The following is a 121896-nucleotide window of genomic DNA, read 5'->3' as shown; positions in this document are numbered from 1 at the left end:
TGTTCATCTAATAAACTATTATATATTATATAATTTAGAATTTCATAGCTGCCGAGCCAAAGTAAAAGCCAATTTTAACGAGTTAGTCAACACAGAAACAAATAGAACTATATTGCCATCTAGTGTACAAAAATGATAACTACACGTACGGCCACTTCATTAGGTACGTAACATCCGTGCCTTCAAAGCAAACCGAAGTTGAAAATGGTTGAGACGAAATGAATGTTTGCGATTCGGCTTAGTTGAACAAACAATATTTCGATCATACGATAAATGTTAATTTTTTTAATAGACAAGGCGTATTTTACGTGCCTTTAATAGTGTTTCGATGGCAAGCTCCTCAAAAATACGTCAATACATGTACTTAATTGGTATTGTTTTCGATGCTGAATAATTAATTACATTTTCTTCAAATTTAATGATTTTATGATAACATTTGACGAACGAAAGTCAGATTTTTATGATGTTGGTCATTTTATGGGTTTTTCTCTCACAGCATCATTGATGGATGGAATTTGTTTCAGTTGCGGTTGTTTTTAAAATGCTATTTAGACATAGCTGAGTTGAGGATGCAAAAACAAGAGGCGTTTCCAAAATATCTTCATTTCCATTTATTTCAAACATAGTGACGAAATAACAATGTATTAGGATATTATGATATGATATAGAACATGACAATAATGTGACAACGAAAAGTCCTACGGATGTTGTTCACCCAGAGGTTCAAAGCCCCGGTCCGCCGGCAAAGATGAGCTCCAGGGCAGCCTGGATATCTCCTTCGGTGGCCTGCAGAGCTCTGAGCATCAGTTCCTCATCCTGGATGCCCATATCTCTGAGCTGTTGCATCTGCGATTGCCAGCGGCCCTGCAGGTATTGCGCGCCAATTGTTTTATTCACTCATGTTTCAGTATGCTCTTTAACACAGATATATTTTACCTGCAGGGCAGACATGTTGCTGGCTTGGAGGGCTTGTTGCAGCGCCTGGCTGAACAGGTCGTTGCTGACGGGGGTCCCTGTCGGCATGGGGGGGCCACTGCTCGACGACTCGGCCTATAGCAAAGTCAGAATAATATCATACCATATTATAGCAATCTCGTTAAAAAAAAGGAAAGCATTCACAGAATGAGAAAAATATTGCCATGTAATAGCATACCATGGATGCTGTTGTCTCAGCATTCAATATTATGTACCGGTATTATGTTTTCTGTACAAAAGCACTGGTGTGAATGCTGATGGCTCAGCATTCACATTCATTTTCTGATCCACAGTATCATTAGTGTTTATGAGGGTCATTCAGCATTTAATCAGTTTTTGATGCATAATATCACTAGTATAAATGTTGGTCTCTCATCATTTACAAAATTTGTTTCGATAGTCATAAGTATTCATGTCAATATTAAGCTCTCAGCATTTACAAACTAATGCTTGATGCGCAATAATTCATGTTAATGCTCATCTCAACAGTGCAAAATGCTTTTTGATTTACAAAAACAGTTATGTAAATACTCGTCTCAGCATTCACCTTATGTTTTGATGTTTCGTAGCGTCAATGTGAATATGTCTCTCAGCATTTAAAAAAAATATTTATTTTTGGGTGCACGATTCACATTCGTGTAACTATTTCTCACCATAAACTGTATAAGACAAAAATTTGCTCTTCTCATATGCACAAACATAGATGTGAATGTTTGGCGTTCATATGACATTATAATTTATTTTTTAAAATAGCACATAACGTGATTGCTTAATTCTCAGCATCCACACAATGAAGCTTGTCCCATGTGTAATTGTGAGATGTTCCAGCATGGCTTGACCTGACTGGCTGTGGTCGGAGTCACTGCGCTGCTTTCCGGCGTGCTAGCAAGGGCTAGCGCTGTAGCTAGCTCACTCTGCGTGATAGGTCGAGGGCCCGTGGCACCGCTGTGGTTCAGAGAGAGCGGCCGTATGCCCACCGATGGCCCCGCTCTGCTCGAGGGGCCCGCCGGGCTGCCCTGCTACATGCACAGAAAAACAACTCATTCATCAGAATTAACGCTTCAAAAGAAGTCCAATGCTGAGATGCGAGCGAAAACTCACAGGCTGGAAGTCTTCATCATCATCAGACATGCCCTCAAACATGAAGCCTCCTTTAAAAAAAAAGTGTTCAGTTTAATCTAAAAAGAACATGAGAAGAAAAATTATATACCGACCTGGCATATCGCTGTAAGAGCTGGCTGAGGCGTTGCGGGTAGAAGAGGCAGCAGTGGACTGCGTGGGTGTGCTTCCTGCCACGGAGTGCAGCACCAGGATGATTGCGTTGACCAGGGCTGGGTGAGAGCTGATGAGCCTGTGAGGAACCAATGGAATCTTCAAGGTTTGCATAAATATATCTATTAAGACAAAAACAAGTACTCACGTGTCTAACATGTTGGGGTCTGTAAACTGCACGAACAGGTCTTTGTCTTGCAGCACGCCTGGAGCGGATTCCAAATGTCAGCATTTGCATTTTTGCACCAATGAAGAAGAAGCGTCACGTCTTACCGAGAGCCACCGGGTCAGATCTGAGTCCTGGTGTGGCCACGATGATCTGATCCAATGACTCTTTGTTGGTTAGCATTTTGTACACCTGGGTGGAGAAAGAAGATGCAGGATTGACTGTGCATTTTACTTATTCTTTGGCTATTTTGTGACAGAAATCAGTGCACCTGTCGACTACATTTCGAGAGCTCTGTTTGGCAAGCATAGAAGGATCAACTCTGTCCTTTGACACTTGAGCGCTCTAGTAAATGGCAACATTTAAAAGTGGGATTGTACAGTTGTACCTAATAGTCAATACACAGGTGTACAAAGTATATTTAAAGTCATTCTCACTGAATCTCTGTAGGTGGAGTGTAGCGAATGAAGGGCCGCGTGAAGCATTCGAAACTCCCTTGCCGCAGTGGCTCTGTTCACAGGTTCTGGAAAAAAAAAAACCCAGATATTTAATGCTTTGGCTTCAAAATGAAAAACATCTTAACATACTGTATGTTACAGTATCAGGCGACACACCTGCAATGCTTTCAGGCTCTGGCCAAGTCTTTTTCAGTATATGCAGCGTGGATCCCGGTTGAATTCCGCAGGCATCCAGTGTGAAGTCGTCCTTCAGCTTACGCCCACAATGGACTAGCTCTGGAACAACGTACACATTTAATGTTATTTGGAGAACAAATAGACATGGAGCATGTCCGAAAAACACATCTTCCCAATGGCTTCCTTCGCTCCCAGGTAATGTTGATAACTTGAACACACCTAATTTTTTATTACCTTTCTTGTAACTAATACTGTTCTGTGTTACAGGACGTGTGTTTACTACAGCAGACATTGCATCTGTAAAGCTGACGATTAATGTGGAGTCTTAACCCTAATAGGAAATGAATGTCCACTTTCACTATACAGGGGAATATAGTAGTTTCTATACTAAAACAGGTACATAATGTCCTTACATAAAATGTAATTGCAACGAAATACTGTACATCCCAAACAATAAACCTTGTCCTGACGCATTCAGAAAAAATCGCAAAAATGGCACCCCTCCTTGCAGGCTACCTTCTGCTTTAATCAAATACCTATGAGGTCCGGGTCGGGTATGGAGTCTGGGAGCTGAGCGGCCACAAGCTGCTTTAATGTGGCAACTCGGTATCCTCCGGGTGCGACGTCCCCTGGCATCATCTCAGGGAAGTGGAAGGTGGATTTGGGCCGATCCAACAGCTTCAGGGACAAGTACCAGTCTGTGGAAGCCATCTGGGGCGAAAACAATACATCGAGTGAAACTCTAATATTTTAATGCAAGAAAGGCGATGCAACCTTAACAAATAAGCAATCGCGGCTAGCCGATATTACGCAGATGCAGTTTCTAGTTCGCAAATATACATTTGAATCTATTTCACGGTGTTTTGACATGTTTAAATGGGTAAAGGCAAGAGTACAAATATAATAATACCCCATGGAAAACTTGAGTATCAGCGCCCTAGTTCAAGAAATGCGCACACTCACACTTTCAATGTTGACGCGAGACTCACTTCCTAGATTTGAGTCACGTGGTATGTGGTGCGTTTACAGTCAGCGTACACGTTAGGGGACTTTCCAGGTCCTTCTACGGTGTATTTTCTTATCCAAAAGAAATATCCCACTAAGACGTTTATGTAAATGTACAATTAACCCATGTTTTATTTTATTTATTTTTAATGGTATTATCATATGCACTTAATCACTTTTTCCACTGGGTTGTTCAGCCGACGCTGCGTCATGTCTTGGGGAAAAATGTGATTCCATTCCATTTCTCTGCAGACATCGAGCGGTGAACCCGAAGTGGGACGCGACTCGCCCCTCCTCGAGATGACATCACCACCGGGCAAAGCAACAAGGAGTGGTTTAGTGAAAGGAAACAGTTCCAAATCAATGGAACACACCCGCGCACTTTGATAAACCCCGACAGACCCATTTTAAGACAGCAAAACACCGCTATCTTGTCACATAACGGGGCGAGAGGAATTTAAAAAACACTCCACCGCTCCTGAAGGCAACATCGACTGTACGGGAAAGACAAGGACGTCACTTGAGCACTTTTTATCCTCTTTGTCCTACCATGGTAAGAAACTGCTCATCTACTACTGGCACACATGTTACGATTGGAGCTTGTTATTTAACAGAACAGGCACCAAAGTCATGAACTCAGACCTGAGGAATTTTATACTTTCTTGCAGGATTAATGTCGTTTTTTTAATGTATTTTTGTCTGTCGTACCGAATCTATGGTCAAGCTAATAATGAAGCGTTTGAATGCCTTAAACGTGTGGTGCCCCCGGTTGGCAAAGTGGAGTCATTACGTTCTATGGTCCGAAAAAAGTTTTTCTCAAAAAAACTTGACTTAAAATGATTAGAGTAGATGTGTTTATTTTCTAAAAGGGATTTTCCTGGCTTTACGCTCTTTATCACATGCTTGTTCAGCAGGCAGGTACAACTTCCTGTGGGATGTAGAGGATGTTGTAGTCCCCATCCGGATAACTTGAGTGGGAAGTAATTCCCGGTGAAGTCATCCTGTCGTGACTGCGTCCATCCATCCATTTTCTGTAATGCTATCATGAGCCATTTGATCATGGGTGAGCGCGAGCCTATCCCATTTAATTTAAAATGGTTGGCAGACGATACCCTGGACTGGTCGCTAGTCAATTGCTGGGCACATTGAGACAAACAATTCACACTTGCATTCACACATCTTTAGTCTTCAGTTAACCTCACACTTAATGTTTTTGGAATGTGGGAGGAAGCTGGAGTGAACACGGATAACTCCACACAGGACAGCCGAATAGTGGATTGCAGATTGTCATCTTGATTGTGAGTCATAAGTGTTGACTGGTGATAGTTTAATTCATCTGATAGTAATCAGTCCGACTGCAATGTAGTTGTACCATTTTTTTTTAAACAAACCCATGTTGTTCTTTCAACCACTTTTTGGGTAAATCTCAGTTGGTTGTTACGGGGGCTGAGCTGGTTGAAGATTTCCTTTTTAATTTTCGACATCCAGAGAATAGCTGGCTTTGTTTTAAAATTCTAAGAAAAAGTACAGGGTGCTTCCAGGGTCATCAACATGCCTATTTAAACGCTATGAAAACACAAACAAGTATGGTATACTGTACTGTATCTCTACAGTTTTTGACCAAAGGTTTTCCAAAATGTCAACATAACAGAGCACAGATGGCACATTTTAGCGTTTTCGTTGAAGCTATTATTTTCCAAAACGTCCTTCTGTGCTGTTGTCATAACGGGTGCCACCGATTTGATCTTTTCCTGTTACAATAATCATGTGTAAGTCAACCACCCCCCCCCCCCCCCCCCTCCACCCCTCTCCCGCTGTGTGCTCCTGATCTTTTCCCACTTGAGAAAGTTATAAAAAAGTTTTAACGAAGGAGTGTTCAAAGGATTTGCATTGCTGGAATGGGGGGGAGCACTGAACTCAGTTCCGGGTGTCTGGATACCACCAGGCAGAGTCGGCCTGTGGTTTGGTTGGTCCAATTTGACGTTGTGCTCTCCAGGGTACAAGTCAAGGGAAATTTGGGGGATGTTTTTATTTCCTAGCTCTGTGGAGATGGCTTGGACAGTCCAAAGAAAGTGGCGAGTTGCTCTGTTATGGAAACGTTGGTCATGATGAGGCTGCAAGACTGACCCACATCCTCTTTGCTCAAGTCAAATTATGAGACTGATGGAAAAATGTAAAACATCTTCGACACTGTAGTTTTACTTCGTTTTAAACTTATGGGCTCAAATTGCGAACGTCCATCCACGTCACTTGACCAAACTGAGAAAACAAGTCAGCCGCGTTTGGTCGCTATCTGAGCCCTTGGGCACTGTGATGTCATTTTCACTTGAGAGCAAGTTGCAAAATTGCCACCTGCTGAGATGGATAAAAATGGGTGCATTTTGCTGCTTGATTCATGTTCCACAAATGCAATATTAACCAGAATGCCGTTTTTACACGAGTGGTATTATCGGGAGAATTTTTGACATTACTAAAACTATCAACGAAAGAAGATTAAAAAAAGAATACAAGCAAGTAAGATCTTTCTAATTGCTCTGTTTTGATCCCTGCAGCGTCACGCCTGAAGAGTTTTTCCCACCGTACGAATCCACCCCGGGATCACCATGATGTCCTTGCTGCTGCCCCTGCTCCTGTCTGCCATGTTGGCCTTCCAAGCTGTTGGTGGGTGTCAGCTGTGGTAACAATATACCCCTTGAGGATCATTTATCTTCTCTCTTCTAAGGCCTTCGCAGGGCAAAAATGAAGCACGGCACTCAAAAGTTCCTGTAGTTTTACACGAGGGGTCGTTTCTTCAGGGGTAGATTTAATGTGGGCCCTTTGGTATGGATCCAGAAAACTGTTGAGACATCGGATATGTTCTCACATTATTTCAGTTGCGAGACTTTTAATGGTTCCCTGGCATATTTATGCCAGGCGCAGAGTTCAGGAACTATGAAGATATACAATGTTGGTGTTTCATCAGGTGTCTGTGCTCAGCTGATTGCCGTGGGGAGTTTTGCGACGCCCTCGATGAAAACTGCTTTTAGAGCAGATTTTCCAGTCGTTGTGAAGGGGCGGCTGGGTGATGTCGCAATGAAGGATTCATAACTTGAAAGTTTCACTTCTGTACAAGCAAAGAAGTTGGGTCATCATAAAACAAGTCACAAATAGCCACAGGCCGACTTGATAACGTCTCCAGGCGCTGTAAATAAAAGAATGGAGTCGAGCATGTCAAAAATTGGGATCTACACCGTGAAAGTTGTATAACCTTCTTTTCTCCGCTGTTGGTGTCGGATGGACTATGTTGTGTAAATTAAACTCTCATACCGGCCGATACAGCATGTCAAAATGTGAGCCCAACATCCTTGGGAAAGCCTGTAAAGTTCAGGAAATTCTTTGGAAAAACAAACAAGATAATTTCAACCTATTTTCTGTAAACAGCCAATTCCTCTGAGGACCGCACTAAACTGATGAAAAAAAAAATGTGACAAGAGTGGGTCTTCATTTTGAATGCAAGATAGGGAGACTGTTTACATGACAACATTCAGTCATGTTTCAGTTCCGCCTCAGTGGACCTCAGTGCAATCACTCGTTCATAAGGCATCCCTTCACTCCTGACACAAATTGCACCACGGGCTGGCTCGTTACTGGCGGCGTGGCATCCACATGGAGGAGGAGTAGATGTGGGCGGCTCATACAATGATTCAGTTTCTCTCCGCAAAGTGGAGCACTAAGTGAATTAGTTGGCTGCTGCACATGTAACTCGATACAAAAACACTGCAGTGGGTGTGCAGATTGTGAAGTCCCCGCGCTTAATCAAAAGGTAACATTAGTAGCTCAACATGGCATCCTGTTTCCAAACAACAAGAACAAAATGGCTGACAAATTAGACCTATGGGTGATTATGCAAAATCTGATCATAGCTCATTTTCATCTCAAGTGGTTATTATTATTATTGCATTTTGCAGTGGTGTAAAAATACATTGTGTCTTATATACCTTTGGGGGGGGGGGGGGTCATACGTTATCTCACTTCTTACTACATTTGATTTCTTCTTTTATAAACTACATTCAAACCTAATTGTGCTTCTTCAGCCGTGCTATTGTGACATACACTATGTTGTTGTCTTTCAAATGCTGTTGAGCCGTACGATTGGACAGACCGGCGCCTTAATAATAATAATAATAATAAGAGTAATAATAATATATTTTATTTGTAAGCGCCTTTCACAGCACTCAAGGACACTTTACAAGCAAGAGCAAAGAATAAAACCACAGATAAAATTATAAATAAAAGAAGAGATAGATTTAAGTAGAATAAGCAAGTCTGAATAGGTGGGTTTTGAATGTGGGAAGAGAGTCAATGTTACGAATATTGGGTGGAAGTGAGTTCCAGAGTTTGGGGGCAGAGTGGCTGAAGGCTCTGCACCCCATTGTGCTGAGACGGGCAGAGGGTATAGAGAGGTGGAGGGAGGATGAGGACCTGAGTGGAATGGAGCCTTCAGCTTTGTTTTGTTGTTGAAGAGGGAAAGTGGCATAAAAAGTTTGGGAAAAGGCCCAATATAATATACAGGTAATGGTTTTCAATTTGGTGTCTAATTGTCTCACTCTTGAGGATCCATTCTTGTATTTTCAATCCCGCTTATTCTATTAACACATTCACTCCCAAAGACGTTTTTAAACGTCTTTTCAGACTTGGTCTTGAATTGGCTGATACTGAATGAGTTAAGGGTCGCGGTATATCTTGAGCCTATCCCAGCTGACACCAGACAACAGGTGGAATAGACGCTGCACTGGTTCCCGCACCAAATTCAGAGGAATGTACACCGAAGAGCAGCATCAGTGACTATCTTTGAGTAGTGTCAGCCAGTGAAAGAGTTATTGGCTGGCCATTTTACTCATAGCTTGTCATTTTTAACCCACTGTCACATTTGCACAGCCAGAGCGAAACAGTCTTAACACCTTAGCCTACCATTTGTATTTAATACAATTTAATACAACCTAGAAGTCACTAGGCTAGAAGTCAAGATGGCGCCCGAGTAGGCAGCCGTCAGCAAGTGCTCTCATGAGCCTTGCTTTTTTTTGTTGTTTTTGTGTTTGTTTTGTCACTTTGTGTTGTTTACGTCATGTGGACCTGATGTGGACTTTTTTCAGCATTTTTTTGGCCACGACATTCATCAAGGAGGAGACTCTGTGCTCGGTGGTTGCGCCTTCTCGGCAGCATGGGTATACCAGCACTGTTTTTGACTGGGAGGAATGTCGGCGCCATTTGACTGTCGTTGCTGGACAGTCCGGGGCGCTTGTGTCTTGCGCCTGTTATGGGCAGCATTTTTCACAGCCCCGCTTTGTTCAGCGGAGAGATCGGTGCTGTTGAACGGTCTGCGGCTGGATGGATGTAAGTCTTGAGGAGCCGACGATGAGAAGAAAGGAGCGTTAGCGCGGAGCGCCGATGCGGATTTGGAACTGGGAGTCGCGGCTTGGAGTTTGAAGCGGATTACGTGGGACAGGAGAGGTGAACTCATCTCTTTTCGTCAATGGACGCTACAGCTTCGTGTTTGCTTTCAAAACTTAGCTTGTAGCAGACGTGTGCACATTTTTCAGCATGACGTCTCTGATCCACTGGTGAAAGGACACTTTGATCCTCTCCTCTTTCATCTAGAACTGCTTCAGACAACAAAGTGTATGCAGAAAAGTGGTGAAGATTGCACGACTGTCTGTGCCCTATGTGTTGTGTTGTGTAATTTTTGTTATTTTGACTTCAAAATGGCGCCGCGAGAGTGGCTGCCTTTCCAGCAGCTCCTATATTTTGTTGTTCTACTTCTTCCTTTCATAACTTTGCTGCTGTGAATTGGGAATTTCTCCATTGCGAGACTAATAAAGGTTTTCTTATGTTATCTTAGAATATTTACCAGATTTCACCCTAGGAGGGGAGCCTAGGGCTAATTCAAATTCATTTGTGTGATTTAATAATATCCCCAGTGGTGTGAAAATATTCTGTTCCCGACTGTCCTTTCAAGTGTGATAGCTCTGAATGTTGCCCCTCCCCCTATGTCGTCCTTTTCTCCAACACTGTGATTGATTTTGCAGAGAGGGTTCTCTTTAGTCTGCACATAAATTGATTACCGTGTATCTGTGATGCTCCTGTTAATTCAATTGCGTCCGCTGCAGGGTCCCGCGGAGGGGTCATCTCGACTAAGACGATACGCATACGCAATCACGTACATCATCAGTCTTGTTGTCCCGAGCGCTACCTCCATCCTCCTTCCTTTCTCCCGTGCGCGTTCATTGAGACCGAGTGCATTACCCAACAAGCACCTCATGATTATTTTAACAAGTCGTCAAAATGCAGGCCTGTGGGACTGTTTAAAATTTGATTTAGGTAATATGGAGCGATTGCACTTCTGCAGGGGTTGTGCGGGACCCCGAGTCATGTGTGGTTGACTGCGCGTCTTGTGGGCTTGCGTGAATGCTTTGGATGGATGCTGAGCCGTGCTTGGAAACCGTTGTAGGCTCGCTCAGCTTCTTTGCTGAGAAGGCAGCTTGCACGGGGATAATGAGTAAAGGGCAAGTCTAGTAAGGCTTTGACCAAACACACCCTTTGCTTGTTAGTGGTTGTGGTTTGGCGACGTGGCAGCGAGGATGGAAGAGCATTACAAAGACAAAACAGTAAACCTTTGATATTCCCTGGAGACAGGGACCAAGCTCAGCGACAAATAAAGAAAAACAGCGAACTGTTATCACGCCCAAATGTTTATAATTGTCCAGATTAAACAGTTAAAAACAAAAACATACCATGAACTATGATCCCTTAACACTTCATGTTATCAGCATTTCAAACTCATCTTACTTTTTCCCCTTAAAAATAAAGGCTTGTAAGAGGCAGTAAGCAGAGGAAAATTGTCTTTTAATAAAGACGTATCACTTCAACTTAGTTCTTTGACACAGACTACTTTCTTATTAAAAAGGACTTTGGCGCCATCTTCTTGCATCCTGGGCCATTTCAGAAGAGCAGAAATCAACAAAAGTATATATATATATATATATACATTAATAAAAGGGAATGGGTTAATTTGTGAATAGATATGGTGAGAGAAAAATATTCTTCCTTTCAGTATGGTGCAGTGCCCTAACAAGCTTTTAAATTGTAAGAGAAAGATGGACAACATCCTGTGAAGGGAAATCAAGGAAGCCTTTATCGCCCTGCTGTTTCTCTTCTTCAACCTTGAAGTTTTCTGTCCTCAAGTGAGATCTGACCCCGTGACCTTGTGTCTACCTTGTTAGCTAACCGCATTCCTTGTCTTTCTTTTTTTTCCCCCCATTTGTGAAACCACAGCTAATCAAAAGGCTCTCGGTGTCTACGGATTTGTAAGTCAGAGGCTCACTCTTATCTGACTGCCCGGGCCCATTAGAGGGTTATTGACAGGATATGAGATGTCTCGCGTCAAGAATGAAGGCAAGAGAGGAAAGAAAGAAAGGCAGAGAAAGAAGGGGGGATGGAGAGAGAAAGCAAGATTGAAGGGGAAAAAACAGCACAAAAGAACATCGCGTCTTGATTTATGACTCTGCGGGAAATAAGCAAGTCTGAGTCCTTATCCAGCCGATCACCTGGATGTCTCCCTGGCGAGTCCACCCCTTTGTGATTTCCTGTGGAATGAAACATAAGAAAGGAGGAGATTCTATTCAGAGCTTGATGTTGAAAGTGACCCCTTTTTTTGCGCAAAGGCTGTGTGTGAGGATGTGGAGTTCAAACAGTCGACAGGCCGGTCCAAAACGCCCAGAATGAAAATGTGCGTGCAACATCACAAGTTGACAGAAGGGGGCAGTGTTGTACAAGCATAACACTCTTCTCAATCTGAGACCGAGATTTTTTCATGGTGAGTTGCGTCACATTTACATAAAACAAACCAAACATGTATTTTATTAAAATATGCGTGCGACCATTTTAAAGATGAATACATACAGTATAATCACATGAAAAAGTGCATTGAAGAGCGTGATGTTATCAAACTAAGGAGTAAACGGTACACATTTGTGGAGGTTCATGGCTACGATGCTTGTCTACTAGTCTCTTCCTGACCCACCTGGGACGGGTTTGTGATGCACCATTAAACAATAGTTTGTTTAAAACCTTAAATTGTTTCCCATTTAGCCTGCTCTGTAAATGGATCCACCTTTTCATCTGCCCTGTACTGTAAACTCGTAGTAAAACCGTGCAATTCCCACAGAAGTCGGAATTACCCTTTCAATGTGTGTGTGCACACTGTGATTAGCGGATGGCTCCAATCATTGTATAAATATCTCTGTCCAGTTATTGAAAGGTAATTATTACTTTGACAAAAGGACGGCTGAGACGCTAATTGTGTGGCAGAAAATATAAAAGGTCAGGTGTCTTGCAGCGGTGGCCCAAAGAAAATGAATTGATGATTGGAAATAATCTCTGGAACAAAATGAAAATATAGGCCTAAATATTGTGCTATGATGAAGTTTAGTAACTTACATTAAATTATTTTGCAGCGATTGTGAAAATGCTACATAAATAAAGATGTATTTTCGCAGTGGTCAACTTTGTAAGGTTACACCGTACCATTAAATTGTGTTTACTTCCGGCGGTATGTGACTTAACATGCCCGGTGCCCGGTGCTGAGAACATTTGTTATTTGTCAACGTGACCGATGTCAGTCATGCTGACAGGAAGCTCTTTGCTCCACTGCAGCTCCCTTTCAGCTTCTCCATTGTAGTGTCAAGAGTTACTTGTGTCCAACTCCTCACACTGTGTTGCTACGGACCTGTCAGGAGTCAAGAAGGTGTGGAATATCAATGTGGTCTCTGGCCTTTGGGGCCATGGAGGAAACCGCGTTTTAGGTGTGTGTGCACGCTCGAGTCTGGGCGCGAGACTAATCGTTGTTTGATTGTATTGATACAGATACTATTCATACATGACAATTATCCATTTTCAAAACTTAATATATTTAAATTACGGTAATTAGACGAACAAAGATACATTATTTTGAGGAAATACTTTTTTTTTTTTGATCACCGAAGAGTGATCTGATAATTTGTGTAATAACATCCCACAGAACACAAATGTGTATCAGTGAATTAAACTCCTAAGAGACTTTGTGGAAGAGCTGACCTTTTTTTATGCCTTTGCCTTTTTTTTTTTTTTTGGTTTTAATTTTTATCCATCTATCCGATCTGCTTTATCCTCACAGGGGTCGCGGGGTACCGTATTTTCCACACTAAAAGGCACACTGAATTATGAGGCGCACCTTCAATGAATGACCTATTTTGTAATTTTTTTGCATATATTGGACGCACCACATTATACGACGCAATCTACGATGCATTCACTAGATGGAGCTACGCTCAAGGAAATGCCAACAGAATGCTACACTACACTACACCCTGATTTACCGTATTTTCACGACCATTCGACGCACCGTATGGTTGGGCGCAGTCTCATTAATGGGTGCTATTTCTGTATTTTACACATAGACAAAACGCACTGTATCATTGGGCGCAATTTTAAAGTGGTAAAACATACGGCATGCATGCGCGCACGCTAAAAACACGTTAGCTTGTAGCATACGGTAGCATGCCAAGACATACAGATACAAGCTAAAAACACGTTTTTAAAAAGGCAACGAAGCAAAACGGAGTTCCGTTGTATTTTATTTAGCCATCGTACAATGTACTCACGTTTTTCGATTAATCATCACCCAGAAATCCATCAAAGTCCTCATCCTCTGTATCAGAATTGAACAATTGTGCAAGTACCGGTAATCCATCAAAAACGCCGTGTTCCCTCTCGTTGTCAGTCACTCCCATTGCCATGTGGCTCCACAGAAATGATGCCGGCTTTGCCAAAAACTCGAAGAACAGTGCAAGCAGACACGTTCGTCCAAGCAGCCACAATCCATTCGCAAATTGTGGCGTAACTCGCCCGGCGCTGCCTCTCACTCTTTGTAAAGTTGTGTTTGCCATCGTTCATTCATTGTTCCCATGCCGTTCGCAACTTTACTTTGAACGCCCGGTTGATGCTGATGTCCAGCGGTTGGAGTTCTTTAGTCAAGCCTCCGGGAATAACGGCAAGCTCAGAGTTCATTTGCTTGACTTGGTTTTTCACCGCTCCTGTGAGATGGGCACGCATGCCAAAAGCATAACCGATGGCTTGAAGTTTGAACTGAGCTTCGTAGGCGTGTCTCTTTGTAGAATTTATTTTCGGGGGTTCTTAGAAACCAAAACCGAAGTTGTTTTGCAACAATGCACATAGCCACACTCTATACAGGTGTTGGTACCTGCTTGTAGCGTCCCTTTAGCGTCCACTTACACGCCCACCCTTCACTCATTGGCGGACTGCTTCCCCGCATGCCTGTCACTCACGTCTGCCTTTTCTCTCTCTTTCTCTCCATATATGTATATATACACGCCCACCCTTCACTGATTGGCCGACTTCTTTGCCGCATGCCTGTCCACAGTCACTTCCGCCTTTTCTCTATATAAACAGCGTGTCGGCTGTCAGTCAGGTTTTGGAACTCAGCGCATAGACAAGACGCTCCGCATCATAAGGCGTCCTGTCCATTTTGGAGAAAATTTTAGACTTTTAATGGCGCCTTATAGTCGTGAAAATACGGTATATAGTGATGATCAGATGTCAGTAAAACTTATTTAATAAAGCAGCAACACGGTTCACTTAACCAACAGCAAGTTATAACATTGACTCGTTAACGTTGAACTCTCTTGCCGCTGCTCTATTTCCGTGTTCAACTGTGAAACCGATCGCCTTAAGTTTGAACTTTGCATTGTAAGATGCTTCTAGCAAGGAGCCATTTTGGGGTTGACATATTACCGTAATGACCATACACAAGGCGTATCGGATTGTAAGGCACCTTGTGAGATTTTAAGAAAACTGAAGGCTTTTAGGTGCAGCTTTTAGTGTGGAAAATACGGGAATCTCTATTTATTTATTATTATTATCCAGCAAAACGGATCATTCTAATGGCCTACAGACCATACTATGCTCGGACATGCTCGGCCACTGCAGTCAGATTGTTTGGCAAGTGTAAGCACTCTGTATTGTGCTCCAGGCCGTATGGATGGTATAGGTGGCGTTGGGACACAATCACAGTGGGCCAGCTTTTACCTAGATAAAGACTGCCACCACGACTGTGCTTTGGCACAATAAATCTGACCCCCTTCCATGTCCAGTGCTGCCCATGTGCCATGTGGCACAGATTCGGTCATCAGCATATACGCATGTGCCATCAATGCTGTCATACAACACTATATGACTGGACTTTTTTTTTTTCCAACACTCTGTGCCTTATTTGAAGTTGGCTTATTTATAGTATGCTGGTTAAGGACGCTCATGCACGAGTGTGGGCATGGATCATAGACATGATCATTTCCCCGTGCTTGTAATGAGGTGCGATTATCGCTTCCATTGTCAGGCTGCACAGATAAGCAAGGTATATTAAGGTGCATCAGGTTGTTGAAGCACAAACATTGAGTAAATACACCATATGGACAAAAAGTACTAGGACACCTGGTCATTACGCCTACAGGACGTGAAAACATACGGAGTTGTACACTCTTCTGGGATAACATTCTGCATGATTTTGGAATGAGTTGTTCATTCAGAGAAGTGTGATGAACCTGAATCTCAGTTTTTCCCCATCTTAAGGGTATTTGATGGGTACGTTGAAACGAGTATATGTAAAATGACGAAGAATTCAATGGAACAAAAGGGGTACAACACAAAGTTAAAGGCATGATGTTTATGAAGGATCAAGTTTTAACCAAACCTAACAAGCATGCTGAATGACTACTGTGATGTAACTTTGCCGGTGCATTATGCCAGTTGTCTCAGACACCGTTTATAGCGCCAATCTTTTGGACAGCCACACTCAAAATGTCTTCTTCGCCATTTTCTTATACGAGATAACTCGTCAAAAACGTCTCCGGCGACAGTGTATATAAAACGTTCCAGTTGGTGCAACCCATGCTGATTAGCACAATGCGGTTAAATGCTCTGCTCGCACCCACACTTGCCTCGAGCCTCCATTCCCATCATCAGAGGCCTACATAGCGATAGCGGCTTGTCAACACCTGACAAAAGCACTTTTATTGTAGGAAGGTGTTAGAAAGTTCCACAGTGATGGTTATTCTTGAAATTAGAGTGGAGAGCGGTGTGAAGATCATTTAAACACTTTTTTTTCTTCTTCTTTCCTAGTCGGCGCTCGCCGCTAAGCAGGGCCGGCTGCCAGCGACTTAAATGAGTTTATTTCATGTCGGCTGTGAAAGTGCCCGTCTCTGTCACGTAGGCGCTCAAACAGAGCTGAGGCCCATAAACACAAAGTGCAGCGTGTAAATCCTGGCAGCCTGACGTCTCCCAGCCTGCCCTCGATGGCTGCTCAGCATGTCTTTATAGAGAGGGCAGGAGAGGAGAGTCCTTCCTTTCCCTCTGGGAAGACCCCACTGGTAAGACTACAAGATCCACCAGCCAGCCACCTCTCTCCTAAATCAAATACCACGACTTACTTTCGGAGAAGACACTGGGGCTACTGCCTCATTGACCACCCAGCAGCTACTCCCCTAGGACCACCACATTCTTTCGAAGAAGACACCCATCACTATACAGGGGGTCCTCGGCAGAGTTCCGTTCCCCAAGCAGCTGACATAACCTGAATTTGTGTGTCATGATCCGGGACAGTAGCACCGTAGAAAAGTCATATTCACAGATGGGCTGAAACGAGTCTTCGATTAATTTGGGTTATTTCAGTTCAAAAAAGTTGCTTGAGGCATTTCTACTGCCTCGCCTATTTACGTGTTCACTGTCAGGAAGAAGTCAAGCTACCTGCAGCAGCAATTGTTCACCCCATGCATGACAGTAACATGCGGCCAAGCGTGGTGAGAAGGCCAACTTCCATATCAAGCATCGATTCGTCCATCCATTTTCTAATCTGTTTATCCTCACGAGGATTGCGGGTGTGCTGGAGCCTATCACAGCCGTCATCGGGCTGTACGCAGGGGAAACCCTGAACTGGTTTCCAGCCAATTGCAAGGCACACATAGACAAACAACTATTCGTATTCACAGTCACACTCAGGGACAATTTAGAGCACGGGTGTCAAAGTCAAGACCCGGGGGCCAGATCCGGCCCTCCACGTCATTTTATGTGGCCCCCGGGAGCAAATCATGTGTGTCAATTTTCATGATTCTTGCTGAAATCCGTATCGAAATGTCAAATTGCCATGGGTAATAAATAACATTGCAATTTTGCTCTGAGGGAAGCTGTAACTTTGAAGTGGCCCGCAACAAAAAATGGTTTTGACACCCCTGATTTAGAGTTTTCCATTAACCTGCCATGCATGTTTTTTGAATGTGGGAGGAAACCGCAGTACCCGGGAGAAAACCAAGGCAGGCATGGGGATAACGCACAGAAAGGCCGGAGCCAGAATTGAACCCTGTACCTCTGCAGTGTAAGGCAGACATGCTAACTAAACAATCACCGTGCCACCTCAATATAAACCTTTGCTGACCAAAGAACATATGGTACGTTTTAAATTTGAAGTTATTCCCGGCAGTGTGTCGCATCGTCATTGCTGACTTGATTCATCATTCAGACCGTCTGAGCCATCACAAATTGTTGCTACTGACGTCCAATACAACGTCATCCTGAAATAATTTTCAGTCGCTAATTAAAAAAAAAAAAAGACCTCATTATGCTGACACATAGTGTAATCTTTAATCTCGCCCGATTAAAATTAAACAGTTCCATACTGGGGCCAGGGAAGTATACTGTGGTCACACTAGCCAAGGGGTGGGCAAACATTTTGGCTCGGGGGCCGCATTGACTTTTAAAATTTGACAGAAGGGCCAGGTCAGCACAAGCTATGGTACATAAAAAAAAAACTGCGTTTGTTGACAGTCCATATCAAACATCAACAGAACAAAAGCATGAAAGTACGGTATTAATATACTTTTTTTAAATGACAAAAGTGTTGTTGATGACCTATTTTAGCCTGTGCATCGCTGCAGATGGGTTGTGATCAGACCAGTAGAAGTAGAGCGATACAGAGGTACTAGGTGGTCGAAAAGATTGCCCCGCCCCCCCGTGTTCTGCAACTTCAAGTCAATGCGCCACCTGGGGGTGAAATGCCTGTCATTGCAAGTCCAATTGAAATGAATGCAATCATTCACATCGAACCTTAATTGTGGACCAACCTTCGACGGGCCGGATTAAAAAGACCAACGGGCCGGATTCGGCCCGCGGGCCGTAGTTTGCTCACTGCACTAGCCAAACAATTACTGAGGGTGCCGAGTGTTCCCGCGCATGGTACTGGATGTGTAGTGTTTGTTGGCTTTGAGAGAGGAGGGGCAGAGCACAAACAAGTACATCCCGGCATTGCTCAAGCAAGTAGACATATGTCCACATACTCCCATGCTCTTTGTTAGCTTCCAATTTGTGGTCTATGGCGGGCACCATCTTGATTTTTCTGGTCCCACATCACTGCCACACCAAAAGGTTTGCTCAAACTAGCCAGGAATTAAAACTAGCATCTTGAGATCAATAATCATTTAATGCTTAGCAGTTTGCCACTATGCTACTGCATCTTGTATCTTGTCTCGGGCAAATATGCTTTCTGTAACCAGAGCAGCCCTGAGTCACAGGCACGCAGATCTCAAAGAGACAAAATGCAAGCAGCGATATGCCTCACACGGTATTTCACCTCTGACGAATAGGACATCAGATGCACGCTTTTCCATGACGTCAGCCTTGCTCTCGTCTCCTCTTGTCCCCTCTCCCAGTTCCCTCCCCCTGATGCATATTCCAAAATTGTTCCCTATGTTCTCTTTCCAATTGCAGGTCTGTGTGACTACACAAGGGCCCTGTGTAGGCCCTACAGAGCGTAACAAAAAAGACAGTGAGATGAGCAGGAGAGGTGTTATATTTGATATTGTGATATTTTCTTCTGTTCTTTGAGTCAGCCAGTGTAGAGAAATTAGAGATTGCTCTTCTTTCCAGATATTATTTTTATTTTTATGATTTAATTTCGTCCCCCCCCATCTTTCTGAATTTCACCTGGTGGTGTGAGTCAGCCATGGCCACTCTCAGAGTGATTTAATTGCACTCTACCTCCCCTCTTATCTCAACATGCATATCATGGAGTATCACTGACGGAATATTGAAACATTATTCATGAGTGCAAACAATGAGATTCAGAATTGAACACCTAATCCGTTGGATATAGTTAGTTAGTTAGTTCCGCCCGCTCCTATTTGGAACATTGGGCGACGAGCCTCCTCCATTTGTTCCGGTCACTGGCGACCTTTCTTGCTCCATGCCAGCTGACACCCATCTCACTGAGGTCTTCTTTGGCAGTCTGTCTCCACGTCTTCTTTGGCCTACCTCTCTTCCTCTTTCCACCCTCTGGCATCCAGTCCATGGCCACACTTGCCGGTCTCTCTCTTGGCAGCCGGAGTACGTGGCCGATCATTTTCCTTCTCCTTTCAGAGACAATGTCTGACAGTTCAGCCACTCCTGCCCTCTTCATCACCTCCTCGTTGGTGATGTGGTCTCTCCATGAGATCCTCAGGATGGATCTCAGGCAACGCCGATGAAAGACATCTAACTTGTTGGTAATGTTGGCTGTCTTCATCCATGTCTCACAGGCGTAAATCGCTGTTGGGATAACCACTGACATATAGAGGCGTAGCTTGGTGGTCGTAGTGATGGCTTTCGATGACCAGATGTTGCGGAGGCGTTGGAACACTCCCGCAGCTTTACCAAGTCTACTGTTGACGTCTTTCTCCACACCACCTGTATTTGAGATGTTACTCCCAAGATATGTGAAGCTGTCAATGTACTCTATGTCATGTTGGTGTAGAGTGAGTGGTTGAAGGTGTTGGTGCTGTCCGACGGCCATGGCCTTGGTCTTTTCCTGGCTAATTCGTAAACCGACCTTAACTCCGTGCTCATGCAGATTGTTGGTCAACTCCTGGAGTGCGGGCTGGGTGTGACTTAACAGAGCCAAATCATCTGCAAATTCCAGGTCAGCTAGTCTGCTCCCTCCCCACTTGATACCAACTTCCTCCCCTGTGATGGACTTCCTCATCACAAAGTCAATTATGATGATGAAGAGTAGGGGTGACAGAATGCAACCCTGTCTTACACCAGTGACAATGTCAAAATCATCAGTTGTGCCACTGTTGGTTTTGACACAACAGGTTGAGTTGTGGTACAATGACCTGAAGATGTTGATGTACTTGAGGGGTACACCATACAGCTGGACGATCTGCCACAGTGACTCCCGGTGGATGCTGTCGAAGGCTTTCTTGAAATCGATATAGTTGATCATGAGTGGTGTCTGAAGTTCTTGGCACTGCTCTATGATGTTTCGAAGGGTAAAGATCTGTTCGGCGCAAGACCTTCCCTTCCTGAAACCGGCTTGCTCTTCCCTCAAGATGTTATCCACTTCATCTTTAAGGCGATGTAGCAGGACACTGCAGAATACCTTGCTGGGGATTGACAGCAGTGTAATGCCCCGCCAGTTATTGCAGTCTGCAAGGTTTCCCTTCTTAGGAAGCGTGACAATGACCCCACGTCTCCAGTCGGCAGGAACCTCTTCAGTATGCCAAATCAGGTTGAACAGGTGGGTAAGGCTCTCCACAACAGCGTCTTGGCCGTGTTTCAACATCTCGGCAGCTACCTCATCGAGTCCCGGTGCCTTGTTGTTCTTAAGGCCCTTGATTGCTCTGGCAACCTCAGTCTCGGATATCTCTTTCGATGTAATATTTAGAGCTGGAGCTGGTGTCTCTTGATCGAAATTGAAGAGCACGGGAGGCATTGGTTGGTTGAGAACCTCCCTGAAGTGTTCCAGCCATCTTGCTTCTTGCTCCTCGTCGCTTAGAAGTGTCCTGCCATCCTTGCTCCTGATTGGCACGCTAGAGCTGCTCCTGGAGTTGGTTAGCTCCCGCACGATCTTGTATAGGGTCGTCGTGTTGTTGTTCTCGGCTGCTTCCTGTGCCTCTCTTGCTTTCTCTTCTAGCCACTGTCTTTTATCCTTCCTGCAACTCTTCTTCACTGCCCTGTCCAAGCGCCTGTACTCCTCGTCTTCCATCCTCCAGCTCCGGAGCCTCCTCTTTTGTTCTCTTTTTATCTTGGCCACTTTCCTTTCATCAATCAACTTCCAGGTGTTGTCTGTTATCCATCTCTCTTTGTTGGTACCCCTCTTTCTGCCGATAACTGCTTCTGCAGTTTCAGCAATGGCACAAGAGAACATACTCCACTGCTCCTCAATGTTTGCAAGGTGTTGTGATACCTTGAGCTTCCGACTCAACTCCTCACAGAAGCTTTCTGAGATGTTGTTATCCTTTAGCTTGTCCACTGCGTAAGGTCTCTTGGGCTGCACCTTTTTCACCTTCTTCAGCTTCAGCTTGATTTTACTCACCACAAGGAAGTGGTCTGAACCCACATCTGCACCTCTGTGGGAGCGAACGTCGAGCAATGACGAGCGCCACCTTGTGTTGATGCAGATGTAGTCCAGTTCGTTCTGGGTCCCGCCACCAGGTGAAACCCAGGTTACTTTGTGGATCCGCTTGTGCTCAAAAAAGGTGTTGCCAATGCTCAGGCCGTTGGTACTGGTTAGCATCAACAGTCTCTCCCCGTTGTCGTTCGTGGAGCCTGCAGACCCATGTGGTCCAACTGTGGCATTCAGGCCCCTTCTGTCATCATCCAGTTTTGCGTTGAAGTCTCCAATCAGCATTTTGATGTCATGTCTGGGGATCTCCTCAAGCACGGTCTGGAGCTGGTTGTAGAAGGTGTCTTTATCGTCCGCTGAGGCAGCTTCGGTTGGGGCATAGACTTGTACGATGGTTACTTTGGCATATCTGGTGTAGAGCCTTGCTGTAATAACCCGTTCATTCACCGGCTTCCATCCAATCAATGCTTTTGCTGCACTATTGGAGAGGATGATGCCGACTCCATGAGAATGGTGGTCTTGCTTCCCAGAGTACAGAAAAGTTGCTCCATCAACCACGAGACGCCCTTGCCCCGTCCACCTCATTTCACTAACGCCTAAGATGTCCAGGCGATAGTCCCTCATATTCTTCAGCACCTGGTCCATGCGACCAGACTGGAACATTGTGCGCACATTCCAGGTGCCTACTCTGGTGTTGGTTTTGGTTCCAAAGATCGGGGTCATCAGGGGTCGGGCTTCCTGCTGGATTTCACCCGGCCCCGTCATAGATACATCCAAGGATGTGCCGTCTCTTCTTCGCCGTGGTTTACCGGAATGGCTTCCTCTCGTCGTTTCTGTAACAGGTTTTGTTTTACAGGGTGAGGTTGTTAACCTCACGCCCAACCCCCAACCTGGAGGACCAGTTGGATGCAGTTTAACGTCGTACCCAGGACAAAGTATATATGGTATATATACTTTCAGTATATATCCGTTGGATATATACTGAACAAAATACGGTAGATCAACATAACACTTATTTTTGCTCCCATCACTCCTCGATCAAATATTGATCTGATACCAGATTTTCTTGCCTACGATCGATTCTCAAATGTCATACCTTTGATATATTTGAAATTCATACCTTTGATATGATCGTGTAGTCATTTCAGGTACTGTATTTGTTGTATCATATCAGAAAAGAAAGTGGTGTTAAAGATTAGCGGACACATATAAGGAGTGGAATGCTACGATCTCCGCGCAACAAAAGAAAGTTAGATATGCCTCTTACATGTTGATAGTTAGTGCCAAAATCATTGGTGAAATTCCTCAGATAAGTGTATGTGGGAAACCCTGTGGCAGTAATGTCTTCGTGGATCTGATTAATGACATCATTGATGACTTAAGACATTAGAGCCAATCGAATTCTGCACGAAATGCAAAATGTCATCCCATCCAATATAGCTGATCGGATCGACGGAAATAGAAAGTCAAATATATCCTTCCGAAATCGTGGAAAAAACACGTGACTGTAATTTACTGCCGTTCAATCCTGACTTTTTTCTTCTTACAATTCGGTCTGTTGTCTGGCTGCGTGCAACACACCACCACTCACAGCAGGAATAGCACACAGAACAAGGCACACAACAGAGCACATGGCGACTGATGCAATTATCGCGTGACACAATGAATCAATGATGAAATTCATTGCCACCACTTTTAATTATTGATTGTATTGATATGTGGCAGCCAGTCTCTCTCTCTCTCTCTATCTCTCTCTCTCTCTCTCTCTCTCTCTCTCTCTCTCCCTCATATGCAAAGATGGGCAGGCAGAAGGTCTGTGTGCTGACGGAAGGTTTTTCAATCCGTCACTGATGGACACCCAATTTTCTGATGAATGATGACTCTTTGGGGGAAAAAAAAAAGACTGACTAAGCACTGATGGAGTTGGATTATCTTCCGTTTCCAGTAGATATACATGTATACGGCGTCGGTTCACTGAATAGCCCACCCCTTCATTCTCAACCAAAGCATATTAGGAAGTGTGAGGCTTCATCATCGACAAGCTACTTCCCAAGGTGTATTTATTTGGCTTGTTGGCTGACAAATCTCACTCGCTTCTATCCCTGGAAATGTTTTTTAGCGTGTGGGAAGGACTGCGTGATTGGGTGATTTTGGACAATTTGGGAAATAAATAAGTGTGGGGTTAACATTTTTTTTTTTTAATATATACTTATTGGTGCTTAAAAAAACCAGCCCGACACACGGCAGCTTTTTTTAGTTGTTGATCTCCCCATGGACATCGGAGAATGATTCTGTGGGAATGGCAACCTTGAGAGGTCAATCGTGGCTGCTCTTGGTCCAAATTTCATCGGGCAACATTTGAATTCCAAATCCGGTCACGACTGTGGAAACAAAACATGTTTTATACCATTAACTTCTTCAGTTATCAAGGTGACACTGCATTCACTCCATCCCCCATAAAACATGATTGCACGTTCTAAAACTATAAACAGGAAAGGATTATTGAGGCATCAGAGCCTTTTTCTCCCCGTTATCTTGCAGCAATTTTACTGTTGGCCGATAGGTGGTACTGTTCCTGTATCAGTGGCAAGGGAAGGTACCTCGTTGGGATTTGCTAAACGTACATTACATTAAATTTTAAAAAAAACGAGACTGCCTCGACTCAGCGTTCATATATGAAGGCCCTCAGATGAAAGTCTTGTTTCTTGTTAATTGGGCAGTTGATTCAAGCACCCCTGCATCGATCGAATCGTCTCCATACTGAACGAAGTGAGTCAACGCTGACGATACTGTGCGGTGGAGTTCAAAAGAGGGTGAAGAGGCAAAAACATGACCCTGATTATAAGCATTACTTGGACAAAACATTGTGTCGCTCCGGGGTTAAGAGTATTTTTTTTCCCGTCCTGTGCTGTGATGCTGATGAGTGTATTGGCGTTGTTTTCGAGCAGACAGAGATCAATGAGGAGCGCTGACTCGCAAGGATGCCACGGAACGGCTGCCTGAGATGGCCACTAATCCGGAATAATTACGCCTTCGCCCTCGTCTAGACAAACAATGCAGCACGCGCAATGCCGCTCAATCAGCGACTTTTTCAATAAAAGCGGCGCTGGCATTGTCTCCCCCCAAAAATGTACACTCAAGAGTTTTTGCTCCCCCGTTGCCATAATCCCCTTTTACCAACTTTATGCTGCCAGACTGTGCAAGCAATCTATCTCATTCTGAAGAGAATCTAGTATACGTTTCAAACCGCTTGGCTTTAAAAGGTATCAGTCTCCGACATTTTAACACACTAAATTTATGCATAACTGTGGAATAAATACTCTTACACACTAGCGGCATGCTTCCTCTGTTTCCGCGCTAAATTTTTGATTGGTATTTCTTCTCTTTCTTACGTTTTCTTTGAAAGCATTCAATTCCAAAGTTTGCACAATGTCACTCACATGCTGCTCCCCCTCTTTTGTAGCAATGATGGAGGTACACGTCCCCGACCAGCCCGTGGTGGCATTACACAATACGGACGTCATTCTAAACTGCTCCTTCAGTTCCACCGGCCCCTTCAACGCGTCTGACGTGACAGTTTTCTGGCAGCTGACCGACACCAAGCGCAGCGTGTATGGATACAGCGAAGGACACGATCAGCTGGCAGACCAGGCTGAAAGGTTCGCCAACCGCACTGCCCTGTTCCCTCATGAGCTGGTCCTTGGAAACGCCTCGATGCTGCTGAGGAGGGTGGTGGTGGCCGACGAAGGCAGCTACATGTGCTTTGTCAGAGTGCGGGAATACGGCAGCGCTGCATTGTTTCTGCAGGTGGCGGGTGAGTTTAGCTTTGTACCACAGACTTTAAAACACATATCCCCATGACAATATGCAACCCCATTTAATATGAACAAAGGCAACTATGGGAATTATTTACAATTTAAGAATGAGCTAAGCTATCCTGAATGTCGACCCTGAAACTGACTAATATCAATCACCCACTTAACCAAAATAGCATGCAGTAATCCATGCACATATTTTTCTGCTTTTCCATTCCATGGTAGCTACTTGACTCAACTCTACTCACTCTTTTACAGTGATCAAACCAGGTAGTAGCATGTCCCTCGAAAATGTTCCAAGCCTCCCGAAAGGATCTCATTAGATTGACATGAAGCCTTTCTGATTCCTTATTGATAAATCAGATTCATTAGTACCATATCACTGCGCGAAAGTGTAAATATAATGCACTCGTATTGCACTGACACTATCTTGTGCCCAAAGTGTTTTGCAGCGGCTAACATTCACCCATTCACACACACATTCATACATCAATGGGCGGCTCCTTCCATGCAAGGAACTGCCCAGCCCGCAAGGAGAAAATTAGAGTTCAGTCACCCTGAAATGTCGAAATTACACAATAAACTCCTGCTTTCGTTGCTCAATACATGTTGCTGTGCCCTCGCTCTGGACACTGCAGTATTATATTTCATAGTTTGCACTTAGCTGCAGTCAATTTTCTTTCTATCGTCAGTCTCCTCTCTGATAAAATGGAAAATCAAATGACACAAACCTAAACTGAGTGGTCTGGATGGTATTTCGCAAACCATCCAGTCCTATATCGATGTAGTCCTCAATACCAGTCATTATTAGCAAAAATAACAGTCTGGAGGAGACGTGTTGTACTTCTTTGTAGTTTTGCATGTCCAAGGTAAAGATAACATCAGTCAGTGGTCTATTTTTGGACTATCTCCTACTGAAGGAATTATTCAGAGTAATATCCTCACAAAGTGTAGTTTTGGAGGCTAACCCCATTGTTTTTTTTTCTCATTTCAGCATGATGGCACATTAGCTAACTAAGCTAACTAATGCTGTATGTGTAATCATAAAATCCAATTAAAAATATATATATACAGTATATATAAACACACTCATACTATATGTATGTATGACACGTATGTGCATCCCGAGCATGCAGGAAGTAAACGTGATAAATGGTCTCCCCAGGGCAGGGCTGCTGCTCGACTGCGTGTCTGGTCAATAAGCGCTGATGGTGGCCTTTGCTGTGGTCAATAGCTGCTGACTTTGACTATCAGCCGTTGTTTTGGTTTAAACAGCCTTTACTAACATCTTTACATGACGGTAAAGGGCCACCGTTCACAGCAGAGACTATTAATTTATTTACAGTACAATGGCACATTTTTATATCTATTGAGAGATGGCTGTTCTATTCTCAGAGGATGGATGTGCATTAAGTAGTATTAATGAATAATGTTTTTTTTTCCTCTCTCCCCATCGTGGCTGGCGAGAGGCAAAACAATGTCTCCCAACGGTGACAAATTGGTTCCATTTTATGCATGAGATTTATAGATGTTTCTATTTTTAAACAGCATCCACGGTTAACATTTGATATTTTCTTCCTGCTGCCAATGCAAAGAAGCCACAACACTGCATATAGTTCACTTCAGTTATGATCTGATTTCGCAAAACTTAACATTGTTTTTAAATTGCCTGTTTTATAACATCTTGACTGGAAACTAAGCTAAATAGCAAGTACTTCAAGATTTTATCAACACAAAATAGATTTTTGAAACCAAATGAAAAAGATGATGAACAGAGAAATGGATTCAAACATTTTTTGGCTCAACAGTACAATACATGTGGAACCATCTAAAACGGTGACCTTCCAAAAAAAAAAAAAAAAAATCACACCTTAGGAATAATATGCTTCAAAGTGGAAACAGTCATTTCTAAGTTATGATCCTACGTATGGCGCCAACATCTTTGGGTGGATTCTAATGCTTAACAGTCCACATTGATTTCTTTCTTGCTACATCCAAAAATGTCGCCACACTTACTGCATATCTTGAGGACACATAGCGGTATGGCACACTCAGGTGACACTCAAAATACAGCAAGGTTTGGCCAATACTTGAATAATTGTGGTCAACGTGTCCGAAAGTAGGCTTAAATCTAACTTCCTTAAACCTGTAGGTAGTTGTATCCTTCTTCCTTCTTCCGCACTTGATGGTACGGAAGAGTGCTAGTTTGCAGAAAGTGCAGTAAATCTCGTCTCCATACCCACGGTCCATGTCTCACCAGCAGGTCAGATTGACTGAAATCATCAAAAGCTCAGCTCCACCCCTGTTTGCTGTGCCATGATTGGCTTTGGGAATAGTGCAGCCACTTTTCTCTTCCACCTTTGTACTCTTGCTGCAGCTCAAGGGATTGGCATTTGGGATTTTCGCAGAGGTTGACATTAGACCTCCACCATGCTTACACTCTTTTTACACAACCTGGGTTGTCCCCAAATCTCAGAGTTTTCTGCCTATCTGCAACTCCCGGCCTAAACCATAACTTTTTTTTTTGTATTTTTTAAAGAGTGGCTCTGCATTTTGGCACTCTGGGGAATGTTAAGATGCAGTGTGCCTGTGTGGGATTGTAGGATTTAACATTTTATGCTAAGTGGCACTAAATGTAATTTATGCCTTAATGGGAATGATATACAGTAAACCATTTCCCAAGATAGTTAAACTAAACTCTGGAAGTTTTGATGCTTGTCTAAATCATCCATAACTTTTACCCATCAGACATATCCGTTTTTGTCACTTGCCTCAACTATCAAGAATTATGGCATACTAGCCACATCCGATTTATTGTCTTGCTGAAGTTAGCCCTGCTCAGTCATGCAAGTGAATGACTGTATGATTTGCTCCATATACTGAACTACTGGGCCAGTGGTATGTCAAAATCAGAAAATGATGACCATGGGCGGAGCCCTAGAGTTAGGACCAGAGTGGCTTCTGCTCGAGGAAGCAAGGAAGAGATTCACTAGGGGGGAAAAAAGTGCCCATATAGACTATGAAAGCATTTTCATTTTTAGAGACGGCACTTCATACATTACACTGTGCTTACGGGGAACATTGGACTCGGCCATTGCTTTGCCCAGTTGAGCTGATGATGTCCGAGAAACCTGATGTGGGGGATGTTATCATGAAAATTAGACCAACAAAGGGCGAATGGGTTTGCAGAACAGCTCGCTCGCAGACCCATTTTTAGAAATGGGCAGATAACAAAAGATTTTCTTGGTTGTTTAATTTCACACTCGATTGGTGAGCAGGCACTCAAGCGACCCACCTATTTGTATACAAGCACTTAAAAAGTCAATTTTCCATCACCTGATCCATTTAAATCCTTATATTTATCCAGCCCCTTACTCCAAGCCTGTTGTGACCTTGGAGTCGGAATCTAACCTACGGCCTGGTGAAGAGGTGGCCCTCACTTGCGTAGCTTACGGAGGCTACCCGGAAGCCGACGTCATGTGGCAGGATGGGGGTGGCCGCAACCTGACGGACAATGTCACCACTTCGGTGGTGGCCAACGAGGAGGGTCTGTTCTCTCTGACCAGCGTGCTGACAGTCGTACTGGAGCCCAACAGCACCTACAGCTGCACACTCATCAACCCGCTGTTGGGGGAGGAGGGGAATGCCTTTGTCACCGTCACAGGTGGGTACACCTCTGTTTGCCATTCTCTTGCGGGACGACTGTGGCTGTTTTTCCACAGAGCCTCACTATTGCTGTAACTTAAGACCACTTTTCCTTTCTTCAAGAACCCAGTAAAGCCGGGTAGCACTTTTTCAGTTGTCATGGTAGAAAATGGGAGTCCACTCAACAAAAATGATCTGTCATTGGTTTAATAAAAATTGTATTTATCAGGAGTACAAGTGGTATTGGTCACTCGGTATCTGTGAATACTTACTGGTACGTACGGGTATTGGTCTAAAAAAAAAAGTTTTATTGAACATTCATAGTAGGGAATGTTGGCCAGCTCCTTTTTCAGCCAAAGCTCCTGTCGGAACCGCGTTTGGAGAGGTGCAGCTCAATGTGGTTATTCACAAGCATTGTAAACAAACGGCGAGGTGGAAAAAAAAGTTAAATTGTGCCACTATTCTTTGCCAAAATATAGTATATTGGCGCTAAAACTACTCAAGTGTAAACTACCACTGCCACTTATATTTCGCTGGATCGTACCTGCACAAGTGAATCGTGATTTGGCCTTGTATGGCCACTAAGTCTCATTCAAGATGCTTTTATTTTTAATGAGTCGCTTAATCAAATCTGCTATGTTGTGATGGATATCCCGTTGTTCAAGATTTCCCTGTTTCCTGATGAGGCAAGAAAATATATCCAGTGCAAAATAAATGCATTTCAATTTAGATGAAGTAATCTTGACTTTTCAAAAATGGAATCTTATCCTGCGTAGGAGGCTGTCGCCCCATCACCAGGGTTGCCATGGCAATTGAAGCAAGTGGTACAAGTTTGTGTCAAGTTTGACGATTATGTTCTCCAAGGGCAAGCAGGAGATGATTTGGAGCAAAGGTACTTTTTGCTCATGAGGAAAGCAACTGATTTGATTCATATCTTCTAATCCTCTTGAACTTCTGATTTGACAGATTCAATAGAATATGTACAGTAGGTTTCTATTAGGCTGGACCAAAATACATTCCCCGCTTTAAATCCCCCTCACCCTGCAATTGCCCTTCTTTGTTAAGTGCAGGAGGAGGACTGCGTAAGGTAGGCCAAGGGCCAAGGTAGACCAGGTCTCTAATGGAGGCACATCTGTGTGAAATAGCTTATAAATTATAGCAGAGGTGGACCGGACCTTCTCTTTGGGCTTGAGCTGGTGCTAAAACTTGGGGGCAGGTGTAGTGGAGGTCCAGGCAGAGGGTCACCGTGTATTGCTCCACTGGGCTGGGAAATGAATGCGCTGTCTGGAAACTGGATAGACAAGTGGCAAGAGTGGGCTAAAAGGGGGTTGGCCTTCAATGCACTTCGGGCGGCCTCTTTCAAACCGTACAGGTGGAGTCATGTTGTGTCATACGTGTGAGAACTGTGATACCAGCAGGCCCCGTTGCCATTTTACTCAACTAATGGACGAGTCCACACTGATTTGGTGCTTTGTTGAAATGAATATGAACATTTGATCACAGTTTACAATTGACGTCAGGGGTCATAACGATTATTTAATCATGAAATATTCATCAATCGGTCAATTATTTTGACGATTACCGTATTTTCTGTACTATGAGGCGCTTCAGAATAGATGGCGCACCTTCAGTGAGTGGCCTATTTTAAAACAGTTTTCATATATAAGTTGCACTGCATCATAAGGTACATATAGAATAGAAGCTACAAGACTGTCTGCGGTTGCACTATGCATCCACTAGATGGGGTTACACTAAAGGAATACAATACAATACAATACAGCTTTAGGTGTATAGAGCCTTCACAACCGTTGCAGCTGTAACAAAGCCATGAGAAATTGTCACAAACACGGACATGAAACATATAAATACAAATGGCATTAGAAAACAATAAATGAAAGACAAAAGTTATGAAGACAATTGATTAAAAAAAAAAGGCACGCAAACCTCGTGGGTTCACATCCACAAGGGGCTAAATATCCTTAGAAGTCGATAGGGCGCACTGTTGGCTTTTGAGAAAATTGAATGCTTTTAGGTGCACCTTATATTGCGTAATATACGGTAATCGAAGAATTCTGTTAAAAGGAAAAAAAAAAGTTTTAATTTCCATCCCTGTATTCAAAGACATTATTGACCAGTGCAGGAAATGCATCAATATAAATTCATTATGACTCAGTTACATGTTTAGTCTGAAACATCAATGTCTCATTTCAAAACAAACATGATCAGTCTGCTTTAAGTAATGGAGCACAACAGGAATCTGAGAATCTTTTGCTGTTACTTCTTCATGTGATTGAAGTATCCAACTTACGAACAAAATGGGTTCAGAGAGGCTGAATTGTTGGTAAGTCGTCATAAATTTCAATCCATAATTGACATTTGCAGTCATTTAAATACCATTACATCTTCAAATAAGAAAGTACTATTACCCTAAGGCTTACCAGAAGCAATTACAGGACATACAAACAACACATAAACATGATTATACACGAGATGATAACAAGAAAATAAACAGAATCGAAAAATCCTGTCGTCCCTTTCTGTAATTTGCATTTAGAGTGAAGTCGATGTGCGTTCACATAAACGAACTGTTTAAGCGATGCCATAATCCATCCATACATTTTCAATACCACCATTTACTGTTGGGTTGTGTCAAAATTACTGCTGTGAAATAGCTCATTAAAACATTGTAGTAAATCTTGACATTCCTTTGGGAGGTGGAGAGGCGCCGTGCTATGAATACAGCAGCATCTTTATGTAACATGATTGACAGGTTGATAGGCCAAAATATTAACACTATTTTCAAGTTTCTGCAGACCATCAGAGGCCCTCAATTTAAATCCAGATAGGTCACTCGAAGAGGTGCTTGGTGGGTTTTGATTCGAAGCGGCATGTTCTCTTATCTCCTCAGATCATTCTCCGTAACTAGAGAATCAGTTTTAATGAGTTTTGAAGAAGCTGGCCAAGAGCCAAGATGAAAAAAATAAATCAAATAAAGACTTTTCAAGCGTAGTCACATTACAACATGTAAGATTTCTTGTTGGACAGTGAAAATGGCAAACCCAGAAATACACCACAGAAGACCTTTAATTCAAAAGTGGTAATTTTAAGCAAATGGGTGCATTTAAGGACAAAAAAAAAAAAGCAAGAAGAGTAATTTCTTGGTGTACATGCAGGCGCAGCTTGATGAGGCTTGCTCGTAAACATGTAGTGAGATATCCAATATTTTTGCACGGGTGCTGGTTTGAAAGGAAAATGTATGTGTTTACAACAGCTGCTGTGTGCTTTACAGCCACTGTAATTAATGTTGACCCCGCCGAACTCTTCTGCCGGTGTAGCCGAGTGGAGTACACCAAGCTCGAGTTGACACAGTGCTTGTTGTGTACACAACACAAAGCGCCCGCTCCCTGCGTACTCCACAATGGCTGCGATTTTTGGCCGGCACCATCAGGGGTCGCCATAGAGTCACATGCATGATTTGTTTGGCACAGTTTTTACACCTGATATTCTTCCTGGGACAAGGCAACAATTTTTTTTATCCAGATTAAGAACGGAAATGACAGTGTATTGGGTCGCTGGCTGGGAATCTAACCCCGTGCCATCTGCATGGCTCCTTAAATTTGTAGTTGAACGCGTCCATCCATTCATCAATTATCTAATCCTTTTATCCTCACGAGGGTCGCGGGCTTGCTGCAGCCTATCCCAGCTGTCTTCGGGCAATAGGCGGGGGACACCCTGAACCGGTTGCCAGCCAATCACAGTGTGGTTGAAACATGACAACTAAAACACAAACCAAGGAAGAAATTCACGTGGCTTTTGGTGATCAACTTGACAATCGAGTTTAATTTATGGCATGTTGGAACTTTGAACTATTTCATTTGTCTCATCAACATGTTGAGTCCACAAAAGTTGAAACACACACTCCCATCACCCACAGCACTTAAAGTGGAGTAATATTGATCTGTGTGAGCTTTTGGTCTGTAATATGTTAATACTTCAATCGTTTGCTTTGACTTCCTGTCGCAGGCGATTAACTCATTCAGTTCAAAAATCTTTAGCAGCTTTAGCTGTATCAAGCATCTCAGAGATGTTATCTTTCTAAACCCTCATTCTACCTCTGGGGTAATTTGGTTGTGCTGGGATATTATGGATTTTGCAGCGGGGATCCATCTGTAAAGAATGGCGGGTATTAATGACTCGGAGAATGTTGGAAAGAAGCATGTTCACGTCCTCAAATGAGCTGCTGTCTCTCCTACTGGGGTTTTAGCTTCTCACTCTCACCATCCTCAAGTTAATTCTGACCACTTTAGTCTTTCTTAGGGGGGGAAAAAAGTTGGTGGTTATAGCTCAAGAGTCCCGTTTCTTATCATTTACTACTGACTCTCCCATGTGAAGGCAACGATTTGGCCGTGTATCCAATCATCCGGGTTGGTGTGATTGCCACAGCAAGTTTTGCTGATGGCTTAATTTCAAGACAACTCCCGCCCCGACTCACCCAGCATTCCCAATGAAGCCGGGCGTAATGTCCTTAGCATTACTACGCTGGCGCAGTGTTTACTGGCCAAGTGTGGCAAGAGTGTGACATATAAACTTTGGCTGTTTGCAGATCGAGTGCTGTTCAAAGGAACTCGGCCAACTTGTAGCTTTCTAACTGTCATCCTGTAATCAATCTCAAATTTTGTTTTCCCCCTTGGTGCATTTCATTTTGCGTTAGGTGAAGACAGTAATTGAATACCCAGTCTCATTTGTACTCTTAAGTTCAGGTTGATGTCAAAGAATGAGACCATTGTCTTACTGTGTGTGTCTTTCAGTGACTGTGTTATATGGTAAGCAAGATCATTTAGTATGTATGACCTTTTAAAATGTACTATTCGTAAACTAAGTATCAGTAGTACAAAATAGAGCAAAACATGTTTCTGTCGACGGCAGGGCGGGTGCATCTCTCCCATACCAATTCGATATATGTCTCGATCAATACATATGGGGTGCAATACAATTCAAAGATGATGCATTTTAAAGTGGAACGATTTGATTCGGTTCAATTCAAAGCACTCACATCTTTTAAATAAAAACCTATTTCCGATCCAAATAGACTTTCATTACACCTCTAGTTGACACACTTCTAATTTTATGGAAAATACGGCTGCTAACTGTAACCGCAGATACCGATCCCGTACACAGAGTTAGTACTGATCGAGGCCCAATCAAAGCGTTTGTGGAGTGGATCTGAATCGGCAAGTCAACTTGCATTGTTTACGCGAGAGGAATTTTTTTGTTTGTAAACACGATCCCGACCTGATTGAGCATCTAGTTACCAGACCGAGACTTTTTTGAGAGTCGCTCCTCGACAGCATAAGCCAGCCTCGAGCCTTTCCACCTCGACTTATACAGTACGCATATGGAATACGCATGAACTATTTCACAGAAAAACATCACCCTTAACACCTACATGCGCTGATGTGTCTATACTGTCCAGATTGCCTTGCTGCATTGTTATAGTTGATGTTGTGCAGCAGGAAAATGGAGGGCACGGTTTAGAATTTAACCTGAAGCCCATTGAGAGCATGACAGCTGAGTTGAATGTGCGTTTAACTCATGTGCGAGTCCATCACCGGCATGACAGTTTCTCGAAATTACGCCCCCCCCCCCCCACTCCTTTTTTTTGCTTTTCAAGATTGACCGTACCATTCTACCTGCCTGCCCGCCTCTCTTTGAAAACTAACTAACCGGAGCAGCAAGTGAAAAGAACAGACGGTGGGCGGGACTTTTTGTTGCAGTGACCTGCACAGCACTAACGGCAACAAAGCCAGCCAATGTTAGCTTCTCGAACACAGAGATCTGAGCCATAACAGTTTCATGTAGCCATTGTTTTGTTCCTTTTATTCAGAGCCCAGAATTGCAAGATATTGCAGCAATTTTTGCACATCCATCCTTTGTCGTTGCCATTGTGGAGTTTGCATGTTCTTCCTGTTTTTGCGGGGTTTTTGTGGGTATTTTGACGTTCTCCCACGTTCCAAAAATGTGCAAATTTCATTGAAGATTTGAAATTCATTCTAGACTCGAATGTGAATGTGATTTTTTTTTGTGACTGTATGTACACTGCAACCGGTCTGGGGTATAGTTTGCCTCTCTCCATAAGTATGCTTGAATAGTCTGCAGCTCCCGCATGGATGGAAGTGTGAAAGCGTAAAAGTGAGTGTTAATGGTCATTCGTCTATATGTGCCAAAGTCAGCCAGGATAGGCTTCAACACACCCGTGACCCTAGTGAGGGCAAGCATTACCGAAAATGGATGGATGGACTTGGTCCCCCTCGGTTCCGTGTCGACGGCGTGTCCAGAAAGCAGGAAAAAGGCTGAAAAGCATTTTATAAAGTTATGGTGAAATGGTCTATCGCTATCAGACAGCTTCTTCCACTTCATTGGAATGCAGTTTAGAAGAAATGAAAGATGTGTGATTAATTTGCGATTAATCACATGGTTATACACTACAGTAAAAGTTTATGCTACATACTAAAAGTTTAGTGTATGTCATCGAGCTGCGGTTCAAATCTTCCATGCTTACTTGAGTCACCCCCCCTCCCACCCTCAACACCCTCTTCTTGCCTTACACTCGATTATAAAAATATTACATTAATACTATATTTCCGAGTTGTGGTAAAAGCATGTATTCAGTGGACTGCCACTGTTCGCGGGGGTGTCGGGTCCAAGTCCGACCAGGAATAGCGAATTTCCATGAATTGATGCTGGCCTAAAACTGATGATACTTGCCTTTAACATCACACAAAATATGTTCTCAAAACATTTTAATGGCATTTTAAATGCTTATTAGCATCTTCAAACTTTGTTTGATGCTGCTGCTTCTGTTATGAAATTCCTTGAGCTGCAACCCTTTTTGCATGTCGATAGTGGCATTTCTCACCAGCCTCCCGTTATTTTCTGTCTGTAATCTTTTCAATCACATTAATCAAAAATAATGCCGTACTTGTTTCTTCCAGCTTTAAACAAAAGAACTTTCTGGTGCTTTGTTTTCCACCGTTGTTTTCGACTAATCTAAATGTAACAGCCTGCAGTGGAGCCGAAAAAAAAAAATAGCAATATTAACAAATGTGTCGTCAGTAGCGCTGCAGCAAACTTTCTCAATATAACATTAAATTAATCAGTGTAAGGTGCACAAACATGCTCTCCCGCTCTTCCGCCGAAAGTGTGTTTTATCTTATCAGAGAGCCAGCCGGGGAAAATGACAACACAGACGTATGAAGTAATGTAGGCAATCTAGAGTAAACACAGGTAGGCGGCAGAGGCGCCATCAGGATTATTAACTCAGGCGGCTGTCACTGTTTTTGACTGTTGACTTTCAATGTCCTCCTGGAAGCTTTCAGTATAGGAAATTGCATCTTTGTATTTGCGGCCCAGGAAATGTTATTTGTCATGCCTCCAGTCTTACACGTCGGCTCCCAAGGATTGTTGGGCCAGATTTAGCCGTGGCCACTTTCTGAGCTGCGCCCTGCTGTTCTTCAGTGCTACAATCATTGAGATAAAATGAGCTCCATTCTTTGGCGCAGGGATTTAGGGTCCCTTTATTATTTGGCGCTTGGTGTAGTCTCCACTTTTTACTCTTCAAGGCTTCCTGAGCAGATATGATTGATGATCATGAGGTTCCCCTTTTGTTTTTTTTTTCTTTTTAATAAATGATAGTGTCTGCTTCCGTATTCCGATAGTATTATTATTATTATTTTATTTTTACAATCGAATCTTGTACTGTTACCATGTACAGGACAGTACTGAGCCGATTAGCTTTGGCTCATCTCTGCTTACTTCATCGGTCAGAAGTCGCACTAGCTAAAAACTATAAAGGAGAATAAAGCTCTCCGATTTCCATCTCTATTGGATTTTTGGTGAGAGGAGACTATTGGGATTGTCTCATTGCTTGCAAGGGTACTCCATATTCCTCCCACATCCTTCCACATTCCCAAAACATGCATGGTAAGTTCACTGAAGACTAAATTGTCCACAGCAATGAATGTGAAATAAATGCTTGTCTGCGTGAGCCTTGTGACTGGCTACCAACCTGTGTAGGCTGAACCCCGCTTCACTTAACTTAATTTATCCGTGAGGAACATTGTCAGACAAAGCGCAGACACGGCCCCAACGCAAACAGCACAACCAAGAGCAATACCCCGCCTCTCACCCAAAGATAGCTGGAATAGTTTCCAGCTCACCTGGGACCCTCATGAGGATAAGCAGTATAGACAATGGATAGATCGATGGAGACTGGAGAACATGGAGAGTATGAAAATAGAGCTCCTCTGCGAAATGGAAACGGTGAATTTAATTTTATGAATGAGTTTTTTTAGTTTTTTTTTTTTTTTAATTGCGGTTACTGATCGGCAATTTGGAAAAGCGGGCAAAATGTTTGCTATGTGAACCATTATGTTACAAGTAAGGCCCGGCATAGAATCAATGCGTGTGTGTATTTTCTTTATCTACTAGGATATCCTTAGGCTAATTTCTGCAAACACTGTCGCAGCCGGTGTGATGACCCCCCTGTGCCACCTTCTTCACAAAGAGCACTTCTTTATGTCCGTCCACAGTCTGGCGCAAGCCCGTACTCCCCATCCTCCCTTACTCGCCTTTCCTGGACGTTGTTTTTATGGCAGCTGTAAATGCACAAAGCCCACTTTTGTTATTGATTGTGCGCATTTTATATTTGTACGCGCAGGACGGACTATCACGGGGTGCAGCTGGGACCCCACGGTGGACATTTTATGCAGCTCCCTTGCTAAATCCTCTAAGTGGGATTGCTTTCAGTTGGTCTGGCGTCCGTCTGTGCACGATACGAAATCATTTTAGTCTCGGGCCTTTCAGCCAAAAGCGAATGCCCGGGCGCACCTTCAGAGGTTGCTGATTTAATTATACAGTCCGTTTATTTGACGTTTAAACTTTCTACCTGATAACACGGAGAATTATTGTGCCGCAAAGGAGGTTTGCAGTTTGCCTCCCCAAACGGGTCTGTTTTTGCAGTCTGAATTAGCGTCTGGCTACGTTTAAAGAGTATTGCTTGGCACCGTGAAGTGGTTCCAATTAATGGCAAAAAAAAAAAAGAAAAGAAAAAAAAGTGAGTTTGTTTTCGGGATAGGCGCCTCTTTTCTCCCGCTAACTCAGGAGACTAGTGATTGATGACCAAGTGTAGAATTGAAGTCAAGAGTGGGCCAGGAGTCCCACAGGATTGGAGTTGGACTCCATACCCACTGCCTGACAATACATACACTAGCATCCACTGCCCCCCCCTCCCCCCCTGCAGAAGATTGGCTTCTTTAAAAGCTAGTGTCAAAAAGCACATTACTGGGTATGACAAAGTCAAAATACACCCGCACGCCTAATGATACTCGTTTAAATGGACGGTGGCTCGCCGTGACTCACATCTATCTCAGACTGCATTAATATTCCCCCGCTGGTTTGGACTCAGCCCCTCTCAGCCAACTTCTCTCCCCCCCCATAATAACAGATACGAAGAAACACGCTAGCTCTGCTTCCCTTGTTAATATTGTCAACTGTGTTTAATTTCATCACTTGCCATCATCGAGTGCGTCGGCCAAGTAAAGTGCGGCCACGTCGACAGCCGAGACAGCCCGGTGACCTGCGCTGAAAGAGTCCATCATATCTATGTGTCTGTCCCAGGCTTTTAGCTTCTCTCATTCACTCCCACTCATGACGAGTGATGTGTTAGTAATTTGTTGTAGATCATTTTCCTCATGGAGCTGTGAGAGGGCAGTCCAAACAGGGTGGCTCAGGGAACGTCAATTCAACAATTTACAGCAGTTTATGGTGGATCACTTCCCGGGGTTTCCTGGGTTTACGATAGCATCAAAATATGGTTTCTGGATAAAAAATGGCACGCATTGAACTACTGTAGTTTGAATTTCAGTGTAAGGCCTGCCACACACCAAGCGACGCGACCGAAGCCAACGGAATTGTTTGAAGGTTGAAGATTTAACAACTAGATTTCATGACTGTCGGCCTCTGGTTTTGCTGACATTCACAATTTTAATTGGCGATGAATGGATTTGTAAGAACAAGTCAATAATGCACAATTTTTTTAACTGTGCACCTGTGCTATTCGCTGTTCATATTATTTCCGATGTTTATGATTAAGTTGTACAGGTTGTAGGTCACAATATTGATGCAAAATGTATCTCATTTGTTGATATCACAAAAAACTGGCATTTGAACAGGGTATGTAGACTTCACAGTATATTGGAATAGGAGTGTGCTGTCAGGGGCTATTTATACATTGTCCCCGCTGACTGACTCATGAGGCCCTGTGACATTAATGCCCTTGGATTTCAATTTGTCACTACTTCTCATTGCCACATTACACAATGTCATGTCATTTTGCGGAGGGGGGGGGGGGTGATGAAACTAGTAATAGGTTGAGAAAATGCGGTACTATGTGTGATGACTACGTGTGCCAGAGGAATGCCTGTTTGGTCAGAACAACTTTGTGATTCTGACTTGACACTGTCTTTCCTCCCCAGATATTTCCGATCTCACAAAAGCACCGGTGAATGTCGTCATCATTGGTAAAAGTCTGCTTCAAATCAAGGGCCATTTGGAAATCGCACATTGAGGAGATACCATTAACTATTAATTAGAGGAGGAGTTATTCAGTGAAGGAGATTTCAACCATCCATCCATTTTGTAGAAATTTTTTCCATCATTCGGTTTATGGATGAACTGGAGCCATTTCCATCTGACTTTGAGCGAGAGGCCAAGTACTGTACACCCTGGATTGGTCACCATTCAATCGCATGGCATTATAGACAACTTACTCACGCTAATACACAATTTATAGTCTTTACTTACACTAACGTGTGGTTTTTAATATGAGAGAAAACCAAAGTACATGGTGAGAAGATGGCAACTCTCCATGGGAATGCTTGATTCAAACCTAGAACTTCTTAAATGTGAGGCAGACGGGCTGAACACCATCGCAGTTGGAACAACCTTTCCATTTTAAATCTAACTAAGGCACAACAGTGAAACCCAACCAGAAAATAAATGAGCCAACAAGAATGGACAGAAACCAAGCAAGTAAATAGATTTTGAAACGGCGAGGAAATGAGACACAGGTGGTGTAGACCGTGAGCGTTGCCGGGTAACTGAATGGCAGACACGAGATGAAATGGGTGGGGACTCCAAGACCAACCATTAGTTCAGTGGGAGGCTTGGATGACCAGAGAATTGTGTCGAATCAACGTGGCCAGCAGGTTTGCTTCAAAGGAGTACACGCTCCTGAGTATTTTTGTTTGCCCCGTTTATTCAGCGCATTTGTCCGTGAACGCTTCCTCCTAACCGCGACTCCATCACTGCGCGACCATCCGCTTGACCGCTTTCGAGAGCAACTGTTGATTAAATTTGGATCGCTGCGTGATGACGAGGACGGCTCAAGCTCATCGGCAAATGTACTGACGGCGACAATGAAAGAGAGACTGAGAACGCGTTGCAGTGAAGGAGTTCATTTTAACTGTTGTGGTTTTTAATCAGCTGACCGCTGTCGTACCGACATTACCTTTAATTTGTATTCACTTGTCGGGTAGCCTACCTTCAGTGAGGAAAATGTTTCTGTCAAAAAAGGAAGAAACACTCTGAATCGTAAAATAGGAGGATTACTCTGGTAATCCTTTATATTGTCAGAAAACTTTCTATTGATCCTACAACAAAGCACGTTCCTTCCAGTGGCCGCTTGTCATTTTGCTCACGTTTTTAAGTAAAGAACAAAAAGCTTCAAAAATAATCACGCCACTCTTTTAATGTGCCAAAATGTTTTAAAGGAAGAGAAACACACATTTTATTTCCTTCATCCTCAATTTCATTGTGGTGCATGAAATATAACTAAACCTTTTCATTGTTTTTCCCACCTTTAATAAAAACAAACGTACCCACGTTGCAATTTAGCTACAGTATGACCCACTCAGTGAGACATTCAGCGACATCTAAAGTTCAGCCCGTCTGAGATCTCCGACTGTAAAACGGCTGAAGGGAGGAAAATAATATTTAAGTAATAAGTCATGAGAAGTTGTACTTCACTGATATTTCAGAGGAGCTCGCGGGCACGACTCATCTGAAGGGACTGCTGGCGAGCGCCGTCTTTTGTAAAATGACAGCAACGATAAAAAAAGCAGAAATCCAAATGTCCCATAAGTGTTATATTAATCCTATTTCATCCATGAATCATGCTATTCGAATCAATCTCAGTGGTGATTTTGGCTGTGTGAGTTATTTTACATGAACTTTTGCTGTTAACTAATTCCCTATGGTTCCATGGTAATGATTTAAACTTCACGGATGGCTATTTTACCACAAGGGATTATATAATTATTACAAATTAGATCTTATAATGGAGCATTTGAGACACAATCCCCTAGCCCCCACATTCATGTATAATCCTGTATTAATTCAAATTATGCAGTTACACCATGGGCGCCATCTTTTTCCCCCACCGTATGAAAAATTTGAGGGATGGCGTGTCCACCTTTTTAGGATTTTCAGGGGTTTTTTGTGGACCGAGAGTTGCCTCTTAAATGGATAATAAAGACACAATTCGATGCGCCTTTATAAATGGTTCAATATCCTGATTTCTCGGACATAGTATTTCAAATGTTCGATAAAACGCCTTGTTACATCTGCAGCGGTTGTGAAGGTTTGATATAAATAAAGCTGTAATGTATTGTATTGTATTCCCTTTAGCATAGCTCCATCCAGTGGATGCGTAATGCAACTGCAGCCACTATTGTAGCTTCTGTTCTATGCGCCCTATAATGTGGTGCAAACAAAACAGTTTTAAATTGGGCCATTCACTGAAGGTGCGGCTTATAGGACAAAAAAATACGGTACATTGTTTTACAGCCACAGTTCCCCTTGATAGAAGGAAACATTGGGCTCAACAATGATGGCCAAAATGTGAATCACAAATATTTTCATAAATACTGTAATCAAGAAAAGTAATCACAGGTTTTCTTCATGTTAGGGAAAATGTGTATTTTCATTGAACTATCGACAAACAGTTTTCAATGCAACATAAAAAAAATACTCACATTCTGGAATGCCAGAAAATACACACACACACACACACTAGATTGACGTAAATATTAATTATCTGCCCGGACAGTTTTCAAAGCAGATTGATATACATTACTCATAACAAATGTCACAAGACAGGATAATCGCGCAGAATAATCTTTTTAGAGAGATCCAATAATCGTGTCTTTGCTGATTTTGGTCACTCAAATTTGGCCCGATTCTCCTTATCTGGATAAATATAAATAAAACTTGTTTAGATTATGTTCATGTGTGCAACCCACTTCACTGACTTTTGGTTGAACCTTTCTTCCAAAGACTGCAGCAGACTATTTGCTAGATTCGTTGTACGTACAGTCGATATGAGGAAAGCCTAATGCAAAAACTACCCAGAGGTATGGCTTTAAAAATGTCATCACATATTCGACAGGTTCTCCTGCAATATGAGACGCATACTAACAGCCCACGGTCTTTTGAAGAATTCCACCGAGCCCTTTCATGTTTGGTTGATGACTTGCCTTGCATTGTTTGAAGAACTGCTTTGTTCCACTCTTAACATTTCGACGTCATTGTGTGTGGATTCCATGATTGCGATTCTAATTCAAATCAGGTTTCGTGGACAAAGCGACCCAGGGAAGTTTTCCATTTGAAAAGGGTCACATATCCAGTCGTTATACTCTTATTGTTTCATGGCTAAAACAAAATGACATGACAGATTATTCCCGAAACTGGTAATGTCACCAGATCGGTTCTCGACAAAAATAAACACGTCAAGGGGGGCCGGTTCAACGGGTGTCATGTTAACGTTAATTTCCTGTGTGATATTCCTCATTCGCTTTGCTGCACAGTGATGCAACACGGGAGCTGTTTTCGCAATAGATGTGGGGCCTGCAGGGTGTCTGCAAGAAGTCTGGCGCTGTCGTTTGTTTTCCGCTGCAGAGACTGCTTGTGGTGAGCGCGATGCACTTCCAAGTGTGGTCGTGCATTAACGTAAAAGTAAGTCGCAGTTTGTGAGTCGTCGCTTTGGGTTCACTGCATTTCTCAATCGTGTTCAAGGTGAGATCTGCATACCTCATTCTCATTGTGAATTTGAAACAGATGGGCTCAGGCTCATACGCACAATCCAAGAAAGAAAAATAAAACATACAATGACAAAGAACTGACAGTCAATTTGAGAATGTAGTGTGGGTCTCAGGGGGGAGGCGAGGAACCGTTTGATCGGACAGAGTGTACGGTTGGTGAGACCAAATGATGATGACAATTCCTTCAAGAAGACACTTGTTATGCAGAGGATGCAAGTAGGATCCTATAAAAAAATGGCTCTGATGTTAGAGGATATCGAAAAATGAAATCCTTTTTCTTTTGAGAGTCCTCCAGTCCTTGGTGCATCAGTAAACACAATCTGTGTTCTGCTTACAGTTAAGTGTCAGGGAGGTTCATTAAAATAGACTAGGACCAGCACAATGGTTGGAAGCAAAACACTTTTTTTTTTCTTCATGGTGAATCATGTCTAGAATTCTGGATCAATGCATCCCTGTCTGACTACTCTCAGCTGCTCAGTCTTTTCCACCACACTGATGGTCTGTTTGGCTACTGATAGCTGTCAGGAGTAATCTCCTACACATCCTTTGGCCTCTCGTGGGGGGGAGGGGGGTGCTTGTTTTAAAGCTAATTAAAAATGTACTCCACTCAACATTGTCGACTGATTAAGGTGCTCCTGCTCGCTGGCTCTGCCTCCTTTGCCAGGAAGAAGAAAAAATGAAGAAGCCAGGACAAAACGTAAAACAAAGATTGAAGAAAATCAATTGTCCATTCGCCTCCCGACATCTTAATGCCACAATCAGTAAGGAAGGATGTGTGTAAGTGATGGAGTGTCTGTCAATTGCCGGACATCACAGGAGCTCTTAATTGAGTGAGTGGAAAGTGGCTGGCTGGGATATATTGCTCATGTTAGTCGAGAGCATCATCCATGGAATGCGTTTCTGGATCACACAGACAGACTACTTGTCACCGCTTGTAAATTAATCCAATTCTTCAGTTTTTTTCTGCGTGTTTTGCTATTTCGTTTTGCGACGGTGGTAAGGAAAAAAAAATCAAAGAAGATGGTACATTCTACCGTGAAATATGCAGACAGGCATTTGAAGCAGAAAAAAAATGATGTCTGCCCTTAAGTAGCAGAAAAACGCACATCGGCAATTGAGGCAAATTTGAGCTTTTTCTCCCTCTTATGATCAAAGTCAGCAGAGACCTGATTATTAAACGATTATCCCAGGCGATTATCCTGTGGTGTGCTCCTTGATCACCTCGAGAAAAAAAAACAACGTGACTGACAATCGTCAATGTTAAAACTGTTTAATAGTCAGGATAGAAAATACTTTTTTGTGTGGTCAACCACAAACTCCGTGGTTGTGACATGAAATGGAATGACTCATTCGATTTTTGATATTAACAGTTACTATAAGGAATGTACTGAACTTGAATACAGTGTCAGTCAGTACTCACCCATAAAGTCACACAATCTTTGACAGTATTGTATGGACGGTATTGTATGGACCTTTTCTCCGATTTGTTGACGAGTTTTAGCCATAAATATCCACAAGTGAGCGAATACGGACCAAAGTTCCTTGGTGTGAGCCAAGTGGGCTCTTTAAAATTACCGAGATGTTTCAAGATGCATCACTGAAATGGCGCCACCTGCATGTGTCTGTGCAGCATTTATCTAACGCTGTAATGTTTATTTTTCTCTCTTATCCCTCTTTTCTTGTTTGCAGTTGTTACCCTCTCAAACTTAAATATCCGTCGTAACACAAACGACCAAGGTGGCAGTGTAGGATACTCCACTGTAGCACTGAAAAAATGTTTGGGCATAAAATGAATACTGCACCTCCAGCCTGCCTTATCTGGCAGCCAAACAGGACAGGTTAAAAAAAAAAAAAGCACGTCACATGTTTAATCAAATCTGTACAAGTTGAAACAATCACATCCATATTCAAATCGTAGACAGCAAAAATGAAGAAATACATATATCTTGTGAGTAGTTGTGGACCTTATTCTTATCCCACCCATTTTTTGTTGTGGCGCAAGCCTTACTTTCGCTTCTGTGTTTCTTGCACTGTTTCCACTTGTTTGTTTTTCCCCACAGTAAGATTGCCAATTGTTTTTGGGGGTTTTCGTATTTGTATGTTTAATACATGCGGCTAATAATTATTTATTTGGTGTGTGCTTCCATACCGGCATACTCATTAGACTTTCACTGTGTATTTCTGGTGTATCTAAACACAGAGAGACAACAATTCTGTGACTAAAGTGTAAAGAGAGGACATTTAAGCTACAGATTCATTGAAATTAATTATTTGAAGTTATTCCTCATTCAGCCTGAGGCAATTTGAGAGTGAATTTTTCTCATCTTCACAGGTGAATGTAATCCCATGCCCAGTAGACTGGTTAATTGACTGAAAATACCGCTTGGAGCTGGGCTGTCCTGTTAGCAAAGCAAAGACTCGACCGTAAGTGGAGCGCAATGACAATGTGTAATAGCTGAGAAGGAAACTGCATAAACAATAGCCCGGAGGTAGAGGTAGGACAGCATAACGCATAAACTTTACACTGTGAAAACGTCCCCTTGTGTGGACGTGGCTACAGCGTTTTTTTGCTAAAAAAAAAAAAGGGATTGTAAATGTCATGTCAAAAGTGCAGCTCCAGTATGAGCTCACCGCATGTTAACCAGTGAGCATACGCTTTCCCCTTTGCGCTAAAACAAATGCAACGTTTGCACGCAAGAAAAATACCAGGGAAGAAAATGGAGTTGGACAGCTGAACAGCGACAGGACCAAAAACCATGAGCAAATATGTCACGCGCTATGAAGAAGAAGTGAGTGTTTTGCAACTCTGACACAAGTGGTGCTTGCACTCAAATATGAATTAAAAGCACGAGGCAGATTGTTTTTTCCGTCCTAATAATATAACAAGACAGCAAGTGGAGGAAAAAAACACGTGCATTTATTTAGCGAGTTGAACTTCTAAAGTTGAGCACAGTACATATCTGTACACTCTTTCACACCAAGAGCCTGCAAAATTGCCGCATCAGCGCAAAATACCAAGTTTTCCGGCCTTTGACACAAAACTAAGCTCAGCTGGATATCCAATGTTGCAGCTGTGCAATTTCTCACTGTGATCCACCAATCAGAAAATAGATGACATCGGGGACAGCATCTGGAGTGTCGTACAAAATCAATACTTATCAAACATACAATTGTTAATGGCAAAAGAGTGCAGGTGTCATGCGTGTCTGGTGATCAACTTTATACCACTGCCTGCATCAGGGCGCACCTTGCCGTCTTCCCACCTCTATTGCAATTCTTGTGGTATTGCCGGGTCAACTTTAAGCCCATATCTTGCTGAACGGAGAAGGTTTCTAAGTGTGTGCGCACGTACACAGTAAATTTCACAGCGTACAGTCAAACCTTGGTTTTCGAACGTCTCTGGTCTCGGCCAAATCGGTTTTCGACCAAAACATTCGATTTTTTTAATGCCTCGGATTACGACCAAAAATCGGTTCTCGACCAAACTGAGCGCACTTGAATGCGCCACTTGACTCCTCCTCCGCGTCACTTCCTTACACGAGGAAGTGACGCTTCCTCGGGCAGACAAGGAAGTGACGCATCCTTGTGTTGCGTTCCATTGTGAGCAGATGCGTTCAATAAAGATTTTCTTTTAAAAAGAGCTTGGCTTCGGTTTTCGGTTTTTTGAACAGCCTTCTGGAACGGATTATGGTCGAAAACCGAGGTATAACTGTACAGTATACTCTAAAAATAAGTAAATTTTACACTGAAAAAAATTGGACTGATATTGGGAAAAAAAATAGTAACGTTTTTTGCACTCCAAAAATTTTGGGTAAATTTTACAAGGACATTTTCTGAGTAAATTCTACTTGCATAAGTATTACTTTATTTTTTCAAAGGTCACTAAAGGTTTGAGGAAAAAACACACAGTCTTCTTTCACAGTGCTGTCATCTTAAAAACATGGTGTTGTAAAACACGTTTTAATTGGCTAGCTACACACTAATTGCAGAGAAACTTGTAAAACCTCATTATATTAAAATGTGGCAGAAGTGGACTCTCAACGGACCATCGGACAGCAACAAAATTGAAAAGTACACCATCATCACTCTACCAACTCTTTCTCGGTGTGTGATAATGAGACCCTGAGCCTGTAGGCTTTGACCACTGCTTGACTGAAATTATTCACCTGTGGATCATTAACGTCTGACTCGGGGGGAGATGACCTTACCGCACGACCTCATAATTAATAAACCCTTTTGGAATGAAACCATACTTCTGCAAATTGTGGCCAAGGGCGTTCATTTACTCAACTGCTGAAGAGGTATCATTACAATTGCATGTTAAAAATGTGTCATTTGACATGAAATGAAAAGGGACTGTTATGCAATATTACCTGACTTATTGAAACTAATAAGCTACGAAGCTCCCGAAGCATAAAGATGGACGCACCAAACATAGTTGCGCAACCTCAACACAGAGTCACGTCAATGTTATTTACTGTATAGTGCTACACACCACAGAAATGTGAAGGCGCGTGACATGTAGGTGAGGTCTAGAAACACAACGGCAGTACGAAACAAACTCAATGTATGGGACAACAAACTTCATGAAGTGAATGAAGAGGAGTGACAAGCACCGTGTAAAAAATAAAATAAAAATAAAAAATGCCACTGAGGATGTGGCTACGGTTCCCTTTGGTAGTTTGGGTATGTGAAGACAATATAGTGTGGGTCTTGAAAGCACTTTCAAAATGCTGTTAAACGGATGGCACGTGGTGTTCTGAATGAGTTACTGGCCATGTATCTATGGATTGAGACAAGTCCTTACCTGTGTGAGGGAGACGTTTGGCTGAAGTGGATGATGGAGCCAGTGAAAAATTGGGTCTGGCACTTTTCTTTCAGGAAATAGAGTCCCTTATGCGCCAAAACTCCCTTTGCGTGGGCCATTCTTAATTATTCGTCATTATTCTTGTCAGTACACTTCATCACTGGCTTGTTTTTCCAATGACACATTCATTCTTCATTCGGTGCCTTTTCCACACTCCTTTCCTCAGCTTACGATCGCCGGTCTCGCCGCCAGCAGATGGCTTTTAAAGACCCCCCTGCTGAGCAAAACATAGAGCGCCTTTAGAAACTTTATTCTTGCTAATGCACACCCATTACTCCGCTTTTAATGCGGCTGTCTGATCGTCACACGCTCGTTTTATTTTTGCCACAAGACCAGGGTCGTTGAGGGAAGGACAATAACGTCGGCCAAAAAGGTTCCTTGCGATATGGGCGCCCCGCTTCTCATCTTACCAATAAGATGGCAATCTAGCATCTTGCCATCAGAGGGAGTGTGTTGAAATGCTTGAAAAAGAGGAGGATGGAAACCAGTTGCCATCAATTTCAGTTTGCCAAGTTTTTTTTTCCCCTCTCCAAGTCACCTTGTTGTCTCTCATTCTCCAAAGAGTGTCGGGGCTCCTTGAATAATTGGAAACAACATCCACGGTGCACTTACAAGCTTTCTACACTTGGGCATAATGGGAAGGGCTTTTCTGGATTTGATGAACAGTTTTAAGGTGAATACCAAACTACAACGGACAATCAGTCATCATCACTTGTTCTTATATTCATGCCTGTGTTTTTCATTCAGGCTACCATCCACCACAAAAGGCGCCGGCTTTTATTTATTATTTTATTGTTCTGTCGCTCTTTCTCACACAAGAGTTTGATGAAGACGTTTAAATCACTGTGTTGGCAAGCCCCTACTTTTTGAGGTGGTGCACATCAATCACAATGCCAGCGTTAGGTCATTGTGATTTAAGCGCAAGCGCTTGTTGTGTCTCACTGAGTTTTATACCTCATTCACTTTACCGTTCCATCTTGTTCTCACTGTGTATGAATGGATGCCTTCATCTCAGCCATAAAAAAAAATAAAAATAAACTGGTATTTACTGCACAGATAGTATTTGAAATAACATTTCAACTCTGTTGTCATACAGGTTTACAACATTTAACATCTCATCACTAACCTTGACACGATTTTCTTTACCTTACGGTTCCCTGGATAAGACACTGCGCTGCCTTTTAATGACAAGTGACAAGCAGCTAGTAGTCAGCTAGCTAGCCCGTGGTTATCGCAACAAGTCAATGGAACAGACCTCTCTACAACTTCACTCAGTGCCCCTTCTTATCAATCAGCAATGGATGGACTCGAATGACTAACACCGATCACACAATATGCAAAGACCTGGTTAATACATTACATCACTGTGCCATCACGCTAACAGGAAGTAGAATTCTACCAAATTTCGAACTAGCCGCAGCGCAACATCAATTCTCAACCAACCTCTGCTCAGCCATCATAGCAATCGTCTCTGTCTGGCATGCCAATGAAACAATCTCAAATGCTTGAACCGCACCTGAGGCTTTTCTGCTAAAAATGCAAGTCTACTTTCTTCATCAAAACTTCCAGTGAATATTATTGTCCTGTCTTGAAAACAGTCCCCCACCCCCCAAAAAAATCTAAATACCCACTCATAGTTGAACACTTGATGCATCTGAAATTAGGTCTGTTCAGGTGGGCAAGCATTGTAACAATTGATGGCAACGGTTTGTTTGCAAATGTTGGCCCAACTTCAAATGCCACAAGTGTTGACAATGTTTGACTTGGGGATTTTCACTGTGCTTCAACCTATGGCTCCTCCACTCTTTTAGCAGGGCTGTGAACATAACTGCCGGTCAAGAACCTTGCCCACAACAGTCCCCTTTGTTTCGAGTTAAATAAAGCCAAGGTGTTCACTATGGCATCCAAGGCAAACCCCCTAATTGACTTTTTCTTATCCCTCAGATGGACTTCAATAAGGCTCAGGCTCTTCTTTCAGCCGGAAGGCATCACTCTGTCAAGGGACATTATTCCCCTTTGGTCACAGCTTAAGAGACAAGGTTTCTTCCAGGCAGGTAACGCTGAACTGACACTTGGTAGGAAAACTGCTTTGATCCCCATCGCGATCACTGCACATCCGAGATGACAGCCAAGGGCGTCTTTGGACCACTTTATTCCACTAAAGGTGGAAGAGAAAACACGCAGGCTGCTAAAAAATAAATAAATAAATACCAAGAAATGGTGGCGCTCGCATTTACTCAAGCCGAAACAATACCTGAACTGGCCCTTTGTGAGTCCCCGCTCATGTTTTTGCGAGAATAAAGAGGGCTTATGTCTCGCAGGCAATATTAGCGGCTCCATAAGGAAGTAGCATTTTATCATACTCTTGCCTGGCCCTGTTAAACATCTATTTTTAACATAGCTGTCTGCTGTGGCCTTTTAAAAATACAAAACACCCAAAGGCAATGCAACACCTGTAATCCAGCTGACAAAATAAGATAAACCGCAGTTGTGTTCACCGTAACACACAACAGCATTACAGGTCGATTCTTGCATCCAACTATTTATTTATTTGTTTTATTTTAATGACCACACATAGTTTGTTGTATGTGGTGGCATTTTATTAATTAAAAAAAAAAAAAAAGTTCATCACGCATCAAATGACTATGTTCAGATAGTTGACCACTCCTGGGACATCAGTACTATTGTCTATGTCAGGAGTACTCAATTACAATTTTAAGTGGTCCAGTCCAGAATCAGACGACTTCAGGAAGTGCAGAATTATTGCAGCTGTACATTTTGGTCAGCAGTTGACACCTATTAATCCCCCCCCCCCCACACACACACACAAGTTGTTTGGTCAAGCTTTGACCTTGTGTGACTGAGTTATTTGTCATCAAATTTCACTGCTATGACAAAAGATAAAAGCTCAAATTTATCGAGTGTACCTCATTCACATTTGCTCGCTATCGTACATTTCAGTGACAAGTTTGTGTTTACTGTGAACTCAGTGGTTGCGGGTGTGAATCTCCACTCTGGCCTTGCAATGTGAAGGTTGTATGTTCTCCCGGTACTTGAGTGCATTTTGTCTGTCTATTATGGCCACTTTACAAAACCCTTTTTGCTTGAATTAATGAAAAAATATCAGATGTTCATAGTTTTGAATGCAAGTATGAATAATTGTCTCTGTGTGCCTTGCGAGTGCCAGCTGGGATAGGCTGCAACCCACCTCTGACTGATCTGGCACTGAAATGGCCACTTGAAACCACTTCCTGTCTGACTTCCTGTCTCTATCCAGGCATGGGTCGTTAAGACTTTTTTGTGGCTTTTGCTCTTGTAGAAATTACTTTGTGTCATTTGGATAATGTGATTGTACTCACAGTTGAATGAAACACATGAACAACACAACACAATGAAAAATGTCTAAAGTTCCGATTGCACACTCCCAATCAGGCAGTCATTAGTAATATTCAACAATGCTGCTGTGATTGTCTCTGCTCCCAATTAGCTACTCTTATAACGGGTGTCACCTTACACAATCGCTTTCTCAATGAACGTAAGTTAAAAATAGATTACCTGCGTCACGAGTCAAAAAGAATAGTTTTAATTACAGCGACGTAGCCTCTTGGTAAATCACCCTTTACTCTCCGTAGACGGAATTATTCCCAAGAGGATTATGTACAAAAACCTCAGTACAAAGGTAAGCATTAGAGTTTTAAAATGGTGGAATAACAGAACGGAACCTTCTTAGAATTAGATCCATTGCCTATTAGATAGACTTTTACTCATGATCTTCATCCCTAATGGGATGTCGGTGTGCTAATTGTGTTTGGAACCGTGTTACACAATAGTCCGATAGAGGAGGATTCCGTTGAAAGACCGTTCGATATTCAGCTGTTGTGCGCCCAGCGTCGAGGTAGTTGAACCAGATTTGTCTGAACCTCTTATTAGAATCCAATGGTTTTTAATAATAAATGAAATGCATTTCTCGGGCTATCATTACCATGATCCACATGGTGGCTTTATCTCTTCTTCGGGCTCGACTTGATGTAAACTGGCGCTGCAGGGATCAAGTAGCAGCAATTCAGAACATCAGTTTTGTTTGTTTGTTCTTGCAGAAGAAAAATACGCCTATTAAGAAGTAAAGAACTTTGAGAGCGATGCATATGCTGAGACTTCATCTCACTTAGCATCCTGAAGGTTAATTCCAGTGTGTTTTGCCTTACATTCACTGATGATCTGTCTAATGGTTTGCTTTCCTCACATCTGTGCAGGCAGTGTGGGTTGTCCATTGGTGCAAATATGAGTGTGACTACTCCTTTCCTACCCTTTTGCTACACAGCAACATTTTTTTCCCGCATATCCAAATTTATGCAGGACTTTATGAAGCTGTCATGAAATTACACAGACAGATGGTAAAGATGGAATTGATGTACTTTCCCCGCCTCAGACATTCAAACTATTTACGCATCTACAACTATAAAGGGAAGCTTGTTTGGTGCAAGTCCATATAAAAGCTGCAGTGGCAGGTAATGTCCGAGGCACTCCATCCATTCCCTAGCACAGACGGGAATAGAGGCTAGGTAAACAAAGCCATTAGAGACAAATCTATTTCTGAAGAAAACAGAATCACATCATCAAACTCGAGAAGAAGAAAAATATGATCCTGCAGCCCTTTGGGCCCTGGCGTGGCAATGATAGCTGACTGTGGCATTTGTCTTTATCAGTCCGCCTTGAGGGAGGGAGAATGTGGCCGGCAAAGTGTGAAAATAAAAGGGAATGAGAAAGACGACAGAATCCGAAGAGCACAGGATCTTCTTGGCTCTTGAGCTAAAGAAAAAAGATGTGTGTGTGTGTGTGCGCGTGCGTGCGCGTGTGTGTGTGCCAGCCATACAATTCCAGCTTGAATATATATACAGCACCTCAGAATATATACCTCTTGCATTCATACATGTTTCTTTGGAGATATAATGAGGCTCTCAGACGGTCATTCTTGAAATAGCAAAGAATGAGGGGATTGGTGGACATGAAACCTCGACATCAGTCCTTGCTGACTGACACACGGTTTCATCAAGACGACACCGGTGACCTGAGCATCTTTCGTTCACTTTGCAGCAACAACACGGTGGTCAAATATAAATTGTACTTTATTGAGGGGATGACCCCTTCTGAGGGGTTATGTGGTCAAGAGCTGGAACGATAATGGCAATACCGCGATATTAAAATGGCCACAATATCGTAGTCGTCACGATATTAACAGCAGTAAAGAGTGAGAGAATGTGAAACATTGCTTACAAAACCAAGAGTGGACAAAAGTACTTTGACGCCATCAAAGTCTGGTCATGTGATATGGTAACAAATGACTGCGGTTACGGCTGCTTTGTGGTTTGGTTGTTACAGCGACCAAGTGGTTGTGTTGTTCGTGTCGGAGTTCAAATCCCTGTTCTGGCTTTGCATTGTGCTGAGTTGGGTTTTCTATGTACTCCAGCTTCCTATCAAATTCCAAAAACGTAAATGTTCGTTTCACTGACTGGCTGGCGTCGATTCACAAGTGTATCCCGACCTCTCAATCAATGTTGGCTGGGAATGGGCTTCAGCTCACCCTCAACCCTTAAGAAGTGATTCAAATTAGTCACGTAATTCACCAGTTTTGAGTTTCACTTTAAAGTGTACAATTTTTACAACACTCAAATATTGCGTTGTTTATATTACTACCGGTGTATACTCTACGGTACGGTCGATCCTTCCTGGTCAACTGTGTTGCCCTTTCATTACCTCTTGCGAGAGACAAACAGGAACAATTGTTTCCTGTCGTCAGATAGAGCGCCTCTGACGGAGGCTCATCTCCGGGAAGGATCCCCTCTGTTTGCCCTCCATCTTGGCTTCACTGTATAAAGCCTTGACTGGCTGCCTTGAGATTCCATGCCAAGTCTTTGCAGATGCTTCATCAGTTCCTCTTTCCAAAGCCAGAGATTGTTTTTTTTTAAATGTTTTGTTTTTTTCTCCCCCTCTCTGTTATTATCTGGCCAGAGTGGGTATTCTCTGAAGGAGACCTGTTTGTGCTACCGCCAGGCTCATAGCCATTCACTGGCTCGTCTGTTTTCTTTTCTTCTCCCTCTGTTCAGTTTGAATACTCAGGGGAAATTTGTCTGTCTCTGATATAGTTTTTTTTCTGCTGACCATCCCCCCCTCTTTTTTTTTTTTTTGCTTCTACTCATCAGTTTGCCCTTTGCTGAGACACTGTAACTCATTTTTATGTGATTTTACAAGAGAGATGTGTCGAAAAAGCATTAATTAAAAACACAATTTATGTGTTAATATGCATAATCGTGTTTGTGTCCTGATCCCTGTCGGAGATAATGCACCAAAAAATGCCCTTCACCAGAACCTCAACGGCAGAAGGCAATAGTCAGCTCCAGCTTGCCTAATGCTGTGCCAATGTTGTTTGAGCGAGAAAAAAAAAAACAGCAATCGGCCATCTGGACTCGATGGAATGACTCAAAAGGAATTTTGAAGAGGTTCTTACCACCCATCCGTTCTCACAAAGACCAAAAGCTTGACTCTGTTGTCTTTGGAAATTCTGTTTTGGATGTTAAAACCGGTAAATGATCATTACCACTAATCAGTAATGTCATTTGATCCCATGAAGAGAAGCATACTCTAAACCAGGGGTGTCAAACTCATTTTTGTCATGGGCCACATTGTAGTCACAGTTAACCTCGGAGGGCCATTACAACTGTGAAACTGTATAAGTGTTTAATCACCTCCATGTATTTTTACATATACAGTACACAATGAATAGATAAATAATTTTGAAATCAAAAGTCAAGGGGAGTAGTTTGTTCCACTCTTGTTCAAGTTTCTGTAATAATGTAAAACAAGAAAATGCTTGCAGTAGCTCAACACGATGATTTATTACATATGACAATTTGAAATTTGGTCCAGATTTTAGCATGTGTCATGGAAGTTGACCTGGTTGATTTGCTTTCGCGGGCCACATAAAATGATGTGGCGGGCCAGATCTGGCCCCCGGGCCTTGAGTTTGACACCTGTGCTCTAAACCCCTCACATGCTGTTTTGGTCAAATTTTGACATTTGACCAAACGTCTTTACATGATCAACATTTTTTGTTAAAAAAAACATTTTAATTGAAATAGACGAATCAGTCAAATCAGTCAGCGTGACTCATGACGCTTTCTCCTCTCTACTGTACCCTCCCCTTGAATTCCCACCCCTCCGTTCCCCCGCTTCAGGCCAGAACATCTCCTTCCCCCCTGTGGCGTTGTGGGTGACCATCGGCCTCGCTGTGTGCCTGCTGGTCCTGCTCGTGGCGCTGGCCGCCGTCTGCCGCAGGAAGATCAAGGAGAGCTGCGAGGAGGCCAGGAGAGAAGGTAAGAAGGCCGTTCGATACCGCTGGACATTCTCCCATTCTCATGAATGATGGCTCACCACCAACCTGAAGTGTCATCCTCATAGATTGACTAAAATGGGTATATTTTCTTTTTGGAGGCGGGGGGCTTTTTCGAATATGAATTACTGTTAACTGACCAGAGGTGAGTAAATACTATTACTGAATAATATGACTCAAATAAAAAGTCCAAGTCAAAAAAAAACTACACACATCGGTTACTCAAGTGTGATTCTTGTAGAATAAAATAACCGCCATTTTCAAAATGGCAGATGGCGGCGCATGCCAACAGCGCTTCTTTTTCCTCGTCCATCCATTCATTTTCTTCACCACTTCTCCTCACTCAGGTTGCAGGTGAGCAAGAACCTTTCTGACATGCGAGCTAAATTAACCCGTTACCTAGTTTATAATCATCAAACTTAGCATTTAAAACATATTTCTCTACGTGGGTCGTGACTTTCCACACGTGTGCTGTATATTGAGCCTAGATGAATATTCAATGGGCTGGAAGAATCACCCTGAGTGTTCTGAATACCTGTTTCCATTGTTGGACTGAGCAGAATAATGCTGCCCTGATATATTTCATTTTTCCGTAGGTGATTTCATGTTCTTTTTTTTTCCCTGCCTTTGTTCTTTAGACGGAAAACTATTTGAGTGAATTCAGTTTTATACCCCCTGTTGCCTCAGTTTGTGTTGGACCAACAATGAATTCCACGCATAAGCAATCGATTATACGATTAAAATGCCATTCTTCTTACATGCATTAATAAGGAACAGTGGAAAAAAGGCTGTGAGGAATGGAGAAAAAAAAGTAGAATGCCACTGCAGAATTTGAGCTTTTCCTTGCTGACTGCAATCGCCCAACCTGCTTGGTCCGGTTGTGATACGCACTGTGAAGGCCCACATGCATTATGACAGGGAAGACAGCGAAGATAAATGACTTATTTCCACACTTTTTTGTTTTTTTTCCTTTTACTGACCCCTTGCACGCGCACTACCAACACGTGGTGAGCAATGAGTCGACTGCAATCCGGCTTGGCCCCGGGAACGCCATTTAAAGATAAGACAAGCACAATTAGGCCGACGCGTTGTACGAGGTACACGCGATCGCTTTTATAATCCTCCCTCCTCGCATCCGTTCTCACACTGTGTCATTCTATCAGAGGCTGTATCGTATGTGAATAAGGCGGCGCGGCCCTGCACTTCAAACATCAAAGTGCAGCTGGAAGGGAACAGTGTATACGCCTTTACATTTCAATAAGGTGGCTAACCAGATAATCAATCCTGCTTTCAGTGCGTCCAGCTCCTTCCCGCCCAACAAAATGGGGGCCACGTAACCCCAACAACCCTTTGCTAGCGGGAGGCAGTGCATGATATATTTCTCTCTTTCCATTTCATTTGATTCTATATGTTCTATGGAGCTATTTACTCTCTCCCTACTAAGTCAAGTTGATATTTATTTTTAAACCTGTGGGCCCTGTTGCAGACACCGGCTGACCTTTATTTAAATGTCTCCTCCACTCTGTGTGGATCTCATGACAGCAGAGCTGGTGGCTTTGCACCATTTGTGTCCACACAACCAATTATTTTTTTTGGGGGGGGGGGGGGGGGGTGATCCTAAGACAATCCATGATGGTAATCACTGGAAACAAATACTAGCCCTGAGTATGAAACGGGGAGAAAAATCAACTCCAAAATTATTTTCACTCATGGAGGCAGCAGTTCATCATTCAGCCCTTGAAATACACTTTACACACACTATTCATGATGAAATTCGCCCATTTTCGGGGTCAGCCATGTAACAGTAGGCTGGATATCGTCAGCAAATGTGCGCTGTGGCCGCCTGCTTGCTTCCGCTGGAAGCAGAGCTCAACATGTCACTCGAACGTGACTCTGGATCCTTGCCCAACGGCACTGTAGGGGATGGGGCTTATTTAAATAACACGAAGAATCTCTCGCGAGTAGACACAATTTTAGAAATAAATAACAGTAATTATGTGGTTGTTTTACAATTCATTGGTGGGTGATCACTAAATATTTGTGAAAAGGACATTACAAATGTCTGTTTCCACAAACATAAGCAAAACTCCAAAGTTCCTTGACATAGCATCCTGGAATGTGCGCGCAGGTGTCTCACTCATCACAGGGTTGTCGTTCAACAACTCTACTGACATTTTTATTTATTTTTTAATAGCCAGCAGCCAAATGTGTTTACTCTACTGGTGAGAAGGATGGACACTCTATTTTGGGGGTGGCTATCGTGCGCGTGTGTAGGCCCAATTCATGGGCCTACACACGCTCATGGGCCCACATAAGAAGCTCATGGCACAATTGCGCTGAGCTTGATGGTCATCCAGGTGCTCACATCACAACTTGTCCTTTGAGCTCGCTGCTGATGAAGTGATGTGCATTGCGTCCGCCACCTTCCACTCATAGCAGCTCCTCTTGTCTTTTCTTACAGCTGAGGAGGCCAAGGAACTAGAAGAAGACGAAGAGTCAAAGACAGGTCAGCCATCGCACACCCGCTCCCACACCGACACTTATTGTCATGACAGAAATACCGTCTGTATGTTTATGAGGGGGGGGGGGGGGGTTGGGCAGGAATTAATGTTTTCTTCATGTTATTGGCTTTGGTAAGCTTGACCTAGGTCACATAACTGTGTACAAAAAGCTTGTGTACACACACACACACACACACACATCAAGCTATAGTCGCTATTAGCAAAAATGGTTCCTCGCCCACCAAAAAAGCTCCAATATTCAATAATTGCAAACTTTGCAACTATCAATTTGCCCGTGACGAAAACCACATTAACATCAATGTGCAATCTTGCAAATTGATGCAATGGTCAACGTTGCTTGTCGAACACAACCAGGAAGATGAATTAGCTAATCTCGAAATTGGACACTGACGCAAAAAGACGGAGCGGGTGGCCAGGTGTGAGGGCGACCCAACAAAAGCACTTAGTGAATGTTAACTTTGTTCACGCAAGCGCCAGTGAATGCTGATGAAGCATGAATGCACGTAAAAAATGAGACCTGCTCCAGGCACCAAGTCCAGCAGCCTGTTGGCATCATTCTTCGTCAAGTGTGTGTGCGTGTGTGTGTGTCTGCGTGTGCGTGCGTCCGTACGTGTTGAATGGAGACAGATGCACTCATTTAGAGACGCCAACAAGCTGTTTTACATTACACGTTCCCCAAAAGCTACACCGTAAATGTCATTACGTTCAAGTTGCACCAAATGAACGGCGGTTAGAGCGGCTGTGTATCTCAAGCCTGTTGGTTGAGCCGCACTTGTAGATATTTGGGGCAATAAACAGTAAAACAGGCCTTCCATCGAATACTCCACAGTAACAGGAAGGGAACATCCCAGGAGGTGCTTTAAAGTTTTGCCGCTTGATCAATTTCATACTTTATTCGGAATGGCCAATGAAAGAAAACAACGATGAGAGCCGTTATGTAATGTCAGCAGGGAAATTAAGAGACATTTTTTAAGAGTTGATTGCAAGGTCGACACTTTTAGCTCAGTCTTTGCAGTTGGCAAGAAAATCATGAGTCAATTCCATAGTGTTGCTTCGTTTTGTGTCCACAAAAAACACCATCCATCCACTTTCTCTACCACTTATCTTGTTCAGGGTTGCAGATAGCGGGAGATAGTCACCAGCCAATTACAGGGCATGTTCAACAGTTCATCCATCCATGATGTATACATTGTATACATTAAAAAAAAATTAATAATAACATGAAGCAATATCAGGCGGCCCGGTAGTCCAGTGGTTAGCACGTCGGCTTCACAGTGCAGAGGTACCGGGTTCGATTCCAGCTCCGGCCTCCCTGTGTGGAGTTTGCATGTTCTCCCCGGGCCTGCGTGGGTTTTCTCCGGGTGCTCCGGTTTCCTCCCACATTCCAAAAACATGCATGTCAGGCTGATTGGACGCTCTAAATTGTCCCTAGGTGTGAGTGTGGGCGTGGATGGTTGTTCGTCTCTGTGTGCCCTGCGATTGGCTGGCAACTGATTCAGGGTGTCCCCCGCCTACTGCCCGGAGATGGCTGGGATAGGCTCCAGCACCCCCCGCGACCCTAGTGAGGATCAAGCGGTTCGGAAAATGGATGGATGGATGAAGCAATATCAGACGAGAGGGATTGAATTTGCACTCACCACCCTTTTTGAAATAAATTCGGTTTCTAGTTGGGTCATTGTTTTACAAAGTAAGGGCAGTTGTTTGCGAATGTCTTAGGTTGATTAAACACAAAACATCATGAGAGAAGACAGAAAAAAAATTACTGCTGAGAGGCTGAAATGAGACGATTTGGAGTTAAGCAATAGCGTTAAACGATCACTCGGTTTTCAAAATTGTTACTTATTTTGTGAATGGATTATTTGTCATTTCATTCACAGAATTATCAACGTATGTGAACCACTGCACTACCAATGCCAAGTCCACAAACAACTAAAAATAAGCAAAGTAAACTTGAGACGCTTCAGTAAATGTCCATCATCATCCTTAGCAGTTCTCCCTCAAGTGTTAATCTCATTAGAGTCGTTCATTTGACTCCTCCTTTCATCTGATTACATTTTTTTCGCCTTTTCCCGCCATCTCTAAAGTTAATACCATGTGATTTTAATAAGCCACAAGGTGATGGCAGTGGGGTGCCATGACTTTTTCTATTTTTTATTGCCTCCCTCATGAATGTTTCAGAGTTCTATGCAGCCAGGAGTGGGGTCGGCTCTCCCACAACTAGCCGGGGTGAATATTTCTGCGTGAGCGAAAAGGGTGAAGGGGGTTGATCATGTGCGGGCAAAAACGAGCAAGCAGATCACAGCGACAACTTGCAGCCGTACTTGCCCTCGATCCCTCTCGCCATCGTGTGGATCGTGGTTCGATCCAGGTAGTTGTCGCGGGGGGCGGCATCAGTGCTGAAGGTGAGCTTTGATGGCTCTTGCCTTCTGAGACGGGCTCGTGTAAGCACTCCGGGACTGTCGGCTTTTGTGTTGCCATCTGGCTCCAGTTGTGCTGACAAAGGCCCAGGTCCCTGCCCGAGACAAAGACACCCAAAACAAGCTCGGCTTTAATGACGACGATGGGGAGTTCACGTGTGTTATCTTAATGAGCTGTCCAAAAGGAGAGCACGCCTTCCCTTTCAAAGGCAGCCTGACTGGAACAATAAGTGGTGATAACGAGGAACCAGGACTCATTCATTCACGCTGGGGTGAGGTCTTCTTTTGTTGGCTTTATAGCTACGGCAAATAATGTTGAACTGCACTCAAATTGTGGATTCATGGTGCACACGTATGCACCGCTACCAATGTGCGGTATCTACAGTGCTCAACATGGCTCACTCTCCATGTAGGACGCGTTGGGACATCACTGTTTACAACCTCCAAAAAATAACTTTGATTTGGATTTGAATAAAAGACTTTTTGAATGGAAGCTAAAATGTTTGCGTGTCAATAAATAGATTTAGAACCAATAAATGAATGTTACAATTAAAGAAACGCTGAATAGAAATAAAAAAAATTTACAATGACCCAAATGGGGGTGGAACGGTTCAGAAAGTCCACGTTTCTGCTCATACCACGGTTTTGTCATCAAGGTTTTTCGTTTGGTATATGTTGACTGTTAGGAGAATCAATTGTGTCTTGTGTGGTTGGGTTAAGCATGGAAAAGGTCTTCCTAAACTCCCCCGCCACCCGCAAAAAATCCACTGCAATGCAGGCTGCGAGCGAGCGCATCTGCGCCGCGCGCTCCCTCATTCCAACAGCAAGACATCAGGTTAGATGGCTGCGAACGTGGCATCCAGACTCTGATATTTACTTATTTATTTTAACAGTAAGTGGGAAGCCTGACCCGCATCACAGACAGGCTTTCGCCTTGGCATGCAGTGGCAGATTAATCATTATGCGCTGCTGCACTGGACTCCCCTGACACATCGTCAAGAAAACAGGCGTCGTCAGTGAGGCTTGACGGACCTTTTGGTAAATTGCCAGGATGACTCAGATTTGTCAGAATCTGAGGTAGGAAATGCCACGTTGAATTGGGGAGACAAAGCCATGATGTCACGGCTCCGCCTCTTGCAAGCTAGTATGGCGCCGCACAGTAACTGTCACGGCATTTCGACAAACCTTTGGATGCACTTTTTCTCGATAAACCAGTTATATGACCGTAGACCGTTGTGTTTTTTTGAGGTTTCCGATTCCGATTTTTTTTTCTGCCGACATTTTTGTACCCCAGAGAAGGTCGGATAGAAAACTTCTTATGCGCTTGTACAAACGACATCACACGCAAACCCAACATGCGCTGGCCCCGCCCCTCTACATTTAGAGCGGCACAAATAAAGACAGTCAAGTACATGTGTTCCTCCTCTGATATGTGCAGGACATACAGCCTTCCTGCCTCCTCTGCGCCGCATGTTCAGTAATCTGAGCATGATGCTGTTGTTGTAGTTGTTGATGAGCGACCTCCAACTGGGTCCCAAAGCGGCTCCTTAAGCTGCAGCGACCCGGGTACCTGCAGACCCAGTTGTCGGCCGTTGACTGGGAACTGTTCATAGCCCGAAGGCACGCCCAACACCGCTTGGAGGTCGTTCCCGAGTTCAGCTGAGCATGATACTGTGTTAACCGGGCTCCACAGTTACGCAAGTGCGGCTACTGTCATTTCTTTGCTTTTATTTTAGCGCAAGCAGTGTAAAAAGCTAGTTACAGATTAAGGCCGTACGTCATGAGTAAGCGAGGACAGTACAGACACTGTTGCTCAAATATTGCTAAACTGAAACAGCAGTAACATAGTCTCTTCGATAAAACATTTGAAGACTGACCATATTCTTAACATGAGCAAATTCTCAGCACAGTATCGAAGAGGATCTTTGGTTCTGTCAAGACGGCAACTTAGTCGGCTGACGTGAAGTGCTGCCGTGTGTCGGGGTTCATCTTACGGGGAGGCATGTGATGATTCTCCATCTGATGTGTTTGATACTCCACTGACTTGTCCTGACATATCTGCATCTGCAGTTGAGCAAATAAATGCCACCCGGTTTCCATTTGCGGAAAAAACAGTTGATTGTTTTGGACTCAGACAGCAGCAAAAGTTCACTTTCCACTGGACAGTGTGAAATGAGTGTGAATGATTGTCCATCGATAAATGTGTACTGTGATTGACAGGCGACCAGTCCAGAGTATATCTGCATTCAGCCTGAAGTTAGTTGGGATAGGCTCCAGCTTGCCTGCGACCCTGAACAGGATCAGCAGAATGGATGGATTGTAATGGACTGTGGAAGGTTGGCGTGCCCACTGAGACAAAGTACACTCAACAACGGCGTGAGTTGAGATTCAAACTCCAAACGCTCGTGCTGTGCTAAATAGCCAAGCACCGTGAGGCCCCACTTTGAGGCAATTAACAGCACTACACTAAAATCCCTTCAAATCTCCCAAGTAAGCCAAGTATTGACTTGATTTAGCGCAGCTAGATAACACGAGGCTCATTTATGTCCGCCGCCAGATCTGCACAGAGCAGGTCATCCAAAAACTTTTCCAATGGTTGTTGTCAGTACTTGTATGACGTTGGGGAAAATGCTGATTTAGAACTGGCAGATTTGAAGTATCCAAGCGTGTAAATATGAGGGCATTTTTTTGCTCACATTTTAAATAGCACGCATCTATTTTTGTCCACGCATAAATGAGCCTTAAGGCTCGTTGTGTATGTGTGTTGCAGACAGACAGAAACAAGGGCGGCCGTATCAGTCAAAGTCACCTCTGTTCTTTTTATATCCCCTCCCTCCGTCCCGTCTATCGAGTTATTCGCCAGCACGTATGGCAATAAAGATAGAACACCTTAATGTGCGAGGAACGGAGTGTTCACCTTATGCTTCTCTGGGGAAGCGCGGTGTTATGCTCGCAGCGAATTACTGCCACGGTTTCAATATTCTATCGGGAGCGTTAGCTGGATGTTCCTTGGCATCTTTAATTGCCTTGGGGACTTGGATACACAATGCATGCATCATTTTCAATATAGATAGGCAATTGTTTTTTTCGGGGGGTATAATTGTCCGGAGCCGTATTCTATAATTATATTGAACTGAGTCGAAGTTGGTAAGGAAGCACCACTCAACAAATCAATATCAGCAACTCCATTTCATCTGTATTCTCCTGATACAACATGAGGAACACCTGTGCAATATAATGAATTCCTATTACAAAGAGATGTCTTGGGGAAAAAAAAAATCTACCTTTTGAAAAGATAATAATGTTCGGCGTGAAAGGCAACATTCGGTATAATGCATTGCAGTTGGAAAGCATGGTAATATACATGCAATGCGTATAATTGGTTGACTTCCATTCATCCACTCTGATAAAAATATTCTCCTTACGTGGGTTGCGGGAGCGCTGGAACCTATTCCAAGTTGATGGCACACAAAAGTTGAAGTCAAAACAAAACTTTATCGGTGTAATACTAATCTGTTTGAAACTTGTTTGAAATACTCCCTTTAGTTTGTTGTTGAATGAAAATGGGAACAAAGGTGGATTAACATGAGAAATGGATATAATTGAGATCAAAGCGGCTACCCTCAAGCCCTTTAAATTCGGCGCAAGGTATGCCGTCGACATGGTAACAGACTCGCTGGAGTCTGTGCAGGAACTCGGCGGGCACAAAGTACATTTATAAGGAATTGCAAGAAGATCTCCTGTGGATGACGCAAGTTTGACGGCTGCCAAGAGGGCACTTAGAGAATACCTTCAAGCCCCAATCGTCGGTCTGTCGGAGACACCGGTGGCTGATCAAAGAGCAGCAAAAACAAGCTTTTGTTGAAATTTCTCGGGGAGTTGGGGGTTATGAGGCCTGGGGCGATATTGATGAAACCAACCCATGTTGTTCGACTGATTAAGAAAGGACAGAAAAGGGTAAAAACATGTTTTTCTTCTGGTAGAATTGGCGCTTCTGTTGTTGCAGAACAGAATTCTGGAGATAAGTCACAATGCGCTAAAAATGCTGGCAATACGGGGGAACTCTTCTTTGAGGATGGTTGGCTGTGAATGAATGAATAGTATCAATTCAAGTCAAACAATGTCGTAAAGGAGCACCAATAGATTTAACATGCTCCATTTTCATAACAAGTGACAAGCAGTTTTCATTATCTCGGGCTGTCAAAAGTTACAGCTTTAACTTCGGAGTGTAATTTAAATGATTTAAAGCTTGAAAATAAAAACCTCCCGTGAACATGTTTTCTTTACTCTGCTCACCTGTGCAGCCAAACTGGCATGAAGATGGACAAACATGGACAAGAGATAGTTTTACGTTCAGTTTAATTTGCTTGACGCTTGCTGGAGAGATCCGAAATAATTTGCGCATTTTATCAGGCCAAATTCAAATACCATATTTGTTACTTGTCTTTGAAGTATCATCTCAGTGCAAAATATCCAATTTTCTTTTTTACCCTGACTTACGCAAAGCCTGAATTCATTTATATTCGGTTCCGCAATAATATCTAGGTTGAATCATAAAGTAGCCTTTCTTATGATGACATAATTGACTTGCAAATACACACTGCTACATTGCTGCTTACGCTATCATGATTTCATAACCTCGTTTGACAGACCTTTGGGTCCCTGGCATACATCGCGAGTCATAATTGAGAGGAAGAGGGCCTGTGGAAAGCGGCTCAACTTGACATGTCCTTCTTTTCACTGGCAGCCACGAGGCTCTCCCAGCGGCCGCGCATTACTAACTAAAGATATGCAAATAGGACGGCGGTGGTGCCTTCGTTATTAGATGTGGGATGCCGGATAACTTCAAGAGTCCTAATTAAGAGCCTTTCCCCGCGCCGCGTTGTTTAGCGGGTACACACATGTTACAGAACCGCCGCGCTCGCGGCTTTCACGGCAAAAGCTTGCACGCGAGTGTATTTCTCCCAGGGATGCACCCAAGAGACTGGCAACACTGCTCGGATAATAACAGGAATTATCAACCTCTTAATATTGCATTGATTTCGAATTAGATGGAATCCTGCTGTTACTTGTGGTACAACTGCATGGTGTTAAAAAAAACAACAACAACAACAACAAAGTATGCACTTTTTGAGTCGTCATAATTCAATTATTTTGCCGTTTATTCTATAATACGGTGATTCTCAAGGTGTGGCACACGTACCACAAGCAGGCTGTCCTGTGTGGCAAGTGGAATTACAGTTCATTTTTATTTAACTTTTAAGTTTGATACTGTTTGTCTCTATATATGGATTCTATATTTACTGCATATTATTAATGATGGAATTTAAATAATATTTTCCTTGGTCCAACTTTTACGGCTATTACCTGTACAGGCAATGTGAAATGTAAATTCAAACAAGTTTGAAGAGGAGTGTCCCGGTGTCTTGTAAAATTCAAGTCAAACCGCTGCCAGTACGATGACTACGACAAACCAACCGGATGCTACTCTAATTTGCAGACAGGCAACAGTCCATGCTTCAGATCTCGCTTCCCAATTGCCGCTTGTTCCATTTGATGTCACAACCACAGAGTCCACGGCTCAACCGAACTTGGCATCCAAAAGGAATAGTGATCATAATTATTAAAACGGTTTTACGATTGTCTGCCGCGACTGTTTTCCCTCGTCTGTCGTAGATCACTCACCACTCTCCAGAGCTCTGGTTAATCACTCCGAATTATCGTTCACAACAGACATCACAGAACCCAGTTTTTCCTGATTTATATCGCAAGGAAGTGAAGATACTTACTTAGATTTGATACGCGTGTATCAAAATCTGTTCACCCCATTTTACAAATCAAGATGCAGAGCTTATCTACAAGCGCCGCTACTCACTTTTGTATCGCCACAGTCATGCCACATGTTGCAAGAGCTTCACTAGCGGTAGGAGTTGACATACACCGTGTGCACGCTCCTGTCGCATAATCTCCACTCCTCTGACAGCACAGTCGAGGCATGCTGGGAAAGCTCTATCCATCTCACTCATCCGATCTGCTCTCCCCAGTTTGCTTCCACACCAGTGTGACTAATGAAATGAAAGTGCCGCGCCCTCTACGTCTTGATGGCGCAACAAGAGGGGAGAACTTCCCGCGAATCTGTCTTAATGTGTATCTCATGCTAATCTCATTTTTTCCTCCTCAGCAATGACACTACTGAAGAGCTAAGGCCCAAAGACAACGAGGGTGAGTGTGATGTGAATGTAGATCGCCTGTCTTTATTTGTTTTTGTCTCCCTTTGAGCACACTCGCCCTGCAGGGCAGCGTCTCCGGAGGCGACAGGTAAGTGTGCCGTAATGAGCCTCAGCGGCATTAATTCGGTACGACAGAAATATGAGATGTGTTGGCATTTTGATTTCACAAATTACAGCGTTGACGTGACAATTCTGTTTTATTGGACTTGATAAACAATGTTTTTGCCCCCCTCCCCTCCCCTGTGGCATTGAAACAATGATTGATTGTAAACACTCTAAAGGAGGGGTCTCCAACATGGTGCCCGCGGGCACCAGGAAGCCCTTGAGGACCACACCGGCAGCCCGCCAGTGCTAGGATTGTGATTTGCTAGTAGAAATTATGATTTAAAAATGCAAACATGGGCAGTATTATAGATTCTATAGCTACCTATTTAGTAATCTAGATAGCTAGCTACAGTAGCTATCTATCTATCTTATGTTCTAATATTATTAAATGTTGTACAAATGTTATTTCAGACGTGTATCAATTTGGTAGCCCTTCACACAATCAGGACATATGAAGTAGCTCTCACTCTCAAAATGGTTAGTGACCCCTGCTCTAAAGCATGTGTTAGACACTCTTCGTTTTTGTCTGAAAATTATATATATTTAGGGTTTTTTTTGTTTTTTGCATTCATTTGTCGGCGTGTTTGATGCAGTGTTTTGGAGCGCTGGCATTCCAAAAACATGCATGTTATGTTCACCTGTTCATTAGTTATTGAGTTATTCTTAGTTTATTTAACATCCCCCATCTATTACTAGACTAACTTTCACAACAATACCATGTATCCACTAATAATGGCCACCCTTATAAACGAAGTCAAACCCGGATTCGTCAAAAGCAATTATTTCATGTAATTACCTCAGTTCATAGACACTTGGCGCTTTTCTATTGTACCACTTCTACACCATTTCGGCCCTGCTTGCCCTCAAGTGGTCACTTTTCCATTCGATTTTTCTGGGGCCGCACGGTTACAATGTAATCGCTTTTCAGAACTTGACGTCTGGCTGTCTGGGGCCGTGCCATCACTGTCTTCTGATTGGCCGACAGATTTCGGCATTTCTAAGTGAGGTGGCAAGGACCGTCTGCTGCACATATCCATTTCCTGGTTTTAAAGCCAGTGAGATGGGCAGAGCCAATCGCTGATGCCACCATGTCATAAAAATACAGACGATACAATGCCGTGAAGAAGTATTTGCCCCCCCCCCCCCTCCTGATTTCTTCTGGGTTTTTTTATGTGTTTGTTTTTGGGGGGTTTTTGCACTTCTATCACACACAAAGTTTCAAATCTTCAAACCAATTTTAATATCACTTAGAGACAACCCAAGGAAATACAAAATGCAGGGCCCATTCACTTGAATAATGAGAGGTTTCCAGTCTCAGCCCGGAGGCTTGCTGCACCCCCGGCCCAGCGGTCGTGGACCCCGACTCGGGGTGGCGGATTTGGGTGGCCTCCAGAGACTGAGGGCGACGAGCCATTGACTCGAAGAGGCGGGCAAATTAATGAGACTCAGTTCAGTGACAATGATCGCTGGCGGCGAGCTTTGTGTGCCGCTCACTAAATCATTATCGCCCCTATGTCTTCCATGGCACATATGAAACCAAAAATATGGTTCAATATCGTTGTAAAACACAAAATATTGGCTGTGAACTGTAGTTGTCACGGCCGGCGGCCAACCAGTGGGGTGGCTGTCTCACTGCCTCAAACCCGGAAATTGATTTTTCATCTTATATGTGAAAGCTTCTGTGCAAAAGCACTGCCCGACATTCGCCACTCGTGAAATGTTACTGTGCAGTGGAGACTCGCACATTTCAGTTCATCCGACCCCCACCCAGCCTGTTGCATTGGAAAAGCAACGGAGGCTGGGCGGTGTGGTGCAGTGCCATGTGGTGTGGGGCGGGAATTTGTCATGGAAAATCAGCGCATGGTTCACATGAAGCTAGTCAAAGGATAACTGCTTCGACCCTTAAATTGCCATTGCTAACCAAAACAACAGCATCTACCAAAGACCCGAATGCAGAGGTCTGATTCCATTGTTCATGGTCGTTTCAGGCCTATACAGAGCTTGCTGAGCTGACTTTGAAGGAGGTGTGTTGGAGTAGGAAGGGATCTAAAACAGGCAGGATATGGCTCTCGGGGATCAGGACTTCCCTACCCGACCTAATGTGTCAGATGAATTCAAATGAGGTGTCTTGTTAAATTTTGATCACCAGTTCTCTGCATTGTAAGATACCTCCACACACAGCTACTTGTCCCGCTACATCTGGCTTGAAACACACCGATGCTTATCTTGCCGGAGCTGTATTGCTCATCATATCTGACCAAAACCATCATTTTTATTTTGCACATTGGGTTTCCTCCTGGCAGCCCGGTGGTCCAGTGGTTATCGCGTCAACCTCACAGTGCAGAGATACCGGGTGCAATTCCAGCTCCGGCCTCCCTGTGTGGAGTTTGCATGTTCTCCCCGGGCCTGCGTGGGTTTTCTCCGGGTATTCCGGTTTCCTCACACATTCCAAAAACATGCATGGCAGGATGAACACTCAAAATTGTCCCTAGGTGTGAGTGTGAGCGCGGATGGTTGTTCGTCTCTGTGTGCCCTGCGATTGGCTGGCAACCGGTTCAGGGTGTCCCCCGCCTACTGCCCGAAGACGGCTGGGATAGGCTCCAGCAGCCCCCCACGACCCTTGTGAGGATAAGCGGATCGGAAAACTAATGAATGAATGAATGAATGTTTCCTCTTCAATAAAAGTACCACACAAGAGAAGTACTTTAAAACAGATGGAGGGAGGGCAAACTGGATTCAACAAGACACCATTAGAGGGTGCCATCATCTGGAATTGTCATCAAAAACAATTCAGTGAATGTGGCATGAATGCAAGGGCGGGTCACATCGCAAGGTGGAAGTAGCCTGTTTTGGCTCGACGCAGACTGACTCATGGGCGGCCTCTGGCAAGGGTACACTTGGAGGAGGACTCTTTGGCGTCGCTCCACTTCGCCCATTCTGCCGCGGCCCAAACGCCGTCAAACGTCAGCGCTGTAGATCTGAGGCGGCATCGATGTTCCACTTGGAGAAGATGCGCGTTGTCACATTCCTGATAGCGTAACCTCTCTCCATGATTGCCTCTGCATGAGACTGACTAAGAGGGGCTTGGCCAGGGCATGACAGACTCTTATTGTTTTGCGGCAAGTCTTTCTCCCAGATATTCGGCCGTTACTCTTCAATTTCTTGTTTTCATTCGTACAACCAATAAACCACTTTAACGATTAAATCGAATGTCATTGTGGGTAAAGTATCATGACAATACGATAATTGTCCGTTTCTCACACTTGTGAGAAATTCCCACCTCTACTAATCAGCATTAATAGTAAAACGTTAAAACAATAAAACAGGGAATTAGCTGTATCGTAATAGTGTCAATATCATCAGTGCATCCCACTAACATTGTGTGGTTGCTGTGATGGGTCAAATGCAGAGGTCAGATTTCGGGTGTACCTCTCAAAGAAAGATGATTATTATTTTCAATATTATTTTAATGCTTGCCTACAGTGATTTTGTGGTTATCATGTGTACGCTATGTGCTTTGCTTTAAAGGTTAGTTATGAGAACAAAGTCATAATTTGAAGGGAAAAAAAACACGATTGCAATGTTATGAAAATAAAAGCATTGTTTCATGACAAAAAAGTTTAAATATGATTGTCACAAAAATGAATATCATTTGTAATAATATAATACAATTATTGAAGGTAATTTAAACTTTTTTTTTTCAGAAGGGTGTATCAAACTGGTAGCACCTCACATTAATCAGTACCAAAGAAGTATCTTTTAGTTTGAAAAAGGTTGGTGACCCCTGCTATATGTACAGTCGGTTTTGCTCCTTTTTCAAATGACGCACCACAATCATTTATTGTGAATTATTTTGCAGATTCCCAAGCTATGGCTCGCTCTTGGTGTCTATTCTTGGGCGGCCATACAGGCTTGCGTGTATCGTCAAGGCGGTAGGCAATAATAGAGCAGATGACATTAACATAAAGTACGGACCCGCACTGTATTAGTGCTCCGATGCGCCTCTAATTCTTACTTTAATAACCGTCGGTTTGGTGTCAGTTGCGTGAATCCTTTTCATTACAGGCTTGGCCAGTTACAGCTTGTTTTTATTGCACCCTGATTGGTCATCGCTATAAAGCCAACGCGTGCAAGCCCGGCGCGAGCAGAAGATGATGGAAAATAGCGAAAGTAATTTCCTGTAACTAGCCAAAATAAAGTCTGGCCCGTAGGAGTCAAGGAAAGGTCGTTAGTCATTACCGTAGTATCCACTGACCTTCACCGCTGCTCCCATTGCTCGCTAATATCCTGCTCGCCGTTTCAACCTCTCTTGCTGCTGAATCATCCTTGATCAATTATTCTAATATTTGTGTGGTGCTTTTTGCTATTGATTTGCGCGTTTACTACGACCGCGGCATATCTTATTTAATCAAGCCCGCCTCTGCATTTAATTAACTTGTTCGGGAGTCCAGGGGCACTTTGTTTTCATAAACCTCTGCCTTATCGATACATGTTCATCCGTGACTTATGTTTATTTGCGCAAGGCTTTTATGGCGTCATTACCAGCAACCGAGATCAGACGACATGGTAAATAACTTTCTGCCTCACACCCGGTACGCTCGCTAGGTCACCTTTTGACCTAAAAAGCGGAACTTCCAAAGTTGAACGCAATCTGGCAAGTTCTTTCGACCTCAAAACAGAAAAAAAATCCTGTAGGAAATAATATAAAGTGAATACATTTACCGTATTTTCATAAACCATAACCACCGTGTTGAAAGGCGGAGTGCTATTCCTATATTTAACACACACACATTTTCTTTTTAAACGCTGGCATGGTAAAACGTACGCTAGCTTAAAAAATACGGTTGCATGCACGCACGTTAGCCTGTGTTTTGAAAAAGGCAGCGGGAGCAAAATTGAGTTCGGTTGTACTTTATTGAAGTATTTAACAAGTTTTGCTATTTTTTTTTTTTAGTTCCAATCTGTTGGAACATCCTATGCTTGTGTGCTTTTTCTTCATGGACTGTGGCTTCCTCAGGTTCAACCCAAAATTGTCCCTCAGTGCGAATGTGAGTGTGAATGGTTGTTGGTAACCTGCCCTGTGATTGACAAGGCTCTCAGTCAGCTTGGAGAGGCTCCAGCTCGACTGCGACCCTCATAACAAGCGCAATAGAAACTGCTGAGATTGATTGACTGCGGTCTGTGACATCAAGACATCCGTTTCATTGCTAGTCATTTTACTGATGATCATGCAACCCAAGTGCTGTTTGGCACACAATTGATCAGGAAAAAAAACAAAAAACAATAACAGGGGTGCTGTAGCTCCAGGTCAGGTATCTGGGGACTTCGGACGATAAGAAGAGATTACATTTTTGCACACAGAAGTGCAATTAGTGCCACATAATGGCCATTTCCTCCCTGCTTCAGCACATCTGAGAAATATAGATTTAATCCACCCCCTATGTATTTGCATATACTTTGCCAAGATTAGGAGTCCTTGCCGTGAGTGTTTGCTGCACAGTCGGCGTTATCTGAAGAGCTCTCCCCGAAAGGGGAAAGAGATTAAAACTCTTTGCTGATGCTGTCGACAGGAAGGGGAAGTGAGGACAAGGCGGGAAGGAAAAGGGGGAATTCCTTGAGTCCTTCGCTGTCTTGTTTGTCAGGTGTGGCTCAGCGCAAACTAACAGAAAGGATGCTTAACATTGGAATCTCTCCAAGGGAGGCGTAAGATGTCTTTCTCAGTTGGGTATGACTGGCTGTAGTCTTTAAATTATGCATGCGGCCGTCTCAGCCAGTTTTATCCCCCCGCTTTAGCCTCGTCCGAACGTATTTGGACTGAGATGGCAGGAAAAAAAGAGTTTCGTCATCTTGTCGCTGGGTGCAAATTTTCTATAGACATTAACAGGAATAAATGCACATCACTACATCACAGGTTTTTTTTAAATGGATTATACAGTACAGTACTTGTCAATCAAGCAAAGCCCTATGCTGCAGAAATTGATGGTTTACTGTGATTTTTTTTTTTTTTTATTACAGCATGCTCACTTGACTTGCCCTTGCCTTGTAGGAAAGGGGAGCCACAGTCACCGAGGCACTTGTCAGCTGTCTATTGAGCCCCGGGAGAACAGTAAAAACGCATAGATAGAATCAGCACACTCAGGCAAGAGCTGCCGTCGGTCATAACTCATGGTCAGACACGAACATGCAGACTCACTGATGTCACATGCACACACACACTCGCACACGGCTCTTAATTTTTCTTCATCCAGAATTCAGTGAGGCGAAGTAGCAAGTCGCATTATCTTGACTGCAGACACTTTTTCTGTTTAAGTATATGTATACATAAACTTCTTTCTTGCCATATGTCACTATGCTAGGCGCAGGCCCGCCTATCTTTGCGCTAGGTCCAATGTCTGCTGTGGTCCCTAGTGACTTTTATCCTAATCCTTTCATGCACCCTGTAACCTGCTAACATGACAAGCCTGTCCACTGTAGTAACCACTGTCCCTGAAAGGGTTAAATACATGTGATTTCACAAAGGATGCACAAAGGCAATGCATTCATCGGAAGAATAATAAATGGTGAATGGTAATTTTTTTTTTTTTTTTAGAAGGCCTTTGCATCACCAGAGCCTAAATATTGAATAGTGGCAGGAAAGCACTGTGCTATTTTCACAATGCTCACATTTATATGTGGAATACGTGAGCAGTGTTTGCACGCCGGCTGTGCTACGCAAATGAATCAATGACAGCTAATGAACAAGACGAGAGTGTTGCTCTGTTTACCACTCGTCTCCCTGAGAGAGCTCTTTCTCCTTCCTCTTTTTGCCAGGGAAAAAAAAAAAAAGGAGCCTCCATTGAAAGCCACTGCCTCCGGGCTCAATTAGGCAAAGATTAGGTATAATGCAGATGAGAGCGTGCACGTGAGCTTCGTGGCGTTGCGGCGCTGATGCGGAAGTGCATGGGCAGAATGGAGACCGCTGGGATATTGTGACGGCGAGATATGCATGCTGTGCGTTTGGAGATGACAGACAAAAAGACGAATGGTGAGGACTGATAAGCCAAGTAATGCATTCTTGAATTAAATTATCTTTTAAAAAACTGCAGTGTTTGTTTACGGAAAAATTGGTCGTTTTTATGAGATGGCTCATTCTGGAAGGACTTGTTGTGAACCGCAGAGTCCCGGGTTCAGTGATGTGCTGTGGGCAAATATGGAAAATAATAAGCCAGTGCACTTGTCAGTGTTTTGGAGCAAGGCAACCAACCCGCATCTTCTCAGGGGTATGCCTCATCTGACATCTGGAAAAAAAACGTGCCCTCAGGAATCAATCAAAAGTAAGTAGGAGTAGAGTGGGAACGTCTCAGGTCAAGCGCGATTGATCTACAAACATAATCACAGGAAATAGAAATAATTTGTCTCAAAGCTCAAACCATTACAATCGTAAAACCTTAATTAGCTCTGCAGGCAGTCTAACGAACGAAGCTTTAATTTTCATGCCTATATTTTCTCTCGCGCTTGTCCCCATTAGGGTCTCGGGTAAACTGGAGTCTATCCAGGCTGACTTCGGGGGGAGCGGCGGGGTGCACCATACGATGCAGATGACACGCCACTGACATTTCAGCGTCATCCCATGACTATTGTCCCTTACTTTCATTAAGTACGTGTATGAATGAAATTCACGAGTGGATGGACCAGGATTTTCTCCATCTCAATCCAGAAAAGACAATAAGAAAGGTCCAAGATCGGTGCTCGCTTACACTTCATCTTTGACAAATCAAGTCAGAAATCTTGGCGGAATTATTGACTCGGACGTGACTTTGAACCGTTTAAAAACCACAACTAAATCTGCCTATTACCCCTTGTAAACCTGCACTCGAATTAGGGCTTTTCTGTCTCAATCAGAAGCAGAAAATCTTTTTCATACTTTTATTTTCAGGAGGCTGGATTACTTTAATGGTGTCTTTACAGGTCTTAGGAAAAAAATCAATCAGGCAGCTGCAGCTCATCTAAATTACTGCCGCCGGCTCATCCAAATTACTGCCGCCAGATTCCTAACAAGCACGAGGAAACCTCACCACATCACACAAATCACTACACTGGCTTCCTGTGAGTCAAAGAATAGATTTTACCATCTTTCCACTCTTTTAATTTCCTTCATGTTTCCCTTTTTTTTTAAGCACCATATTTGGAGATATATTTGGGGGGGGTCATGACCATTAAGCATCATTTTTCTAGCCAAGGATCCTCTGTAGCTCACTGTCATTTGAGTCTGTCGTTATCGTCAGAAACGAGCAAATAAGGCTTGAATCTGACAGCATAAATTGGCTCGGCGGACATCCTCGCTGACCTAAGGTGTCCTGATAAAATAGCGGCGAAAATAAGCATGTCGTGGCCCTTCAGCAGCCTCTAAATTGACGGTCACCTTCACGCCGCGTGGGCAAACAAACAAATCACGACGCAGGTGGAAAGGAGGAGGTCGCTGGGAATGTCACACGGTGTCATTTTAAATATTCAATCCGATTAACATAGCGAGGATGTAACGCGGCGGGGGCAAAAGAATGACTCACTCGCCTATCGAGGCGGCCGGCGTCCCGCTGCGAGCGGCGAATAAAATGCCGCTTTTATTTTTCTGTTCTCTTTCAACCTTCCTCCTGCTCCTCCAGTCACCTTGCCTTTGGAGCTTACCACAGCAGTCTCTTCAAACCCTCCTTTTAGTGTGAAGAGTAAAGATTAATGCACAGCCGTGTACAAATCAGCCTCCACGGGGTTGCCGGTGGGCTGTGGGTGAGAGTCTTATAATTAACACTACAACGGCCACGGGTCTTTTTTTGGTGCCATACCTTGTTTGACCAGGAAGGAGAAAAAGCCTCTTGCGAGGTAACGGATGCGTTCAATTGGACTGGGACGACTGGGAAGGGCAACGGAATACTCGTTGTTGCTGGAACTAATTGGAGTGGCCGCAAGCGAAGAGCTTCTTGGCAGTCGAACGCCAAAGACCGAAACCAGGTGAAGCACGTCGAAGATGAATGGATGCACGCGTTACCGATTGTAATGCACAGCCAGCCGATGTGTCCATTTTTGCTTCGATGTTTTTGTGGCCCTTTTCCTCCAGTGGAGTTCACCATTTAGCGTTATCCATTGTGGCCAATATCAGATTAGCAGTAATAGATCGCTAATTCTTGCGAGACCCGCAGACATATTTCTATCTGAAAGAGTCAAAAAGATACTACTGTATGTGCAAGATAAATATTGTTCAAGTAACCCTGAGGAACTGTCTCCGTTCATTAAATGCTCAAACTTTTTAGTTTGACATTTACTGGCAGCCTTCGGTTTTCTCCTTCAGGGTGCTTAGCAACCAGTGGAGAGTCAAGGACAGGATTCCGCCAAAGTTGCCAACCAAGGAATATCCGAGCCTGTAACCCTCTTTCCATACATTTATGCATAGTTATTTTTGCACATTGGTTTTGATAAAAATGATTGAGTCTCACACAGCTTGCAATCTTTTTTTTTTTTTTTGCAAAGCCCAGCAGCTTTTGGCAGCCACAGCAATATTGGGTTATTTTTTTCTTTTTCTTTTTGTGGACATTAGAGATGCATTGATCTCAAGTGAACTGTCAGCAAATAAAGATACACGTTTGTGCTAGCCCAGTGGAACGCCAATAGTTCAATGTTGTTTGTTCGGAAATGCTCCTATGCATTTAGAAACAATCATTCCTATAGAAATAATAAATTCTCGGGCCACACTTTACGAACTGGATCTGGAAATGGCGGCAAACTCATGGAAAAAAGGTATACACGTTTATATATTGTTTTTGGATCGGATAAATTACATTTCCATTCATTTTCCTCGTGGGAAAGATGATTTGAAATACCGTATTTTCCACACTAAAAGGCGCACTGGATTATGAGGTGCACCTTCAACGAATTGGCTATTTTGTCATTTTTTTCATATATTGTACGCACCGCATTATAAAACTCAGTCTACAATGCATCCACTAGATGGAGCTAGGCTCAATGAAATGCCAATAGAACACTACACTACACCCTGATTTATATAGCATCGATCAGATGTCAGTAAAACTTACTGAATAAAGCAGCGACATAGTTCACTTAACCAACAGCAAGTTATAACATTGACTGGTTTACGGTGAACTCTCTTGCCGTTGCTCTATTCCCGTGTTCAACTGGGAAACCGATCACCTTAAATTTAAACTCTGCGTTGTAAGCATGTCTCGAGTAAGAAACCATTTTGGCGTTGACATATTACCGTAATGACCATAGACACGGCGCACCGGATTTTAAGGTGCGCTGTGAGCTTTTAAGAAAAAATAATGCTTTTAGGTGTGCCTTTTAGTGCGGAAAATATGGTACGGGTTTGTGAGATACGTGGTCACGGAATGAAATAAACTCGTATCTCAAGGCTCCACTCTTTTGCGTCAACCCGTATATTCATAAATAAAATGCCGGCTGCCTCTTTTGTGTATACTGGTTTGAGTTAGCGCACCATCCTTGACTTGTGACATTTAAAAGCTTAATAATTTCAAAAATCAACATTAGTGCATTTTACTCTGGGGTTTTAAAACATTCGTCTTTTCATGCGTCGATATTTGTTGAGTACGTGGGTGGTAACTGCTAACCTCCTGCTCGTAGAAAACGCAGTGTAAGACGATACAGAACTGCTGTACAAGGTCAAGGCTGTCTTAGATATTTGTATAGGACGTAAACATGCATTGTACTATTCAAGAAGTTCCCCGCGGATCTTATTTCTGGCGCAGTCCTCCCATCAGCCAAACACTGATTGGTTTCAGGTAATGTGAGCTACGCAAATGAATGTAAATGTATATTGTCTCTGTGCAGCTATAGACGATACTTCATAATTACCAGTCCCCGCACGGAGAGAAATGGTCTCGCATGCTTTTGATCCTCCCGGTAATGATCTTTACCGAGCTTTTAAGCGTCTTTACTCATTATGCACCAAATCTCCTCAACATTTTTATTTATTTTTTTAGTTTCTCTGTTTCATCGCCGGTGTTTGCCTTTGATGGCTTCCTCTGATTGTGCTTTGGCGCCACGGTGTCATAAAGCGGCAGCCCCGCTGTTCTTTGTGTGTAATGTGTAATGTTCCTCAAATATACAAATTAGAAGGAAGGCTGCAAACTCCGCAGGATGAACTGTGGTCCTTTTTTTCCCCCCCAGTAGTGGATGATGGGAAGGAAAGAAATGGTTGATGAGATTGAATCTGCCTTATTTTGCACATGAACAAGCTCTGATAGGCCATTCAAAGCAGCCCGCAATTTGGAGTACCTGCCGCAAATGAATCCGTCCATCAGCGTCGCGGCTCGAGTTGTCGGGAGTGGAGGATTGCTTCTGCCTGTTTAACACGCTGGCGTTTAATTTGGCTTCCTCCTTGTTAAAAGATCCTGGACACAATACTATTTTGGTGATTGTCTACATTACTGCCAAGACTTTTTTGCATAGAAAGTCTTTCAATGGCCACGATGTGTTCATGTGTGTGTGAAGGGTTGGCTATATGTGCCTTGCAATTAACTAGCGACCAGTCCAGTGTGTCGACGGCCTCTTGCCCAAAGTCAGCTGGGTTAGGCTCCAGCTCACCCGTGACCATAATGAGGACACGTGTTGGAGAAAATGCAAAGTTGGAAATGGCAAGCCTCTGTTTGCTTGTGGCAAACTTGCCAGTCAGCATTTTAACGCTTCAAACCCGTCGCTCGCTTCATGCTAATGTTGACAAGGATAACAGCCAAACTTGTCCAAACGTGACTAGAGAGGAACAGACCCGTGATTTTGGATGCACGGACGTCAGTTGTTGGCAGAAATTAAAATGGAACAGTTGAACGGGGCATTCATCCAAAAGTATTGGTACACTGAGGGCTTTCGTTTTGCTGCAAATGGAACACAACCTGAAGATGAATATGAGGCGAGAAACATTGACTACGTTTACATGCGTTCAGTATTTGGGTTGAGTTCAAAATTCATTTTTCTGCAACATTTGGGAAAACCCGTTTACATGCGTGAGCGGACAGTTATTCCCGTATAGATGGTAGTTAACGATCAATTGGAATAAAACGGGTGAAGTACGGATAACTTGTATACGCACATATATACGTGCATCTAAAAACACAATGTGTCATTTTCGGCATGGAGACAGAAAATAACGTGTACATGCGGAACACACGCAGAAATCAGTGTATTCAAGTTAGGGTTGGTTAACAAGTGGCGGCATAAGACGCTCGCGAGTGGCTTCACTCCTCGTGACGATGGTTAAGCAACATTGCTGCACATACAAATCATTCCTGTACTCAAAAGACCAAGATCTCTTGCAGAATGAAAGCCAATGCCCCATTCAATGGAAGTATTCCAATCCGCGTTTATCCGACCAAATATTAAGGTGAGGAAAGGAAAGGGCTCCTATTTTTAACATTTTTTGCACGTATTTGAATGGCCTTTCAAAACCCGAATACTGCACACATTTGTATTTTGGAAGGTTTATTGACTGCATGCAATCGTAGTCACTAAGAGCTCAGCGCTTCTTTCCAGACATTTTTATCACCACATGGTACACCATTTAGAAGATACCAACCATTTTTTCATGTGAGCAAAATTCTTAGAAAATATGAGTGAAAAGAGAATCGGGGCAACTGGACTCTTGGTTTGTAGAAGATGTATTGCCTTTAACCCAATCTTTAGTTCTCAATCTTCGGTGTCCAGTTGTCCTACCTATGCCTGATGGCTTTGTCCCCTAGGGCTGATCAAAGCCGTTTATCAGCCACACCTGGCAACAACAACATCAACATCATCATCAACAACAACAACAACCCTCCTGTGCCCACCCCCTTGGGGACACTCCCACCAGAGACATAAATAAGGCAACTCTACACTCTGAAGCCTGCATCTCGCTGAGGGGCGAACGTTTGTTTGCAAATGGAGCGAATTTGCGTCCATGCGAGGGTTCCTTCAAGGTCGCAAACGTTCGCCAGGCGTTCTCCGATGGACTTAATGTTTTTACTTGTCGCAAGGACTTTGAAAAAGTACAAGCGAACGTTTGCGGCCCTGACGAAAAGTCAATACCCGCTTCCCTGGCAAACACTCACTAAAACGTTTGCCGCTCAGTGCTTTAGATTAAGAACTGAAGAGTCCAGGTTCCTCGAGTCAACTGTTTCAGTTGACCATGACGTGGGTGACATTATTTTACCGGCAGATGTCTTTTATGCTGAATGTCAGCTCAGTTTCAGATTTGTGGTTGGCCTGGTGAGATTACATTTCCAGTCGATCGCGCATGTTTTTTTGGGCTCGGACATACACAGTAAACGACAGGAAATTCATCTTTATGAACAGGTACCCTTTGAAATAATGCCCACTCAACTGAACTGAACAAAGGTGGGCTTCAAGTTACTGCGACATTTAGCAGAGCTCGTCGCTACATCTTTGGGGATACATTATTCAAGTTATTCAGTGGTATTTTTATGCATGCGAAATGAAAACACTCGGCCATGAGGAGAGCAACGCTTTCATTCTGCTTCCCGGTCGGGACGGTGAACGTTAAGTGCAGCGAGGGAGGCTAATAATCTCTGCCACATTGCACAGGAGATGGTGTGCTACATTAAGACCTTGGTTGTGCTTGTCTAAACCCGTCACCGATCCCTTTTGATTTACGGGAACTTTGAACGGCTTAAGCCCGCTTGGGGGAAGCCGGAGACCATCTTTGCCCGTTTGAAGCCAGATTTACGGCAACTACAGAAATACTGATATTCTCCATCCGTGCCCGCTTTCGAATTGAGACGACTAGGACGTGTCGGGCAGGTTGGCGCGATTCCAAACCCTGTGGGTATCGCTAGGAGCTGATACAGTACACACATTTACTCCAACTGATGGGATCTCCCGGTGTTATGCAAATTAGCTCCATTGTGAATTCACGATGAGCAAATATTCTGACCATCTCGCCCACAGACGCAATGTCAGATATAGGCGGCTCCCGAATCAGATTTTCACCTCTGATAGAGTACACTGATCAACAGCAACTTTCAATCAGAGATGGTTCAATGTGGTTTTGAAATTGATTTCACAAATGATTTTTTTCTAGTGCATCAGGTTTTTGAGATATTTTCATTTAGAAGTTGAAGCTATCCTGATTTTACCGTTGTCATCAATAATTTCCGGGAAGAAAACCCCTCCTGTTGCTGATTCATAAAATTACTAAAAATATCACATATTATAATATTCTTATCCTGATGTGGTACAGTAAAAATGACGGCTTATTCGGAATCAGCACAAAAATTTCACAAGTTGATTTGAATCTCTGACGAAAAAGAACTGAAAATTTTTGAAGCAGTGTTATTATCACAACTTATTTTGTTGTATTGCGAACAATGTTCGTCTTTTTACCGCCAACAGAAGCCACTTCCACTTTTTGAAATGTAATTCATCTCCATGGTCAGCAGAGAGTATCTCCACATATACTGTAATTTTAACTTAACTTACTTTAAAAGAAGTTCTCCATCAACATTTAAATCGATTGGCTTGCAGTACTCCATTAAACACTTAAACTTGGAAAAGTATATGATATTGCTCTCCTATCCAAAAAGTAATAATTGGTATCATCGGGTTGAAAACCAAACATAACACTGTCAAGTGTTGAGAATGAACCCCATATTACCCAAATTTCATTTTGCTGGGTTTCAAATGGCCAAAAGGTATCATTTGATGTAAACAGTATTATTTGTAAACCTGTACGCCTTATTTTTCCCATCTCAGCATGACCAGCATCTTTCAAAGATCATCTGCTAAATTTCACCTCATTTTTTCTTTTTCAGGTGTTTCAGCCGGGCGGCAGATGTGAGAAGAGTCTGGCGGTTTAATCCCACTCCAGCCATCAGAAGCCATCAACCTGCTGACTGCGGCGTCCCCGTAGCCTGAGCGCAATTCAAGTCCATCATCATCATCATCATCATTGCGTCATCGTCTTTGCAATGTGAAGCTCCCTCGAGTGTCCGTCAACATACATCACGCGCCACTATGTACTTGTGCCCCTCCCGTTCCTAATTTGTTTTTTACATTTTATATATATATATATATTTTTTTTCCATTTTCATTTTATCAATGGAAGACCACCACCAGCCAGTGTGAATGCATTGCAGTCGCTCCTTTTCAATGCAAAAGACAGATTTCTTTAAAAAAAAAAAAGGGAAAAAAATCTGATCATTTTGAGAAGAGCCGGTCTCTGTCATTGTCCCACGCTCACTAATTAGCCTCTGTCGCCCGGGTAACCGCTATCTGTCAGCGTCTGCTCCACGTCCCCCATCTCCTGTCTCCTGGAAGCGGAGGCGATTGTAATTGAATGCCGGCTAAACCTCCAGCAAACTGCAAATGCTGTATGGGACACACCCCGACAGCCTTCTATAACGCAGTGTTTTCAATGAACACGAGACTACGGCCGGCGCGAAATGCTTGATCTTGTCGGTGAGTTGTGTGGATGTTTACACGTTTACAAGAGTTTACAAGCCTTCGTTGCTAACCATTTTAAGTACAAATGACAAATGCCAAAATTGTGCCTCTTTGCAGTAAAGTCACACTGAGAAAAATCACTTGTTCAGTTGTGATTGTGTATCCTAACTCATGAACATTTTTTTTTTACCTCAATCTTGCAGGTTTACGCTTAGCGATGCTTATTTTTCAAGTGCACTGGAACCACTGAAGTTGAGTACAATGCGTTCACTGACGCTGTTATAACAAGTATAAGGATGGGCTGATATGTTCATAGGTTGACAAAGAAGGAATTATGTCACACTCGAGAATGAATTATTTCCTGTTGCTAACTCTGTGTTTGGTTTCCAGATAAACCCACCATGGTTCCAGAATCAAGCTCTTGAAAAAAAAAAATGCTATGAGACGTTCTGTGTAAGTGGAACCAATTTGGTAACCGTGGCGTGCTGATGTGTTCGATTTGTTGCACATTATTAGATTGGTGAATTGAGCTAGGCTGGTATATCGCTGCGTACTTTCTCCTTGCTTCTTTTGACTTTCTGGATCTACAATATGGCAGCCTTCGGCATATATGCTAGTTGAATCGACTGTGAACTCGCACATTGTCACACGGGCTTGGCAAAGTCGCAAACGGCAGTCCATGCGAAGAAGGCCAAGGTGGTGTGGTGTCATTGGCAGGAAGGTGATGGCTTAAGTCTTCTGGGATGCAGGACTTATTTTGAGGATCAGAATGAGGGTTTCAATACTACGGGAATCCAAGCGCTGCAACACAGTTTGCAAGATGCTCGTCACCTGCAGGGGAGACTGTCAAAAAATAAAACACATTCGGCCAAGTTCGACCTTTGCCTCGTAGACACTCTATGAACTTAGTCCCCCGCCATCCCCCCCACCCCCACATCCACCCCAGCAAACCTTTACTCCAAAAGGAAATAAGAGAAACAATCTGCTTGAGGCTCAAACTGTCCCAAAGTACCAGTAACATTTTTAACTGGCAGACAAGTGTCCAAAGAAACGTTTATAGGAAGAGATTAAAAACATCCGTTAAAAAAAGTGATTCCTCTTGACTTGAATGATTAAAAAATATATATAGATGAGTAATTTTGCGTTTTTAACATTAGAAAGACAAAGTTAATCACTGTTCATATTATAGCTTAAATAAAAACAAAACAATCACAATGAAGCACACGATCTTAAATGATGACATGGTGTCATATTTTAAGATTTAAATGTTAATCGCAAAAACGCAAACAACAAAACACAAAAGGTGATGATGTGTCTGACTACACTACAGGAGTGAGTTCCTACTGTCCATGAATGCTCAGTGAACTCAAGCATGCGTGACGGATTGAAAATTGTTCTACTCTAGAGGTTCTACCACAATAATAACGGAAGCGTCACAGAAAATGTGAAATCAGTTGAAAGTCCGACAACTGCCAGTTCATGTCCATGCAAGATCTCTGCTGAGTGGACAAACTCACACGCTTCTATTTTTGGTGTAATCCTGCTGTTTGCGCACTTTCAATCATCCTCAACACGTTGTGAATAATGGATTTGCTCTCCGATTTGTTTGTTTGTCATTGTAGGCGAAATAGCTACCTTGCATAACTAGAAGAGAAAAGCACGACACACCCTCCCCACGCCCCCTCCCAGAAGTAAACACACACACATTTTTACGTCCTGGTCCCTAAGCTAAAGCATGGGATGCTGTGTGTACAGTAGCCCTTGACCTTGCCGGGTGTCCTCATGGCCTGCACGCCCGCTGGAAATTAAATTACAGATTAGTGGCTGCAGGCCCAAAGGCGGCTTTGGTCGGCTGTCACTCTTATTCGGGGATTGGTGGTGGGGGATTAGAGGAAGGAAAGTCTTGAAGATGTTTCTCGCCCTTTTTAGCAGATCGCTAGCTGCAAACACCACTGACCCTTGCATGGCGTCAGCTAGACACCAGGGACATACATTTAGTGAGTATAGAGAGAGGTTGGCTGGTTGGTTGGGAAAGGAGAGGTACAGTTGGTTGGGTAAGGAGGCAGGTTGGTTGGTTCTATACCGTATTTTCCGGATTACAAATCGCTCTGGAGTATAAATCGCACCAGCCATAGAATGCATATATAAAAACATATATATAAGTCGCACTGGAGTAAAAGTCACATTTTGGGGGAAATTTGTTTGATAAAATCCAACACCAAGAACAGACATGTCATCTTGAAAGGCAATTTCAAATAAAAATAAAATAGAGAACAACAGGCTGAATAAGTGTACGATATGCTAACATTACATGACACATAAACAACGACCCGAGAAGCTGCCTGGTATGTTCACATAACATATTAAGAGGTATTGAAATAACTATAGCATAAAGAATATGCTAACAAGTTGGCTAAAGCATCAGTGTCACTCCAAATCACTAACTCCACCGACCCTGAAGATAAAAGATGTGGCGCTTCCTCTTCTACGACGCTTATGTCAGACTCATCCTCGATTTATCAATGCAGACCCTAGAGCGCCCTCTTTCGGATTAATGTGAAAATAACGTAAAATGATACAATAATGTGTTCATAATTTCATACATACATCGCTCCAGAGTATAAATCGCACCCCCGGCCAAACTATGAAGAAAAAGTAGTGTAGTCTGGAAAATAGGGTAGCTAGGAATGTTGGTTAGTCAGTAGGGAGGGTCATTGGTAGGTAAGCTGGTAACGTGGTAGCTAGCCAGGTAAATTGGACTGCAAATAGCAGCATATGCATGAGCTCGGAATAATCATCAATTCAGTTTCATTCATTTATTAATTTATAGAACGTTAGATATTAAGTATAATGTATTATAATAAATGGTAGAGCTTAATCAGCACGCGGTCTACTGACTGTCGGTTCGTTGATTATAGTTTCATCTCCAAGGCAAACAGAAACTTTGAGGCTGTTCACACCTGATGGGAAGATGGTTTCAAGTGTGAACACAAAGCACTTCTCAAGTTAAAATGAGTTTTCAAAGCCATAGCTAACAGAAAGTGAATGTTAATGTCTGGATATCCACGGTGTGAGCTCACTTTGTTTGGGTCCGAGCTGACAAACAGTGTGCACTTCTGGCATGTTGTCATTCCAAACAATTGCTTTTTGGAGGCGGTCTAAAACCGACAAACTGAGCAAACTCAGCAGGCAAGTTTAAGCAAATAGAACAACATGACGCCTCGGGCTGGGTCAAACATCCCCCCTCAAATAAATTCTCTTTTGCCATTAGGGGAAAAAAAATTGGAGCGTAACGATGATGATTTCAAGTTCATGTATATTACTCACGCACTCTTTCAATGCCAGCCATTAAAAAAAACAACAAAAAAACTCTTGAGTGCCAGCCAACACTGAGCATTCTGAGTGATATTTCAAGGCTTTGATAATATTGTTTAGCGTTTTATGATTATGTAATCAGAAACTACCAAATAAAAGATTAGAATTTCTTCTTTCATCACTCAAAAATTTTGTTTCTATGTTAATCCATTTTTCAAGTCACGATAAAAGGTAAATGGACTGTCACTTATATAGCGCTTTTCTACCGCTTTATTCTGTTACCTCATTCACCAACTGATGACGCAGCATCAAGAGCAACTGGGGCTTCGGTGTCTCGCACAAGGACACTTGGACATGGTCACAATGGCCAGGGATCAAACCACCAATCTGAGCCATGACACCACTTAGCAATAAGCAGTAAAACATGGGTTGGTTTCACTCAAATCACCTATTTCAGGACCAAAAAATGCAGAAAAAATCAACAGTGACTTTTATGCTATTGTTTGATTTAGTGAGATTGCAACTTTCTCAACACTCCTTTTCTTCTATAAAATACCAACGACGACACCGATGAAAATGTGCTTTTGATGGCAAAATAATGGATGTGCACATAATCACCAGTCTAACTATTTAGTAGTAGTATTTCGAAGTGTGTGCACATAGATCTGTGCCATGAGCCACATCTATATATATATATATATATATACAGTATATATATACTGTATACGAGGATTTAAATTTGCGGCTTGGCTGTATCTGTCTCGCCCCAAGTAGGTTGCCTACCCTCCTATAGATAATGGATAGTTGTTCACATAACATCCATGCATCGGCACAGTTTGTTACCCATGTGCCTTTTCTTCCCTAATTCAAAAATAGCATGCACACTTTTGTTGATACCCTCACTTAAAGGAAATGTCGACTGGTGTTTTTTTTCCAATCCACTCACAAATGGACAAACAAAACACCTGAGGTCAGCAAGTAGTTCCAAGTACTTTGGACACAGAGTGCATGCATGCTTCCAATGTGACGTGCTAATCGCTGACAGGAAGCCACTGCAATTAAATGAGGGAATAAAGACAAACAGCTCCGGGGACACAAGTGAATACCAATGGGCAAATAGTTTATTCATGGAAACGGTGGATTCTCCATCACAGGCCATTAAAGTGCATGTAAATAAGTTTGGCAATGGCCACTTACATCACGTGTAAACACCGCAAAGAAGGGGGGAAAAAAAGCTGCTGACCGGAAGCGCCCCTTGCATCATTTTTACGATCTGCCCGGGTTTGTTCGCCACTTCAGGAGCGGCGTTTTAACGTTTTTTTTTTCTTCCCCTCCCCCGAGGAGTTCTGATGGCGTAGTTAGTATGCAGAGGATGGACCGGCACATAAAGCAGCCAATGCGACTGTGGTGGAGCGATACTTTTTCGACTGAACTTGCTAATAAGCACGCTGTTTTATGACGCTCTGAAGCGAGCGTTCAGCCTGTGAATTTGCTTTGGAATTCACAGTAAGTTTCCTCATTGGAAAAGCCTCAGAAGCTCCCAGATAAGTGCTGCTAAGGCTCACAAAAAAGGCCCAAAGATGTGATTTCAAATATTCTTCAGAATCAGCTGAAGGTATTCATCTCATGAATGTCCCGGGGGATGACACGTTAGTTTGTCCTGACTTTTCATGCTTACATGCCAAAAGTGAAACGTTTATCTGAGAACATACGTACGTTTTCGAGAAAAATTTCACCTTTCAACCAGGTAAGTATGACGCTCACATTGGATATAGACGATATATTCCATGCTACTTGTTAATATTTTCCACAAAGACAGTGGTGCTTGTGTTTTCTAGTTACATGCTTTTACTTACGGCCCGATCCCACTGAGCAGCGAACAATTACGAGTATTTTTGAAGGCGCCAAATGGTCGCCAGACGCTCGCCTCAGCTTTTCTTGTCAACAAGAAAAAAATACCACAACTGTCGGAGAACATCTGGCGCCCGTTTAGCAAACATTTGTGACCTTGGACGAACTCTGACGAGAGCGCAGCATTCGCAAACACTCGTAATGTTTGGCCGCTCGGTGGTTATTTTTGATTTGTCTCTGCAGCCAAAATTTGAATTCCAAGCATGGCAGCAAGTTGGCCTTTAATACTCGACTAGCGATTGTTTTACATCACCACCAAACCAAATCCGTGAACAATCTGCTGGTACATCGACCAACAGCGACTCAACTGTGATCCCGAGTCGATGACTTGTGACACTTGAACGAGATCTCATGTATATTTCAAGGCTGAACTCATCGCCGCGGATCAATTTACACCTTTTATCCATTTCTGCACGTGTGCCATTCAATGAAATAAAAGCCTTTTTTTTTTGTCATGTCATTAAAGCGTAATCTGTGCATATCCGTGTCACGCCGTGTCAAGACACCGGGTCACATCGTTGCAAACCTGAGCTGACGATGCAGAGAGAGTGAGGAGTAGAAGCACCTGAAGACAAAAGCTTCGACATGCCTGTGAGTCACATCACTTTGAAATATCATGACCGCGTAAGTGGGGCGGCGACGCAGCAGTACGGAGTGCCGGTACTTTTCGGTTTTAGCCTCTAGCGTAGCGGGAATTTTTTAAGGCATACCAGGCATGAGTCCACAGTCCCCTCTCGTTCTAGTTTTCGCTCGCACTTTGTGATACTTAATCAACTTCTTCCATAATTCGGGTACCTAAAACTAAAATAATAAATAAATAACAGCGGACCTTTTTTTTTTTTTTGCCTTTGCTAAGTGTTTATTTGCCCCACGCATCGTCATTTAGCCATGTCGAGTAAGCTACTCATACGGCAAAATAAGGCTAACTTCAAAATAGAAGCTTACCAAATAATACATTGATACATACATACATACTCTTTTTGACATTTCGACTTCCCTTATCACAGTTTTTACTGCCATTACATAGTTGCTACAAACATCACCACAACACCATCCGGAAATCCTATCTCAAGGCAAATTCAGGATGCTAAGAAACTGCAAGTGGATTACGGTGTATTATACGGCGCAAGTCTCCACTGTTATATATTGATAAGATATTTATTATCTATCATGTATTTATTTTTTTTAATCATTAACATAATGATCTGCTGTTCCCCACTGCCGAATTTACCTGGCAACAGTTGAAATAGTGCGAGCGCCGGCACTTATTTTTGCCCCCTTAATGCACTGATCATTCAGCAACGTTCGACTATTCTCAGTCTCCACATAAAGACAAGACAAGGACAAGCAAGGTCAAGGAAGCCCTTTGAAACTGTTGGCTGCGGTTCGCATCATGTCTGTTTGTTTTGCTACCCAACGGACGCCATCAATCCCTTCATTAACACATCAGAAACGCCAACATGACTCACTTTTCAAACCCCTCCCAAAACCTCATTTTTGACAGCAAACACAAAAAACAATTGTCGTATGGTCACTGGTTCACAAATCCACAAATGGTAATGAACACACGTGGAAAGTTGACCAATGAGTGTATGAACAATGACTGAGATACCATTGAATCAGTGCATGGATTTTGTACTCGCTGTAATTATTGACCTGTAAACCGGCCAGCGATTTAATTAGCAATGAGTGCGAAACCAGCTAATGACAGTTTGCTAAAGTCTGCCAATCTATCCTTGACAACAATCAACGCTCAAATAGCTTTCCATGAAGTTGTTTGAACATTTAACCGACGTTCATGACATCCTTCTCGAGATCCACGCACTGCTAATGTAAAAAGTAAAGCAAATCGTGGGACAACTATGTTACTTTGTGAGGCCAAACTGCACTAGTTGACAACTGTGTACTACTAGTCCTACTTGTGACATTATAAAATTCCATTACTCAAAATCCAGCACTTCACTAGTAGGATGAGTACTGCACAAATGTCAACTAGTGGACAAGCTTTGCCTGACTAGTTTAATGTAGCTGTTCAAACGGAACATGGTGAAGCGACATTTAGTTGTTAGGCTGCACACAAATGGAGTTAGCTTCCAACAAAAGTCAAGTCAGCCCCGAGTGTAAATGTTTTAAAACTTGCTTCCGAATGAGCTCCTTTCAAGCATTTTAAAATACACGTAGCCCGACCAACAAGATAGCTAGCGATGACCGCACAGGGTTTCCAAAGTGCTGCGCGAGCTTAAAAAGTGATAAAGGGATGTTGTTGTGGGGGGGACACCAGGGAACCCGTCGCCCAACGTGAAGGAAAGAATAGGCAGAGTCTTATTTTAGCAACATGTGCTTAGTCAGGGTCATTGAATGCTGATGTCCCTAATTAAAGAGTTCTGCTCCACAGAGTAGCAGGAGGCTGCTCCTGAGCGTGCACAAAAGCGCCTTATTCTTTCCATCCATCACATCTACTGTAATTACTTTGGTTTACAGTGCGCCAAAAGGCAGCTGTCCGATTAGAACTTATTGGCCAGATAAGTCGTCTGTAATTTTCGGCGGCTCTGGGGCTTCGCGGCTGCTGCGGGATGCAGATGAATCATTTCCTGTGTGAAGTGCGGCGGCCATGTTGGGAGAACACCGCCTGACAAATGGCCACCGGGCTGTCAAAATAACCCTTCACAACACCCTTGATGATGTTGTGTTCTTCCACGAGACGTTGTGATGCTAAAAGCTAGCAAAACGAGTTGCACTTAATGTTATGGGATGTGTTATTCCATCATTTTATTGCTTTGGGGTAATTAAGAGAACAATAACCCTCACTGCCTTATTAGACGCACGTCAGCAGTGGGAAAAAGGGCACTCCCAAAATATCTTTAGTGTAGTTTTTTTTCTGCTTGTTGTAAATGTCATAGATGAGCATCATGCTCGTGTGAAGATGTCCATTACTGATAGAGCAAATGGATGTGCAATTTCTTAATGGCAAAGCCGTACTGTATCTACTTCCAAAGTGTTTTTTTGCATCGGCAATATGTTTTGCATTGATTTTTTTAGAGCCGCTCGAATAGCGCAGTCCACGGGAATGTACTACTAAAAGCTTGCGGCTACTCTTCTAATAATCATAATAACGTCAGAAGTGAGTGAGATACTGGCCAATGAAGACAAAGTTTCGGACTACCGAAGTGTGTAATTATTAATATGTAGAAGTGCAGTGCAGTGGAAAAAGTAGGAAGTAGAGTTTATAGTATAAGTATTGTTTTTCCAAGGTCATAAAACAAATGTCAATTTCAGACAAACCTAACCCAAGTCAACATAAAATGTCATATTTAAATGGTGGTTTTAATTGTTTTGGGGGTGGAGTGGGGGGGGGGGGGTGTATATTCAAATCTCCCCGGCTCTGTGTGGAAAAAGTACTTGCCATTAAACCTGAAAACTGGTGAACCCACTCTTCACTGCAGAATTGCTTCATTCAGCAACACAGTTGTTATGTTTATCTCTGTCTGACGTTTACATTTGATGAACTTAGAAGTGGGAAAACTGGAAAAAAGTATGAATTTGAGAATAGGGCAAATACTTTTTTCACAGCACTTTATTACGCCATGGTCTGCTGTGAAAAGATGAGTGTGTTCCGCTGGAAATAGCCAATGAAAAAGTCCCAGAAGATGTCAATATTTTCTTTTACGGGGCGTTACGACGGTGAGCGTTCAACTCATAAGACAGGGTACTTCCACAGGCATTTTAGTGATTTTTCATAAAAGTGGGCAGTTAAAAAAAAAAAAGGTTTGGAAATTATCGTTTCATGATAGGCGAGAAGAGAGACGACGCCTCTGCTGTGATGCTCAAATTGCTGCCAAGTATGAATGCACATGAAAAGCGAAAACCACATTCATATTCGAACATAATTTCTGAATGAAAAAAATAATGTTTTGTTTTTTTTTTAAACATGTTTTTAACCCTGTGGCTCAAAGGATGATGTGGCTTATTTTTGGATTTCACACGCTAATGAGCATCATGCCATCGCTACATTGGGGGCCGGCCCAAAATCCAAATCCAAAAATGTCTTGGTCACGTGTTTGTCTATTGTGAGAGCACTAGCACATGCACACAGTTTGTGTGCGTGTGTGTGTGTGTGTATATTATATATATATATATATATGGGTCATGGCACAGATCTGTGCGCACGGATCTATGCGCACACACTTCGAAATACTACGACTAAATAGTTAGACTGGTGATTATATATATATATATATATATATATATATATACTGTATATATATATATATATATACACATAAAATTCCCCAATATAAACGGTGTGATGATGACGCCAAAATGCAGCACAGTCTTAATTGCTATTTGCATGGCTCGTTAGCATATTAGCACCAGCTCCACAATAGCTGATGATTGATGAACACGTCCGAGCGCATCAGCGTCAAAGTAACAACATTTGACAAATTGTAGAGACGACACAGACTCTCTCAAGGACAACTGCTCACTCCCTATGACCACCACAACAGAATGAAAGAATGAAAGCTCACGGGGAATCATTAAACTTCGACATCTTGCTCCAGTCACATCCGACGGCTAAGTCAGAAAAAAAGCTTGGCAATTTGGCTTTGCTCATCTGTCTTGGAGCTGGAGGGTGTCAGCATACAAACTCAAAATAGCTAGGAAAAGGTCCTTGTGTTCTGTTATGATAAATATGTCCATCTCATTTCATGTCGAATTGGTGAAACTGGTCGGCTAATTATTTATAACATTCCAGGGGAGGACTACTGAGGGAGTTTGGGAGTTGCTTTAGGAACCTCAAAAATACGTTCATTTTCATCGGGGTGTTGCAAATATAAAAACACTAGATGTTGAAATTGAAAACAACGTACAATAAAACACAAAAATGTGTTCATTTACATATGTCTAAGTATAATATTATGAAATGTATTCCTTTAAATGGGGTTTAATTTGACCATATCTGAGTTCAAATGTTACATATTGTGACTTTAAAAGCAGATCCAGGAAGTTGCGGCGATCGATACGCTGCACGTGGCTGTCGTGAGCGAGCCCTATTTGCTCTCCTTGCCCCCGGGCGAGTCCACAGAGCCACACTCGGGCGTGATGTACGTCGCTGCCCGTTAACGATGCCCTGTTCGCCCTGTTCGCCATGCGTGAAAACGGATGACCGTCACAGGACGTCTGCTGGAGTGGATTGGGCGGGCGCGGGCCACGCTGCTTGCCGTCATAAGCACAAAGGCTGACGAGAAGTTCTCACACGTTGCACTCCGATTTATTCGCTTCTGGGTTGAGTGTCAACCAGTATTATTGGCACACACAAAAAGAGAGAAGAAAAACTAATTTGGTGATTTTAATGAGATGACTAAGACGAACAAATTGTTACGACAAGAGTGCCCCGAAGTGACTTTGGATGTATAGGCACAGCTAGTGCTCATTAGCGTCCTTGTCGTGCTGAGACATACACGAAAGATAAATGAATAAATACTGCGGTGCATTGACAGTGGAAGAAGATTACATAATTTTACAAGCGATGATACATTTGTCAACGGAAAGTTTCTGCCGGAGTCATAAATAGAAAAATGGGTGAGCAATGCAGGCAGGCGGCTTGCATATGTAAATGTCCTTGTGAGCAAAGCGTAATGGAAATGCGCATCGCCGAGAAATGGTGTTGACAAATATCACCTTAAACGGTTTCACATAATTATTATTAAGAATAATAATAACAATAATTATATTATAATTCTTATTTACCAAACACTTGTGCAGGCTTCAGACAAAGCGGACCGGAACCGACAACCGTTTCTTCTAAGCCTGTTGACCAAGACAGTCACTCTCTGGTCACGAGCCCGCGGTCTTGCTTGGACAGCTTGAAATAGCAACAGTGAAAATGAAATGTCGATCCTGGTGTTATTCAATATGCTACTTCCTGAGTTGCGTGGGATGGTGAAAGCTTCCACAAGTTTTTGGAACAGATTGCTCCCAGCAAACAGTTGCTGCTTAGAGATTGTGCCCCCCCCCCTCCCTCATACACACACACCTTTTTAGCCTTAAAATATTCCAGTCACATTCTAATTAACTGGAGATAAATAGAGTTGTTTGCGGTTTGCACGCCTACCTAACTACCGCACTGTCAAACAGTCAAGACAGATTGCGTCATCATATTCTGATTGACAGGTGAGATTGGCGGAAATGCTGTAGGGTTGAAGCTTGTAGACCACTTCGCAAGTTACTTGAAAATCGACAAAGAACACCTTTTACAGATATAAAGTGTTCCTGACGTACAACCATCATCCATGAAGGGGGATGGCTAGCGTAAATTGGCGCTCGAAAAATCATCAACATATTCTGATTCGCCCTTATACTAAAGAACGGGATTAGGATAGGGTTAGGATTTGTGTTTCGATTAAGTTTAGAGAGGTTTGGTTTAAGGTTTATTTTATCCTCGGATTGGTAGTTAAATTAATGCAGAGCTAGCGTTGCAACAATTAATCGATTAATCCATAACTAACGTGTTGGAAGTTTAAAAAAAATAAAATAATCGACACATTCATCTGTGATTAGAATATTCCCGCGTTCCAGCCCTAATAAATACATATACATCATATCAAAGTAAGTACGAAAGCAGTATCAAACATTTTCAGTGTACGTAATTTCACGTCCTATTTAATAAAGCGTGCCCATTTTTATATTTCTAAAGGCAGAATTTTTGATACAGCGTCTCTTTAGATGAAAGGCACCCTTCATTTGATAGACCACTGACCCTCGTTACGGTCACAGCTGACTTTGGGCGAGAGGTACGGTACCCACTTGTCTGAGGGCGCATTTACACTGAAATCCATTTGCACGCACATTTACATCTCCTGTAAGAACACTTTTTGGAATGTTGGAGGAAACCGAAATCCAGAGAGAATACCCGTGCAAGCTCCGGTGAGGACTTGCAAAATCCACACAGTTAAGTCGGAGCCGAGATTCAAACCGCCAACCTACAAACCGTGAGGGTAATGTGTGAACCACAGACATGTCCACTTTGGGTGGTTTGCAAATGCAAAAACCAAAACTAAACCAAAATAAATAAGTGAGAACGTGACGCAAGGAAGACAAGCTTTGATATAAAGCGAAGCAACAGTACTATTAGAGGCTGCAACCCCCCTTCCAGATGGGGGTGGGGGGGGGGGACTATTGGGGAGGGGACTATTGATTTTCTCTTTAATATGAAATGTGGAGCTACACCTCCCTGTGTGGTCCAAGGATAATGGCTTGATGGAGTGTGTGTATTATTTGCTCAGGTTCCTCTCGAAGATCGGCGCTAAATCTCCGCGTGGAACTCTGTGCGCAAGGCACGTCCAGAATACATAATCCCTCCCATGCTTGGGAGTCTTATATTACATGCTCGGGTGAATGTTGGATTTTTATGGTCACTCGGTGCATGGTGCTCTTTCTTGGTGCAGATGGCTTGGAGGGATAAAGTCTGCTCCAGTGTCAGGAGAGCGGGGGCACAGTTCTTCCGTGTGATAAATACTGCTCCCATGCTGTGATTATGCTGGCCCTTTGCGGTATGGAGTCATAACGGCCCTCGAGCAAACACATGTGACGGGCCAAATAGCTCAGCTTGATTTATTTATTTATTTTTAAATTCCGTTCCTCCTCATTTGGGTCGTGGGTGAGTTGGAGAGTATTCGAGCCGCCTTTTGACACCCTGGACCGGTCGTGTACATTTGGTGGTGGTGAGTTTGGCACACAGTTAGAAGTTGAATTTTGTTAATGACATTCTGAGCTTTTACGACACCGGGGTCTCTCATGTGTGTTTGTGTCATACAAAGTCAGTGTCTCTGAGAAAAGACAAGTTGATTATGGCCTTTAACTCATTCACTCCCAAAGACGTTTTTAAACGTCTTTTCAGACTTGGTCCAGAATTGGCTGGTACTGAATGAGTTAAGCACGAGCTGTGGGGACTTCTCATACGTGGGCTGAGACTTTGATGCGTCCGCTAACTGTCCATATCTGTGAGTGTGTATGGTTGTGTCCTGCAATTGACGTAGGACCATTCCAGGGCGTATCCAACTTCTTGCCCAAAGTCAGCAGCGATAGGCCCCATTTACCCGCGAACTGGATGTGGCGACAATATGACAACTATTTTGCTAATGTCTTCATCCTTTAGAAACCAATCGGATTGTTTTGATGGCGTCCCTCTACTGCTCGGAGCCACAAACATATTTTATCTTTATGGTGGATGTTATTCCTCAAGGGTGGTGGGGGCGGGGATAGAATGAGTCTTGTTTAGTATGTTTATGTCCAAAGGGGGAATTCTCTTCATGTTGTGTTCTCAGCCTTCGTAACGACTGATTTGGTTTTGTTTTTTGTTTTTGAAGTTGAAAATTCTCTCGGCTGGCTTTCTTTCACTTGGGTTTTGCTCATAATTTGCCATTAATTAATGGAAGGTCTGATGGGGTTTTTTTTCTTTTCATAATTAATTTTCCCAGTTCTGTTGGAGGCAGGAAAAGCAATGCTTTGAGGTGCGTGAAGCAACGTCAAGTTCTCTGCCGGACGAATGCCTGTGCCATTTTCATGTGAGATGCACAACCGCATATTATGGCTTCAACTTACAAACTCAACTAAATACTGTCAAGCCACCATTAATTTCCCATTACAATTCTTCTCTTTGTGTTGCATGAGTCCTAACAAGGAGGGACCTTACTTAAGTCACTTTAAATTTGCCATCAATATGATACTGTCTTTGAGATACCCCCTAAAAGAAGCAAAACACTTTCTGGTGCATCAAGGCTGGGTATCCCATTTTTCATCATGTGGCAAACAGTCCCATTTTGTCTTGAACAGAATAGAAAATAGATTCCCGAAAAAATGTGGAAAAAAATTGGGAAGCACGCTCTCTCTATGTTTCTAAGTTAGCAGGCTACTTCCAAGTTCACAGAGAATGACCGAACATGTCGTGACTGTAATATTTAGCAGACGCAGAGGAAGTAACATACCCAGACTTTGCAAAATGGCCTGAGAGTGAGAGGGAGCGTTTTAAAGTTTTGTAGCAATTGATCATGTCGTTTTTTTTTTGTTGTTTTTTTTGTTTGTTTTTTACATAACGCTTGTACAACGAACAGACGAGCCAACAAACAGTAATGAAATCGATATATTGCGCCTGAGGCATCTCTTCAAGGCGAGCGGCCGACCTGTGACCTTTCATTTCAAGCTCAAGCAGAAAAGTTCAGCTGAGGGCTGGATTCTTATTTACTGTACAGCGTGATTTTCATCTTAAACAGAAAAGCTTGAAATGGGCCACTTTTAGCAATTTATGACATTTACATTGGAAGAAGGAACGAAAGCATTTTAGAAGTGTGTGGTGCAAGCGAGCTCCTCAAGAAGAAGACTCAAGAAGGAATTACAATTGTGGGGTGGTTCTTTTACGAGATCTTTTTTTACCCTGCGAAGCAAGAGATCTTTGAAATGGGCCCATCGTGCCGAATGACGCTTGGAGCCAGAATTTGGACTCAAATAGTCAGATCCCTGATATGAGAATTAGTTGTTTCACCTAGAATGGTTCTCAAGACACTTTTACGCGACCTATTAAAGCCAATCGGAGGATGAGGTCGAGCCAGCGGTTTCATGGCGTCCTAAGTAGCATCAGAAGCGGGATAGCACTTGTGTTTGAGTTAATGCATGCCATGACTTATTCTGTTATATGAATGGAAAATGATGGCTCTGCGGGTTAATTACAGACTTTTTGCCATGCAGTGGAAGAGCATTTCTGTGTAGCATAGGCATTCACTATATGTCGTTGACATCGCAAGATTAACAAAAATACATTATTTGTAGTTAATAAATAATACTTTTTGGACCAACTAAGTGAAATGATCCAATTTGATGATGTGAACAACCATTCATTGTCACAAGCACAACTGGGGACAATTAAGAATGTTTCATTCATCTGCCACACATATTTTTGGAAACTGGAGTACTCGGAGAAAACCCGCACGGGCTCGGGAAGAACATGCAAACTCCACACAAGAAGGCCAAAGCCAGAATCGAGCCCTGCACCTCTGCACTGTGAGGCCAATGCGCTAACCTGTCAACCACCGGGCCGCTCCACAGCAAAAATGTAAGCACAAAACACTTCAATTCTGGTTCTGATAAAGAATGGGCATTTGATTACACATTCTTGATGAACTATGGATAATCTTTTTCATACCTAAAATATTTTGAAAGAATGGGAGGTTCTCTCTTTTTTTTCCATGTCGATTTCAGCGTCATCTTGCCCGCATGATTTGTCCCATGCCTCGGACATGGCTGCTTTTCCATTAGCTGATGTCACGTCCTTCTTTCAACAGCAACCTAGCGGAGAGTGAATCTCTGCTGGTTGCAGCCAAGTAGTCAACCCCATTAAGACTCGACAGCTTGTTCGACTCAATTCCACTCCAATTAACAGCCTTCTAGCAATCAATTAATCAAGATTTACAATCGATACTATTCCTCTCCAGTCCAACCTTGTGTCCTGCTTCGCACCATTATGGACAGCGGCATAAATATCGGGCGGGGACGTGCTCGGTTTATGCCGACGTTCCATTCTGATGGCAATGACGTGACCCTGAATTTGCACTATGACGGGATAGTAAATCACTAATCTCAGGAGTAGAGTCATCATGACGGTAAATATTTGCATGGAAAACATTTCTACACCATACTGTAAATTTAAAACAATTCATTTGAAAAAAACACTGAGTCCGTCAACAACAAAGTAGACCTTCTGATGGCACAGGACATGCTTGCATGCCCGCGTCACACTGACTTTATTCCGTTTTGAACTTCTGAACCCTGTCTAATGATGTACCATTATAAAGGGAGAATCGACTGTGATTAGTTCTTCCTTGACCAAAGCTCAACTGTCCCTGGAAACATGCGATAAAAGAGAAGAACACACACCACCACAAAGATAACCTCCTTGGCGGAGTTATAAAAAGCCTCAATGTGACTGTGCCTGTTTCCTCCATGTGTGAACTTGTTTCCTCAAGTGTCTCCTCCTTGCTTGCCAACATGTGTGTGTGTGTGTGTGTGTCTACCTGGAATCCTGGCATGTGTCCCGCCTCCTCCTCCTCCTCCTTAACGCCTCATCAACCACCAGTGGCTCTCCTTGTCAGAGTGCCACTACGCACGTGAGCCCGACTCTTCGGCCGCCCAGTTAAAGTGCTGTTATTAATGTTCTTCAGTGTTGCTGTTGTGCATTACACTCGAGTGTCTCTCTGGGCCCTCCACTTTTGTGTTTCACATGATAGCTCGTGTCGCTTGGGTTTGCTGCCAGGCCTAACGTCTTGGTTGAAGAGATGAAGACGCTGTGACGCAAAATAATAACATGAAACGGCTGCATCTACAGCTAGAGTTACAGTAAGTAGAGTGCAGATGTTGACCATTACAATAATTATAATAATGCACAGTATTCTTGTTTGTGTGTTATTGGCAGGTCACGTACAGGTTCGAAGATGAACACTTCACAGATGGACTGATAGAAATGTGCCATTTTTTATTCTGGGGTGAGGTGAGTAAATTCTTCATACTTTCTGGTTTATGCAATAACGGTTGGACGCTATTGCAGAATCTGGGCGGAGGGAACATTTCTATGTTGACTCCCGACGAAAAGTCTAATGAAAACAGTCGAGAATTGTATTGGTGTTTCGTTTCTTTTTGTTGGTTGGTTGGATACTACAACACAGGAATGGGCAGTCAGAATCTTACCACATTGTATTATGTGGCAGGGATGGAAATAAAAGTCCTCCAAAAAAAACCAGCAGAATTAGCAATTCTTTCTTCCATTCATATGTTCGTCATGACCGAGGACTATACGCATGGAAAAAAAAGGATACTAAGTAGATTCTGTTTACAGCAAAACGTCTTACAAAAAAAAAAAAAAAAAAAAAAAACCATTCACATTAAATCATCGACCCTGAATTGGTTGCCAGGCAATCGCAGGGCACACATAGACGAACAAGCATTCGCGGCCACACTCACAATCACACCCAGGCGTAATTTAAAGTGTTCCATTGACCTGCAACGCATGTTTTTGGAATGTGAGAGGAAGCCGGAATACCCGGAGAAAACCCACGCAGGCACGGGGGGAACATGCAAAACTCCACACAGGTAGGCCGGATCCGGAATCGAATTCAGCGCCTCTCCACTGTCAGGCCGGTGTGCTAATCAGTCGACTACCGTGCCGCCCCATGAAATCATAGACCACCAAATTGAGTTCGGTTGGCTACATTTACCCTGTGTTCCTGGTGGCCACAGCAGCTGCGATTCAGGCCACCATGGACAAAACGGGATAGTCATGACACAATGTGGGGAGACAGGATGAGCAGATGTGACAGGCCGTTATTGCCGCGGATGCCAGGCGAGATTTTTAAACTGTCATAAAACTTGCGGTCACAGCTTGAATGAGAAACCTATTCCGTACATGAACACTCTGAACTGTTCACCAGCCAGCCACAGGCAGGCCACATACAGACCAACAAGCATTCACACTCGCATTCGCATTAGAGGACAATTTGGAGTCTTGGCTCTCGGATGAAATCTCAAGCAAAAAGTAGTTCTCCAAGGACATCGGGGAAATGGCCCAGGCTTCAAAATGGCTGCTTCAAACCAAACTTTCTGTGTCTTATCAAACATGGCTACTTGAGACTTTTTTTTTTGTGGACCTACACATCAGAGAGATGCCGTTCAAATTTTATCTTGTGAAATGAAACTGGCTTTGCGGATGGATTTTCCCATAGGAACGCAACAATTGTGGGCTTTACATTACTAAAATGCGGTTTCATTATTGTCTTTGCATGCCACCGTAACCTACTGAGAGTTGCACACTGTTTAATATTTTGCTCTCCTTATTTTGCTACGCAGTCTTAGTTTTTTTTTTTTCTCCCCCTTCTAGCACGCACGGCCAACACTTTGCACCGTCCCGACTTGGCTCCATCTGCTCTGGCAGGCTGGCGACCTTTGGCAAATGGAAGATGTTTTAAATATTAATAGCTGCAATTGGAGACGTTTAACAAAGAAAGCAAGTTTGAGCATTTTATAGAAACAGTTAACTTCAATGTCCTGCAGGCTCTTTAAAAAAAAAAAAAAAAGAGGCGCTGGAAGAAAGCGCAAGACTTTAATTATTAATGTTATAATGTGCCTTTCCCAAGGCAATGTGCCAGGTTTCGTAGCACAAATGTAAATTCAGACGGGATAGCATTCCTATTCATGCAAGTGTGCCTCCAAAAAAAGGTGAATGCTGAGAGATAACCGGCACAAATGCTGAGAGACACCTATAGCCAGTAATACTGTATACTGGAAATAATTTGCATCTGAATGCTAAAAAACAAGTATTTTCAATTTGTGAATGGTGGGAGATGAATACTGATGCCGATTCTATACCGTGAATGCTGAAAAAGATGCACAGGCTATTGTGCATCAAAACATTGAACACGTCAAAGTTCAGAGACAAGCGTTGACGCCAGTTATTTATTTAGTTTATTTTTTACACATCGACAATAATGCAATAATGTTGGACATCATTTGTATCTGAATGCCGAGACATAAAAAATTCACACTAACGCTGTTTATTAAAACATGCCACTCCGTAACTGCTGTGAGACGAGCATTGTCAGTAATGATGAGTGCTGGAAATGATTTGGATGTGAATGCCAAATAAGACACTGTGACACTAATGTTTTTGCATGGCAAAAATAACGTTTGTATATAGTGAGATATCATGTTGATAATAAATATCGGTCAAGAATTCACATTCAGGGTAGTTGGCACTTAAATTTGTGTTATTTTGTGAATGCTAATAGAGGAGCATCCCCTCGAATGCAATTGTGTTTTGAGATTTTTGAATGGCGACTATGATCTCTGCAGATACAGTGCTTTAGCTGGCAAAGTCCGGTAGAGTCTGGATCAAATCCTGTACAGCAAAAAAATAATAATAATAATCTGAGAAGATGTCAGGGAGTTTTGCATTGCTTCCCCCCAGTTTATGACTTCTACAGTCCAGAAGAACCTCGGCGAGCTAGTGAGGAGTCTGGGTAAAATGGCACAAATGTGAACCTGTGTGCTCTTGTGCCTCACCTTCAGCCTGCCACAGTGCAGGGGATGGAATGCGGTCTACCTCACATTGCTTCACTTTTATCCACACTGTCATGCGATCTGCAAAACAAAATATGGAACAGATAAATATTAAATACATTACACCTGACAATGCGTGTTACAAAGTGTCTGAAAAGATTATTTTGGAGACAAGAGGTTGGCTACCCACCCCAAAGACAATAATAAATAAATAAATCCATCTATCGATCGGTCGATCTAGTTAGCTAGCTCTCTTTCTCTCTCTCAATGTGTATATATATATATATATATATATATAGTATAGTGGCGAGAGGGAGTGTCGGAGTTACCTGCCGCTGAAATCAGGTTGGCAGGTGCTAATGTCATACAGATAAACTTCAGTGTTGACACTTCTTTTGCACATCCATTATAATTTAGATTTAGATTTTGACAGTTACAGGCCTCTTATCATTTATTTCTGAGCATTGTGGCTCAGTACTCTCATGAATTATCGAAGGGAATTCTAATTTCTAGTTGCATGTGAAGATCTACAATGCAAAAAAAAAGGGAGGGGGGCGGGGTATTCATTCTAAATTGATTCACAAAGTGTGAGCCAAACTGTTGATGAGGTCGAACTTTTCACATGGCGGGGGATGGGGGGGGGGTGTAACTGCATCATTAACATGCCAGTGGGAAGTTAATTACAGCAAATGATACAAGTAAATATGGCACTTATTGGCCCAGGTTGGAAGGAGACATCTGGCCTTCGTCGGCGCTCAAGTCCCTGTGATCGCGCCACCTCCACCAGAAGAACATGGCTACAATCATTGCAATAATCAATGTCTCGAATCCCATATGCGCTTGTAAAAGTGTGTCTTCCAAAATTCCACCAGGGCACTGTTCTCGCTTTGTTTACACCGTGATAAACCCGATGAGTACTCGTAAAATAAACTAAGCTGGGCGGGGACTGGGACTTGTGGGAAAGGTGTGGGGGGTATTTACAACTGCATTTGGAGACTTAAAGGTTCAAGTCCCCGGAAGAATTAAGAGATAAAAGTTTTTATTTGACAGGGCTAATGGCTTCTCAGGGTGAGCCATGCCTGAGAGATGATAGAGAACAATCAAACAAAACAAAAAAAGAAGAAAAACAAGGACACTTTTACAGCTCTCGGGCGCCCCCACATTTGTTGACAGATACAGGAAGAGCCACCAACTTGGGACCAAAAGACCTTGAAGAGATGAAAATGTCCCAATCTAAAGAGAGCTTTTTCACCTCACCGTTTTGACCGAAAAAGAAATTCAACCATTGAAATAAAATTGTGGTTCGGAAGCATAACTACGCAACGTGAATCGTTGTCATCTGAAGGCAGTCAGCAGTGATAATGGGGAACACGGTTGACTCAAACCTTCCACGCGAGACAAAGAGAAATGGGCTTTCCGTGCTACATTACGTTGTGTTATATTGTTACGTTGTTTCGCGTTACGTTGTGTCGCGTTACGTTGTGTCGCGTTACGTTGTGACCCTTGTTGTGATCCGTTGTTGCTGTTTGATAATGTAGCTTGTTTTGAAGTGTTTTTCCGCCATTTTGTATTGTATTGTGCAGTGGAAAATTGCTGATATATTACATTTATTTATATATATATATATATATATATATATATATATATATATATATATATATATACACACGCACACGTTATGCAGTGAAATTTTAAGTTCTCCTTCATCTGGCTTGTAGCACAATAAGATGTTGAAGTCATGGTTACCTTAGTGGGTCCTGGATCCGGGCCAGGACTAGTCGTGTTCCATCAGCACTATTTGGGACACACATTCACTTAGTGGCAGGAGGTACATGCGGTTTACACAGTGTGAGATCTAAACGGTGATTTTTAATAAGATGTGTACTTAGTTGCTGTTCTAATTAGCATTACGTACAAGCCCGGCTAATGTTCATTTGAGTTGACATTGCTTATATAATTTAGGATAACAGGTTTTAATAAAATCCCCTCTTCATGCTTCATTTCCACTGATCACCAGCTGCCGGGTCAATTGAATAATTAAGGATTTAATTAAGCTTCAGCGTGGATCACAGTCTTCCGGCGCAGTCCAGCCTGGTACGCCAGAATACCAGAGCCCAAATCAAATAGGCGCCGGGCCAGAATTTTAAGACGGGCAGTCGCGCAACCGGTGAATCTCGGAATCCTCCCGTTCCACCTCACATATTCGGTGTCATTTTTGCACTTCGGATTCCAAAGCAATCCTCTGAGGTATGCGGCATTTCAGGACGTCTCATCCTTTTTGGTGTGTGCCGCTCATCATTGCGAGCATGTAATACAATACCTCCCATCGACTTATTGGAGAGCAGCTCCTGCCTGCGCTGAGTCGGCCGTGTAGCGCCGGCTAATTTCACCAAATGGTGCATGAGTAAATGTTAGATGAAGCCAGTGAACCCTGCAGTATGAGAATATTATCAGCCTCACTGTGGGCCTCCATCTGTTAATATACATTTGGACACTCTATTGAGATGCTAAATAATTTAATTGGCACTATCATTCAGCAAAGGTTCTTGGCACCAAGCTATTTGACTGGGAGAGCCGACGGAATTGGCGAGCATTTGCGATGACATTTAAATAAGAGGCCTTAAACTAACCCTATACAATGTAAAAAAAAATACAGACATAGAATGCAACACATTTGTTTTCATGCCCATATTGAGAACCGAATGCAAAGTACTCAACTCAAAGATCCGTGACTTTTCCTATGTACTTAAAAAGGAAAATTTCTTTCAAATATTTTTCACAAATTAATGTTAGTGCACTTCCCGTTTTCCAAAAATACATCCAACTCATACGTGTGGCATGATTATTGCACAGTTACAATGTGTTGTATTACGATAAGTTGTGATACGATATGTTGTTACCACATGCTATGTAATCACATGTCGCGTTGCGATACGTCGCATTACGAGACACTATATACTTTGCACACACTATATATCTCGGCACAGACACTTTGCAGAAGTTATTGGACATTCTATGAGTGATGTTACAAGTTTTACTGCTCTATCAAGTCTGAATAACACACACACACACACACACGGACACGTACACACATATGCACAAACACTTCACCTATCTGATTTACTCTTTTGTACACGTAGTGCTGACACTGAAAATCACGCCACGCATCACAGCACCTGATGAATAGACCTGATGTGAACTTATGCGCAGGTTGTAATCCTGTGATATATGCAGGTTACATATTGAAGCCCGATTATGCATATAGCTGCATTCCTGGAGTCTTGGCCGACTGCCATATATATTTATACACACACACACACATATATATCTGTATACATATATCAGGTCTATCAGCCGAGGCACGGCCGGAAGCTGAATTCATTAGGACTCCTCACACACACTTAAACTTGCCATGAAGCCAACTCTTCTGGCCTGATCTCATTGCAACGGATGACACGCTCGCCATAGGTCAAAGTCCACTGTGATTGATCCCCTGCAGCGTGGCCTAACTGTAATCGTGATGGGACCACAAAAGGGTTGTGCCTGCATCCAAAAGGGTGTATTGTGAGACATGTTCTCCATACAGCAAGCCATATACCTGTAGTTTTATTGTACTGTGTTACCAAAAGACCCCAATTTGGGAAGTCGTCATTCGACAGAGTTCAGTTCCTACGTCGCAGACGGAAAAAGAATCTGTGTGTTTCTATCACTAACCTATGCTGGTAAAGTCACAAATGCAGTCACCATTATATGTGGGGAAAAATAGCATCTAAATATAAATTCAGCAGATGAGAATCAGTGAAATGAAAATAGTGGTACATTGTGTTTCAGTACATTTTAATACACTGGCACATTGCAATAATTTCATTTGTATAATGTTACATGAAGTTACATTTTGATGCATTATATTGATTTACATAACATTGCTTTGCTCGACGTTGTTTTGCTTTATGTCTCTCTGTTACGTTACGTATGGGTGTGTTATGCATTTGTTCAGCTGCATTGTGTTATATTGAGATAAGTGATAAGTTGCACTGACATATCATATGTCGCAATGGTCAAAGGTGGCAATACTAATCACACCCTCAACCTTATTTGAATTAAAGATACATTTGTAAAACAATACACTGGTATCAATTATATTTTAAAAAATTTATTTCTAACTTGGCACAATACAACAATAACAAAAACAAAAAAACACTTCACACAAAATAGTTTCCCCCCTATTACCAGTGCTTTGCATAGTGCTCATATTTAGGGAAAAAATGAACACAACTTTGTTCATATGACAATTTTGACAGGATATAGACTGAGTGGACAACAGGTCCTGAATGAGCAAAGCCAATCAATAGAGCTGCCAACCTATAGAAAATTCACTACCAGAACAATTTACATATGTTCGAAATTCTGTCATAACTATGGGACTGAGTGTGGAACGCTATCATTTATAGGTATCTAAATATGTATTGGTGTGTGTGTGTGTGTGTATACTGTATATAAACAAATGAGGGAAGTTTTCTGTTCTCCTTACCTCTGTGGTTGGTTTGCACACTTGACGTAACAACGAAGCACCGTAGGTCGGGGCCATTGTAAACTGTGGACCTCCTGGAAATGCTCAAGCAAAAACACTCATGTTAAGCGCCTGAAATCGCGAGTGATTTGTATCAATGTCACGCCTTTGTCTTCCAAACTCTGCTTGTTTGCAGAATATATAAATAAAAATACATATGGGGGCGAGGATGTGTGCGCGCCCAGTGGAGCTTAAACTGAAATTTAATACACACACACACACGCACAAAGTTTTGCTGGCAGAGGTCATATAGAGGTTGGGGGTCCTGAAAAGTTCTCCGAGCCAATGAATGATACATGAGAGCTGCAGACGGTGCGTGACTCCGGCACTAGTTTGGTTTTTGTTGTCAAGTAGCACCTTGTCCAATGGATGCTTCACCAGTTTGAGCATTTTTCAACCGTAAACGAGAAAGGGTAAGGGGGAAATATCATTGTATCTAAGGGAAAGCACATGGTCGACTTGACATTAGCATGTTGTAGAAGCCGATGGGAGGCCCTGAGATGTTGAGAACCCATGACACCAGCCTCATAAAGAACACCCCTTAACAAAAATAACCTGACTTAAGTTGATTTTATGATCCAATGTTCTATGTGACTATATTTCCCATAGGGAATTACTGACATTTATTTTGAGGACAAAATGTTCACTATCCACACAGTAAAAGCAACTTCTGATGTTATGGAATTATAAACGTTAACCCCTGTTAATTTTAAGACATTAAAGTTGTAGTTTAGCCTCACATATCTCGTTTTTAAACATTATTATTTCCAAATGTATAGTGTAAAAATATGCAATAGATTTAAAAAAAACACTTGAAATATTCGTCTTATCAGTAATGACAAAGGTCAACTGCGAACGGTTGCCTGATACAACTCACCGATCTGTTTTTTCTTTGTAATAAATACTGTGTAAGATAATGATTCCAACATTGAAGCATCTGTGTCGATCTCATCAACTGCTCTTTAATCCTCAGGTCATCAAAAAGAACACATACTGCATAGAGATTTTTAAAAAAGTGCTTTGGGAACATCACACATTGCTTGGGTATGAGACAAATCCTCTGAACACTTTTAAATGCTGAGATTAATGTCACGCAGACGGCGCGATCACGAAGCTCTTAAAATCACACAGCATATCATGCAAACGGAACAGCCGCGTATACTGAAGTCTTACTGGGAGTGAGGCGTTACATTGTGAGAAACCTGACCTCAACAGCTCAAAAGCTTTTAGAGAAACTAAACTGATTAAAAAGAAAATGTATTGAACCATGATGAAATAAACGGGGATATTAAGCATGTGAGCTAAAAAACAGTCGGGGTCCAGCCTCTTATGTACGAACAAGGCATCATGTTGTAAAATGGCTGGCAGCCAACCCGAGTAAAGAGTGACGAAATATGGCAACAGAAGATTAATTCCGCGCTTGTTCCTCAAGGTCCCCAGAAACCTTCCAATCATCATGAAGTCACGTTTTAGGATTAAGCCACATACAATTTAGACCTCACATAATTCACGCCTGCAGTATCTTAATGCACGATTGGCACTGATTGTTGTTTTGGGGGGGGGGGGGGGGGGGTTGTGTGCACAGCTGACACTTCAGTAGGGAATGTGTAAAACTGTTAAGAACCTCCTTTGCACTCTGAAAACTACAACTAAAAAGTGACTAGCAAATTGATTTGTATGCTTTTCAGTGTAGGCACAAGCTAGGAAGGCATGGAAATAATTGCTGACACCCTTTGCGTGAACAAGTCACTGAAATAACTTGAAACCGGCAAATGTAATATTTTGTCACACCGCCTTTTAAGCACAGTCGTTTTAACCGCGAGTTCATAGAAAACTAGTGACTGGCTAGCCTGTATCGTTGGGGAACCCCCCCCCCAACAAAACAGCACCATCTGCTGGCTTTGAAAGGGCACTGCACCACTTGCCCCAATCACAATATGAGCACGGAGATTACCGCATGTGTGCCATTCAAGGTAAAGCATTTATCTGTCTTTACCTTTTATTCAATGTTTCATGTAAAATATTTATCACACCCTCTACAGCTGTGATGCGACCTCCAAAGATGGAATATTGGCAGGAGGATTTCACAACCCATTCACTACCTCACATCAATATCATCTTTTGCGGTATTTTTCCCCCCACAAAAACTCGCATTTTTACAACACCGCTGACAGTTTTCTTGATCTGAAACCACAAAGTTGGCCTCATTAACATCTTGCTATCGCAGTACAACACGCATATTTTTTTTCCAGCAGTCTCTCAGCGCCGCATGAAAGAACAGGCAAGGAAGCCAGAACTGCCAGATGTCATTACACTATCATGCGCCACCATAAAACATTTATGAGCTATTAAGAGGGCCTTAACAGAGGATGCAGCTGATTCTTACGAGATCTGAGGGACACGTGGTGAACTTCAACAAATACACACTGCTCAGTTCAACAACTTTTCCAAGAATGTACACATCTGATACATACAGAATTGTGCAAAAGTTTAAGTAGCACGAGCGTTCTCTTTGAGTAACCAAACTGCATGTTATATGTATGTATGTATGCGCACATATAGGTCATGCTTTTGCTGTATACTGGGGGGGGGGGGGGGGGGGGGGGTGCGCCAACTCAATGTTTTTCATAGAAAACATTTATTGGAGGTTTATCCCTGCTTTTTTTAGGAAGTTGGGGCGGGGGTTATTAAAACGTTTTTCAATACATTTATAATAGGCATCACTTTCAGCAGATTTTTACAACTCAATGTCCCTGCTCCATGTGAATAGCCGGTGTCCACTCTGCCACAATAATTACAGTCGGGCTTGGAATGAAAAACAAAATTCAGCCTTTGCACGGAACACATACTGCACACACATTACTAGTCGATTGTGGTCTGCTTATTATGATGGGTCGGTCTAAGCCAAAAATGCCAGGGACATTTTTCTTTTTGGTGCCAGTCCAGCCCAGCCCAGAACGCTCTGTACAGTATATCAAGTAATTATAGCACCACTAACAACAAATTCCATGATGGCTTCGGATTTTTGCACATTACCAGTTAGGTAGTATCTTTGTATCCAGTTAAAATGAGATCACATGAACGCAATCCTTTTCAATGTCCTCTCAAGTGCAGGAGGTGATCATGAGTAAACATCACACAGCCCTCTTCACTTTATCGCGGCAGTTCAAAGTCAGCTCAGAGGCCAGTAATGATATGGGAGTGCAAGCCTCTTTTTTTTCTGAGGGATTTCTCTGTAAGAAGGTGATTTTGTTCTCTTGGTGTTCATTGCAATACTTTCGGCAATTCCGCCGCTAAGACGAGATCTCATTTCAGCGTTGTGCCTCAGAAAGAGGAGGCTTAGGGGAGATGAGAGGCCTCTGTCGGAGCCCCCGTGCCAGGAAAATGAGGGTTACACAATTACACACAGTTCCGAAAAAAAGCCCTCTCCGTAATTGGATCCATTTTAGGGCCTTTAAAGCCCATCTCTTGTAGATAAAGCAGCCCTAGGTGCAGATTTCATTCTCCACTCTCTGTCTGCAGTGCTTTTTCATTTAGACTGGCCTGAAAAATAAAAAATAAAAAAGACTGCAGTATCACATCTGAAAGGACATCATTTTGAGAACAATTCCGCTATTTTTTTTCTCAAGGATGAAAGAGCACCTGTGTCAAAACCTAACATACCGACAACTGAGATACAGTGTATAACATAAAATCAGCATAAGATTTAAAAAAAAAAAGTATGAACGACCGCTTTCTTTAACAAATAAGGATAATGAGGCTCTTTCTCAGGTGCAGTTTTGGTGGTAAGAGTAAACTCACCATGCATCCCTTTTTACCATCGCCCTCATCCCAGTGACTCTCAGAAGTGCCGAAGGCAGTGAAAAACTAGCCAGAAATATACAACCTATTGAGCATATTCTTGTTTTGGCCGAAGGGGAGGCCTGGGCAACGTATGACCTGTGGGCCACATCTGACCTGACATTGTGACCCCCCCCCCCCCCCAAAAAAAGACTCGCTAAAATGCCAATCGTGGTCCTAAATAGTACATATGTGTGTGTGTGTCTGTGTGTATTTGAACAAACTTGGAGTCTCAACTGAAAAAACTAAAATCTTTTAAAAGTATAAGTATTAAGTAAAAGTATTTAGTATAAAATTCAAGGATTCAAGGTATTTTATTCACTTCCACGTAATATGGCACTAAATACGAGATACCCGAGGTCCTAGGTTAGGCAAGTTGGTCCAGAGACTTGTGGAAAACAAGAAAGATAAACAGAACACCAAAATAAGATACATAAGAAAATAATTACAACAAAAAAAGATCAAGGAAAGTATGCACATCGTAGACATGCTTTCTCTGCAAAAGACGACCTCTGAAATATGACTGATCTTTTTAATTGCCGTTGCAAGACTCAAAGTGCAGAAAGATCACCACCGCGCCATATTTACCACCGGACCGCGACTAGTTGGTACAAAAGTGACATCAATTTCAGATAATGATTTGGCACGTTGACTTGTTTTGACATAACATCCAACTGCCAACTCATAACTTCTCACGAGACCTTTTCAAAAGCTGTCCCTTTGGTCCAACACAACCATCCATGTGCATAAACCAAAAGCGGCCATTGCAAACTCCACGTGGACGAAACTGGCCCGGCTGCAAGTGAAATATCTCCTCTTCATGCAATATTCACTCAGTCATCTTGCATTCTCTTTATACTGAGATGCGCATCTCTTAACCATCAACCACAACCAGGATTCATCTTGACTTCACCCTGTGGTGAGAAGGCCCTGAAACAATATGAAATCGTGGTTGAACAAAAACAACCATGCCCCAAATGACATCAGTTCAGGGCTTAAATGACCATGAGCGAATGTGGCAGTAGCTACATCTTTTAACTTGGTTTGGATTGTTTTTAAATGGATGTGAATTTGTCAAAGCTTTTCACTTAAGCACTTCACTATTTCTCTATAATTATACATTTTCTGTATTTATATTTTTACAGGCACAACGGTAGACGACTGGTTAGCACGTCCACCTCACAGTGCAGACGACGTGGGTTCGATTCCGGCTACGGCTTTCCTGTGTGGAGTTTGCATGTTCTCCCCGTGCCTGCGTGGCTTTTCTCCGGGTACTCTGGTTTCCTCCCTGATTTTCAAAAACATGCACGGCAGGTTAATGGAACACTCTACATTGTCCCGCAGTATGATTGTGAGTGTGAATGGTCGTTCGTCTATGTGTGCCCTGCGATTGGCTGGCAACCAGTTCAGGGTGTACCTCGCTTACTGCCCGAAGACAGCTAGCATAGGCTCCGGCACGCCTGCGACCCTCGTGAGGATAAACGGATTAGAAAATGGATGGATGGATATTTTTTCAACCTGCAAGGCAGTTGTTTTGCCTCCGATTTTTTTTCTAAAATCCTAAGCGGTCATTTGAAATTGCCTAAAAACCTACACCATACACCAGTGCCTAACTGTTTCAGTTAATGGAGGTGATTATATGAAAATGTTAGGTGTGCGGTAGCCACAAGTATTTTTTTCTAATTCATGTTGATGGTGAAATAGCAATCGAAGATTAATGACATTAGCCCAACCATTAAAGCGTGAAAACGTAATAGTAGGGCAAATGGCCTTGAACCAAGTGCACACTTCATTACGCAAAGCCATGTCCAAATGGGATATCTTAAGAGGAGATAATGATGAATCACAAATTACATGGATTTACCACACACTGCAAAGCCTGTTTTGTTTGCCAAATGAACTTATGATTGCTTTCCGACAAAGTGTTAATGAACAGCAACATAAAAGTGAGGTCACATATGTCGATTTGATGTACAGTATGCGCAAAATCTACACTAAAACCAGTGAAAAGCTGCTGTTAAATGGACATGGTTCATTCGTTATTTTGTGAATAGGAATGTCCGCACAATACTGTCTGGCATCCACGGATACCGACTCTTTCTCCTTTGTCTTCCTCGGTCATTGGGAAACAATTTGAAACTCAAAAGTCGAGTTGAAGCGCTGAACATGGTGGGCGGCACATTGAAGAGTTGGCAATCACTTCATCATTAAAAAACAAAAACGATTGTCATTTCAACCTTGAAAAGTATTGATGGCAAACTATTGAATATACGTACCCAATAGACAACCCGGGGTTCTTATCATTATTTTTTATTATTATTATTATTACCTTGAACAAAGGAGGTCATTTTTCCAACAGACGGTGTCACAGTAGTTTTACACGTACACTCTGTGGAAACTGTTACATGACCAAACCTTTCCGTCGGAAATTCTTCAGTAGACGTACATATCGCTGGCATTGGGCGGAATCTTCGTACCTCCAAAATCATGTTCAACAATTAACATTGCTTCGTCAAGGAGAGCAAGCCATTTCCAACATCATGAATGTGCAATAATTTGGAAATATAAAACCCAAAGTGTGGACTGACCAATCGTATGTAGAATTTTTTTTAAAATGCAATTTTACCAAGTTGTGGCTTAGGAGGTTTAGAGGGCAGCGATATGGTCCACTGAGTACTAGATAGTCTAAAACGATTAGTTTCATCACATTCATACAGTGGGGAAGAAAATTATACAGTGCGGCATAATTTGTGTCGCCGAACCCTGAATATGGACGCAGGAGAGCCATCCGTTGGCAATGGGAGTTGTGTCAACTTAATTGTGTCTGCGTAGTTAAAAATCTATTTATTTATAATCAGAATCATGATTACTCAGCTTGTGAAATTGAACCCTTTTGGTCCACACTTAAGGAAATTGTTCGGCCTCAGATCAGCCTCGTTATTATTATTTTTTAAAGTGATCACAGGGCATTCATTTTTGCCCACTTTTTGACGAACAGTATTTCAATGCCACACCTTCCTTAATTCTTAATAGATTGACAACATTTTAATACCGTTTTGTTCGTTTATACTCTTCGCAGTGACATTGGTTTGACTGACTAAGAAAATATTTGATTTTTTTTGGCACGTACCTAACTATGGAATTGTGTATGGAATCTCAGCGGTCAGTAAAAAAAGGGGGGGGGCGAGAAGAAATAGATGCTCGACAAAAGATGGAGTAATTTTCTCCTGCTTTTGGATTTTTTTTCCATGCCTGCCAGTAACACGCTAAGCGCGAAGGGCATATTTACATCAACAGCCTGTCACGTTTATTAAAGATGACAAGACCCATACACACGCTATACATCGCACGCAATGTTGTGCGTACATTCGAGGATGAAATGCCAAAAGCTAACTCGACGTGTCATTGAATAAAACCTACGCTGCTCGTTCGTCACAAACAGCACGCCGGCTCAGGTCGACTGAAGGCGGGGAGCACATACGGACACCGTGGAGACTTTGAGGCCCTTCCCGACTCATAATATCACCTCGTCCCCGTACCCCTGACGAAAATGTTACGTTCCAACATTAACCGTGATGGCACAAAGCACTTGAAAGTCAAAGGTAGCGTTTCCCTACCTACACCCGGGACCAGGGTGCATCTCGACTGTTGCACCTCCGGTCGAGGTGACTGGGGCTCCCCATGTCCTCGACAGAAGAGCCGTGCGTACAGTCGGACGACCACCCGGTCCTCCCCAGAATGGACTCTTCCGGCTCCGAGGACAACCAGTTTTCACCCGGAGCCCGAATTCATTCCAAGTCGTCCGGCTATGACGTGTTGTCGGTCCTGGGTCGCGGCGCCTACGGGAACGTGGTTAAATGTCGGAAGACCACCGACAACAAGACGGTGGCGGTTAAGACCATCAAGAACCACGGAACATCAGCCAAACGGGCCATATATGAGGTGGGTGACATCCATTAACTACCCGTAGTAACGACCTGTCCCGACGTTCGAGATTTCGAAGTTACGAATGCGCCAGATCAGGAAACGAAGGCACGCTCAGCACTTTCCTACTACACGAAGTGTCAGTCATACACTGGTAATGTATATTTTTAATGTCTGCAGCTTTTTTTTGTGCTGCATGTACAAAACAAAAGTAAAAAAATCACAAACATACTGTATTCTGTTTGATTATGGAGGTATTTCTTAAAAATATTTATTATAAATTGAGTGTTTTGAAAGGCGCTTATAAATGAAATGTCTTATTATTATTATTATTATTTTAAAGTGGTGTATATATTTTTTTAAAATTTGGTCTGATTCATGCTCTGCCTCACTGGTGGTTCTCAAGAGTACCAGAAGTTGTTTGGCGGTCATCTTTTTTTTCCCTGACCCACTGATCTCTCATGCATGAATGGACTGAAAAAGCACATCTCGGCAAATTAGGACCCACGGCCCACATACAGTAGTCCGTCCACCGTCACTGATGGGTCCTCATGACAGTCTTTATGAAGTCAAAAGTAAAATATAAAGTATGCGCTGCTTTTATTTTGCATGTCAGCAGCGCAAGCGAACAAGGGCAATGGCTTGCCGTAAGTGTTGCCGATTTAGAGATGTCTCTGTATTTAATTACTGCTCTGACCATTCAAGTAAATATTTTAGAAACTACTGGCCAGTTAAGGCTTCACACAGGCGCCATTAATTTGCCGTCTGCACATAGAGGGTAAACACCTCCTGCTCTGAGGGAGGCTTGAGTCCTCAGCACTTTTTAATGTCAGTGTGGATTCGTAGTGTTTATGCTAAATGTTAAGGTACAGATGTGTAATATGTAACAGGTGCCACTTAATGTCTTTATAGATCCTTGCCCTGTTAAAAATCAAAAAGATGGATGCTGACAAATGCCACCTGGTGCAATGGAACAGCATCTTCAGCATTACCGGACATGTTTGCATTGAATTTGAGCTGTTGGACAAAAGTCTGTACGACTTTGTAAAAGAGCGAAATTTCAGACCACTCCAGCTGAAGGAGATCAGGCCTGTTGTCCATCAGGTATGCTCAGGAGAAAATGGCTGGAATTTACTTTTGAAATGAAATTGATCTTGTTGGGATGACCTTTTAGCTGGCAGACATGCTGGACCACTTGAAGGTCTCGCAGATCATACACGCGGACCTCAAGATGGAGAATGTGATGCTGGTCAACCAAGTGCAGCAACCCTACAAGATTAAGGTGATCGACTTCGGCCTGGCTGCTCAGGTGTCCACCGCCAAACAGGGCTCGCTCATTCAGACACTCCCCTATCGGTGAGTCAGATTAAATCAGTATACGCCGACTGATAGTTAATGAGGTAACCAAAATACTTGAAGCATGCATTTGACAATAAAGTTGTACTTGATACTTGATGTATTATCGGCTGTCCAGATCCGGTGCTCGAGGGCAATTATCCTGCATGTTTTAGAGGATTTCCTCCTCCACCACATCTGATTAAAATCATCAGGATCATTATCAGGCCTTTTTGCGTAATTACACCATCAAACTGCAATGAAAACATTTGGTCAAAATAACTTATTTTCACAATAGATGGCTAATCATCCCCCCCCCCCACCCCCCACCCTCCGTCTTCCCAGGTCTCCGGAGGTCCTGTTGGGTGCACCATTCACAGAAGCCATAGACATTTGGTCAGTCGGCTGCATTGCTGCATTTTTGTACACGGGCGCTCTGCTCTACCCTGGGAAAAGTGAATACGACATGGTAAGTATAAGTAAGTATACGTTTACCCTACTTTGAAATTGGCTTTACGATATTACAATACTCATTTCAGCCCATATTTCCGCGTAGGACAAGAAACTTTGCAAATGTGCTTCACCAATCTCATTATTTAACATCAATTGCGATACAAGTGTAAAAAGAAGTTAACCGCTACAAAACATTTTTAAAAAAGATGTAACTTTTGTAATAAGTGACGCTGGAGTCTGAATGCTTTGAACATGAGTCCACTTGCGTCACATAATTTCCGATGTACAGTACAGTATATTCTTATGTAGTCCACCCATGACCGTAATAGGGATAAGTGCTATAGAAAATGGATGGGTGGATGGATGGATCCAAATTCTGAATGGTAAATAGTGAACTTGGTGTTGTATTTTCAGGTCAGGTATATTGTGGAGACTCAAGGCCAGCCTCCGGATAATGTTCTTGAAGCTGGACTGCAGACCAGTTGCTTCTTCCAGATGGAGCGCAATTTCAGCTGGAAGCTCAAGGTATGTGCCTCTGATTCTACTTGTTTAAAAAAAATATAGAAACGCAGGCTTATCTCGAGCCTCTCTTGTCTCTGTAGACACCAGAACAGTATCAGAAAGAGACCACCTCAATACCCAAAGAGGCCAGACGCTTTAAATTCCGCTCTCTTGATCGCCTTCTTCATGTAAGCAGTCACTCTTAACGTCTTAACTTCAAAACCGTGTCAATGTATGACATGGGCAATTTTATTTAGTTCCAGCCGGGAATCTTGAACACCAGGCATATTGCCAATAAAGCGGCCAAGACGGCAGATGTGCAGAAGTTTGTGGAGCTGCTGAAAGGAATGCTCCAGCTCGATGCCGCCCAGCGGATGACTCCTCGCCAGGTGCTGGAGCACGACTTCAGCACAATGAGCCATCTTGAGCCGCTTCATGACACCAGCTCTCAGTAAGTCAATACCGTGAAGCCTTTTCAAGTCTACAATGCTGTTCCACTTCCAGGTTGTTTGATTAAAAAAAATAAAAATAATAAAAAACCACACACACAAAAACAAAGGAAATTTCCAAGCTCAACCTTCCGTCAGTCATGAAACCAAAACTGGCAATGCTCTTCACCCACTACAATTTTTGTCATGTTCCCAAAGAGTTCTGTTAAAATATTTTGTATTTGTTTCCTCTCAAAAGAAGTAATTTGTCTAATTTTAAAATTAGCCTTTTTTTTTTTCTTGGAAGTCAGAACTGCCCAATTCAGGAATTGTTCAAACCCATGAGTTACCATTTTTTATTTATCTTTTTACAGTAAACATTTGAAGTAATACACATCTTAAGTACAAATTTTAAACTATGTGCAATAGTCATAATTATCCATTATGTACAGCAAGTGGGCCTTCCAAGACCTTTTTTTTATTTTTATTTTTTATTTTTACATCTTACATTATCTGATGGTGACACATTTGTAATTTCAGCACCATGCAGTAAAACATTAAAAGGTGGGAAATTTTGCTCTATGTTTTGAAAGGGGGGGGGGGGGGGAGTCATTTCCTTGTTAGACAAAATTAAAAAAAATAATAATAATAACTGTAAGCCAGTATTGTAGTCCAAATAATAACTTGACAAAAACAAGTGTGTGTATGTCAAGATGTGTAAGCTATTGTGCGAAGCATTAAGCCTCTCATTTGATTTGGTGCTGTCACTCAGGACAGTGGGTTTTCGTTGAAGGCCTATTTTGGAATGCAAAAATGTTCAGTGGTTCCGACCAGATAACATCAACAAGGATGCTTCTCAGCTGTGATCGATTCTGTCAAGAGGTAGTGAATCCTGACATCAAACATTGAATTAATGTACACTGAGAAGCACAGTGGATGACTGATTAGCATCCCCAGTTGACAGTTCAAAGGTTGTGGGTTCAAAACTGTGCGCCGGCCTTCGAAACTTGTCCCTTTGCTTGGGTTGTGTTTTTTTTTTTTACTGTTGAGTTCCTCCCACGTCCCCAGAGCGTGCATGTTAAGTTAAATGACGACAAGCAAATGAACAAGGCATCTTCACAGATCGCTTCCCTTCGCCACATCCAATACTATTACAGCGTTTATGTTAATACCCCCTCCAACCCCCCCCCACATACATTTCACGTGCTCCCCTGAGGTCTGGCGACAAAGTTTATCCCATCGTGTGCTGTGGAGCAATTACAGAGACACATAGTGGTTGTGATTTTGTTGAATTTGATTTTTTAGGCGGAAAGGGATGGCCTGAGTCCTAAAGTGCTTTCAAATACAGTACTTTGGTTTATTCACGCAGCCGGTGCAAATAAATGTTGACCTGTATTGCTACAGCTTCGTGTTTGCTTTCAAAACTTAGCTTGTAGCCGACATGTGCACATTTTCAGCACGACGTCTCTGATCCACTGGTGAAAGGACACTTTGATCCTCTCCTCTTTCATCTATCACTGCTTCAGACAACAAAGTGTATGCAGAAAATTGGTGAAAATTGCACAACTGTCTGTGTCCTATGTGTTGTGTTGTGTTATTTTTGTTATTTTGACTTCAAAATGGCGCCGCGTGAGTGGCTGCCTTTCCAGCAGCTCCTATATTTTGTTGTTCTACTTCTTCCTTTCATAACTTTGCTGCTGTGAATTGGGAATTTCTCCATTGCGAGACTAATAAAGGTTTTCTTATCTTATTACAGTGTGCAGTCGTGCTTTCACATCATGTCGGCGTGCTCCAATAAGACCATGCTGCAATCGCTCGGCGGGAAGGGATTCGACCCGTCGCCACTGAATGAGCCTCATGATGACGAGCCATGCTGCTGCAGCCCCGCTTCACCGGAAGTGTACGAAATCATGGCCCAAGATGAGCGATCAGACCCAAGTTGACCTAAAGGGTAGGGGACAAACAGGAGATGTCCGCTCAATGGGATGGAGGGACTTTGTGCTTTCTTTTCATCCCTCTACATTACAATTACAAACTCACCCAATGAACCGTGTTGGAGCTAACCTGTACGATGTTTACACTCAACAGTCACGTAAGAAGGTAACGGCCAACAAATCCAAGACTCCGCCACCTGACTGAGCTCGCCCGGCACCATTGCTTGAAATTAACAATAATGCTCCCAAATTTTGGAGGAAGTGCTTGATCTTCCTTACACACCAAACAACGTTCTGTCTGAGCAGTTTGCCTGTTAGATGGAGAGATCAAATGTGCTGACACCTGTACATAAAAACTAACAGAAGATGTCTGTTGATCTTTTTGTTCATCAGCAGTCTACTTTGGGGTTTGTGAGGGATAACAAGACCGCCATTGCCATCATAATTTTGGGAGGGTGGACGGTTATATTGACGCGACGATAATTGGTGAATTACTGTCCTGTTATTTACTGTTCTACTACGGCAAGCAAAATGAGCGCTCATGAAGTCTGCGGCCTAACACGACAGAGCACACGTCCGCGCAGTGGTGGTTTATCACCGCTAATACAAAGTAAATGTTAGGTGCCCTCTAGCCCACTGGTAAGTGCACTCTTGCCCATCTGATAGCTAATAACGGAGCCATTAAATGGACCGATAACGTTCGCAGCTGTGTACTCATCTTCATTCCACCTCGCCCGGCCATCTTTCCCGCCTCACCTCAGCCCCCCCGCCGCCTAGCCCTTTAATCCTCCAATAAAACCTTCACTCGCGTCTGCCGTTGGCTCTGGGAAATGAACAATCCCCCAAACAAATTTCTTGATGAATGTAGTGTTTCATCACTTTGGTGCCCATGCGTCTGATTTGTGAGCAAGGAGACTTGGTGGTGCCGGTGCTCTGGAGGCTTAGCAGATGAATAGTCCGTGCCTGGGAGCTGCTTAGTGCACGGCACACATGGGACTAGCTGGCTGCGTTGCAATGCGACAGCTGGTTTGACTACAACTGGTGATACATTATGCAAATGAGAGGACAATTCTTCATCTTGGATTGTTGTCGTTGATCACACACTCATTCAGAACCTGCGGCAAATAGATGGAAGTAGATACAGGCAGTGACGTGCAGAAAGTTGTCGATGGATGAATTTCTCCAGTTTGTCAAGTCTGTCGAGCAGTCTGGCAACCCATTTGTTTCTGCTGCCATCTTTGTCCATCTGTCGGTCAAACTGTCCTACTAGACCATCCCTCATATTCATTGTCAGTCGGTTCATGTTTCGCGGGCAGTCTGTTCGTCCGGCCGTCTGTCCATCTGTCTGTTGGTCTCGAAGTTGGTCAATCCACGGTTGTACCTGTCTGTCCCGGCCATGAAGATGTCTAGCCAACCATCCAGTTATTGGTCCCCTTTCTCTCTGAGGCGGTCAATCTTTCTCTGTCAAGTTTTGTCTGACCATTCTATCATGTCGTTGTGTTTTCTGATGGTCCATCCATCAGTCTTTTGGTTGGTCTCTGCCCATCTGTTCAAAAGTCTGTCCAGGCATCTGTATGGCAAGCAGTCCAACAATCTTGTCAAGTCATTGTGTCCCAGTGCATGTCCATCTGTTTTGGACAGTCCATTCAACCGTTAGTTCCAGTAGGTCCATTGCTCGGTCATCCATTCGTCAACCAGTCAACGTGTCCATTCTGATGCCCGCTGAGTCGGTCCATTCATCTGTTAATCGGTTTGTCATCTGTCAGTTAGTCATTTGGTCTGTGCATCTCTCTGTTAACTCAGTCCATCTGTCAGATGGACAGGTGCTTGGTTCTGTCTTGTCCGCCCGTCAGCCTCCTGTTGGTCAATGTGTCAGACCGTCCATATTTCAGTTGCTTGTTTCTGTCCGTTCGTTTACATGTCTCGATGAGTTAGGTTGTCAACTTTTGCCTCTTAATTTGAGCATCTTTAATGGCATTTCCAATACCAGTATCTGGGATAAATGTTGAGTCGTCTTTACTAGTTTATTGTTGAAGCGCATACGGAAACATTTGTTTTTTTTTATTTTGTTTTGCGGTTTTTTTGTTTTTTCGTTTTTAATCTAATCCACAGGGAAGGCAATGTTAAAGACAGTGGCGTTACACCAAAATCAACATTTACACTTCAAAACAACCTCATCTTTTGCAATTTGCATACAATAGCAAAGAAGAAAAAAAAAGTGCATCGATGTCAAGTAGAAGCCTTCATTCCATGTTCTCGTCTGCAGGGAAGCTGAGGTCGGTGCACCTGAGACGCTCAAAGCAAAGCAGTGAGGGTGGATGAGGGCGGTTAGGTGTAAACAAATGGTGGCTGACCCAGGGAGAGATACCAATACTTTTATGAAGTGAGCGGAAAGGGCCTCAAAACAGTCTCAAATTATTATTCAGGGGTTATCTTTTATACACAAGCTGAGTAAAAGAAACAGTTTGGATAAACAGGACGTCTCTCAAAAAGAGGCTTATGCTTTTATGGAAAAGGATTTTAAAAGTTTCATACAATGCAGGGAATGACTTTGGTTACCATGACGATCAGGGGCAGAGGTAGGGCATGCGGCGCCTTAGGTGACTTAATGGCAACAAAGCAAAACCGCTTATTGAAGTATTAGAACAACTTTTTGTGGTATTAAACTTCGGGAGAATCCCAACATCCAGACTGCAAACGAATAGTGCTTCTGCAGTGTTCCAACTGGCTAATTTAACCTCCATCCGTGCTTTGGCTCAACCCTAAGCAGAAATAACTCATTGTGGGGGGCAGTCTTATGTAAATCAGCCCAACTCTTACATAACCGTGAGGCAGAAGGGCAGAATGGCGCGCTCACACACATTTTCATAAATGGGCAGAAGAACAAATGACTTCTAATTTCACACATGATGGGTGGCACTGGGCAGACACTTTACCATTTGAATACAAGCAATTAGAAAAACAATATTACATATGCCCCTTTTAAAGTACCTCTGTCAAATTCGGGATGTCACCGTAAAAGCGAAGGCTTCTTCATAGCTTGACAGAGTCAATCAAAATCAGTAGAATTGCTTTCACAAAGGGGAAAATAATTTGGTTTGTTGTTCGGGTTAATATTGAACAGATACAGAAGACTCTTCAGAACCTCAGTCTACTTTGACGGGATGCCACTCAAACTCAGTAGGTTTCTGTCATTGCGCTCACACGTTAGCTGCGTATAATGCACACGCCCTCGGTAGGACACGTTCAACATGTCTTAGTTTATAAAAGCATCCTGAAAGACACTAGGTACCACCCCACCCCGGTTTGGTACTCGCACTCTTTGTAAAACTCTCACGTGTCCTATTAGGATGGCAAGGGAGGAGGGATGGTTAGAGCGTGAAGACTGGACCAATAATGGCAATGTCCTCTGGAACCATGACATTCCCTAGATTGAGTCAAATGTTCCTAGAATGAAAAGCTAGCGTCTCTACAACACATAGTTGTTTTTGT

General features: G+C 42.9%; 3 protein-coding genes and 1 long non-coding RNA gene across 6 annotated transcripts; 3 read left to right on the top strand and 1 right to left on the bottom strand.

The window, feature by feature from the left end:
- Positions 1-596: 596 nt before the first annotated feature.
- Positions 597-4041, bottom strand: LOC147207825 (ubiquitin-like protein 7). 3 transcript variants are annotated; one of them, XM_086107979.1, is made up of 11 exons: positions 4012-4041; positions 3585-3759; positions 3028-3147; positions 2851-2936; positions 2521-2605; positions 2396-2453; positions 2190-2326; positions 2077-2126; positions 1815-1994; positions 943-1050; positions 597-870 (listed from the first exon to the last, which is right to left on the bottom strand). In XM_086107979.1, exons 2-11 carry the CDS (start codon positions 3757-3759, stop codon positions 724-726), a joined length of 1146 nt encoding a protein of 381 aa, XP_085964105.1. In that variant the 5' UTR covers positions 4012-4041; the 3' UTR covers positions 597-723. The 3 variants fall into 3 exon arrangements, with proteins under 3 accessions (XP_085964105.1, XP_085964104.1, XP_085964106.1); XM_086107978.1 differs by having other exon boundaries at positions 3959-4037; XM_086107980.1 differs by having other exon boundaries at positions 1815-1991; positions 3959-4037.
- A 329-nt stretch (positions 4042-4370) lies between these two features.
- cd276 (CD276 molecule) lies at positions 4371-82233 on the top strand. The gene is made up of 8 exons (XM_086107371.1): positions 4371-4606; positions 6606-6714; positions 24978-25328; positions 28697-28993; positions 55230-55367; positions 57846-57890; positions 66505-66545; positions 81466-82233. The coding sequence occupies exons 2-7, from the start codon at positions 6657-6659 to the stop codon at positions 66525-66527; spliced, it is 912 nt and encodes a 303-aa protein (XP_085963497.1). The 5' UTR covers positions 4371-4606; positions 6606-6656; the 3' UTR covers positions 66528-66545; positions 81466-82233.
- A 13379-nt stretch (positions 82234-95612) lies between these two features.
- Positions 95613-101097, top strand: LOC147207823 (uncharacterized). The gene is made up of 3 exons (XR_015100480.1): positions 95613-98707; positions 98784-98858; positions 100242-101097. It is a non-coding gene; the product is annotated as an uncharacterized LOC147207823 (long non-coding RNA).
- Positions 101098-113468: 12371 nt separating this feature from the next.
- On the top strand, positions 113469-118747 carry LOC147207822 (homeodomain-interacting protein kinase 1-like). The gene is made up of 8 exons (XM_086106871.1): positions 113469-113771; positions 114666-114857; positions 114928-115109; positions 115434-115557; positions 115956-116066; positions 116144-116230; positions 116300-116493; positions 118227-118747. Exons 1-8 carry the CDS (start codon positions 113511-113513, stop codon positions 118411-118413), a joined length of 1338 nt encoding a protein of 445 aa, XP_085962997.1. The 5' UTR covers positions 113469-113510; the 3' UTR covers positions 118414-118747.
- Positions 118748-121896: the final 3149 nt, after the last annotated feature.

Source organism: Hippocampus guttulatus, chromosome 3, assembly GCF_054856545.1.
Source record: "Hippocampus guttulatus isolate MCC_2025c chromosome 3, RoL_Hgut_1.0, whole genome shotgun sequence".
Lineage (NCBI taxonomy): Eukaryota > Metazoa > Chordata > Actinopteri > Syngnathiformes > Syngnathidae > Hippocampus > Hippocampus guttulatus.
Note: the sequence above shows the minus strand (reverse complement) of the source record. Positions and strands in the feature narration are given on the sequence as shown.

Bases quoted from the DNA above. Each gene is read 5' to 3' on its own strand.
- LOC147207825 (XM_086107979.1), bottom strand. From the start codon at position 3,759: ATGGCTTCCACAGACTGGTACTTGTCCCTGAAGCTGTTGGATCGGCCC. The intron at 2,327-2,395 runs GTGAGTACTTGT...GGTTCCTCACAG, and splicing joins GACCCCAACATGTTAGACAC to GCTCATCAGCTCTCACCCAG. The intron at 1,051-1,814 runs GTCAAGCCATGC...ACTTTGCTATAG, and splicing joins CTCCGACCACAGCCAGTCAG to GCCGAGTCGTCGAGCAGTGG.
- cd276 (XM_086107371.1), top strand. From the start codon at position 6,657: ATGATGTCCTTGCTGCTGCCCCTGCTCCTGTCTGCCATGTTGGCCTTC. The intron at 6,715-24,977 runs GTGGGTGTCAGC...CCTCTTTTGTAG, and splicing joins GTTGGCCTTCCAAGCTGTTG to CAATGATGGAGGTACACGTC. The intron at 57,891-66,504 runs GTCAGCCATCGC...TTTCCTCCTCAG, and splicing joins AGACGAAGAGTCAAAGACAG to CAATGACACTACTGAAGAGC.
- LOC147207822 (XM_086106871.1), top strand. From the start codon at position 113,511: ATGTCCTCGACAGAAGAGCCGTGCGTACAGTCGGACGACCACCCGGTC. The intron at 116,067-116,143 runs GTATGTGCCTCT...TTGTCTCTGTAG, and splicing joins ATTTCAGCTGGAAGCTCAAG to ACACCAGAACAGTATCAGAA. The intron at 116,494-118,226 runs GTAAGTCAATAC...ATCTTATTACAG, and splicing joins CTTCATGACACCAGCTCTCA to TGTGCAGTCGTGCTTTCACA.